Below are 144,179 nucleotides of genomic sequence, written 5' to 3'. Positions count from 1 at the left end.
TCGTTCAGTAGTTCAACCCATCTTCGTTGACGCATGTTCAAATCCTTTTGCTTAAGAATATGCTCGAGACTCCTGTGATCGGTGTAAATTGTGCACTTGGTACCGTACAGGTAGTGTCGCCATATCTTGAGCGCGAAAACAACGGCTCCCAGCTCTAAATCGTGCGTCGTGTAGTTTCGTTCATGTATCTTAAGTTGACGCGAAGCGTAAGCGATAACCTTATCCCGTTGCATCAATACACATCCAAGACCCTGGATGGATGCATCACAATATACTACGAAATCGTCCGTGCCCTCTGGCAATGAGAGGATAGGTGCGCTGCAAAGCCTATCCTTTAGGTACTGAAAAGCAGTTTCTTGCGTATTGCTCCAGCGGTAGGTGACACCCTTCTGGGTCAGTAGTGTAAGCGGCTGGGCAATCTTTGAAAATCTTTAATAAACCGTCTGTAGTAACCCGCCAAACCCAAGAATTGGCGTATTTCCGTTGGCGTACGTGGTGCAGGCCAGTTCCTAATCGAGTCTACCTTGGATGGATCGACATGAATCCCATCCTTGTTTACTACGTGGCCTAGAAAGTGGACTTCACGAAGCCAGATGTCGCATTTCGAAAACTTAGCGTACAGTTGTTCCTTTCGAAGAAGTTCCAAGATAAGCTGCAAGTGCTGCTCGTGTTCCTCCTGACTCTTGGAGTAGATCAGGATGTCGTCGATGAAAACAATGACGAACTTGTCAAGATAGGGTTTGCACACCCTGTTCATCAGATCCATAAATACGGCAGGCGCGTTCGTTAACCCGAACGGCATGACAAGAAACTCGTAATGACCATAACGAGTTTTGAAAGCGATTTTAGAGACGTCCTCATCCCGGACTCTCAGCTAATGGTACCCTGACCTCAAGTCTATCTTGGAGTAGTAACTCGATCCCTGCAACTGGTCGAATAAGTCGTCTATACGCGGAAGAGGATAACGGTTCTTCACCGTCACCTTGTTCAGTTCACGGTAGTCGATGCACATCCTGAAAGTGCCATCCTTCTTTTTCACGAAAAGTACTGGAGCTCCCCAAGGCGATGAGCTTGGACGAATAAAGCCCTTTTCCAAGAGCTCTTGTAGCTGCTTCGACAGTTCTTCCAGCTCGGTTGGAGCTAAACGATACGGTGCTCGAGCTATTGGTGCTGCTCCTGGAGCGAGCTCGATTTGAAATTCGACTTGGCGATGTGGCGGTAAACCAGGTAAATCCTCAGGAAACACCTGAGGGAAGTCACGTACAACCGGAATATCCTCCAGCTTCTTTTCCTTTGCTGATGCGTCAGTGACAAGTGCCAGAATTGCAGTGTGCCCCTTTCGTAAACATTTCTGCGCCTTTAAGAAAGAGATGATGCCAACCACAGCACCACTCTTGTCGCCTTGAACTTCGAGAGGTTCCTGACTAGAACGAGGAATACGAATAACCTTTTCCTTGCACAAAATTTCTACTTGCTGTTGCTGCTGGCGATTCTGATCTACAGGCCGTGGGCACCTAAATCCTTAGCTTCATGACCCATCTTGAGACACCTCTGGGAATGTCCCTCGTTGCACTAACCCCTATGGTGTCTGTTGGCTGACCCGGGCTCTGGTGATCACTATTCTTGCGCTGCTGCTGTCCTTGAGACTGAACGGTAGCGGAACTCTTGCTGGAATACCCATCCCATTTCCGTTTGTTGTCGCTGTGTGTAGCAGGAGTAGCAGAAGTAGTGACAGCAGTAGTGGTAGCACTGACGCGTTTGGGCAGCTTGTTCTGTTCTAATGCCTGATCTGTGAGTCGATGAGCAAGACGCTGGATGTCTTGGATGTTGTCGAGGTTTGCCGATGTAACATGGATCTGGATCTCTGGCGCGAGTCCCTTGAGATACAACTCAATGCGCTTCACTGGAGGGTCCACCATCGTTGGACACAAGATGGCCAGTTCGTTTGACCGTTTCGTGTAAGCTTCTATCTCTGACCCCGTCATCTTCAAGTGATAAAACTCATTCTCCAACTTATGAATATCATCCCTTGTGCAGTACTCACGTTTGATAAGTTCTTTGAAATCATTCCAGGGTGTGGCGTTAGCAGCTGCCAACCCTAAGATCTGAACTTGGGCGTTCCACCAAGTTAGTGCTATTCCTTCTAGCGTGCCAGTGGCGTACTTGACCCTGCGAGCCTCAGGGCATTCACACATTTCAAACACTGACTCTAGCTTCTCAAACCAATGGAGGAGTCCCACTGCCCCCTCGGTGCCACTAAATGTGCTGGGACGACAGTCCATGAAGTTCTTGAAAGTGCAGACAGGTTGCTGCGCGTGTTGACCTATTGTGTACGAATAGGGAAAAGTTTAAATACAAGGGCTAGTTTAGGAGTGTAGGATCTAAAGATCCTAGTGTGAGTTATAACCACAGGATATACCTCCTGCTTGTGCGGCTGCAAGTGCCGCAGCAACTTGAGCTTGAACGAGAGCCTCTAGCTGGGCTTGAGTCATGTTAACACGTCCAAACATGATCGAGTAGTAAAAGTAGCATAAGTGTGCATGGTTCGCGAGTAGTGCGATGACAGAAGAGTGTAAGCACATAGGTGTTCTCAAGTAACGACGTATAGTAAGCAATGTAATCTAGCATATTACGAGCAAAGTTCTATGTAGTTCTAGCAAGCAGGTAATAAACATAAACCTTATTACCTAGGACGTCGAGTCTTGCACGTGGAGCGAAGCGTCGTTGTGGAGAGCACTGTTCTGGTTATAGTCTGGTTTTAATAAAAACGTTTTTCCCATATTAAAACCAAGTTCTCTATAACCAATGGCTCTGATACCAATCTGTCACACCCCCAAAATCCCACACGCGGAGTACCACCGCTTGGAGGCGTGACATGACCAGGATCAAGCCACCAATCATATTGAACATATAAATGAGTTATAAAAGTTTCCATCAATACGAAAGGTGTTTATCAAAACCAACAAGAGTAAATATAGCGGAAGCATTAACATGGAAAAACCCAACATAAGCATTAACATATGAAAAGTAATAAGTGTTTGTTCACGATCCAATACCCACAACGACCTGCTCCTCCTTGTGCAAGCTCCTTAAGTACCTAAGGTCCTGCAAGGCATGCAGCAGAGAGTCAACAACTAGTTGAGCGAGTTCACGAAAAGTAAGTTCAGTAATAGTAATTGTATGAGTCGCATTATGTTCGTTCATTGTTCATGTATAGTATTGGTTTCCATCGCGGGCCCTTTCGGCGTGTATGCGAAGATTTGGGTTAATACTCCAAATATCCTAGACTATGTATATTTGTATCGCGGCCACCTTGGCATTACTTGCGAAGATTTAGTCTCTATAGTTCGCAGCCTCCCCGAAGCATGTGTGCGAAGATCAGTCAATTATCGCAGCCAACCCTTGGCGTGTGTGCGAAGATCAGTCAATTATCGCAGCCAACCCTTGGCGTGTGTGCGAAGATCAGTTCAAGTAGGTATACTAGTCTAGCCGTATCTTATCATTTACCATCCTCACCCTGAGGACCATATCATTAGGTTCCATTAACTAAGTACGCACGAAATAATCATCCAATCCCATTCCCACCCTGGGAACCCCATGCCTTGGCTGTGTGAACTCACCTTGGGTTGCTCGGCAGATACACAGAAAGTACAGGTAAGCTAGTAAGTGGTCAACCACGTCCTATCATGGTTATTTATACAAGTCAGGTTCGCATTCGAGTATAGCACGTATGTTCTACACATAATGTACACAAGTATCATCATGGCAATTCACACGTATTTCATAGCAGTCCAATAACAGACACGTAACAAGTTCAAGTATGCGGCCCAATCAATTGGGCTCGTGACAGTGCAAGTCCAAACAGTGTGCATGTGTAGCCGGTCTCTAGTCGCAACAAAAGGAGGTCTCGACTAGTGCATAAATCACTCGAGACTAGGTGGTCTCGAGTCAGGTCTCGAGTCGCAACAGGACGGTCTTGGGTTGTCTTGGTCTGGTCGAGACTTCACGGTCTCGAGTCGCAACCGGACTCGCAAGGCTGGTCTCGAGCTGTGCTGTTTGTGTGCGAGTGTTGTGGTCTCGAGTCGAGACTAGGAGTTCTCGACTCGCAACCCGTGTCCAGATCAGGAATGTAACCAACTTCCTAATTTCCATATTTGCAGCTCAATCAGTTCCGTAATTTTAGCAAACATCTTTGGCAGTTTCACAATTCGGATCAATCAACAACTTATTCAGAAATCAAACATGTTCACATACGTTCATATCATATCAAGAACATCTATCCACCAACATGCGGAACATATAATCGGATTCATGTGATTAATAGAACTATCATGCAACCTAAATCATAACCCCTTATCATAATATCACAACCGGTTAACAACATACATTCGAACAAGCACAATGACAATAGCAGTAGCCTTCAATCCGGTTATCATGCATTCATAATATCATACAACCTATGAACCGAGTTACTAGCATGCATAACCCTAATATAATCATATACAATCAAAACAATCATAACATCATCAAAAAAATTAACCGATTATATCATCAACCTCACCAAGCATGAAATCGGTAAACATATACTAACCGGGTTAGAGGATCGAAACAAGTGAGGTCTCGAGTGAACAAGGGTGGTCCGAACAAGGAATGATCTTCGATCCTAAGGGTTGTTGCCGTCGGGTTTGAGGGAATGAGAGAACTAGGGTTTGTTGTGTATGAGGTAATTGTAACAAATGAGAGAACAAACCCCCAAAGGTGGTTATTTGTTTGCGTAGAGGAGAAGTGGGCCGGCCCATCACGGCTGCCCCTTCTGGTCCGATTTCATAAGACACGGCCCCAAGTAGGTGGACTTGTGCGAGTGTGAGTGTCGTGCGGTTTGGGCTCAAGTAACATAATCACATAATCATAACATATTACACATAACACATACATTTATTCAATTAGAGTAGCTCACGTAACGTTACAAGATAGATCTAAAGTACGAGTTGTCACATTATCCCCATCTAAAAAGAAATTTCGTCCCGAAATTTGGTATGCACTTACTGAGGAAGCTAGGTAAGTTAGCGTTCACTGGTTTTCCTGGGGTCTCACATCCTCCCCCCGTTGATCTGGAATTTCGTCCCGAAATTCCGAAGTAGTAGCTTCAGCCTCAGTAGTGGTTGCATTGGTTCCGAATAACTGGGGGTACTTTTCTGTCATCCTGTCTTCGCGTTCCCAGGTGTACTCTGGGCCACGTTTGGAGTTCCAACGAACTCGGACAAGAGGGATTCTCTTGTGTTTGAGGACCTTCACATCCCGGTCCGTAATTTCAACTGGCTCCTCGACGAACTGCAACCGCTCGTCGATAGTGAGTTCCTTAAAAGGAACTATGAGGGTCTCATCTGACAGACATTTCTTCAGATTCGACACGTGGAATACGTTGTGAACTGCACCGAGTTCAGCTGGTAGGTTTAGCTTGTAGGCCACTTTGCCTATTTTCTCAACGATTTCGAACGGTCCGACATACCGCGGATTTAGTTTGCCCCGTCTGCCAAAGCGAACCACACCCTTCCAGGGTGAGACTTTAAGTAAATCCCGGTCCCCGACCTAAAATTCCAACGGTTTCCTACGCTTATCCGCGTATGCTTTCTGACGGTCGCGTGCTGCCGCCATGCGTTGTCGTATTTGTGCAATCTTTTCTGTGGCGTCCACTACAATCTCTGGACCCGTGATCTGACTATCCCCCACCTCTGCCCAACAGAGAGGTGACCGACATTTACACCCGTACAATGCCTCGAATGGAGCGGCTTGTATGCTGGTGTGATAACTGTTATTATATGAGAACTCCACCAAAGGGAGGTGCTTTTCCCAGCCGTTGCCGAAATCAATAACGCATGCCCGAAGCATGTCTTCAAGAGTTTGGATCGTTCGCTCAGACTGCCCATCCGTCTGAGGATGATACGCTGTGCTCATGTCTAACCGTGAGCCGAAAGATTTATGCATCGCTTGCCATAGCTCTGACGTGAATCGTGCATCCCGATCCGAAATGATGGAGGTGGGCACCCCGTGCCTCGAAACAACTTCTTTAAGATAAACGTCTGCGAGAGTGGAGAACTTATCCGTTTCCTTTATAGCCAGAAAGTGTGCAGACTTGGTGAGTCGATCCACGATCACCCATATGGTATCATTCCCACGCTGGGATCTGGGTAGGCCTTTAACGAAATCCATGGAAATTTCTTCCCATTTCCATTGCGGTATCTTGGGTTGCTGAAGTAGGCCCGCTGGTTTCTGGTACTCGACCTTGACCCTCGCACAGGTCAAGCACTTTCCAACGTACATAGTGATGTGGGCCTTCATGCTAGGCCACCAATAAGTAGTTCTGATGTCGTGGTACATTTTATCGGACCCTGGGTGTACCGAGTAGCGAGACTTGTGCGCTTCGTCCATCACAAGTTCGCGTAGACCGCCATAAAGTGGGACCCAAATACGCCCCATTACATAGTAGGCGCCGTCTGCCTTCTGTTCTAATCGTTGCCTTGAGCCGCGTAGGGCTTCAGCCCTGACGTTTTCTGGTTTCAATGCTTCTGCCTGAGCATTTCGTATCTGTGCTGGAAGACTGGACTGTATAGTGAGCTGCAAGGCTCGTACGCGTCTAGGTAGAGTGTCCTTTCGACTGAGGGCGTCAGCCACAACATTGGCCTTGCCTGGATGGTACTTGATGGCGCATTCGTAATCGTTCAGTAGTTCAACCCATCTTCGTTGACGCATGTTTAAATCCTTTTGCTTAAGAATATGCTCGAGACTCCTGTGATCGGTGTAAATTGTGCACTTGGTACCGTACAGGTAGTGTCGCCATATCTTGAGCGCGAAAACAACGGCTCCCAGCTCTAAATCGTGCGTCGTGTAGTTTCGTTCATGTATCTTAAGTTGACGCGAAGCGTACGTGATAACCTTATCCCGTTGCATCAATACACATCCAAGACCCTGGATGGATGCATCACAATATACTACGAAATCGTCCGTGCCCTCTGGCAATGAGAGGATAGGTGCGCTGCAAAGCCTATCCTTTAGGTACTGAAAAGCAGTTTCTTGCGTATTGCTCCAGCGGTAGGTGACACCCTTCTGGGTCAGTAGTGTAAGCGGCTGGGCAATCTTTGAAAATCTTTAATAAACCGTCTGTAGTAACCCGCCAAACCCAAGAATTGGCGTATTTCCGTTGGCGTACGTGGTGCAGGCCAGTTCCTAATCGAGTCTACCTTGGATGGATCGACATGAATCCCATCCTTGTTTACTACGTGGCCTAGAAAGTGGACTTCACGAAGCCAGAAGTCGCATTTCGAAAACTTAGCGTACAGTTGTTCCTTTCGAAGAAGTTCCAAGATAAGCCGCAAGTGCTGCTCGTGTTCCTCCTGACTCTTGGAGTAGATCAGGATGTCGTCGATGAAAACAATGACGAACTTGTCAAGATAGGGTTTGCACACCCTGTTCATCAGATCCATAAATACGGCAGGCGCGTTCGTTAACCCGAACGGCATGACAAGAAACTCGTAATGACCATAACGAGTTTTGAAAGCGATTTTAGAGACGTCCTCATCCCGGACTCTCAGCTGATGGTACCCTGACCTCAAGTCTATCTTGGAGTAGTAACTCGATCCCTGCAACTGGTCGAATAAGTCGTCTATACGCGGAAGAGGATAACGGTTCTTCACCGTCACCTTGTTCAGTTCACGGTAGTCGATGCACATCCTGAAAGTGCCATCCTTCTTTTTCACGAAAAGTACTGGAGCTCCCCAAGGCGATGAGCTTGGACGAATAAAGCCCTTTTCCAAGAGCTCTTGTAGCTGCTTCGACAGTTCTTCCAGCTCGGTTGGAGCTAAACGATACGGTGCTCGAGCTATTGGTGCTGCTCCTGGAGCGAGCTCGATTTGAAATTCGACTTGGCGATGTGGCGGTAAACCAGGTAAATCCTCAGGAAACACCTGAGGGAAGTCACGTACAACCGGAATATCCTCCAGCTTCTTTTCCTTTGCTGATGCGTCAGTGACAAGTGCCAGAATTGCAGTGTGCCCCTTTCGTAAACATTTCTGCGCCTTTAAGAAAGAGATGATGCCAACCACAGCACCACTCTTGTCGCCTTGAACTTCGAGAGGTTCCTGACTAGAACGAGGAATACGAATAACCTTTTCCTTGCACAAAATTTCTACTTGCTGTTGCTGCTGGCGATTCTGATCTACAGGCCGTGGGCACCTAAATCCTTAGCTTCATGACCCATCTTGAGACACCTCTGGGAATGTCCCTCGTTGCACTAACCCCTATGGTGTCTGTTGGCTGACCCGGGCTCTGGTGATCACTATTCTTGCGCTGCTGCTATCCTTGAGACTGAACGGTAGCGGAACTCTTGCTGGAATACCCATCCCATTTCCGTTTGTTGTCGCTGTGTGTAGCAGGAGTAGCAGAAGTAGTGACAGCAGTAGTGGTAGCACTGACGCGTTTGGGCAGCTTGTTCTGTTCTACTGCCTGATCTGTGAGTCGATGAGCAAGACGCTGGATGTCTTGGATGTTGTCGAGGTTTGCCGATGTAACATGGCTCTGGATCTCTGGCGCGAGTCCCTTGAGATACAACTCAATGCGCTTCACTGGAGGGTCCACCATCGTTGGACACAAGATGGCCAGTTCGTTTGACCGTTTCGTGTAAGCTTCTATCTCTGACCCCGTCATCTTCAAGTGATAAAACTCATTCTCCAACTTATGAATATCATCCCTTGTGCAGTACTCACGTTTGATAAGTTCTTTGAAATCATTCCAGGGTGTGGCGTTAGCAGCTGCCAACCCTAAGATCTGAACTTGGGCGTTCCACCAAGTTAGTGCTATTCCTTCTAGCGTGCCAGTGGCGTACTTGACCCTGCGAGCCTCAGGGCATTCACACATTTCAAACACTGACTCTAGCTTCTCAAACCAATGGAGGAGTCCCACTGCCCCCTCGGTGCCACTAAATGTGCTGGGACGACAGTCCATGAAGTTCTTGAAAGTGCAGACAGGTTGCTGCGCGTGTTGACCTATTGTGTACGAATAGGGCAAAGTTTAAATACAAGGGCTAGTTTAGGAGTGTAGGATCTAAAGATCCTAGTGTGAGTTATAACCACAGGATATACCTCCTGCTTGTGCGGCTGCAAGTGCCGCAGCAACTTGAGCTTGAACGAGAGCCTCTAGCTGGGCTTGAGTCATGTTAACACGTCCAAACATGATCGAGTAGTAAAAGTAGCATAAGTGTGCATGGTTCGCGAGTAGTGCGATGACAGAAGAGTGTAAGCACATAGGTGTTCTCAAGTAACGACGTATAGTAAGCAATGTAATCTAGCATATTACGAGCAAAGTTCTATGTAGTTCTAGCAAGCAGGTAATAAACATAAACCTTATTACCTAGGACGTCGAGTCTTGCACGTGGAGCGAAGCGTCGTTGTGGAGAGCACTGTTCTGGTTATAGTCTGGTTTTAATAAAAACGTTTTTCCCATATTAAAACCAAGTTCTCTATAACCAATGGCTCTGATACCAATCTGTCACACCCCCAAAATCCCACACGCGGAGTACCACCGCTTGGAGGCGTGACATGACCAGGATCAAGCCACCAATCATATTGAACATATAAATGAGTTATAAAAGTTTCCATCAATACGAAAGGTGTTTATCAAAACCAACAAGAGTAAATATAGCGGAAGCATTAACATGGAAAAACCCAACATAAGCATTAACGTATGAAAAGTAATAAGTGTTTGTTCACGATCCAATACCCACAACGACCTGCTCCTCCTTGTGCAAGCTCCTTAAGTACCTAAGGTCCTGCAAGGCATGCAGCAGAGAGTCAACAACTAGTTGAGCGAGTTCACGAAAAGTAAGTTCAGTAATAGTAATTGTATGAGTCGCATTATGTTCGTTCATTGTTCATGTATAGTATTGGTTTCCATCGCGGGCCCTTTCGGCGTGTATGCGAAGATTTGGGTTAATACTCCCAAATATCCTAGACTATGTATATTTGTATCGCGGCCACCCTGGCATTACTTGCGAAGATTTAGTCTCTATAGTTCGCAGCCTCCCCGAAGCATGTGTGCGAAGATAAGTCAATTATCGCAGCCAACCCTTGGCGTGTGTGCGAAGATCAGTTCAAGTAGGTATACTAGTCTATCCGTATCTTATCATTTACCATCCTCACCCTGAGGACCATATCATTAGGTTCCATTAACTAAGTACGCACGAAATAATCATCCAATCCCATTCCCACCCTGGGAACCCCATGCCTTGGCTGTGTGAACTCACCTTGGGTTGCTCGGCAGATACACAGAAAGTACAGGTAAGCTAGTAAGTGGTCAACCACGTCCTATCATGGTTATTTATACAAGTCAGGTTCGCATTCGAGTATAGCACGTATGTTCTACACATAATGTACACAAGTATCATCATGGCAATTCACACGTATTTCATAGCAGTCCAATAACAGACACGTAACAAGTTCAAGTATCCGGCCCAATCAATTGGGCTCGTGACAGTGCAAGTCCAAACAGTGTGCATGTGTAGCCGGTCTCTAGTCGCAACAAAAGGAGGTCTCGACTCGTGCATAAATCACTCGAGACTAGGTGGTCTCGAGTCAGGTCTCGAGTCGCAACAGGACGGTCTTGGGTTGTCTTGGTCTGGTCGAGACTTCACGGTCTCGAGTCGCAACCGGACTCGCAAGGCTGGTCTCGAGCTGTGCTGTTTGTGTGCGAGTGTTGTGGTCTCGAGTCGAGACTAGGAGTTCTCGACTCGCAACCCGTGTCCAGATCAGGAATGTAACCAACTTCCTAATTTCCATAATTTGCAGCTCAATCAGTTCCGTAATTTTAGCAAACATCTTTGGCAGTTTCACAATTCGGATCAATCAACAACTTATTCAGAAATCAAACATGTTCACATACGTTCATATCATATCAAGAACATCTATCCACCAACATGCGGAACATATAATCGGATTCATGTGATTAATAGAACTATCATGCAACCTAAATCATAACCCCTTATCATAATATCACAACCGGTTAACAACATACATTCGAACAAGCACAATGACAATAGCAGTAGCCTTCAATCCGGTTATCATGCATTCATAATATCATACAACCTATGAACCGAGTTACTAGCATGCATAACCCTAATATAATCATATACAATCAAAACAATCACAACATCATCAAAAAAATTAACCGATTATATCATCAACCTCACCAAGCATGAAATCGGTAAACATATACTAACCGGGTTAGAGGATCGAAACAAGTGAGGTCTCGAGTGAACAAGGGTGGTCCGAACAAGGAATGATCTTCGATCCTAAGGGTTGTTGCCGTCGGGTTTGAGGGAATGAGAGAACTAGGGTTTGTTGTGTATGAGGTAATTGTAACAAATGAGAGAACAAACCCCCAAAGGTGGTTATTTGTTTGCGTAGAGGAGAAGTGGGCCGGCCCATCACGGCTGCCCCTTCTGGTCCGATTTCATAAGACACGACCCCAAGTAGGTGGACTTGTGCGAGTGTGAGTGTCGTGCGGTTTGGGCTCAAGTAACATAATCACATAATCATAACATATTACACATAACACATGCATTTATTCAATTAGAGTAGCTCACGTAACGTTACAAGATAAATCTAAAGTACGAGTTGTCACACTGTCGTCTTTTAGTCATGACTCAAAACCCGAGTCTTTTGACTTTCCACCCGAGTTCCCGCTTCTCGGTCTACGCATGTGTTTAAATCCTTACCCATCAACCGGGTGTTTTACCGAAGTCGTTATTATTGCAACCCTTCCAGTATGCATTAAGACTTCGCTTTGATTTATTTGGTCGTCTTAGCGAAATCCATCGCTTTTATTCGACCATGTCTTTTATTCTTTATATGACCATCCTTGACGGCCTTATAGATTATGAGTGACGATTATCATTGTCATCCTTTCTTTACTACATCCAAAGTTAACAACTTTGACTATCTTTTTCGTGTGGGAATACCTTCGCTTTTATGATCCGGCGGATCATCTATACTTTGGTTTTACTTGTCCATTTTGTCAACCATGGCTCTTTCGTCCCTTCTCTCGGGCTCATTATTCTAATGTAATACGCTTCCGTCACCCGGCTTGTGTTTACATTATTCTCAAGTATTTTGCTCATTTGATTCATTTGGGTACTTTTAATTTGTCCCATTTACCCTGTCCTTACTACATCGGATGTAAGTATGTCCATCATAAAAGTTCATGGTACCACGTGTTCACTACTTACTTGGCCAGAGTAAGCGATCAACACTTGATATACATGACCTTTTATAATTTTCACATTACACCACATGTAAGTAACGCCTCTACTTAGTTTTCTTGGAAATAATATTCTGGATAGGTATTCTACTCAGGTTTTCCAAGCTTTTAATTTATATGTGCAACAATCATTCTCTACATGTTTGTTGCATATTGCTATTTGTGCAATTAAATTCAAAATGTGCACCTGGTAATGCTTGCCCTAACGGGCTTCTTTTGCCGTTAACCTTGTTTGCGATCACTACGCGATTTAGATTCTTGATGAGTATGCTCTGCTAGTCATACATCGGACCGTTCCATCGTCATGTTCGTAATTCGTCCAACTCTCGTCATTTTCAGATGCGAGTGTCCTTCAATTAAAACATTCACAAAGTTAGTAATGTCGACATCAATAATCGCCCGTATTATAATACAAGGCTTTTCCACAATACGTGTCAACACACGTAATTTCGTTGACTATATCTATCCTTTATCGAGTTGATTGGTGTAACGTGTATTACACGATGACCCTATGTGTTGTTCTCAACACTTTAATCATACTAAACCGTTACTATATACATGTACTTACTGGATTTGCGATCAAGCCTCGAACCGAACACTTTATTCTTTTAACCTTGAGCTCTGATTACCAACTTGTAACACTCATACTAATTTAATATTAATATATAAAAGTAAAGTAAGCATTTTATAAGAAAATGCCACTTATTAAAAATCTTTTACATTACGAGTGTTTAAACATGTTTACAACATCCAAAACATAGTTAAAAGTGTTTACATAATTCACTTATAACAAAACAAATCAAGATTTGACGCGGAAGCTTCATTTAACGTGCGTTCGGTTCTTGCTCGTCGCTTGATCTTCATCCGAGACTCTCGACATTCACCTATGATCAAAACCAACTTAAAAGTTAGTTTTGATAGTTAAATAACAAGCACAACAAGGTAAATGGGTCAAACAAACAAAATAAACAAAAATTTCAGGATTTCACCCCGTCGCCGCGCACGACGGTGTTTCCCTTTGGGCGTCACGCAACGCCACGCCATCATTTGGTCAGAATGTTGTTTCCTATTGCTGCATATTTGCCCAGCTAAGTTTTTACCAAAACCCAACTTCAAAATGGCATAACTTTCATTCTACTTATCCGTTTTACGTGATTCTTTTTCCTATGCGATCGTAATTTAATTCTCCATCATATGGAGTTAACACCTAACATCTAAACTCGAAAATAATGTATTTCAAGCTCTCGGCTTAAAATGGAGTTTTAAAGACTTTTGACCCGTTCCAAACTTTTATCAAACCAACTTGTTTGTTACACCTGAATTCTTGTAGACCTCATGTTTTAAATATTTCCTATCACACAAGGTTCAGACCACGGGTTACTACGCATTATTAACCCGTTTATGCTTACACGCTTATTTTGACTCTTTAAGGGTATTTAAGTGCTTATTAAGCAGAATTCTCGCTCATTTATATCTAGCATCATATTTTCACGTTAAAAGTATCTACCTATATGACATAATCTTCATGCAAGTTCCTAAACAACCCATATGGGTCGTTTGCCCAATTTACCCTTCAAGGGCATTTTGGTCAATTTCAGTCTCTCATTTTACGACGAAGGACTTTCACCATTTATTTGACCAAAATTTGCACGTTTAACTACATCCTTATATTTGCGTACCTGGCTCAGGTCAACCTATTGACCCGTTTTAATACCTTGCTTAAACAATTTGCTAATTCATAGCAACGCTAATTCATAAGCCGCTTTTTCCTGTAAGCATAAGACTCAACAAGTGCTTATTAGTCGTGATTTATCAAATGATATCGATATTGCCATTTGACCCGTTTAGTCTAAACGACCAAACATTTTGCGCTTATATTCCAATGGTATTTTATTTACCAATTTGTTAAGTAAGTCATTTCGGATTCCTTACCATTTAGTTATGTCTTTTAAATCCGTTTCTTACACGTTAACCCAACGTGGCTTATGCCACTTGGTGTCGTTTTAAACTTCACCCTTATCCATTTATACATGACTAAATCACCATTTTTCATTTTTTTTATTTATTTAGGCCTACTTACAAAGTAGCCATTCAAAGATTCATTTTATATATGTCATCTATGACCAAATTTCCATTTCGCATCTTTTGATATGTTCCGACCCGTACCACTTCGTGTCGGAACCATAGTTCGAATACAACCATTGCCGTAATTGTAACCGAGAATTAAATGCATATCTTACAAAAGGGTGTAAGCTTTCTTTACCTTGAATTCCGATTATGCTTTTCCACGCGTATTAGTTTCGTTTGACCCGCTTCTACCCAAGCTTCCACCTAGCTTTTCGAGCGTCAATCTACCTTTTATCACTCGCAAGGTGATTAGATTAGTCATTATTATCAAGACAATCCCGCCTTGCGGAATTTATATCAAAATCACCAATTGATTTCGTTATTGGTCAGTTTGACTTTTAAAAGTCAAACGACCTATAACACGAGCAATTACACAATTAAGTTCAACAATTCATTTAAACAATTTGTCAAATATCCGATAGGCATTATTCTTACACTACCGTTTTAACTAGTTTTCTCATCAAATTCATTATACTTCTAATTTCTTTAACTAGTTCAAACGATTATCGTAACTAGTTTCTTTATTCATTTTCGCAAAAGCCAAGGGTTCCCTTTTATAAGCGAGACCCGCTTCATATTAATATTTGGTAATTAACAAATGACAAGCTACTGACTAGTGTTAATCTTTATGTCCAAATTAAGATTCGTAACTTTGAACTATGGAAAAAACCACAACAATGCGTGGGGCCGACTTCTTCGTATGTGTATATATGAACTATATATACGTGTGTGATGATTATTATATTATTATTATTATTATTATTATTATTATTATTATTATTATTATTATTATTATTATTATTATTATACATATGAATTTAAAGTAACGATGAACAGTAATGATTATTATTTAGGTATTTGTTTTAATTGCTTAATATTATATTATTCACTAGTTTAGAACCTCGTGTTTTATACGGATTGAATAAATTTAATTTTACATAATAAGCAATATGGTTCTATCTTTAAAATACTTCGTGTATTGTACGAGTTAAATAAATATTATGTAATCGATTAAAACATATAGTCGTCGAGATATATATTTGAATGATAAATTCGATGTACTATTTACTTATTAAAAATTTAATTTTTTTATTAGGTTCAAAGCATGTGTAGTACACGTGATAAAATCAATGAAATATTAGATGCTTATTAATAAATAGAAAAAATAAAAGAAATAATAAATAATAAACAAGAGAGATCCACGAAGTTTGTGATTTAATATTATTTTATTATTTCTGTATCCTATTAAATATTAAATAATAATAGTTTAAAAAAATTATTTAACGGAAACTAATTTAATTGAGAATAAAAATTTATATATTTGTTTGTTTCTACAAAGAAAAAAATAAAACTTCTATCTGCTATGGAGAAGGAGAAAATACAAATTACATATTATTATTAATTCAAAATTTGATAAAAAAATTATTATCCTTATCTAAATTATATTTAATTAATCTATTGTTTAATAGGAAAAAGAAATTGAAAAATAAGATAATAAGATTATTAATTCAAAGTTTAATAAAAAAGTTATCATCTTATCTAGATTATATTTAGTTAAATTATTGTTTAGTATGGAAAATAAGTTGAAAAATAAGATAAGGAGAGACATGTGTCAAAAGGTATTCTTGGGCGTTTTGTGCCATGTGGCAGCCCAGTCAGCAGTGGGGCATTATGGGGCGTTTTCTAAAATGGGTGTAGTGGGGATATGGGGCATTATGTTAAAAGAGGTGTAATAGTATTTAAATAAAAAAAACCATGAAAAAAATGTTATTGGCCAAATGAAGAACAGAAGCACAGTCATTGGCCAACAAATTGCCCCGAAAGCGTGATTTAAAACATGCCAAAACGAAAAAAAATGGTCAAACACGCCCAGGGGAGCGGTGGGTCACGTCTTCGGGCGTGATTGATGGCTTTTTTTGAAAAAATATCGCCCACTACGGACGGTCTTAGTATAGATTGATACATTTGATTTTAAAATGCCAATGAACACTAATGATTATTTTTTAGGTATCTGTTTTAATTGTTTTTTGAGTAAACTTCCGTTTTGCTCCCTGTGGTTTGGTCACTTTAACGGTTTTGCCCCAAACCTTTAAAAATAGCCATTTTACTCCCTGATGTTTTGGTTTTGTTGCTAGTTTGCTCCTTGCGGGGAGCAAAATGGAAAACAAACAATTTGGATGGAGTTAGAGGCGGGGAGCAAACTGGCAAAAAAACCGAAACATCAGGGAGTAAAATGGCTATTTTTAAAGGTTTGGAGCAAAACCGTTAAAGTGACCAAACCATAGGGAGCAAAACGGAAGTTTACTCTTGTTTTTTTTTTTTTTTTTGAACGGCAATTTGTTTTAATTGTTTAATAATCTATTATTCATTATCTAATTTGATTAGTGTTTATAATTTTTAGGCATTTGTTTTAACTTGTGAACGTTACATTTTTTATAGAATTTAACTCTATAATTATGTTTATTTTTTTTTCAACAATGCGATAATTTGATTAGTGTTTATAATTTTTTAGGCATTTGTTTTAACTTGTGAACGTTACATATTTATAGAATTTAACTCTAAAATTATGTTTAATTTTTTTTTCAACATTGCGATATAAATATATTGAAAATGGATATTGTGTTGTTGTCATACCAAATTGAATCGAAACTGCCGATTAATAGTAATTTGTTGTTTTAACCGGTGACGTACCGATGCCGCAACGAACTGAACCGATTCCAATTGAACAACATTAGTATCGGAATCCGTTTTCACTGTTTTCGATTGATATAAAGCATGTTGAAATCTTTTTGAAAATGTCAGGACGTTATTTTTTATTTTATTTTTTTTTTCTTTTCTGATTGCTATAGCGAGTGCCAACACTGTAACACGGAACCGATATCGATTGAATTCCCGCCATGTAGCGCGACAGAATTTCACTGGTATCTAATAATTTACTTGGTTGGTTAATTTTATTTGATTTTGAAATAAACTAACTAATAGAAAACATTAATTTTCTAACCTACTTTATGTAAACTAATCTGTTTTCTCACCTACATTAATGTCAATTTACTCAGTAAGGTATAATTTTATGAATATATTATCTGCCATGCTTTGTCATATTCCAAAATCCAAGTTATTATGTATTTATTGAATGCAAAATATTATGTCTTTCAGCTTCTTAGAACAGTGACATGATTAAGCCAAAAAATGTTATTATCATTTCTATTCCAATAATTTATTTATTTTAGGTACACGTATTAATTATAAACATAATAAAAGAAATGTGAGCAAATAATCATCCACCTTCAAATTTGAGTAAGCAACAATCGTGTGTTTTAAAGTTGATTTTGACGTTTATAAGCTTTAAATGTCGTTAATAAAAACAGACATTAAGTGAAAAACACTAATACCTTCATTTTTTTTCACTTAAAATACATCTTATGTTTCAATTCTTTTGATGAGTTAAATGCTTGGTTGGTACATGTGGTTTGCAAATATTGCAGATTTGGTCCTAATGGTTTAATAATTACAAAGTTGGACCCGGTAGTTGTAATTTTTGCATCCGGGTGGTCTTTATCACTAACCCATATTAGATTTTTCAGTTAATATGTGTAAAATGACATAAATGCCCCTGAACAATTAAGAAAACTAAAAATATATAAGTTATAATTATAATTATTAATAAATTCAAGTGGGTCTCATTTTCTACCTCCCCCCCACCCCAACCCCCACCCATTTTCAAGTGACAATAAAGCCTCCTCCTCCTCCTCCACCACCACCACCACCACCACCACCACTACCACTATCTCACCCCCACCACCGGTAACCCACCACAACTGCCGTCAACCCACCACCACCACCTCGACCGTAATCGAGTAGCCCTAACGCCGAATAATCTCCGGGCAAGCTTTAAGCTCTTCCAATACCATTTTCACCTTCTTTAACGACTTGGATTGAGATAAACCGCATGATTTTACCGTTGAAAGTTTTGGTAACCCATGTGCAAAAATTATTTTTAGTCTTTGGGGTGGGGGAGAGGTAGAGGTAGGAAACACATCCACTTGAATTTATTAATAATTATAATTATAATTTATATATTTTTAGTTTTCTTAATTGTTCAGATGCATTTATTCATTTTACACATATTTAAATGAAAAAATCTAACATGAGTTAGTGATAAGGACCACTCGAGTGCAAAAATTACAACTACCGGAACCAACTTTGTAATTATTGAACTACCATGACCAAGTCTGCAATATTTACAAACCAGATGGACCAACCAAGCATTTAACTTTTGATAAATAACAATTTCTTTAAATTGAAGCTTAACAAATTTCAATTCCATACTTAATTCTTTCTCTGATCCATTAACAAATTTCAATTCCATAGTTAGTTCTTTCTCTGTTCCTTTAACAAATTTCAATTCTTGCATTAAAAAAAAACCATCAAAATTGTTTTTTCAACATTTTTAATATTTTGTAAAATCAAAATGTTGTAAACTATTTCGAAGCGAGATAAATGAAAGTTTGAGGCAAACAAAATTACTTTTTTTTTTTTTTTTTATTATGGCATGATTTGCCCTTGGTAACAAAAATAGAAGCCACAGGTGTCACTAGTCAAATACCGATACGAATTATTATCATAATTATAATTATAAAAAAATCAATTTGCCTAAACATTTTGCCGTATGCATATCTGCATATTCCAAAATGAAAAAAAAAATATATATATGAAGATAAAGCAACTAGTTTCAAGTTACAATCCGGGTAATCTGAACCATCAAACCTAGTTTTCAAACCGTGAACCGAGCCATAAACAGATTAATTTATCTGTTTGATCAGTTTCAAGGATTCATGAAAACCCTTTAGTGGTACAAACTGTTTGGCTTAATTATAGACTCAAACAAGGTGGTTTAAGTTTCAAAGAAGTTGGTTAGGAGTCTTTAATGTTTGAATTTAATTGTTATTATCCAAAGTTATAAAAGGAACAATTAGAGGTGGATTAGGAAGCTTAATTGCTTGATGATTAATCTCTAGTTCTATAAATACCCAAGTTATGGTCGTATATCGTAATCAGTTTTCTTTCCGGTTGATGAAAGTTTATTTGGATCACTAACCACCCGATTATATCCATCTCCATCAGGCTATAATGCTTATATACCAATTCAGAAGGAAATCCAATAAATCTAAGAAAAACCCTATTGTGAGAATCGAACCCAGAACCTAATGGTCCCTAGGCTTTAGCCCACCCCCAATATGCCAATAGGCTATAATGCCATGGGCTCCAACGTATAACGTTTCCAGTTTACCAATTCTTTACGTAATAATTTGCAAATGACCAACCACATAAACGATTATTATTATACAAGAAACCGAAAAATAACATTATATATTGAACTAATAATGATAACATTGTTAAGTTTAAGAATGTAGCAACAGTAGATCAAATCATTTATAGATAAGAAAAGCTAAACAAACAATTTCGAGTGCCCTGACTTCACAAACTACTAGGCCAGGGGTGTGGTATACCGCCCCTGGCAACTTAAGACTCGTTAGCGCCCTTTGACGCCCCTACGCCATTTCCCAGGCGCCATAGGAGGGCACCATTGACACTTCGCCTGCACAATAACGAAAGCCAATGGCTCGGTTTTTGTGGCCCTCATCATTTGACCTTTGTAAACGGTATCAATTTAAAAAAATTAACTTTTAATTTTAAAATTTCACACTATATATATCCTACCTATTTTACTAAAATTTCCATCTGTTCTCTATAGATTTTATAAACTTTATCATACTCACACAATGTTTCCCAACAATCAAAACGCGTGGGACCCAACAATCCGTTTTGGGGTAATTTAGCAAACAACGAGCAAGAAGAACGATACCGAAGAGACCCGCGAACGGGTGACTTTGGACACTATTCCGCATCACCATTTTTCCCCAAACCCAAAACATACCCGAAACCCAACCTACTTCCTCAAAAGGCGGACGATTAAGAAGGCACCGTAAGAAGGGCGGGAATGAAGAACGTGCTCCTAAAACGATCGAGAGCAAATTATGGTTTTTAAATTTTTTTTTAAATAAAAATGGTATATAAATTTAAAAAAAATACAAAATATAATAAAAAACAAATAATTAGGTAATTATGATAGAGGCTTTAAACCATTGCATGCAAGTTAAAGGAAGGGCTTTAAAGCCTCCCATATGAGGTGGCGCCTAGGTGACGCTAACATGGCATAATAAAGCCCCTAGTGCTTTAAACCACACCCACCAGCCTTATTATTGTTTAAAACAAAAGAAAAATAGTAACAAATATGAAAGCCAAAATCATATCCAACCCCAACTTTCAGACGAATTCGGACCATGGACTACAATGTATTGAATTAGTTGTTAACCGATAAAACTGAAGAATCAAACCGCCTATGTTTGTTTGATTCCGTTCCTGATTGTCAATCTTAAATAAATTTCAGTTAAGTTCACGACTCAGTCCAGCAAAACCAAAACAGAACCGTGTATTCTTCAAACTTGAAACCAGGGGTGACAATCGTGTTGGGATGACAAGTTTTGGGTTTAATCGTTGAACCCAAAAACGACTGATATACCTTTTCATGTCAAAGACATCAGTCTTAACCCAGACACACTTAAAATCGTGTAGCCTGGGATTATTTAATCCATTTATCTAAATAAGTCAAATGGGATGTAATCAAGTTGCAAACATGTAAAACCGGTTCGTGAGTTGTAATAAATATGCTAAACGGGTCCTAAACGGTTTAGTGCCTTAGTGGGTCAACCTTATTTAACTAGATGGGTTTAACAAGTCAATTCAAAGTACAGAACCCTTTTATCAAAGGAAATAAACATGACAATTCAAAAGATGATTATTTGGTGTTGTGTTCGGGTCATGTCAAAAATTACCACAGTTACTTGAGACAACATTGCTTTAGGTTTATATTTTTAGGATTAAAACATATCTAAGTAAGTTTCCATTTCATGTTCTCCTTTAAAACTGATCATATTCAGCCCACAAAAATAGTTGTAAAAAGGTCATTCAATGTGTGAAACAGTGAAAGTATGTGACTACGTGAACATATATGTAACCATGCTATTCAAGACTCATTAAAATTCTCAAAACATTCTTATTTCTTTGAGCTTTAAGATCAATGTAGGCAGCAAAGTTTGTTACCTCACAGTTGGATCTCAAATCCAGCAGCTTCATGTTCCTCTATAACACATCAAAATTCGGTAACCGGTATCTCTCCGCGTCGCTTCCTGTCAACAAAGAATGTGAAAACTGAAAACAAATTATTGTCATCCAAGTAAGTGTTTAACCACCTAAATAGTGATAACATAATTACTTTTAGATTATGATGCGGATTAAAAGCAATCCTAATTCAAGAGTGTCCAGAAGATTAAAGCTTCAATAATTCAAGAATGTCCAGAAGATTAAATAGACAATTCCTATAAACTAGAAAAAAAGAGATAAACATGCAAATTAAAAAGAAAACGAGATAACCAAGCAAAAAACCAATAAAATATGAAATATGTAAATATGTAAATGCAATTCAAACATTAAATATATCTTTAAGCGGCTGCTGTAATCCCATCTGAAGTAAGCAACGGGTCGAGTTCAAGTACGATGCTCCAGCATCATATTACGGGCTGGACCCCCGGTCAGGTTCGTTATCGCCTTATCGGTATCAGATTATGTAATCTATTAAAATTAGGATGCATGGACAATTATCTATGAGTATGCATGGCAAAACGGGCAGCTAACAGGTTAAACTGAGTTCGAATAAAAATTGGTACTGTGAAAGTGTCATTTTGGTTGGTTCAAAACAAGCTCTAGAAAAAACAGTATCAAAAAGTGTCTATATTTGTTGTTATGGTGGCTAGTGGTCATGGCAAGCAGTTGTTGTGGCGGCGGTGATGGCAGTGTGGCGGAGGTGGTGTAGGCGGCAGACACTGGTGGTGCTGGCCCATTTGAACCTGTTCTAAGTTAGCAACTTTCATAGGAGTGGTATACTTTGACCCGTAACCAACTCATTTACCAAACAAAAACCATTGAAATCAACCCATTTTTGAAAAAAATGGGTCATGATTGTCAAGCAAACAAGTCAAAGGAGGTCACCAAAAGTATGGCGTACCTCTTATGAATGAACTTATCCTCCATCAACGCCTTTTCTAATCTTTCCTCAAAAGGTGTCGCATGCCAGCTAACTTTCTGATCCTATAAATGACAAAATGAGTTACAATCTTAATCATTAATCAAGAAACTAACCAAGTAAAGATTCGTTTAAAATAATGAACAAACCTAACCTCTCTATACTTATTAGTTGTATTAGGGATCCCATTACCATCCCCCCATTTAGGTGTAAAGGGAGTTTCATCAGCATTCCAGTAAGCAGTAACCACCCCCAGTATAGGCCTGTCCCCAGGAGTTTGACCATAGGAAGCTGGAACCAAACTTTGGTCAACGCAGCCCTCATAGTTTGACTTTGTACTTGCTTGTAATTTCACTTGTGATTGGGGGCTTTCTTGGACTGGTTCATCCAACTGGGAAAATTTTTTAGTGTTCATTGGTGAGTACACATATTGAAATTTGACCCTTGGATTATTCCCATAGGGAGGGAAAACAGTGCCAAGTGTTTGCATATCATCGGTTAATTTGAAAGGGGTTGTGTTAGGTGATGGTTTTGAAATGATGTGGTTGAACAATGACTCGGATGGATTCAAGGGTACGTTGGTAATTTTATGTGACGAGCTTTTTGATGAAAATGAACATGAATCGGGTTCAATCCCACAGACTTCCGAAGAGCTGCTAGAGATGCCACCTGTGTTTTTCAAACTGAGATATGGAACACAAGGTTTTGAGATAGTGTTGATAATTGATTTGTGAGGAAAACAAAATCAGTATATGAAACCAAATTTTGAGCATTTTTTGGAGTATGAATTACCTGGTTGATGAATGTGTTGAATGAAATGTTGGTTCTGGATCTTCATTATGAGGTTGTGAATCTTTCAATTTCTCAGTTTTCCGAATATCAACTGGAGTTTGTGGTAAAGTGCCGCTAGCTTTGAGAAATTTTGCCTGTAAAGGTATAATTAAGTTGTTCTGATCCTGAAGTGTAGATTTAAAATCCATCTACATAAAAACCATATACACAAGCAACTCAGATTCAGTTGTTTAAAAGGTGAACGGAAAATACTGGTGTGTATAAGACTGAGATCAAATATGAGAGACAGACTTTGTGTTCATGGTTGAAATCAAAACAGAATATTGAAAAGGTGGACTTCAAAAACTAAACAAACATGGTGAAGGACTAACAATTGCCATGTATCGTTTTCTTTATATCACGCACGCGCACATGATTTTATAAGATTCAAGCTAGTTAACTGATTTTGAAAAATGAAATACGTGACCCATTCCTAGATTTCTATATAATAGATATCTGAACTTTTGAGTTGAAGCCTGTCTTCGCCATTTCGCCTGAAATTTGCACAATTGACAGTATCCATATTATGAGAACTGAGACCGAAATGTTACAACTTACAACTGCAGAAGCGTATAATTTGTCTATTTCATTTAAACGTACAGTGTACCTATACATACAAGATTCCTTCTCTTGAAAGGGATTAGATAATTGAGGTGCAGACACTTTTTTTTTTAAACGAAAGGTATGTAGATGCAGATTTAAAATTTCCAGTCTCAAAATGCACAACCATGCAAACCACTTATCTGATTCAGTTACAAAAACTGTATAGAACCATGCACAAAATCTTTTTGTGTGTATGCCAATAGTCCTACAGTAACCTCAACACTGCTGAGAGGCTGCATTAGTGCTAATCGTGCATTACCTACCATCAATAAAAACATTAAGAAAATTATTACCTCAGCCCTAAGCTCATCATCCAAAACTGGAGATCCTGCAACACAATATCTCCCATCCTCGTGTTGTGAGATATCCCTATCTTCCTCTGAATAACATACACACACTCTATCAACACAAAACATCAGCAAGGAAACTCACATCTCTTACAGACATAATGCATTTATATTCGAAAAATAAGGCAGCAATATAGTAATAAACCTAGAAAAATAAATAACAAACACAATATCATATTTGTAACACTACCGTGTACTGTACCGTGATATGAACAATCAAATCTTATTTCCCACTATTTTAAATAATGATCCGATGGAATAAACCTAGAAAGATAAACCAAAAACATAATATCCTTTTTTGAGTTACAACCGCATACTGTACTGTAATATGAACAATCAAATCTTACTTCATCAGACTAATTTAATCAACTATCCAGTGAGATCAACTTCAAAGGTACCTGTCTAACGAAATTAACCTAAAAAGGTAAACAAAAAACATAATATCATTTTTGAATTACAACCGATTTCCGCACCGTAACATGAACAATTAAATCTTACTTCGCATTAAATTTAAATAACGATCCGATAAGCTCCACTTCAAACTACCAATAATATGAACAATAAGTTTGTTCAGTAATGAATAAACTACCTGCAGAAGCTACTACAGACCACACGCAACCGCTAGCCAGAGGATCAACAGGTTCCTAAACACCACAACAAAAACCAGAACTCAAAAACAATAAAATTCTTCTGAAATTCTAATCTACTATCTCGTTTTTGAACTCTAACCTTTGCGATCGCAGTGATCGGATGAGAATCGCTATTGATCCGATAACGATGATCATCTCTGATTCTGAAACAGCAGGAGAAACATCGCATCGATCTGTGAATAAACTCTACAAATTCATAAGAAAAGAATGAGAATAAGACACAGAAGATAGAAATTAAGAACCCTAGGTTGATTATCGAGTGAACGTTGGGTTTTTGGAAATTTAAAAGTAACGGACCGAGAACGAGGGAACGACCGATTTGAGTCATGTTTGTTTCTCGATCAACTACTTCACCAACTTTGGTCTACATTTATAACATTAGGCTTAATGGGCCTCATCTTGGGCCTGGTCCAAGACTTCCGCTTCTGTTTAGAGTTTCTTTTCTTTTCTTTTCTTTTCTTTTCTTTTTTTTTTTGCATATCCGGTTTCGGGTATGGTCAACAAAGTCAAAGGTATTGCACTATCCGGTCTGGTATGGACCGGTTTTTGGCGAGGAAGTGATAGGCTTTTTTCGGTTGAGTTCCGACTTTATTTGGGTTTTTTTTATCAGGTAGGGTTGGGTATACCTGGGTTGAACCTGGTTTTAGGGTATTGACTTGGTAAATACTTGTCACTTAGAGTCGGGTATGAAACCTAATTTTGAGTTTTTCTAAGTAGGATATAATACCCGGTTTTGTGGGCACTTATATTCCTTGTTCTTAAGTGAGACTTTGAACGGTTATGTATATGGTGGAGCATATGCCTATGTTAAATTAAAGTGATATTTAGATAAACTGTTGTAGTAGCTTGGACACATTATGTCTATGTTAAATTAAAGTGGTATTTAGATACGTTGTTGTAGTAGCTTGGACACATTATTCTTGTTAAATTTGTTGTTTATGTGCCAGATCTAAAAAGCTTAGATGTATTGTTAGTTACACGTGTAACGTGTTAGTTGGGTTCGGCTATTTGTACATACACAACCATAATCAAACCATAAAATTGGTTATCAAATAAGTCATAACTGAACTGTCAGTTTCTTTATTGTTTAGTTTTTTTTTTACTTATTTTCAGTTTTGATTTAGCTATATAGTTTTTTAAGCCAAATTATGTTGATAACAATTTCCATCATAAACAACCCAAAAGTTAAATATTAATAGAAACTAAGATCAAACTTCGATATCCAAAGTCAAAGTCATATGAAATATATAAACTAGTAATGTCTCCATCAATGTTTTAAAAACCGGTTTTTTATTCGTACCGGGTTAGGCTCTGAAATGTTTCAACCGGTTGAACCAGGTTGTACCGGACGGTTCAACCGGGCCACTAGTTAACACTATAATTCCATAAAATACAAATTAATCTAAAAAAACAGTCCAATCTCAATTAAAATTTATATAACTAATTATGCTTTTATCTAAAAACAATTATTTCCTTGTAAAATTTTATACATTTTTAAGAGTAGTTTTATTACTTATAAACAATATTACATTGGATGATGTGAGTAACAGTTTCAATAACGATGCTAGGTTAATTATCAACAATGGAACATCAGTATTACCTTAATATCGTATTTTTTTTAATTAAAAAAATCAAATTTTAAGATAATGCAAACCGATTCAACGGTTTGAACCGGTAGAACCGGATTTACCGGCGGTACATAAGACATACTGTATTTGGGTTTTACCGGCCTTTATCGTACCAGGCACGTCTCCGATATCCGGTTTAACCGGTATAACCAGACGGTTCATACAGGTATTTAAAACATTGGTCTCCATCCAAAATAGATTGTTTAAAGATGATAAGCTAGAAAATTTTGTATTAAAAATGGCAACTACTTAGTATATTTTTTAGGATAATCTTACTCTTACACCAATTAATTTAGTCATTTCTTTTACCAGTTTTGAACATAGGACCTGCACTTTAAGAAGTACGAGCCTCTACTAAGTGGACTACCCATCATTCTTATGTTCTACTTTTTTTTATGCTCGTGAATTATCTACGCATAAGCAAAGTTGCATTGGGAGCTTGTATCAATGTATTATATGTTTTAGGGTTAATATATAAAAACAAAACTAAAATACCATTTTAATTTTGCAATAAAAATAATTTAACCAAATACTGATAAATTAAAATTTTAAAATAGTTTAAAATATATGTATATTTGAGGTCAACCACATAAGTCAGTTAATAACACAAAAATAAAAGAAACTTAACTCTAAGTCTTTTGTAATGAAAACTAAATGTGTTGAAGACGTATATTATTTAAAATATAAAGGAGTTAAATTTAGAAACTTAAAATATGATATTTTAAAAAATCAATATTGTTCATAAGCCATGTAAACTAGTATTAAGAACCCCCGCGTTGTGGTGGGGGCGAGCACTAATGCCACACTACTGTCAACGACCATCGACACAGAAGTTGCGGTGTTATGCGAAGAAATTAAACCGAAACGTAAAACATGGAATAAAATAACTAAGTTGATCTAGGACTCGCGCGTTACGATGAACCCGCGTCTATTTTTCCTGTTTGACAGGTTCATCGTAATCTATATATACAAACCATAATGCATACATTACAACAACCATTGCATCAATATGTTGCAAATTATATTTATACAAGACTTAGACCAAATTAAGTAGATTATTATAAATAATAATAATTTACAAATAAAACAACACAACTTTGAATGGATCAAACTGATTGAATATGGTAAGATAATGAAAATATTATTTGATTAGGGTACAACCACTTAAGTACAACTTACAACCATACATGTATACAAAACAGATTGAACATGGTAAGATAACGAAACCGATTGAATAATGAAACCATTATTTGATTAGGGTACAACCACTTAAGCACAATTTACAACTATACATGCATACAAAACAGATTGAATTTGGTAAGGTAATGAAACTATTATTTGATTAAGGTACAAACACTTAAACACAACTTACAACCAATATTTGATTAAGGTACAACCATTTAAACACAATTTACAACCAAACATGCATACAAATGTTTCAAATTAATAGTATATAAAAGTATACAAATAACTTTTATAAGATCTATAATGTTACCAACTTGTTGTGTTTTGTAAGTTATATATAATTTAAAAAAAAAAAACCTAAGCTTAAGGTACAACTCTAGTGTTTTGTAAGTTATATATAATTTTTGAAAAAAAAAAAACCCCAAGCTTAAGATACAACTCTACTAAACACTAACATTTTTTTTTGGGAAACCCCCAAAGCTTAAGATATAACTATACTAAACACCAACATGTTAGTAATTTATAATATGTAAATTTATATATAACTAGGTTTTAATGGTGTCGTGCGTTGCGACGAAACGAAGCAAATGATAATGTTAAACAAACAATATTTGAAAATGAAACATGTTGTTTCGAAAGCTAAACATTAGAATCGGTTTAGTTTATCATTGTACCGTACAACGATACCAAATAAACTCTATTTGGAATACAACTTCATTTTTAACAATACTTATATTGGAATCTCCAAGGGGAAAAAACAAACACAACTGCGTACTTAAGTTTTTTTTTAATTAATGAACAGAAGTTATTAAAGAAAATATTAAATTAATTGATAAAAGATAATATCATTAAAAAAAATTATGAAAAACAAAAAGTAAATCATAAAAGGGAAAATAGGAAATATGTTAAAAGTAAATATAATAATAAGGTATTATAATATTAAAATAATAAAATATTAAAAAACTATATATTATTATCTTAAAAATAAAATTACTATTCATAGTCATTCAATACAACATGTATATACTATATAGTGAAATTCCCTCGCGTGTCGCAGCAGAAATTTGATAAGTATCGATTCGTTTAATTATGGTACCGAGCACGTACTATAGTAATCAAAAGGGAAAACCTCACATTGAACGAAAACAACAAAAATTAATATTAATACCGGTACCGGTGTTGTTCAACTGATATTGGTTCGATTTGTTTGTGTTTTATGTTTATTTTTTTCAACATTCCGATATAAATTTTATTGAAAACGGACACTATGCATCTATCATACCAAACCAAACTTAAACAGACAAAACAACATCTGTATAGGTGTCTTTATTTATTTTTATTGTTTTTACTTTCGATAAATTGACACCGTATCATTACCGTATATGCCGAACCAAACCGAACATCGGGACCGGTATGTACTCATTTATATATTGTCTTATTTGATAATGGATACGGTGCCACTATAATGGCGAATCAAACCGAAACCGAACGAACAACCTCAGTTTTGGTACCGGTCTTTATTTTCATTGTTCTTTCTTTCTATAAACTAACATCGTATTATGTATATATATATATATATAGGTAGAGGATCCTGTAAAAAGTGCTCAAAGTGTGAGAAGTGTATTATAACATTATATATAATACTATATAACACCATATAAACACCGTATAACAACATGTAACACCATATAATACCATATAACACTATGTAACACTATATATCATTATATAACAAATATAACACTATAGGTTGTCTGATAGCATGTCTATGATAGATGTATAGTGTTATATTTGTTATATAATGTTATATAGTGTTACATAGTGTTATATGGTATTATATGGTGTTACATATTGTTATACGGTGTTTATATGGTGTTATATAGTATTATATATAGTGTTATAATACACTTCTCACACTTTAGGCCCTTTTTACACTATCCTTACCCTATATATATAATATATAATATTATAGTAAATAAAAACAAATGCTCAAGATTACCAATTACTAATCACTTAGTATTTATATATATAATTTTATGATAAATAAATAATCTATTAATAATCTACTATTCATGAGCACTTGCAATTTATATGTATAACTAGTGATTTTTTCCCGCGCAATTTATCTGTTCGGTTCGTTACGATACCGACACTTGCTATAGTAAACAAAAAATAAAACTTTACATCGATAAAAAACAATAAAAACAATTATCGATATCGGCATCGATGTTGTTTAGTTGATATAGATTCGGCTGGTTTGCCTTCTATGTTTTTTGTTTCAAAATTACATATAAACTTTATTGAAAATGACTATTAATTTGAGAGGGGGCCAGTATGATTGTGTTTTGAGGGGCCCTGATGGCGCTCTTCTTCTTCTTCCTCAGAAGGGCTCATGTGAATCTCATTTGTGGATGATGATTTGTAACAACATTCTACTTTTGCCTTTGGAGAAGATATCAAGCCATTTAAATACACTCATCATATTCACCAAAGTAGAAACCTGAGTTGTTTTATGCATGGCTTCCGGTTAGGGAAGGATACAGGCCTGTGGGGGTAAACGACGCTTCTGTGTGTGTGTGCGCACGGCAGTTAACAATAACTGAAGAAGATGAGTTTTTTTTTCTATTTTTTAATGTTATATACAATGTTTTCAGAACCGGACCGGACGTCGAACCAGCTGAACAAATTAAAAGATCACAACAATTAGAGAAAAAAAAAAAACAAAATCAAAGGTCAAAGAATAAGAAAGAAAATTACCATGAGGATGTGGGCTGGTGGCCCTGAAGTTCGCCCAATCATTCTCCCTACCAGTAGTTTTTTTACCGAATTCTTCTTCCAGTCTATGGGACGTGGAGAAGTTGTCCTCTCCTACCACCACGATTCGGTAGGAGGGCTGGTAGAAATTCTCCTCTCTAGTTGATTTAAGTGGGTAATTTTTCTCCACAGCCTAGCGGAGAGCTCAGTAGTTGCCGGAGGAGGAGGAGCAGCAGGGGGAGTGGCTGGTTTGAGAGGGGACGGTATGATTGTGTTTTGAGGGGCCCCGATGGCGCTCTTCTTCTTCCTCAGAAGGGCTCATGTGAATCTCATTTGTGGATGATGATTTATAACAACACTCGGCTTTTGCCTTTGGAGAAGATATCAAGCCGTTCAAATACACTCATCATATTCACCACAGTAGAAACCTGAATCGTTTTACGCATGGCTTCCGTTTTGGGAAGGATACATGCATGTGGAGGTAAACGGCGCTTCTGTGTGTGTGTGCACCGTAGTTAACGACAACGGAAGAAGATCAATTTTTTTTTTTTTCATTTTTTTAATGTTATATACAATGTTTTCAGAACCGGACCGGACGTCGAACCAGCTGAACAAATTAAAAGATAACAACAATTAGAAAAAAAAAAAACAAAATCAAAGGTCAAAGAATAAGAAAGATAATTACCACGAGGATGTGGGCTACTGGCCCAGAAGTTCGCTCAATCATTCTCCCCACCAGTAGTATTTTACCGAATTCTTCCGCCAGTCGATGAGACGTGGAGAAGTTGTCCTTTCCTACCACCACGATTCGTTAGGTGGGCTGGTAGAAATTCTCCTTTTCCAATTTATTTAAGTGGGTAATTCTTCTCCACAGCCTAGCGAGGAGCTCAGTAGTTGCCGGAGGAGGATGAGTAAGGGGAGTGGCTGGTTTTAGAGGGGGGCGGTATGATTGTGTTTTGAGGGGCCCAGATGGCGCTCTTCTTCTTCCTCAGAAGGGCTCATGTGAATCTCATTTGTGGATGATGATTTGTAACAACACTCTGCTTTTGCCTTTGGAGAAGATATGAAGCCCTTTATATACACTCATCATATTCACCAAAGTAGAAACCTGAATCGTTTTACGCATGGCTTCCGTTTAGAGAAGGATACAGGCAAGTGGGGGTAAACGATGCTTCTGTGTTTGTGTGTGCACCGCAATTAACAACAACTGAAGAAGATCAGATTCTTTCATTTATTTTAATGTTATATACAATATATTAAGAACCGGACCGGACGTCGAACCATCTGAACAAATTAAAAGATAACAACAATTAGAAAAAAAAACAAAATCAAAGTTGAAAGAATAAGAAAGAAAATTACCACGAGGATGTGGCCTGGTGGCCCAGAAGTTCGCCCAATCATTCTCCCCACCAGCAGTTCTTTTTACCGAATTCTTCCGCTAGTCCATGGGACATGGAGAAGTTGTCCTCTCCTACCACCACGATTCGGGAGGAGAGCGGGTAGACATTCTCCTTTTCCAGTCGATTTAAGTGGGTAATTCTTCTCCACAACCTAGCGAGGAGCTCCGTAGTTACCGGAGGAGGAGGGGGAGTAGCCGGTTTGAGAGGGGCTGATATGATTGTGTTTCGAGGGGCCCTGATGGCGCTCTTCTTCTTCCTCGGAATGGCTCATGTGAATCTCATTTGAAGATGATGATTTGTAACAACACTCTGCTTTGATATGAAGCCGTTTAAATACACTCATCATATTCACCAAAGTAAAAACCTGAATCCTATTACGCATGGATTTCGTTTAGGGAAGGATAAAGTCTTGTGGGGTGTAAACGACGCTTCTATGTGTGTGTGCACCGCAGTTAACAACAACCGAAGAAGATCGTTTTTTTTTCTTTTTTTAATGTTATATACAATGTTTTTAGAACCGGACCGGACGTCGAACCAGCTGAACAAATTAAAAGATAAAAACAATTAGAGAAAAAAAAACAAAATCAAAGGTCAAAGAATAAGAAAGAAAATTACCACGAGGATGTGGGCTGGTGACCCAGAAGTTCGCCCAATCATTCTCCCCACCAGCAGTTTTTTTACCGAATTCTTCCGCTGGTCGATGGGTCGTGAAGAAGTTGTCCCCTTCTACCAACATAATTCGGTAGGATGGCTGGTAGAAATTCTCCTTTTTCTAGTTGATTTAAGTGGGTAATTCTTCTCCACAGCCTAGCGGGAAGCGCAATAGTTGCCGGAGGAGGAGGAGTGGCCAGTTTGAGAGGGGCCGATATGATTTTGTTTTGAGGGGCCCTGATGGCGCTCTTCTTCTTTCTCAGAAGGGCTCATGTGAATCTCATTTGTGGATGATGATTTATAACAACACTCTGCTTTTGCCTTTGGAGAAGATATGAAGCCCTTCTTTAAATACACTCATCATATTCACCAAAGTAGAAACCTGAATCGTTTTACGCATGGCTTCCGTTTAGGGAAGGATCCAGGCCTGTGGGGGTAAACCGCGCTTCTGTGTTTGTGTGTGCGCCGCAATTAACAACAACTAAAGAAGATCAGATTTTTTTCTTTTATTTTAATGTTATATACGTACAATGTTTTTAGAATCGGACCGGACGTCGAACCATCTGAACAAATTAAAAGATAACAACAATTAGAGAAGAAAAAAAAAACAGAATCAAAGGTCAAAGAATAAGAGAGAAAATTACCACGAGGATGTGGGCTGGTGGCGCAGAAGTTCGCTCAATCATTCTCCCCACTAGCAGTTCTTTTTCCCGAAATTTTCCTCCAGTCGATGGGACATGGAGAAGTTGTCATCTCCTACCATCACGATTCGGTAGGAGGGCCGGTATAAATTCTCCTTTTCCAGTTGATTTAAGTGGGTAATTCTTCTCCACAGCCTAGTGTGGAGCTCATTAGTTGCCGGAGGAGGGAGAGTGGCCGGTTTGAGATGGGCCGGTATGATTGTGTTTTGAGGGGACCTGATGGCGCTCTTCTTCTTCCTTAGAAGGGCTCATGCGAATTTCATTTGTGGATGATGATTTGTAACAACACTTTGCTTTTGCCTTTTGCCTTTGGAGAAGATATCAAGCTGTTTAAATACACTTTTCACATTCACCAAAGTAGAAACGTTATTTGTTTTACGCATGGCTTCCGTTTAGGGAAGGATACAGGCCTGTGGGGGTAAACGACGCTTCTGTGTGTGTGTGTGTGTGCATTGCAGTTAACAACAACTGAAGAAGATCAGTTTTTTTTTCTTTCTTTTTAATGTTATATAATGTTTTCAGTACCGGAGTGGACGTCGAACCAGCTGAACAAATTAAAAGATATCAATAATTAGAGAAAAAAATCAAAGGTCAAAGAATAACAAAAGAAAATTACCACGAGGATGTGGGCTGGTGCCCAGAAGTTCACCCAATCATTCTCCACACCAGTAGTTTTTTTACCGAATTATTTTGGCAGTCAATGGGACGTGGAAAAGTTGTCCTCTCCTACCATCACGATTTGGTAGGAGGGTCGGTAGAAATTCTCCTTTTCCAGTTGATTTAAGTGGGTAATTCTTCTCCACGGCTTAGCGGGGAGATCAGTAGTTACCGGAGGAGGAGGAGGAGGAGGAGGGGGGGGGAGTTAGAGGTGTACAAAAAAACCGGTTTTAGAACCGAAACCGGGAAAAAAACCGAAACCGGTTTTTTTTAACCGGTTTTTTTTATAACCGGACCGGTTTTATAACCGAACCGCCGGTTTGTGACCGGTTACTAATCTTGATCTGAAAAACCGGTTCATAACCGAAACCGGTTTAAAAAAACCGGTTAAAACCGGAAAAAACCGTTTTTTTTTTGGGAAAAACCGGTCCTAAACGCTTATACCGGTTATAGTTTTGGACTTGAAAAACCGGTTAGTAACCGAAACCGGTTATAAAAAAAACCGGTTTTTGTTTTGAGTGAAAAAAACCGGTTCTGTTAATAACCGAAACCGTTTTTTGAAAAAAACCAATTTGTACACCTCTAGGGGGAGTGGCCGGTTTGAGAGGGGCTGGTATGATTGTTTTTTGAGGGGCCCTGATGGCGCTCTTCTTCTTTCTCAGAAAGGCTCATGTGAATCTCATTTGTGGATGATTATTTGTAACAACACTCTGCTTTTGCCTTTGGAGAAGATATCAAGCCGTTTAAACACACTCATCATATTCACCAAAGGAGAAACCTGAATCGTTTTACGCATGGCTTTCGTTTAGGGAATGGTTTAGGGAATGATATAGGCCTATGGGGTTAAACGGTGCTTGTGTGTGTGTGCGCACTGCAGTTAACAACAACTGAAAAAGATCAGTTTTTTTTTTCTTTTTTTAATGTTATATACAGTGTTTTCAGAATCGGACTGGAAATTTAACTGGTTTGGTCACTGGTCCACTGGTTCGACCGGATGTAAGAACCGACAGATGTCTTAAAATTAATAGGGTGAAATTTGAAAAAGAAAATGCCGAAATCCGGTTCAATCCTTTAATAACCCGGTTCAACCGGCCGGTTTTCCGGTTCGACCGCTGGTCCAATCCAGTTTTCAAAACATTAGTTATATACCTCTTTAGTCATAATAGGAACTTAGTTACATTTATAATAAATTATAACCACTATTAAACGTGTTCTCTAACTTTATGTTATATGTCCATTTATTGATTTCGTATTATAAGGTTCAATACATCGTGTAACATATTTTTCTTTGTTAGCGGGATTGAATAATTTAACCATGTGTACAATATTTGAAGCAGTAAGTACAAGTGAGAACAAGCCATTTTAGAGGGGCGAAGTGGGACATTCTCCAGACTTTTACGACGCTCTGAGGGCAATATGAGAATTTCATTCAAACCCTACATTTATGTCGATGGGAGAGAGAACGTCAAGAGAAAGAGAGAGAGAGAGAGATCATAACTGAACCCTAACTAACCCTTAACAAAGAGTTTTCAATACATTTTCATTTTAAATGTGCTACTATGGTACATGGATTTACCTAGAAATTCAACATTTGTAAATTGTAATAGAGATTATAACTGAACCGATATCAATCGGGACACCCACCGCAACGCGCAAGAATTCCTACTAGTATTTCTTTCAAGTAGATCGGACTCCTTAAATACATCCATGAAATCGAAATTGTTTAACTAACTTATTACTAGAGATGTACTTCCGTTCAACTTCAAAACAATATATAATAACTACTTCTATACCCGTCCGGTGGACGGGCATATTAATGGTATAATATAATAAGTATTTTATTATTTGTATTATAAAGAAAACATTATTTGTTTAAAACAAAAAAAAATGTGTGAGATTTTTAATCGAAAGTGTTTCGTATGCTATGCCTTGAAAAACATAGCAAATAAAGGTTATTAACAATTTCAATATGCATCAAGTTTTTAAATTAACCATTGACTACTAAAACATAAAAACATAGACATGAAGATGAACGTACAATGTCAGTAACAATCATGTAAGCTAAATAACAACCATATGTTAAAGTTTCATGAAACACAAATGTACTCTACGAAGTAAATTTTTTTGGCTTCCGAAGTGATTTCCTAGGCCTTAGTCTCTCATGGGAGTCAGCTGCGACACGTTCATTAGTCGATTTGGTGGGAATGCTGGCATCATCAGTATTCACCTCGCGTGTAGAGGTAGCAGAATTTAGTTCATCATCGGTAGACACAATAGCCTGCACTTATCACAAAAAACATTAGAATGAAAAAAAAATCAATAATATAGCTCTTGGCAAAACTTAACAAAATATACCGATGATATCGTCGTAATAGTTGAAACTGATGAAACCCGTGGTCCCCATAACGCTTCCTCTGCCATTTCCCACTCATCAGTTGTGATCCTTGATATAAACGCAGCGTCGTCAGCTTCAATATCTTCGGTAGTCTCTTCTATAGGATGTGTACTTGTACCAATAGTAGATGTAATATTATCTTCAGCTACCGATGTCACATTCTCTCCAATGTATTTTGACGCTGTAAAGCGTTGAGAACAATGAGGTGGCGCATTATATCTATCGACCTTAATCCTAAAAATGACACTTCTAGCACATAAAGTGTCAAGCAAATAATACTGAGCCCAAAAAGGATCATCAACACCCTATACAAAACACATAAATATTACTATGTTAGTATTAATATTAGTATACAAGAAAGCACACACACAAAATAAATAACACAAGAACACACATATACAATATACACACATACACATATACTTAGATATACATATATGCATATATAATCAAATGTTTGAAATAAATCTTAATAGTTAACCTCTGATAAACTCCTAATAACCAACTCTTCTGCGGTTATGTCAAGAAGAGCTACAGCAACATCGTCGAACAGAACACATGTCATCTCAACACCATTATCAAGCACACGAACAACCAATTTGTAACTGTGCAAACATCATTGTTAGAATGTTCGTAATATAAAAAAATTAGGAGAGTAAATTATAGAACCTTACGCCTGGCGTGGGTTGGCAACATCTTTTTTACATGCTAGACAATAATAAGCAGCATCAACGAATTGGGTCTTCTTACGACACGTAGAACATCTAATATACTTCCAGTCATCCGTAAAATCAATATCAACTATTGTTGCAGCGATATTATACATTGTGCCCTACAATAAAAACAATTAAAAATCAAAGAAATGAAATACAATAACAATTATTTGAATATATAGTTACAAAAACAATACCTCAGGAACCTCCTCTTCACGTAAGTAGCGATAAACATCAGAAACACTATTGACATGAAAGTCTTTTTTCATTTGTACGTTTGATTTGAACAAAACAGGCACCGGCAACCTAAAAAGGCATCATGTAAGTTGGGTTAGACATAATTAGTTTTTTGAGTCATAACTGAGCATTAAGGTAATGAAGACTATACATATTCTTGAAGACATCACAAATTGGAAGTGGCAGATTAATATATAAATGAGAAGAGACCGTTGACGTCAAGCATGGAGCACCTAGTAGAATAACAAACATACGTACATGAAGTATACATATAAGAAAAAAACTATATAAACATATTTTATTTTGTTAGATAAACATACCTTCAAACAATCTAACCTTGCAAGAGGTCAAAACAATGACAATTGTATTAGCGGCATGACGCCTCATATCCTCGTCACGATACTTAAGTGCGAGTTTGCCCCATAAAGAGACGGTGAGATCCTTGCCACTATATATTATTAAAACATAACCAGGGAGAAAATGAGAAATGATACATTAGTGGTACGTACATGAATAAATGTGTAAAGAACTTACAATTCATCACATAGAACGATTTGTCGTACTTCCCGGTTACATGATTGCACATGTTCCAACCATTGTCAACATAACCCCACTCGCGGAGAACACCGATCACATCTGCTTATAAAGAATATTTAGATATAACTATGTGAAGTAAAGAAAAAACAAAGTAAATTACCTGTTAGATATGTGTCGTTGTAAGCACGTGATCTAAGGACATTGAATGGAGTCAGCTCAAAAATATAACGTCTAAATGAACACGGCTGCACTATGGAAGGACTAATCGATGTATTTCTTGTAAACTCAACATGGCAATCCCGTCTCAATGGCCGATACCCCGTATTATATGCTTTAACAACAAATCGATGCAACCGATATACACAACCCTCATCCAAACGGTTACTAAAAAGATGCATCAGATGATAAATACAAAAGATAAAATTATTGTAAGGTATAAAGGTTTAAATGGTAGTAGGAAAATGTGCAGAACTGACTTACGTTTGGCTGCATTTCTTTTTTGATAATAAGCTTCATTCAGAGAGCAATTTTGAGAGAGAGAATGGTTTATTTTTTAAGGTATCTGAATGTTTATATAGATGCTTTTAGGAACAGATTTAAAATAACTTCATACCCATGATCTACAAAATAACTTCTACCCATGTTTTTTTGGAAGTTTTAAAACTAATTTAAGGTGAAAACTGTTCAATTCGAGAATGTTATTTAATCTTTAGAATCTGCAGTCTTTGTAAAATAACTGCTGTTTATATAAATTTTATAATTTAAAACTTGTATTTCGGCTCTATATTTTTAAGGTGACAATAAAATAAATCTTTTTTTTAATTTACAGTAATTATTTATGAGTTACTCATGTTTCCATTTTTTAGAAAGTATAATCTGTTGCATCAATTTTATAGGCAGCCGGTTAGATTTGCTTATGATATATGTTTTTTTTGGTAGAATTAAACCAAAATATTATGCACCTTCACTTCAAAATTATTAGAATTAACTTAAAATTTTCATGTAGCTGATTTTTTTTGCAGGTATCATTGCATGGGACCAAGGCAAATGCAAAACTGGAACCCCAAACATACAAACCGTCTGTAACCTCCACTTCTAGAAGGAATATAGTAATTTATAAGGATTTTTTATTTAATTTTGTTAAGTTATTGAAAGCAGTTATTTATGTTGTTAAGTTATTGAAATTATATTGTGGCATGAATTTCAGTTCAAAAACTAAATGGGATTTTAAAAAGTTATTGAAATTAGAACGTGGATTGGCTTTCAAAAAAACAATAAGATAGAACATGGGCTATACCCTTCCCTGGAATTTCGGCTGAGCAGGTCAAAAGGAATCCAGAAAAAACCTCCCCGTTTTTTTCTGATTTATGACGGTCAAGATTAAATGTTAGGCTGATCCAACGATGCAGATTAGTTATGTTCCCCTTTGACTTTAAGGGGAACATAAGAATATAGAATTACATTTTCAATACTTTTTTTAGCTACCTCATATTAACACTAATATTACTTATAGATGATACCCATTTAACTTCAAAACAATATCATGTGTGTTCATGTTCCTTCGACTAGTTAAACGAACTTTTGCCAAACAAATTCATGATATCATATGTGCTTCCTTGAGTATTTTTGTTGCATGCCCTTCTTGTTTAATAAATATTCCATTCAACTTTTGTGTGACCTCGATGCCAAGGTAGTAAGACAATTTTCCTAAGTCACTCATCTCCAACTTTTCTGCAATTTGTCTTTTGAACTCAACAATGTGTTTCTTACTTGATCCGGTTATAGCCAAGTCGTCAACATAGACTCCAATGACAAGAAAAGACGTACTGAATACTCGTTTGTAGCTAGGCGGCTTGCTCTCTCACACATCTTTTGAAAGATTTATGTCATTGGGTAATATTATACAGGGGCGGACTTGAAGATATAAGGGTCGGAGCCCGGGCTACGGCTCAACTTTTTACTAGAAGTGTAAAAAAAATTTTTTTTTTCGTTTTTTATATATAGGACACCCCTGAACAAGTACGAGGACACCCCTCAAAAATTTTTTTACAAAATAATAAGCCTGCTATTCTGCTAATTCAATTGTTATTAAGCCCAAGTGCTATTTAAGTGTTACAAAATAATAAGCCTGGCCCAATTAAGTAATAGCCCAACTTGCAGATTTGTTATTTAAGTGTTACAAAATAATAAGCCTGGCCCAAATCCCAATTAAGTAATAGCCCAACAAAATAATAAGGCGGCAGAATGATATTGGCAATTTGGCATATCAAAAGTCACATACGAAATTACGAAATACGAATAGTCGGAATCGGAAACTCGGAACCGAACAGCGGATTGCGGAACAGACAAGCAGATCATCGAGAGGCAGCAGACGTGGAACAGGGAGGCGACTTGCAGCAGGTTTGTTGCAGGCTTGCAGCAGATCATCGAGAATTCGAGACTGCCAATCTGCCATCGACGACACTATTCGACTTGCGGACTTGGCGACTTGCAGCAGGTTTGTTGAATTCTTTCGATTTCGATAATTGTTACTTGTTTAGTTTGATGAATGATGATTGATAAATAATGTTTCAAATTTTCGATAATCGACACTTTGGCAGTTTGGCAGCCCAATCCCATTCGCAGTTTCGCACAGCAGCGAATCGAAATCGTTTGAACAACAGCGACAGAAACAATTATTTGATTGATAATTCAGGTTTGTTTGATTGTTAGTCAGTTATTTGATTGAATATTGATAATTGTTTGAACTTTGAATGTTATTTGATTGATAATTGTTTGAACTTTGAAGTGATGACGAAACCAAAATCCAAAAAACAAGCTTTAATTGGGAACTTTTTCAAAAGAAAATTCGAAGAAATTAATGATAATGAGTCAAGTCCGAATGTTGGTAATGATATCCAAGCAAATGATGACGTTGATGCAAGTCCGAATGTTGATAATGAGAATATCCAAGCAAATGACGACGTTGATGCAAGTCCGAATGTTGATAATGATAATCCTACAACTTCAATTCCAACAACACGAGGTATTATTGATTTGAATGATCTTCCTTCGGATCCACATGATAGGCCACCTATTACTAGTTATCACCCAAATCAAATAGATGACATAAGAAGGTCATATCTTGTTAAAGGGGCTTTTCAACCTCGTAGTCATAAGTTTCCCGTTAAAGACTGTTATGGAAAAAAAAGACGTTTTGTTGTTAGTTGGTTTAATGATTGTAGTTGGTTAGAGTATAGTATCAAAGCAGACAAAGTATATTGTTTATATTGTTACTTGTTTAAAGAAGATGTTGGTAATCAAGGCGGAAGAGATACATGGTCTTCTAGTTCTAAAGGCTTTTGTGATTGGAGTAAAAAGGGGTCATTAAAGGAACATGTCGGGAATGTTGATAGTCATCATTTAAAGGCGGCACAAAAATGTCATAATCTCATGAATCAAAAGAAACATATGGATGAGAATATGAAGAAGTTGACTAAAGAAGAAATGATTGCAAACTATTATCGATTACTTGGTTCCGTTATGATTGCAAACTATTAAGTTACACAAATGCTCTTTCAAAACACCTTCAACAAAAAGGTAAAGATTTATTAGAAGCGGCCAACTTGATAAATGGTACAAAACGAGCATTAAATGCTTTAAGACAAAATGGGTTTGAGCCGATGTTGGAAAAAGTGACTTCCTTTTGTAAAAAATATAACATTACAATGTTGGACATGTCGGAAAGTTATGGTAACCCAAGAAACCGAAAGAATGTCATTACAAATCGACATCATTTTGAGGTTGACATTTTTAATGAGGTTTTAGACATGCAAATTCAAGAATTAGGAAGTCGATTTAGTGAGGTAACAACTACTTTGATAAAAAATATGTCGGGTTTAAATCCTTCTAACGGTTTTTCTAAGTTTGATCCATCGAAGATATTGGCGTTTGCTAAGATGTACCCGGATGATTTTACTACACAAGAAATAGGGACTCTTTTGGGTGATATTGAGTCATTTCGTCACACAATAAGCGATGATGATAACTTTGACAACTTGAATGGAATAAGTGATCTTGCGCGTCTTATGGTTGAAACGGGAACGCATATTTCTTGTCCTATAGTTTATCGGGTAGTTAAGTTAGCTTTGCTTGTACCGGTTGCAACCGCAACCGTTGAAAGATGTTTTTCGAAATTGAAGCTTGTCAAGACGGATTTACGCAATCGAATGGGCCAAGAATATTTGAACAATGCTATGGTTTGTGCGGTCGAAAAGGATTTTCTTCGTGAAGTAAAAGACGAAGATGTGATGGAACGATTTCAAGCTATGAAAAAAAGAAGAGGACAAATCTATTAGGTAATTCTTTTACTTTATTTTATGTATTGTTGTTTTTTTTTTAATATTTTAGGATTGCACGGTAAAAAAAATTTTTTTTTGGGATACCCCTGAATTTATGTTCTAGTTCCGCCACTGATATTATATATGTTTTTCTTATAGAGTAATATTACCGACATGGTCCTAGGTAAGATTTATGTCATTGAGTAATTATTGTTAAATATATTACCGACATGGTCCTAGGTAAGTTCAACGTTGCATGTGCAGGTTGTACAATTGACAATTGACGTTGGTGGCTTGATGCTAGTGGTTGTGGGTGCTTAATTTCAGTTTGAGACATTCTTTAGTTTAAGTAAATATTTTATTGACAATTTGACGTTTCATAGTCTGATAGTCACCAACATCCAGAATGAAATTCGAATCTTGTTAGAGTAAATTGCCATTTTAGTCTTTAATCTATGAGTTTTTGTTTAAATTGTCATTTTAGTCCAAATAGTTTTTTTTCTCCTTTGGTCCCTAACTTTTCTTTTTTCTTGTCATTTTGATCACATTGCCTAATTTAGTCTAAAAACCAGGTTATAATCAGGGGTATTTTTGGCATTAAATTATTATGAGGTTTATAAATTATGTTGTAAACTACCCCTGGTTATCACTATACAACAGTTCTGCCAAAAATACCCCTGGTTATAACCAGATTTTTACACTGAGTTGGGCAATGTGATCAAAATGGCAAGAAAATTGAAAAGTCAGGAACCCAGAGGAGAAAAAAAACTATTTGGACTAAAATGATAATTTAGACCAAATCTCAAGGACTAAAATGGCAATTTACTCATCTTGTTAAGAAGCTGAGCGATCGTATCAACATATAATATATATGCTCCAACTTTTGTGTTGGCAAAGTAATATATTCCTCCATGTAACACTATAAAACGTTCTTGAAATCTATACTTACTATATAATAAAAGAAACCTGTTTTGGGACACATGTCATTCTCTCATTCAATTGATTAAAATTACTCCCATACTTCATGATTTAGTATTTATTTTTATATGGTATTTATTTTTAAGTTTATAAAGATCGAGATCAGTAATTAAACAAGATATAAATTTGTATATTGATTGGAAATATTCGAATGTCTTAAAAATTGGATAAGATTATTCTTAGCTTGAAAATTAGTTTATACAGAATGTATATTAAGATTTGAAAAATAGAATAATTTCTAACATCTACCACTCAAACCCTCTTTCAAGTGATATAGATTCTACTTTTAATTTTTAGGTAAATGAGATAAACCATTGTTTCTCATCAGATCTTATAGATCACAAAAACCCCTTAGACAAAACCTCTTAAAACTTCACACAATAATGGCACCCATAAACCTTCCACCACCAATCTTATTCTATTTGTGTTTATGTTTCATCTGTTTACAACCCGACGTCACCGTGTAACTGGAACGGAGTGAAGTGTGATAACGTCACCAACCGTGTCACGGAGCTCCGACTCCCCGGCGACGGACTAGCCGGAGATATTTCGTACTTCAGATACTCAGTCTCCGTAACAACCGTCACTCTGGTTCAATTCCGGCAGACATTGATACATGCTCTGATCTCCAGCAACTTAATTTGCAAAACAATCAGTTTTCCGGCGAGTTACCGACGGCTTTGTTTCAGTTGTCTAATTTGAACAGATTAGATATCTCCGGCAACGGTTTTTCCGGTGAATCTCACCGAGTTTTAACAGTTTAACAAGTTTGACACATCTTTTATTGGAAAACAATCAATTTACTGGACAATTCACTGCATATTTTTGGAATGAGGGTTGATTAGAGTTATTTGGGGTTTTAAATGGGGGAAACATATGGGTAGGTTAAAAGGCATTAATGCCCTCACGTGGGCCCCACGACTACAATTAACTGAGAAAATTAACTGGGTTTGGGGTAAAGGATATAACATGTTAGGATTTGTAAACATTAGGTATGATTAATGTATTTATTGAAGACAAAGGACACAATTTGCAATAGCATACATACATAAGGACGAGTTTTGTAATTTAGTCTAATATATTTAATCTAATCTAATACAAATTCTTATTATTAATAACATTTAATCAAATACGAATTCCAAGGTTGATATTAACTTTCAAATAATTATAAAAAATATCCACCTAACATCACAAATATTTCTGTTAAATTCGATTAATTAATTTTTTCAACAATCACTATTATCTCTATCATTCAGCATTCAAAAAATCTCGATGATTACAAAAATTGGTGATTAAAGGTTTATTATATAGTATAGATGTATACTTCTCATTTATAATTTTATTTCTTTGATTTTTTATATCATATTATCTTCATTGTTTATATTACCTAACGTGTCATGTTTTTTTTTATTATTTGTTAAACAATACACATGGTTTTAAAGATATAACTTTCTTATTATTTGGTATATAATATTATATTTATTCAATCCGAATAATATATATGATTCTTATAGATATAACTTTTTTATTATTTAATATATAAAATTATATTTCTTCATCTCGTGCAATAAAGGAAGCTTTAAAAAATATAATATTATATTATTTACTATATAAAATTCATTTATTCAACCCGTGTAATACACGGGGTTATAACCTAGTTACTACCATATTTTCTAGGGTAAATTACTTTTTGAGTCCCTGTGTTTTATGAGTTTTAACTAGTTGAGTCCAAAAGCAAAAAGTTTAACGACTTGAGTCCCCATAAGCATTTTCTTTAACTATTTGAGTCCAAATTTCTAACCCAGTTAGAATTTTGTTGTTAAGTTTTATTAAATGACCAAATTACCCTATAAAACATAGGGACTCAAAAAGAAAAATAATATATAATCCCCCAATTAATACAAGCCTTTCGTGACACCGAAACTGTCGCAAACAAGCCTTTCCTGACACCCAAACTGTCGCAAAACAAGCCTTTCCTGACACCCAAAGAAGGTGAAAGGATGGGTCAACTGAGAATGTAAAGAGACAGTGGTTTGGGTATTGTCACAGGGGCAAGAGTGACGGGTGCCTCGGGATGTCAATAGGAAGAGAACAAAATATAATCGAGACATACCAGAGTTTAGAAGCGGAGGAACACCGGTTGACAGACGCCGGTTCGAAGACGATGTCCGACGGCGGAGATGAAAGGTGTGTCTTCGGTGAGAACCGGCGACGGTGATGTGTACGGTGGAGAAGAGTGAACCGGTGACGATGGTCGCCGGTGTTGGGTGTCGAAGGCAGTTGAAGATGGTGGAGTAGGGAAGATGGATGATTAGGAGGTGGAGGGTGATTTGAAGGCGGAGGTGTGCGACAGCGTTTTTTATCGGAGATGGTGAAGAAGGCTGAGGGCGGTGGTGGTGATCGGAGGGTGATTTGAAGGCGGAGGTGTGCGACAGCGTTTTGTGGAGATAGGGATACTGGCTTAGGTTTTTTTTGTTTTATCTGTTAGGTTCAAAACAAAATCGATTTCTGATCTGTAGTAGTAAGGCGGTATCAGCGGTATCAATCGATATCACCGACTTGTGTTAATTGGGGGATTATATATTATTATTCTTTTTGAGTCCCTATGTTTTATAGGGGTAATTTGGTCATTTAACAAAACTTAACAACAAAATTCTAACTGGGTTAGAAATTTGGACTCAAATGGTTAAAGAAAATGCTTATGGGGACTCAGTTCGTTAAACTTTTTGCTTTTGGACTCAACTAGTTAAAACCCATAAAATACAGGGACTCAAAAGGTAATTTACCCTATTTTCTAATATAAATCTCTATGCATGTGACTTTATAAAACTTATCATATATTCTAACATCCGGTTTTGTATGTAAAAATAAGATTATATGAAACTTATATTTCAAATATCATCGAATGAACGAGTAATTAACAAGTAAAATCGTTATTTAAGATATGAGATGTCGAGGTTAGTATTACAAAATACAATTCAGTAGTAGTAATAGAAAAAAAAAAGAAAAAAAAGACAAACTTATACGTTGGCAGTATGCCAGCCCAATGCACTTGCCGTATATGAACTAAACTAGTAGGGTGCCCGCACGATGCGGCGGGGACGACACTTTATATTGCAACACTCGTTTCTGTTAGTTTTCTTATTCCTATAATATTTATGATAACATTATTGTGGTGGATATATGTCATAAGTTTACACATATGTAAAAGTTTTGTTCTTTTATAAAAAATAATAACCAAAAGACAAAAAATATTGTTTTTTTTTTTTGTTTAAAAACTAATAATCAAAAGACAAAAAAATAAAAGATAAGTTGTTATAATTGTAAAGTTTGTTTATTTTATTGGTTAAATTATAAAGTATAATTTTATTCTTTAAAGTTCATAACTTTTTATAAATATCCACATAGTACTCATCCAATAAACTTTAAGTTTAAAATTTTCGTTTTTATAAAAACAAAAAATAGTATTTGACTCGTAAGTACGTTTTAGAGCTTTAACTTAAATTGTTAAATTTCGGGTTTTTACAAATATAAAAAATTTATATTTTTATAAGATTTCATAAACTGTTTTTATAAAAAATAGGATGATAAGAGTTTATATCTTTATTAACTTTATATCATACTAAGTTCAAATTTTTAGTTCCTAACTAATCTTATCTATATGAGTCTACTTTTAACTAATAATCCCTAAAAATATACAACACAATCTACTACTATGTATCTAGTCAAGTTGGTAAATAATTATTTTAGAACTGACTAATATTATCTATACCAATATAGTTGAACTTATAATTCCTAAAAATTTGGAACCCAGTTTAGAATTTATCTAGTAAAGATTGTAAATTTCTGGAGTATTTTATTTATATTACTTGTTATAAAAATGTTTATAAAATAATTATTTTTTTATTAACTTTATATCATAGTAAGTTCAGTTTTTTAGTTTAGCTTTAAAGTTTATTACTTTATTACTTTTTAATTAAAAAATGCAAATTATTAGATTAATATCCAAGAATAACTGCAATAATTATTTTTTTATTAGTTGACTTATAATTCCTAAATTTTTGGGACATAGTTTACTATTTATCTACTAAATATTGTAAATTAGTATTAAATAATTCCTAAAATTTTGGGATATAGTTTAATATCTATCTACTAATCCGTAAATTAGTATTAAATAATTCCTAAAATTTTGGAACATAGTTTACCTTCTATCTACTAAATATCAAAGTTTTGTTTTGTTATAAAAATTAATAATAAATAAGGTATAGAAAAACTGTTTTAAACATGTAAAGATTCGTTTATTAATAAAAAATACTAAACAAATGACAAAAAATAAAAAATAAGTTGCTATCGTTATAAAGTAAGTTTATTTTGTTGGTGAAATGATAAAGTTTATAATTTTATTGTTTAAAGTCCATAACTTTTTTAAATATCCACATCATACTCATCCAATAAACTTTAATTTTAAAATTTTCGTTTTTGAAAAAGTAAAAAGTAAAAAATAGTAGGTGACTTGTAGGTACGTTTTAAACACCTTTAACTAATGTTAAATTTCATTTTTATAAATATTTAAAAAATCATATTTTTATAAAACAGTTTTTATAAAAAAATAGGATGTTTTATTAACTTTATCTTTTTATTTAAGAAATACAAATTATTCGAAAAATCTATAATATTATATAATTATTTTTTCATATCTCGTGTCGTCCAACAGTTTTTTTTATAGAAGGCACTAATGGATATATACGAAATCCTCGTGGAACATGACTGATAAATTGAATAAGTTTAGTGTGCTTTGTTAATACAATCTTGAATTTACTCCAAACCAAGAGGTAGTTTTCATGTTTTGGCCATTCTTGGTAATCGAATTTATCTCTTTGGAAATGATCAAGTACGAACATGTAAATTATATAATACGAACATGATTAAGTACTAAAGTATATTAGTTTAATCGAGATGTAAATTATAAGTGCAATAAAATAACACAAAACATAAACTTCAAATATAAAATAAACTTTATTATTCATGGGATAGTCTATATCAAACAAAAACAACTGAAAATGAAAAAAACATAAAAACACTTGATATATTTCATCTAAAATCTCTTCTTTTTTTATCCGTTTTTCTTGTTTGTGCTCGAATCAGCAGTATCATCTAATTCATCTTCTTTCTCATCGTCTTTCTCATCATCCTCAGAATCATCTAAATTTATAACCTCGACCCATTTCCATTCAGAGAGTCTCTTAGATCTTTTCTTTTGATTCTCATACTTCCGATCCTTAAAAAACAAAAATTTAATAAAAAAGTTAAAAAATGATGAAATAAATTTAAAAAAAGAACAAATACTGAATAAAAAAAATTTAAAAAGATTAAATAAATTTTAAAATTACCTCTTCACTAAATTGACGTTAAAGCTTAGACTTGTATGGACTGAACATTGCACCATAAGAAATAATTTCAACACTATTATCACCATCATCCTACAATAAAACACCAAATAATAACGTAACGAACTTGTTAATATGAAAGATTATAAGCGAAAATATTACTTAAAAACTAACAAAAGCTTGTTCGACAACTGGGGTGTTTAAATTGGTGTATTGAATCTGAAAAATCAAATAAGTTAGTATTCACATAAAAGTAAATAAAAGAAAACAATTATTCATTATTGCGATATAACAAAACTTATCATAGAACCGACCTTAGATTTTTCAATATCGCATGCTTGTTTTTTCGCATCAAGTGAATTCAGAACTGGCTCCATATTTTAAATCTGTTTAGCAACAGAAATGTAGAATTGTGAGTGTTTTCTATGTATTTATAGTAGTCCATTAGGGTTTAGTTTTAGATTGGTCATCCATTTATTTAGGAAGTTTGTTGTGAGTTTTAAGTTTTTAAAATAAGATGCACATATCCTGTTTAGTTTGTTGTGGCATGTTTAATAGGAAGTTTGTTGTGAGTTTTATCTATACTTACTATATTAAACATGCCACAACAAACTGACTCTGTACAAGTAAAATTAGGGAATATTTTAGTTTATTAGTGCCGTTCAAAATAAAAAACTTGGGTAAAAAACAAATGTTAATGCACGGTAGCTAGGTAATGGTCAAGCTGGCTTGAGTAAAAAACAAATGTTGGCTTTAATCAATTGTACATTTACGCATCGGCTATTTGTACTTTATGAACGCACGGCGAAACTAAAAAAGACAACTATCGAAACGTTTAAAAAAATGTGCCGATCGTCATGGTACCTTCAGATTTTTTTTAAAACATTACGGGTTGTAAGATATCGCAGGAATACATTAAAGAATTAAAGAGGGGGGGGGGGGGAGAGTTTTAAATGTAATAGATTGAGGGACTAAAAAATAATTATGGTTTAAAAGACCACTTTACCCTTATTCTAGGGGTTTATTTATAAATAATGGGGTAAGAAGTTCTTAACTTTTGGGAATCCTTCCCTCATGTATTATAATATAGTATGGATAGTGTTGTATAAAGTATAGCATGTGTAAAAGGTTATCTCGTGAAATAACTATTGTAAAACTATTCATAACTTCACTAGCATAAGTTGACGTCAAAACCTTTTAAACATATGTGACAGGATTGGCAAGTCATCCGAAAAGGTTGTGATTCCAATGCTAAGGGTGTCCGGGGCACCCTCGGTGACCCCCTTAGGTGACTCCATTCACCTATTAGGTGAGCATTGCCAACACTTAGGTGAGTTAGAGAGAGAGTAGAGAGAGAGGGTGAAATAGGTGGGGAGTTGCCGAAGAGAGGGGAGGAAAGAGGGAGGAGAGAGGGAGATCTTGACCAATCAATGTTTTTCTTCTTCTTTTTTTTTTTTAAAAAAAAAAAAAAAAACCAATTCACCTAAGAGGGGAGTGCCGCCATCAAAAAGGGGTATTAGGGGAGTGTTAGAGGGGAGTTGACGTGGCATTTTATGGTTGGTTATGTGTAAGAGGGGGGACTCACCTAAGAGGTGAGCACCCCTTACACCCTAAGTCAGGTATCAATTGTGTATACACACCTGTCTTAGGATATATACATGTACACACTTTCATGCTTTCTAATTTTACTGTTCTTTTTCTATTTTACTGCGTGTCTTAATTTCATTCTAGCAAAAATGTCATACAATACCTAACTATAATTCTGGGTTTTGTTTAGACGTATTTGTTTAACTAAAAAAATTAATAACATTCAAATATACACGTTTCACACTTCACATAGACATTTGCCAAAACGATTTAGGGGTTGTTTGGCAACATCTGAATGGTTAAGTGCTGAACCAGTAAGAGGTCTGAACCATTAAGTGTTGAACCAGTAAGATGTCTAAACCATTAAGAGCCTGTATAATGCTTAACTGTTCAGAGACAAATGTCTGACCAATTTAGATTAGATGTCTTAACCATTCAGACTCTATATAAATATTAACCATTCAGAGGCAAATGTCTGAACCATTCAGACATTTCCTTGTGAAACAAACAGTCTGAACCATTAAGTGCTGAACCAGTAAGAGTTCTGAATCATTAAGAGCCTCATTAAAAGGTAAACAAACAGCCCCTTACTTTAAAACTATATATTTCTAGGCATGAAGAAATAATCAATTACGTTATCATGCATGTTTTATTGTTATATGTACACACATTAGAATGAGTTTCTTGTATACACCCATAAGTGTATAGCAAAGAATATAAAGATAAAAATGTGTTACCAGCATAAACGTGGGAGAAATTCTATAAATTTACATTAGTCTAGTAAAAAAAACAAATACAATTACCATATATGGTTTGACCTAATTGGATCGAAATAGGCAAATAGGAGAGAAACGGGTGAAAGCAAAATGTTTCTTTTCTAAGAATACGTAGATATCTTTTATTTTTCTTTTAATGGTTTTAGAGTCTATACATTCAGTCCATAACCCCTCATAAGATTTGTTGGTGAGCCGTCGATGAAGCACCATGCTCCTTTTCTTTGAAGACTTTGGGTATGTTTGGCAAAAGTAGTTGGTGGCTGTTGGCTGGAAGTTGGTAGCTAGTAACTAGTAGCTGTAGCTGTGGCTTTTTAGATATTTCCCCCTCCTAAGCCTCCTTATTACGTATTTCCCCAAACCATAAAATCAATTATATATTTCCCCATTTTTTGAGAAATTACCCAATTACCCTCAAATAACTCCTGCGTGTATATCCCCATTCGTATAATCAACTCATCCAAACCCTACACAGAATGATGTTTCTTCTGTCCCACCAAAGACCACGTTTATCTTCTACATCAGGTATGTTCAAAAACTCGAATCTTGTTCATCTAGTTCGTTCGTAATATCATCAAATTCATCTGTTTTTTCATCTTCTTCATCGATTATCGACTGGTTCGTTCGTAATTTTGAGGATGCTTGAGGATTCAAGTTTACGTAACCTTACGTAAATATTAGGTTTGTTCATGCCACTCTGTTGAGGTGATTTTGTTTCTTCAAATTTTTGTTTTGGTTACTGTTGGTATTTTTATCTGATAGTTTTAGGTTTGATATTAAAAATTATAGAGCCTTTGTTAGTTAAAAGAAGCATAATTGTTCATAAAGTAGCAATATTTAATATATTTTCAATAGTTGAGGAACTAATTATGTTTTAAAATCCTCGCAAAAAGTAGAAAGCATGACTATAATCAGTTAAATTGATTAACTAGATTAGCAATTTGTGGTGTTTTTTTTATTCCAGCAGTAGGCATGGTTTAAGAAAAATGTAAGCTTTTAATTAAAAGAATAAGGTTCTGTTATGGAATACATGTGTTCATCTACTGTTTATAAACTAGTAAATACTTCCACGCTTCGCGGCGGTTGTCGCATTGTACAATTTTAAAACCACTTTGCTAATATAACTAATATACCTATTCGGGATGACCTATTGAACAGATCAACCCAATTTTGTCTACTTTTTTTTTCTTTTTTTTACAAAACTTGTTCAAGTTAAAATAGGTTATTGTAACAAATGATGAACGTCAAAACCGGAAGAATGAAAACCATGTGCGTTAAAGTGATTTCAATAAAAGATGTATCAATATTAAATTAGTTTTAACTTAGGTTGAAACATTTTAAACTCAAAAGACATTATCAGGCATGTATCATGAAGTCTTTTTGAATGTCACTTAGAAACATCATTTCATCATATATAATGATTCAAACCCAACAGCTTGTTTTTTAAAAGAAATAGATGTAATCTACTAAATAACTAACTATTTTATTTTACAGAAAACGATTTTACTTTGGAAAGAAAAACCAGTAGTGACAACCATTTTCCATTTATAGTTTTTTTAAAGCTGCTAAAAAGTAAAATGGTTAAAATTATGTATGTTTTATATAAAGATATATGAAGATATAAAATGTCAAATGTTTTTATAAAATGGTAAATGCTTTCCCATCCTAAAACCATGGGTAAATAAAGTAACAAACCCACCGGAGCATCAACCCCTGTGGATTTGAAATCACCAACGTATTCAGATCCCCAAACTCTAAGCCATTTTCCAAGGAGAAGAATGATAATCTTCATTCCAAGGAGAAAAATGACAATCTCCATAATCATTATCAATGTGCTTCACAATCACACCTAAATTACACTCAAAATCCTTTCAAAACTCTCAAACCTACCAGACGTAGCCTAAAATTGGGTATGCCATGGATTCAAAAGCACCATCTACCACCGCTCTTATCCACCAGTTTCAGCCACTACTTGCCGGAGATCGGCAAATGGCTGCCAAACGATACCATCGACACCTACCCGCAGTCCCCTGTCGCCGGCTTCATCCGCATCGGTTTCCGATTTATGCCGTAACTCACCGCTAGAAGACCCGATCCAGCCTTGTAACCACCAACATCACTTGATTCTGCCAGATTAGTAGGTGTTAACTGCAAATTGTCGTAGCTCACCTTCTTCACTTGCTTCACTATCTGATTTTGTCGGTTTCGGTTCCAACACAAATTTCAAACGCAGTAGCCGGCGACGGCAACAACTGTTTCAGTCGGAGTAGGCACGTAGGAATTTTTTCCGCCACCGACTGCAATGGTGGTTCGGAAGCTGATTCTCTTTAAAACTCAAGACTGTCAAGAACATCAAAGAATGACTGGCAGATGTCGGTCATGAGATAACCTGAAACCTATAACTGTTCCTAAGAGCTTTCATGATTTGTTATTATATAAAATGTTGGAAGATCCAACTACTGTTTATAAATGTTCTAGCCTTGTACCAACACATAATAATTCAGTTTTTTTTCTTCCTAAATCATTCAGTTAGAATCGTGTGTATATGATTTCTGTTCATTAGAAGCATAATTTCATATGATTTATATTCATCAGGTGTTTTATATGGAAGATGATGTGGATGATACTACATAATCTGGGTAAATATGTAATTGATTTTACATATTTGAATGGGGAAATATGTAAATATTCATTAAATATTTCATTAAGAGTAAAATAGTCATAAATAAGAGTCATTTAAATGAAAAGGGGAAATATGTAATATATATGACTTAGGGAGGGGAAATATGTAATTGATTTTATGGTTTGGGGAAATATGTAATAAGGAGACTTAGGAGGGGAAATATGTAAAAATCCCTTTAATAAAATGTATAAAATGACCAAAATGGACATAACTAAAAATTTAAAAAATTTGTGCATTAAAAAGTTTTTTATTGTCTTTAGAGGTTGAAATAGTCATTTTTTTCTTTAAAAGCTTGTAGCTCATTCTAAACGCTATTAGCAGGAGCGTTTAACCAAAAGCTTCAAGCCCCTAACCTAAAAGCTTCAAGCTCCTTCAACCAAACAAGGTTTTTTATTGAGTATGAGCTTTTCCTTAAAATCTTAAAGCTAGAAGCTTTTAAAAGCTTCATGCCAAACTGAAGGGGTATGGTCCCATATCTCGCGTCAACATCGACCGCGAGTGACCATTACCCTTATCAAAACCCCCGCTAGCTGACAACCTACTTATGTCCATGCGGGAACGCATCGACATAGTGGTTGAATCCAATCTATCCAGTGATGGAGGAGGACTTACCTGGAATAGTAGAACGGTAGAGTGATGCGGCATAGCATCACATCTGATGTATGAAAACGGAAGTATTCACAGCGATGCAGCCTCGCACCGCGTCCAGTGAACACTTCTATCAATACAGGGAAGCTGGATAACAGCAACAGTCACCACAGGCGACGATGCGGCTAGCACCGCATCTCGCGTATTTCTTGATCACAAGCAAGAGACGCGATAACACCAGGTGTTACCGCAGGCAGCGATGCGGCTCGCACCGCATCCTATACGCCTAACAAGTGGGACTGACACACCAGTGCAAGTAGCGCCACTGACAGTCATCTGTCAGGGCTACGTAAATAACAGACTGACGTGGCGTAACCTCCACACCCGACAAGCCTGACACACCTGCAAAGGTGCAGCACGTCGTCAGTCTGTCCGTCATCCTCCTCCTTCACTCCTCGGCTATAAATACCAACCCCAAACCAGGTTTGAGGTATCTCTTCACAACTCTCTCACTACTACTACTATCATACTTTGCTTCCCAAGCAGATTACTGATTCTCACGCCGGAGAGTGGTAACAAGGAGCACCCCCCACCCCATCCTCCTTGTTATGAGTCACGGTTTGTTTCCTTGTGCAGGAGATCAACCCACCGGTGATCCAGTCAACGATCCTCGGGAGGAAGGGATTAACCCTTCTTGACGAGACCAGTGAGTTAACCCTGCCCGGTTAACCATTGTTTCATCATTGGCGCCCACCGCTACTCTTAGCACGTTTTCAGCTATCATTTTCCCTCTCTCATGATCATGACTGATCATCAAAACAACACTGGGGATAACCAAAATCCCACAAACATAGGTCCGGTAGGGGTCAATCCCTCAACCTCGCAACCCGGACACATCGGCACGTCAACGCAAAGGGGCCCATCCCTTACGTTTGGACATGACTTATCACAGTACGCATCTGTGATCCCACCAGGCATGGACCTTCATGCCTGGTATGACCAGCAGGCAGCCCTCCTGACTGCAACATACAACCGCGCTTGTGCGGAAGCGCAAATACAAGCTGGGCCCACCCCAGCACCGCACACCCCTGCTGAACGTATTCTACAATACGAAGGCAGGGTACATTCACGTCCAGCTTCGAGAAGCAGACGTGAAGACCGCGGATCATCTTACTGTTCGATCCACACAATCAACGAGGACGATTCCTCGTATGGGTCCCACACCAGGGGACCAGTGCATACCCGCCTAGGTCCTCACGTTGAGGACAGACGACGGTCTGCATCCCGACATGGCTCTGGAATTCAGAGCCGGTTGGGCCCGCAACCGTATACCGAAGGGTATGGTCGTACCGACCCGGACGACCATACATATATCGGGGATTCGCATGACACCAACAGCAGACCGGGAGGACGCAACTATGTCCCTCCCACTCATCCCCGCAACACATACCTCAGGGCCTCAAAACGCCCTGAGAACCAGCCTTACAGGCCCAAAGCTGCGGCCGAAAATTACAAATTCGCCCCGCGAATTGCCCACGCCCATGTTACCACAACAAAATTCCCATTCAATGTCGGGAAATACAACGGGTCGTCCGACCCGGACGACCACATGAACGTTTTCATGGGCGCAGGGTGCAACGGCCTGTGGGACGAACCCACCTGGTGCAACTTTTCCCCCAGACCCTGACGGGCCTGGCCAGGGCGTGGTTCGATTCTTTGCCAGTGGGATCACTGGCCTCATTCGAGGACTTACACGCAAAGTTTCTCGCTCATTTCAGCCAACAACGACGTCACGTACGTGACTCGTTGGACGTCATGAACATCTGGCGAAGGGACGACGAATCTTTAGAAGCATTCGTCGTCCGGTACAATAAAGAGTGCCTAGAGATAGGTGACGTGCAGGACCAAATGGCACGGAACCATTTCATCAAGGCCGTTAGGGACAGGCAGATGGTCATGACCATCTCTGGCAAGGAGGGCCTGCCTAAAAAATGGGAAGATGTCATGGCCGCGGTCAAGACATACGCCCAAACGCAGCAGTCCCTCGAACCGCATGTGGCAAAGGCACAGCCCCAAGCCGAAACCTCCCACCAAGGGTCCAAGCGTAACAATAAACGCAACCGGGACGTTGGAAATCGCGATATTTCCAAACCATACTTCCCGCGGACCAACCCGTTTGACCCAAGGAACTACAATCCCCAACGGGACAACCGGGCCCCAAAGAAAGATTCTTGGGACCGCAACTGGATCGAGATCACTGTGTCGCCAAGAGAAGTCCTTCTTACGGACGCACAGCTCTTGCGACCAGCCCAACCAATGAAGTCCAAGAAAAATTAGGACCTCACACTCTATTGTGAGTACCACAAGGACTCAGGCCACACCACAAACAACTACATCAGTCTCCGGCTGGAGATTGAGCGAGCCTTAAAAGAGGGGAAACTGCAACATCTTTTGCCAGGTGGACAAAAACCCACCAAGCGCATTACCCCTCATGGCGAAGGCACCTCCTCCGGGAAGAAGACCATGTACGTGGCCTCCACGCACATGATCAACGGAGGTAAAGGTAGGCCGCACAAAGCGGCGAGAAGGCCGGACAATGACTGGAAAGACGAGCAAGTCGTCTTTCCAAAAGTCCGAGGTGGACCGCGCGACAGGCGCGCCGTCGTAATTACAGGCCAACTGGCACATTACTGCACCGAGCGTCTATTCATCGACCCGGGCAGTACTTCTGATATAATCTACGAACAATGCTTCAACCAGTTCGACCAGGAGGACAAAGATCGGTTGCAAGCAGTAGATTACCCGTTAGCCGGGTTCGCAGGGGAAACCGTCTTTCCCCTAGGCCAGATTACTTTTCCTGTGCGGCTTACCAGCGGAAGGCACACAAGAACAGCAGAGGTAAACTTTATGGTTTTACCTCACACCTCCAGATATGACGTACTCCTTGGGAGGGAATCCCAAGGCGATTTCAATATGATTACGTCCGTCCCCCACTCTGCTGTCGGTTTTCCAACCGAATCGGGGGTCGCGATAATCTACGCACGAAGGGACGTCATGATGTCGGACGAAATACGTCCGACCAAGGTCGCAAGGCCCACTCCCAACAACCAACCAGAAAAATGGGTTCTCAACGCGAGATACCCAGAACAAAAGGTTACATTGGGTCACGCCTTGTCCCCGACCATCAAAGCGCACCTGAAGCAACTTCTCTTCAGGAACCAAGACATTTTCGCGTGGACACCCGCAGGCATGACAGGGGTCCCGCGTGATATTGCGCAACACCACTTGAATACCTTGCCAGGTATCAAGCCGGTGATCCAAGGCCAACGCCACCTTGGATCCGCTAAAAACCAGGCGATGCAAGAGCAGGTGGAAGAACTGCTCTCCACAGGCATCCTGCGGGAAGTTAAATACCAGACTTGGTTATCCAACCCAGTCATGGTAGAAAAACCATCCGGGGGCTGGCGCATGTGCGTCGATTACAAGGACCTCAACAAAGCCTGTCCCAAGGATTGTTACGCACTTCCAGAAATCGACGAAAAGGTCGATAATCTCGCACCATTCAGGTGGAAGTGTTTCCTCGATTGCTACAAAGGTTACCACCAGGTACAAATGGTAGTCGAGGATGAAGACAAAACGACATTCCGCACTCCTACCGGGAATTACTGTTATACAAAAATGCCGTTTGGGTTACGCAACGCGGGCGCAACCTACCAAAAACTGATGAACGACACTTTCCGCGGGCAAATAAGCAAAAGTGTCGAAATCTACATGGACGACCTAGTCGTCATGAGCATGGAGGAAGATACCATGCTCACAGACATCGAAAGAACATTCCAGACTCTGCGAAGCGTTAACATAAAGCTCAATCCAGGGAAATGCTCGTTTGGAATGGAAGAAGGCAAATTCCTTGGTTTCATCGTGACTAAAGATGGATTCAAGGTAAACCCGGAGAAAGTTCAGGTGATCGAGCGCATGCCATCGCCTTCAACGATGAAAGACATGCAACGGCTGGCCGGCAGGCTAGCCGCACTAAATAGATTCTTAGCCAACCATGCAGCTAAGTCATATCCCTTCATCAAGACCCTGCGGAACTGTCTAAAGAAAGAACAATTCCAGTGGACCTCAGAGGCGGAGAACGCTTTCCGGGAAATGAAGGAGTGTTTGATACAACTCCCAACTCTGACCGCACCACGCAAAGATGAACCACTCATATTATACCTATCTGCAGCGGACAACGCGGTAGGTGCGGTATTGATAGTGGAGCGGGAAGGGGTTCAAACACCCATCTATTACATCAGCAAGATGCTCAACGACCCAGAAACAAGGTACTCAATAATGGAAAAGTTGGTATTAGCACTAGTGCACGCATCAAGACGGTTGCGACGCTACTTCGCGAACCATGTTATCACGCTGCTAACCAATTACAGGATCGGCCCGATCCTATCCAAACCTGACATCTCTGGGAGATTAGCAAAATGGGCAATAGAGCTGGGCGCGCACACACTGAACTACAAACCGCGCCCCGCGATTAAAGGCCAGATCTTAGCTGATTTCGCCGCCGAAGTACCGGTGAATCGCATCCAAGAATGCGCAAAAGCACAAAACCCTGCACCCACACCATCTTCCCCAGAAACGTGGGCACTATTTACCGATGGGGCCTCCAACGAAGAAGGTGCGGGCGCAGGTCTGCGACTCGTCAGCCCTGATGGCCAAGAACTTACATACGCAATCCGCCTCGATTTCAAAAGCACAAATAACGAGGCCGAATATGAAGCCCTACTGGCAGGACTACGTTTAGCAGTCAAACTCGGCGTACAACATCTGGAAGCGCACTTCGACTCTTTGTTAGTTGCAGGACAGATACACGGCGACTATGCCGCAAAGGGGGATATCATGATCCTCTACCTCGAGCAAGCCCTGCAACTAACATCACAGTTCACTTCATTTAATATCCGCCATATTAACAGAAGTGAAAACAAATCCGCAGATGCACTCTCCAAACTTGCATCCACCAGCCTCCAACACCTGGCAAAGGAAATACGTATCGAAATTCTACAAAATCCTTCAGTACCCCTGCGCCAGGTCAACGTCATCCAATACGGGACAACATCGTGGATGACACCAATTATCGCATATTTGCAATCAGGTGTAACTCCCGAAAGCAAGTCAGAGGCACGCAAACTTCAATACAAAGCGTGCCACTACCAAATGGGAGACGGTATCTTATACCGCAAATCATACCTAGGGCCACTCCTACGATGCGTCAACCCCCAGGATGCCACATACCTCATCAGAGAGATACACGAGGGTATGTGCGGCATACACGCAGGACCACGCATGGTAGTGGCCAAAATCATGAATGCTGGGTATTACTGGCCCGGCATGCACCTGGACGCCGTCAAAGAGTTGCGCAAATGTATCAACTGTCAACGACATGCTCCAAAAACTTTGCGCCCCAAGAACAACTTGGTCCCGGTCACCACCGCATGGCCCTTCCAGAAATGGGCAATCGACGTTGTGGGACCTTTCCCTGACGCACCAGGTGCAGTCAAATTTATCATAGTAGCGGTTGATTACTTCACAAAATGGGTAGAGGCAAAACCGCTCGCCTCGACCACTGCTATGATAACAAGAAAATTCATATGGGAACACATCATCTGCCGTTTCGGTCTACCAATGTGCATCGTTACCGATAATGGCACCAACTTTGCTGCTGACGAATTTCAAAAATGGCTAGAAGAACTACACATTGAACATATATTTTCATCCGTGGCACATCCGCAAGGAAACGGCCAAGTTGAGAGTATCAATAAAAGTCTAGTCGAAGGCATCAAAGCACGGTTGGGAACAGCCAGGCGTGGCTGGGTCGATGAACTCCCAAGTATCCTATGGGCTCACCGTATGAGCCCAAAAACGAGCAATGGGGAAACACCCTTCAGCCTAGTCTATGGTTCAGAAGCAGTGATCCCCGCGGAAGTAGGCCTCCCTTCACCCAGAATGTTGGCTATTGAAAAAATAGACAATAGTATGGAACGCATGATTGACTTGGACCTTTTGGAAGAAAGGCGTGAAAACGCTGCCATCAATGAGGCTAAGTACAAATCCAAACTGGAAAAGTACTACAACTCGCTTGTCCGCGTTTGTACTTTCAACCCGGGAGACTACGTCCTCCGTGACAATGACGCATCTAATGCTGAACGCCCAGGAAAACTGGCCCCCAAGTGGGAAGGACCCTACCTCATCAATGAGGTCTTGGGAAAAGGCGCGTACAAATTGCAAGCGTTAGAAGGCGAACCTATCGCACGTACATGGAATGCACAACAGCTTAGACGCTGTTACATGTAAGCCATGTTTTTACATTTTCATGTAACTCATCGGGCCGCATGCCATTTGCAATTAAATAAATGAGCAATTCAATGCAATATTGTTTGTTACTACTATTACAAATGCGTGTTCCACTCTGCGGTATCCGCAAAAACAGATTGGCAAAATCTTCATTCGCGATACCCACACAAAGTGCCAACCACACACAAATATTGTAATAGGCCAGCAAAAGGCAGAATATTAAGTGTCTATCCGGCCGGATAGACAAGTTTTTACAAAACTTACACAATTCCTAAACCCTAAAAAGGTAAATAATGGAATTGACGCGTACTCATACGACAAATGTATGGAGTATACTTGACCCCATTCACAAATGGGTAGAGTTCCGGATATACAAGTTTTTACAAAGCTTACACAATTCCTAAACCCTAAAAAGGTAAATAATGGAATTGACGCGTACTCATACGACACATGTATGGAGTATACTTGACCCTATTCACAAATGGGTAGAGTTCCGGATATACAAGTTTTTACAAAGCTTACACAATTCTAAAACCCTAACGGGGTAAATGACGGAATTGACGCGTACTCATACGACAAAGGTATGGAGTATACTTGACCCCATTCACAATGGGTAGAGTCCTGCATATACACGTTCAAACATGCAAGAAATTAACAAACTTGTACACATTGAATAGCAAACTTTATATTCAAAAAATTCAAGCACCCACGTGATGCTTAATGGATTTACATAGAGTTTCCAACATTTACAAAAGGAAAACAAAAAAGAGGGCACACTAGCCAACCTAAACCCTATTTTGTACCGCTGGTACCCGCGCCATCTTGGCCGCCACCAGCAGGATTTTCCTCTTCTGCATCGGCATACAACATCTGCAACCGGTCAACGTAATCCGCAGCCTCTAAACATCCGTCCAACTTCTCCACGCAAGAGAGGGACGTATCATAAAAGGAGGCAACAGCCGCGTTAAGGCGCCCTTCGGTATCCACGTCACGGAACCCGGATCGCTCTTCAGTAAAACCGCCTTCAGACATGACGTTCATGTGACCGATACAGCGGCTATAACCAGCTTTAAAACCGGCATCGCGGGCACGTTCCTTGACCAGGTCCAAACCAGTTGCGGTTTCAGGAGCATCCATGATGGCCTGGACAATCTGCAACAAAAGGATAATAAGGTCATCATATGGTCAACCTTTGATACAAAGTCACAAAATACTTACATGTGCAATGCCTTGACTCCGCATCCACTCACGATCAGCCTCCAGTTGTTGGAGCGAAGAAGTCAGAGCATCTCTGGCTTCAACGGCAACATTAGCCCGCTCTTCCGCAACACTAACGCGGGCTGTGAGGTCTGTAACCGCGACCTCCCGGGCCTGAACTTCAGCCTTTCAAATAGCAAAAAGCAGTTTACTCAAAATTGGTAAACATCCTCAAAAGGCGGAAAGAAATATACAAACAGAAATAACGAATCATACCTGAAGGCTGGCAACAACTTGATCCAAACGGGTGCGCTCCGCATTCGCCACCTCAAGAGCCTTAGAAGAGCGACTCTCCCTCTCATTGGCCTCCTCAAGGGCCTTTGCAGCACGAGCCTCCGCTTCCTTGGCCTCTTCAAGCGCCTTTACGGCCCGGGCCTCTGCCTGCTGCGCTTTAACTGCAATCGCCTCAGCTGGAGCTTTCTCTTTGCCCAAAGCAGCGTTTGCCGCCTTGGCATTCGTTAACTCCTGACGAGCACGAAACAGATTGTCATTCTGCTTAGCCCAAGATTCATTCCACTTCTTGGGCTCATTGGAAAACTTTTCATTGCAACTCTTGCGTTCATCAGAAAGGAGCTTGGCAAGAGTACGAACCTGTTTTAGCTCAGCAGTGGCAGCCCACTCTGCAGTCTGTTTCTGCTTGTCAAAAGCAGCCCTATCTCTTTCAAGCTACTCCGCACCCGCACGAGCAGCTTTCACCAACTCTTCTGCTTCAGCCCGCAAACGAGCAGCTTCTTCTTCCCTGCGGCCCAGCACTTTGTAGTCTTCCAAAATGGCATTCGCCACAATGGAACTTCCTACTAGCATTGTAGAAAGTTGGTTGATGCGCAGCTCACGGGGTGCGGCACAGGCACGTTCAACTTCAAAGGGGGTGCCCAGACCACCCAAAATCTCCTTGCACACGGAAGGATCGTTAGAAATATCACCCCCCTGCAAAACAGTCCAGGGGGGTCGATGATACGCTGTACTTCGATCCTGCGTGTAGGTACGGTAATAGTACTCCAATTCAGACTCCCCAGGCTGAATAGGAGGCCCATCATAACCCGCACCACCGGAAGAAGAACCGGTAACCTTCTCACCAGCAGAAGCTTTCTGCGGCTCAGCACCATGCTGCCGCACCTCAGCATCTGACTTCTGTTTCCCAGCATCTGAAAACCTCAAGTCCAATCCATCACCCTCATTGGGAGAGATCAGATTGTCGGAGGAATCCACAGTATCAAAAATGTGGGCAGCAGTCTTCTCCACCGTCTTCTCCACCTGCACGGTGGGATCGCGAACAAAAGGTGCCGCAGGCTCCTTGGGCACCACAGGCTCCTTCGGCACCCCCGCGTCCGCAGCAGCGGTATGCGTGGGAGACGAAGGGAAATCAAAAAATGAAAAACCTGCATCTTGTGATTCTGCAATACAAAGAGCAATAACTGTTAATCTAACACGTTGTGCATGCAAAACAATGAAAAAAGTTACTCACCAGTAGCAACCGCAGGCTTCTTTTGCGCCGGAGCAGCCCTTTTAGATTGCAGCTTCCGACGTTTCGGTTCACCACCACCAGCAGCCTTTTGCTCTGTTTCTCTCTTCTTACCAACAACCGGGGGGGCCCGCAGCAGTTCCACTCGCAGCCGCACTACCTAGAACACCCAAACCCTCAAGGGTATCAGATACTACCACGTAAACGGTATATCTGCGATAACAAGATCGATAGGTACCTGCGGCCTGAGACACCGGAGGAGGGACAACTGAGCCTTCAGCCTTCTCCTTACCACGACCCCGCGTGGTTTTCTTCACCTGCTTTTTCTCCACATGCTTCTTGGGGATGCGCTTTTCAAACTTCCCCAAGTCCGCAAGGATAGCTGCATGGGAGAAAGCAAACAAACAAATTACGAGGGTAAACTTGGAAAACAAGTACAACTTGGAAAATACCTTTTTTCGCCTTTTGGCACAGGTGCCCTCAACACATCACGTTTGGGTACACGGAAGTTACCAACAATTTCTAGATTGAAACCTTGCCGTAACTCAACCGGAATCAGATCAACTTGGCCCTCGAAATCGGGCTCAAACATCCTCCACAAGCCAACCGCATTCGCTGATACAACACATGCATGCATATTACTACAAGGATAATGAAGCAAGAAAAGCAAAAAAGAGTAACAGGCTTACCACCACTCTTTTCCCGCAGAACGGGTCTTGCCTTCCTGTCCGGCCTAGTAAGCATCATCCGCAACACCCACAACTGGTTGTTGTCTAACTTCTTGAGTTCAATAGGCCGCAACCTAGAGAACCAGTCCACAGTCTTCGCACTGGCAACAGGAATATCTTCATCAGTAACACCAATATTGACATCCCGGAAAGTCATATTGGCACATACCGCACAGGCTTTAACATAGAAGAATTTCTTCTTCCAGCCGGTCACACCCTTAGGGGGTGTCATCAACTTCAAACTCCCATGACGTTGATTAAAAGAGAAAAATCCGGTGTTCACCGTCAACTGGTAAAACCGCCGGAAATTCTCAACAGTAATGGGCAAGCTGTCACACCCCAACCGATGGCGGAAACATCAGGATGAGACGAACAAATTGCTCAAAACAACATAACACTAAATGTGACAATATGAATTTAAATCATTTTATTGAAACTAGAAGAGTATTACAAAGTCTCAAATATCAAACATAAACTCAACATTAATTAATTACTAAAACGGGTTTCTAATGCCATCCTAACTTGTTTTCTTGAATCTTGAACAATCAACCTGCAACATGTATTAAAATAACATCAACAAAAAGTTGGCGAGTATACAGGTTTGATACATAGCATAAAGTAGAATAAAAAGTTTAAATACTCATATCCAACATGAACAACATAATACAAGTTACTAATATGCTGAAACAGTGTCACTATATGTCAAACCCAAGTTTCCAACGCACACGCCCCAAGACTCACTCAAGGGCGATGCGTACTCCTATACAATAGGAGATTTAATAAGTCTCAGAAGTTTAATAAGTCTCAGTAGTCTCAGAAGTTTAATAAGTCTCAGTAGTCTCAGAAGTTTAATAAGTTTCACAAGGTTAATGAGCATATAGACACGAAAAGTTTACATGGCATACGAGATTAACAAGCATCAAAATTGTTTCATGTTTAAAAATGGATAGAGTGTGCATATAACAAGTTTCAAGCGTTGCGTGTTTTTAGATAGAATACATGTTGCACCCAAAAGTGATAAAATAAAAATGGGATCAAGTATACTCACCTTAGATTGCGTTGCGTTTCTTGGGAAATTGATTAGAGATTATCCAAGAGATTTGCAAACGAACGCAAGAGATTTACCCTATGGTGATTGGGAATTCGTTAATTAATGTTGGGAAAAAGGTTAATATGATAGTGGGAATTTAATGGGAATTAATAACGACGCTTAGAATATTATTTTGTTAAATGATATTACTTGTTGTAACAATGGCAATAACAATAATAATAAAATTAGTAATAGTGATAATTCTAAAATGATAAAATATTAACAATTCTAATAATATTATTATTTCTGCTTTTAGTTAATAATAATATTAACTTTATTTTTTTACAATTCAATAATATTAATGTTTGTATTAATAATGTTAACAATAACAACTTTGTTATTATTATCAATATAATAATAATAATACCGTTAATAATAATAATAGTGATAATAATGATAATTTATAAAAATTCCGATTAATATATATATATATATATATATATTAACAAGATTTCCGATTAATATTAATAATAATAACAATAAAATACTGATTAATGTATATATATTAATAATAATAACATTTTGATTATTAGTAACAATAACATTCTGATTAATAACGAGCTTTCTTTTCTTGCTAATTTTTATTAATACTAGTGATAATAACAGAAAATTATAGGTTGATAATTCAGCAATGTAACAAAATGAAAAAAAAGTACAGAAACAGGATCGGAAACAAGTCGGTACCGAATCGGTCGTCTTCTCCGGCGACTCCGGCGAAGTTCCGGCAAAACAATGATTCGAATAGTGGGATTGCAGATTTCTGGTTTGTCTTCTCCGGCGACGACGATGGCTCCGGTGGCGGTAGTGGTTCCTCTTTCCAGCGAGTAGTAACAGTGGGGGTGGTGTCGAAATGGTTGAGGGGCTCGGTATTTATAGGAGTCGATGGCGTTTACAATCTTGGAAAAAATTTCGTAATTTCGGAAACGATATCGTGATTGGTTAGTATGAAAGGTAATGAACGAGTGTTTGGAAATAATTGATAAACCGGAATTTTGGGGAATGATTTTCCTACCGCACATAGGCCGGATCCAAAAGGAAAGGATTGCTGTCAATCGTTTTAGGCGGTATGGTTTGAAAAAAAGGAAATGTTCGCGTAAACTGTGTATAATATTCAAACGTTTCCATAAATAGGCGGATGTGGCATGCCCGGCCGAGCGGTTAAAGGTTCGTTTGTTGAAGTTGAGGTCACGAGTTCAATTTCGTCTGGGGCCGGTTCTTTAAAGAAGAACCCCCCTTTTTCCTATTTTTGGTACTTAACTGGACTAACTAAGTTTTCTAACTCAGTTAGTGGTTTCATTTATAAAAACTAACCTAGTTGGACTAACTAGGTTATTTTGAATGTATAAAGGATCTACTAACTAGGTTAGGTTTAAACTAACCTTGTTAACCAAAAACAAATTTATTTAAATAATAGTTTATTTAATTGTTTAAAATATTAAATTATTAAATTAATAATAATAAATATTATAATTATTTGTTTTAACCCAAATTTTAGGTAATCTACCGAATTAACGTACGAATTCCCGATTTCTGTCCGGTTTAGGGTAATCTCTTGATAGTACTTGCTTCGAGAGCCGAGATTAGGATTTCTTTCAACTGTTTTTACGTGTTTAACATAGTTTAACGTGTTTAATCATAACATAGAAATCAAACAAGCATATGATCAAAACAATGCATTTTTCATTATGATTCAAGTCTCGGTTTATAATTTGGAACGAAATAAAGTGCAACGAGAGTACAATTGATTAATTTGGGAAAGTACGATACGACTTGCTAAAAATAGAAAGTTCAGAAATACGAAATGTTACACAAGCCATGGGCACAAAAAGTATACTCAAAGTTCCGGATTCGGAACATCCCAAATGGACTAAGTTGGGAGATATGGAGATGATAGTACTCCAACACCTCCGCAACAAACACCGTCACCGGCAACCGAAGGTTGCCTTCGGTGAAAAAATCTGCCCACATGGTAATATAACCGGCCGGAGCATCGGCACCGGTGTCCCCCTCTTGTGGGTAAGTAGCCTTCCAGTCGTCGGCCATATGAACGGTGGTCATCAGGTTTTTAAAACCACCTATTGTCCACTTCAACACCGGTAAACCACCCCCGACGGCACCACCATCATCATCTTCATCTTCATCAGCCGCCACAACCGGCTGTTCAGGGTTTTCACCTTCCACATTATGTGGACTTGATGGTTCAGCCATCAGAAATATCGAAGAAACGGAAGAAAGTGAGTGGAAAAACTCAACTCAACCTCACCGGAAGTTCAAGAAATATCGTCGGAGAAGACAAAGAAATGTTTCTCTCACCGGCAAATTTTTGAAATTTCGAACAAGTGAGGGGAAACCACGAATGGTTTCCCCTTATATACCCATCGCAATTAATGCGGAGGGAGAAAACGAATCATCACGTTCAAAAAGAGCGAATTACGCGACACCACGTGTCAAGCGCCGTTTCCGCTGACGGTTATCACGCGCGCGTGGCCGCCCACGCGCCTGACAAGAGAGACCTTTACACTCCTTGCTACAGTGCATTTAATGCCTCGGGCAGTGCAAATGTCCTTTCATTTCAGCACATGCCAGAATGATCTCACCAACTTCCACCAACTCACACGTGAGATCAGCCACGTATGCAACAAAAAGCGACTACATTATCCAATTATAAGCGGCATGCGGTTTCTCTGGTACACCGCACCATAACCCATACCGCATGTCGTTTTTTTACATACCCCTAAAAATAGGCAAAAATATATATCTCCACACTATAAGGGGGTATAATACCTATCCGCACTACCCACGAGCACACGTGGAATATGCGGAAATGACACACACGAGCCCGTTCAGGTGTGTCAGATACTCAGAACCAGCGTTGTTCTTTGGACTGAACCGCATCTCAGAAACAGGTAAACCGCATTGCCTTCATTCTCTTCAAGCTTCAAATCCCTCCTGTCCGGTTCACAACCACAGAGGGTGCATGAACAGCTTCTTTAACAAAAAGAAGGAAGGGAATGTACGCGCACGCACATCAGCAACCCTGACTCCTGATCCTTCAAGAGCCACATCTGAGCAACACTCCCGTTTCAAGCGAATATGGGGTGACAAAACCGCAGACGCTCACGAATCGCTGCGGACATAACCATAGCTTCCGCAAACGGTTGCTACGGAAGAGCCACAACTAACTTCACATCGAGGAACGAAACTACTTCAAGGAAAACTCCTCGGTATTGGAGCGTGAAGGAAGGTGCCTAAGGAAGAGATACGGACGAGATCCCCAATGATCATACGAGCCCTTGTCGAACAACAAGCGATCGAGCAAGCGGTGACAAGTCTGTTTATGACTTTGTTACCCTACTTGTAAGATGGATAGAATAAACAACGGTGGGCATTACCATGCCTATGACCATGTTTATTTGACCATTATCCAGAATCACATTGTTCGACCAAACATGGCCAACAATGACGCAAGTACTTAACATTGTTCCCACAACCGTGGACAACAATGTCAAGCAACGAGGTAACCGCAAAGGACGTGCGGTTACTAGAGAGCTAATTGGAAGAACATGAACACCCTACAAAAGGGATCATCATTGGATGTCCAATCATGACATCAGAGAACTCTCTTCTTCATTCACCACTTCAAAGGTTGGTTCGAAGTTTGTGCACACCTTCAGCCAACATCCCAGAGATTGGTTTGAAGTTTGTGCATATGCCCAGCAAGGTCTCAAGGTTGGTTCGACACACCAACAGGTGGCACCCAACCCAAGGCTGAGAATTTCGCATCAGACGAAACATTTTCACCGGTATGGAAGAGGCGTCAAATGACCCTTCCAGACCTCCAGCTTGATTTACAAACAGCAAAGACCATCCACATGGTCTAGGATCTTCTCCAAACTCCAGACAACCTTCTAAACACCATAGTCCAGTACTCCTCCCACATGCAACTTGCATATGGCAGCAACACTAGACTGGGGGGACTTGAAGGGGTATGGTCCCAGATCTCGCGTCAACATCGACCGCGAGTGACCATTACCCTTATCAAAACCCCCGCTAGCTGACAACCTACTTATGTCCATGCGGGAACGCATCGACATAGTGGTTGAATCCAATCTATCCAGTGATGGAGGAGGACTTACCTGGAATAGTAGAACGGTAGAGTGATGCGGCATAGCATCACATCTGGTGTATGAAAACGGAAGTATTCATAGCGATGCGGCCTCGCACCGCGTCCAGTGAACACTTCTATCAATACAGGGAAGCTGGATAACAGCAACAGTCACCACAGGCGACGATGCGGCTAGCACCGCATCTCGCGTATTTCTTGATCACAAGCAAGAGATGCGATAACACCAGGTGTTACCGCAGGCAGCGATGCGGCTCGCACCGCATCCTATACGCCCAACAAGTAGGACTGACACACCAGTGTAAGTAGCGCCACTGACAGTCGTCTGTCAGGGCTACGTAAATAACAGACTGACGTGGCGTAACCTCCACACCCGACAAGCCTGACACACCTGCAAAGGTGCAGCACGTCGTCAGTCTGTCCATCATCCTCCTCCTTCACTCCTCGGCTATAAATACCAACCCCAAACCAGGTTTGAGGTATCTCTTCACAACTCTCTCACTACTACTACTATCATACTTTGCTTCCCAAGCAGATTACTGATTCTCACGCCGGAGAGTGGTAACAAGGAGCACCCCCCACCCCATCCTCCTTGTTACGAGTCACGGTTTGTTTCCTTGTGCAGGAGATCAACCCACCGGTGATCCAGTCAACGATCCTCGGGAGGAAGGGATTAACCCTTCTTGACGAGACCAGTGAGTTAACCCTGCCCGGTTAACCATTGTTTCATCACAAACATACACGGATTAAGGATGACTACAACCTTCACCAAGGGATCACCAATGGCTGGTTAATTATGGTTAAACGATGGTACGAAAAAATCGATAACCGGTTTTGGTTAATTTGGGTTTCGGTTAATTCAGTTTTTGGTGATTTTGGTTCGGTTTCGATTAACGATTCAATTATTGCTCACCCATAGACACTATTAATCATATAATATGTCATTTTTTAATTAAAAGAACTATAGCAATACCATACTCAAGTTAAAGAGAATAAAATACTTGTTTTTATGGTGTCTTTTTTTTAAAAACAATATTAGTGTAAAAAAAGCTATGTCGTGAAGGAGTTATTTTTTTTAAGTGAATAAAGAAGTGTAACTACAAACTATCAATCTATAAATGTTTTTATGAGTGACTTCTAAGAAATTTTTAAATAGTTAATGTGGTCGGATGGGAAGAATGATAAAAATACAATATCTTATCGTTTGAAAAAAAAATAATGTTTTAAAAATTAATTTAACCAAATGTACAACTGTCACGCCAATATTATTTTTTTAAATATATATTTTTGACTGTATATGTTAACAAATTAAATTATAATTTATCAATTTAGTATAAAATAAATATAATACACGAGTGCATATATTTTTTAAATATAACTTTTTATTACTAATTATATAATATTACATTTATCAGCACATAATAAAACAATTTTAAGATGCGAGGTGAAGGGTTTGACGTTCAAATGATCAAATCTGTCCTAACAATGAAATTAGATGACCTAAAAGAGAACTTTACATAAGAGTTGCACTTTTGATAAATCGACTTTGCTAGACATATTGTCTTTATCTAAACAGCAAGAAGAAGCTGGGGAAAACTTGTCTTTTATTTGTTTTGTATTGTTTGAAAAACAATAACAAATTTATTTATATGTATTCACATTATGTCACGCAAAAGTATTCACATTATTTATTTGTTTTGTAATGTTTGAAAAACAATATCAAATTTATTTATATGTGTTCACATTATATCAGGCAAATGTATTCACATTATATCAGGCAAAGATTCCTCTACGACGAGAAAAAAAGTTTGGGTTATCTATAGATAATATATTTTTTTAATATAATGAATTATGGTCGTTTAAAGATAAAATAAAAATAAATTTTAGTTTGCATCTTGGTAATGATGATGGATCTTGAGTCTTGACAACCTCATATATGATGTGTGACGTGAAGTATTTGAAACTCGCCACATATGTTTAATTCGGTGTAAATTTACAGGTGACAACCTTGTCGAATTTATGAGTTTATGTTTATAAGCTTTATAACAAAAATAATAAAAAAAAAAAACAGTAAGAACTAAAACCTCGGCTGGTCTATTGAAACTACATAAAAACTGAAAACAATCATGTTGAAAGTTGAAAGTTGAAACTTCATCACGAACGGCCGCATTATAAAAACACATCATATAAAACGCTGAATAATTAAATATAACTAGGGCTGTTCAAATTGCTCGGCGCTCGATGCTCGTTCGATGCTCGCTCGAAAAATGCTCGGAATTTGCTCGTTCGATTCAGCTCGATTGAAAAAATGCTCGGTTCGGATCGGTTCGGTCTGTAAACGAACCGAGCACGAGCAAAGGTCCGCTCAGTTCGGTTCGGCTCGGTTGACTCGATTTATTTTTTAATATGTATATATATTTGTGTATGTATCATTTTTAATGAAATGACTATAGACCAACATCAACAATGTTTGGTCCAAGATCCAAATAGATCTCATTTAAGTAATTCGAATTGAAATCCAATACTAACAGTCCATTGTCCAATACTTAAATGTCCATTTGAGTAATTGAGTCAAAATTTCAAATACTAAAATCTGAATCGTCGATCAATACTCAAGTCTCAACTCGCCATTCGATTCAGAAGTACAAGACCTTAATCAAAACCCCCAATTGGCCATCGTTATTCGATTTCTCCATCGCCACTCGCCAAGACGACAACTCACTAGGGTTTTGCTTCAATCGGTTCATTCAATTTCAAACTTCCGATAAAACAAGGGTATGTTTCAATCGGTCGACAATTTATCTTCCCGCTTAGCTAATCTCGAAAGAACTACTTGAGTGTTTTTGTATTCCTTGTTATTGTTTGTTAATTTTTTTACTTGTGTTCTAGTGAACGAAACATCAGGGACGAAAACTGCACTTTATTCTAATAACTAGCACTCCCATCGTCACTTTCCTTGTTTGTTCTACAACGCTCGATACTCGCTCGACGTTCGTTCGAAAAATGCTCGGATCGAAAGACGCTCGCTCGACTTTGGCTCGGGTGAAAAAACTCTCGGTTCGGTTCGGATCGGTTTGTAAACGAACCGAGCACGAGCAAAGGTCTGATCGGTTCGGTTCGGCTCGTGAACAACCCTAAATATAACTAGCATAATATTAAACTAGTAGTTTTCAGCTATATAACGTGTGACTTTGGTTTTATTTTATTTTATTCCTTTTGTACATTAATTAGTCCCTAGTTGGGCTACTATAAATGATAAGGGTTATTAGATTGTAATAATCTTAAATTTCACCTGTTGTTGATAACAATATACAAAAAGTATTTACCTATTTGGGTACTTTGAAAAATATTTACCTATTTGGGTACTTTTCTATATCCCTTTAATTTTTTACCTAATTTATACATTTCTTTTTATTTTTCTATCCAAAGTTAAATTAGATTACTCACAGAATTAGAATCAGCAAAAATATGAGTAATTATTTTTTTGTAAAAAAAAATAAAAATTCTGCAAATATTAAAAAAAATCAGCAAAAATTCTACAAAAAAATCTGTGGAAAATCCACAAAAAAATCTGCAAAAATATATTAAAAAATTCTACAATAATTCTGCAAAGTTAAAAAAAATCTGCAAAAAATATTATAAAAAAACCATATAATCTACACTAGGTTGGGAAAAAAAACTCCATTTCTTTTTCCGTTTCATTTTCTTTTTATAACCTGAAATTGTCTAGGCCCCGTTTAAACTAAGCTCATAAAAAAAATAAAACAATAAATTCACAAATTTACTCCCCTAAGTTATATCAATTAAGTGAAAGTAATCTGATGGAAAGTTTGATATTTTAAACAAGTTTATTTAAACTCACGCAATTTATAAAACAAAGTTACAAATTTCGAATTTCTTGAAATTTGAGTTTTGAGAAAAGATCCTAAGTATTTTAATTATTTCAATTTTATTAATAGTGATTATTTCTCCAATATTCTGTACATATAAGTAGTTTGTATTTTTATAGATATTAACCCCAAACGAACTACACAATGTGGACCATCAAATCCACCAACTATTACCCTATAGATTATATGGTTTTTTTATAATATTTGTTGCAGATTATTTTTTAACTTTGCAGGATTATTGTAGAATTTTTTAATATATTTTTGCAGATTTTTTGTGGATTTTTCACAGATATTTTTGTTGAATTTTTGCAGATTTTTTTTGAATATTTGCAGAATTTTTTTATTTTTTACATAAAATAATTACTCATATTTTTGCTGATTCTAATTCTGTGAGTAATCTAATTTTACTTTGGGTAGAAAAATAAAATGAAATGTATAAATTAGGTAAAAAAATTAAAGAGATACAGAAAAGTACCCAAATAGGTAAATATTTTTCAAAGTACCCAAATATGTAAATAATTTTTGTATCTACACTATTTTGGGAAAAAACTCATAATAATCTCAATTTTAAAATTTTCCTTCAACAATCTCAACTTGTAAGAATTTGACCCCCATAACCTTTTCTAGCTGCAGGTGCACTTAAATCTATTAAGAATATCAAATTGTTATATGCTATAAAATGATCAATAAGGGCCAAATATTTACAAGTTGGAATCGTTAGAGGGAATTTTTAAAGTTGAGATTATTATCGGCTAACAGGTGAAACTTAGTATTATTATAATCCAATAACCCAAATGATAAAAACTACTATTAATTGTGAACTGTTAAAACTATCGTAAATTTGTCACATGCCCCGGTTACATTCTTAATTGGCGCGCAAATACATTATCGCAAGAACCATTTAAACTTATCTTTGATTCTCAAGTTAAATAGTCTAGTCAATGATTTGGTTAAATCCGGCATAATGGCAAAAAAAAAATATATAATTTACGTACGTCAACCATCTTTGCTTCTTTGAACATCCTACATTTATTAATCATGCCAAAAAAATTGACCAATTCTTGTCTACAACTATAAATATAGATGGTAGTTGCATACACCAAACCACACTCTTCGGACACACAAACTTGCAACACCTGAACCCGAGTGACCATTCCGCGGTATCGGTGGAGATGTCAACACCCGAACCTGGCTACAAGAGTAGTACCGGCACAGGTGGTGTCAAGAACCATGTGGTGATTGATGTAGTCTTGAGGGTTGTGTTGTTTGCGACATCGTTGGTTGCTTTGATTGTTATGGTCACTTCTAAACAAACCAAACTCGTACCCGTTGCCCCGGGCATGGCCATATCCATGGTTGCCAATTTCGACCAGACCCCGGCTTTCATGTGAGTAACTAACATCAGTTTCACTTGTTGTCCTTTATTTTTCTAGGTGATCTTGCAAATTTATAGGTGTTTTTAGGAGGGTTTTGTTTGTTTTTTGATTTCTAGAGAAACAAAAAAATGAGTTTGCCCCTTTGACTAGCAGTGTTTGCTCCTTTAACTAGAAGACTCGTTAAAAAATCTAAAACAAGTTCAAAAATCTTCTAGAAACGCTTATGATTTTGCTAGACTTCCTAGAAATAAAAAAGAGTTGGTAAACACATATGTTTACATAGTACTAAGCGTGCTGGTACATAAGGTGGTTATATAAACCCGTAATCGTTCATCTTTCTCTTTCTCCAGCACTACGTACAAATGTTTATATGGTTTCTACTTAAAATTACTTAGATTTAAACGAGAGCATTTAGAATTATTTGTAATGACATATTTCCGCGCACATGTACAGAATTCTGCAGCCAAGTCTATGTAGTTAAGGAGTCGCAATTAGGGGTGCTAAACGGATCGGGTTCGCAGGTTAGCGGGTCCAACCCGACCCGAACCCGAAAATCTTGTCATATATATGAACCCGAACACGACCCGAATATTAACGGGTTGACCCACCAGCTCAACCCGAATTTTCAAAATTTTAAATTTTTTTCGCAATTTAATATATTAAAATTGAAGTTTTACTTAAAAAACACAAATGTATATAATACAATTGCATTTTAATTATAAAACTTTATGTGAATCTCTATTTTTAAGTTATAATAATGCATAAAATACACACTCAAATTAATTTATGACATAAACATATTGTAAAAAAAATATAATATAATATAAACGGGTCAACCCGTCAACCTGACCGGACCCGAACTATAATACTCAGTGAAATGTAAAGATGCCGTGATTTCTTTTTTAGTAATGATCGATTAGTCGTCGCTAGCATAACATTGTTTTCTTATGATGTAGATACTTTATCGTAGCAATGTCCGTTGCTTGCTTATACAGCATCATCACTGGTGCGCTATCGATCTTAGCTCTTCTGAAGCTTAAACAAGGGTCCATGAAGCTGGTGTTTCACTTTGTTATACTTGATACCGTAAGTTCTTAAATTTCTTAAAAAGATAGGTCCTGTCGCAATTTCGTCGCTAATACTAGTTATTGTGCAATTTCGTCACTATGTGGTACAGTTGCTGTTAGGTGTTTTGGCTTCAGCAACAGGTGCAGCAGGAGGAGTAGCTTACATAGGATACAAAGGAAATTCCCATTCGAGATGGAACAAGGTTTGCAACGTGTTCGATTCCTTCTGCGGTCATGTTTTGGGTTCGCTTGCTGTGTCGCTATTACCATCCATAGCTCTTCTACTGCTAGTTTGGCTCTCGGTTTTCATGTTTTCGAAGAAGATCAGACTGAATTAGTTTTGTTTGGTTGACACCATGATTCCTATGATTTAGGTGTGTGTGCTTGTTTGTTTTTGTAAAGTTCGTTACTAATAAAGATTAAACAAGAATAATTAACGATTGATTATCAATATTTCTGTTTCTACCAGAAGAAAAAACTACGGTTACATAGGGCTTGAATCCGCTTGCTCAGCTTCCGTTGGTAACCAGATTTAGAAACACAACAAGGGCGTCACGTTACTCATTACTGCAAAAAGCGTTCGCGGCTAATGTGTTGCTAAAAGATATTGTGATTCAAAAGTAAAATCTGCGACTTGTGATTGGTTTATATTCGGTTAAGCCTCTTAAACGAACCGAATGAAAATGAACAAATCACAAAGGATAAGACTCGAACAACTAAATGAACGGGGTTTTCTTTTTCGTGTTTGTTTCTTACGAAAATGAATTTGTTTGTGTTCGTTTATATATATTCGTTCATTACTAGTATATAAATGATTCACAAACACAAATGAGCCGTATTTGTTTATGTCGTTCATTAATAGTACAAACGTACGAGTCACAAACGAGTTTGTTTGTGTTCCATTTTCAGTCCCTAATTCCTATTGGTATTTTTCATATTGAGGTTTCTATTTGACAACTTCTGAATTGGTAAGTGCTAAACCAGTATTAAGATTTAGGACAATACTTAACCAGTCATAGGCAAATGTCTTAACCCCTTTTAACGGCAGGCTCGTTGAAATGCATGTAACATAAAAATGAAAAATTAGAATACTAAGTATGTTAAAAAGTCAAACATAACTAGCAAATAAGAAGTCTTTTTTTTTTTTTTTTTGAAATGTCAGCAAATAAGAAGTGTTTTCTGATTAAATAAATTAAGATACAATCAACCACATCGCTTCATTTGATTTGTTTGTACATTGTTTTCGACACTAACTAGTAGTTGCGAAGGAGACCTTTTCAACTAAGTCATACGTCATGGTATAAATGTTATTTTACATTTCTTTTTCTAATCATTTTTCTACATTTGACAATTTAAGGGTCGGATCATAATATCTGGTTTCGATTTTGAATTTCAACTATCCCTTTTATGATTTGATTTGATTTCGTTTGTTAATAAAAACACGTAAATCATGGTGGCTATATACGCACGCATCCATTTACGTTGCATGGTTTAATATTTTGCTCAAATTCTGGGATCGGCCCATAGAGGGTGTGGGAAATCATCTAAGCCCATTGTGTAGAATTAATGATATCTATCATTCAAGGAAATTCATATTTACTTTCATGTGCAACGTACAAAATTGTATGCCGATGGAAGTTGGTCCACAGAAAAGTTATTTTAAACCGAACAATACATTCACTAGAGTACTGTAGACTTTAACTTGATATTCAAGTACTCATAAGAAAATAGGGTGTGGAGGAGGATAGTCTTTAAAGGATGCTTCGTCAAGTAGGCGTATACGTAAGAGGGTGTGAGGATGGGCCTATGACTATGGGGTGTGGAGGGGCTTGGGTTGGGGGCATTGCTCAACACGTGGCGAGGGTTGGATCCACAAGGTAATACTCAAAAACTAGGGATGTGGTGTGGCGTGGCCAGCCATGTGGATTTTTCTTGATTTGGCAACGGCTACCCCCAACGGCTAGATCGAACCAACCAACCAAAGTCAGCCATGTCACCCAGCCCCCCCCCCCACGCCAGGCTCAATCCCCACGCCAAAGGGGCAACACCATGCCCAACGCTTGCCCGGTGTGGTGTAGCTAGCGTTAAAGCCAAACCGCCGCCCCAACCCACGACCCACAGTCTAAAGGGGATGGACCTAGGGTGTGTAAGATGAGCATGTATATATGTGTGTGTGTGTATGCATGCATGCATGCATGCATGCATGTATGTATGTATGTATGTATGTATGTATGTATGTATGTATGTATGTATGTATGTATGTATGTATGTATGTATGTATGTAGGATGGACCTAGGGTGTGTAAGATGAGCATGTATATATGTGTGTGTGTGTGTATGCATGCATGCATGCATGCATGTATGTATGCATGCATGTATGTATGTATGTATGTATGTATGTATGTATGTATGTATGTATGTATGTATGTATGTATGTATGTATGTATGTATGTATGTATGTATGAATGTATGTATGTACGTACGTATGTATGTATGTATAAGGAAGAAGAGTGAGAGAGGGGGGCCCGACGTGAACAGCTTGGGGAAGACGTTAAGGACGGAGGCAGCCCTAGGGAGGTGTGCTGGGGCGTCGCCGGCCCTAGCCACTCCCCACACCAAGTAATCTAATAATACATGTGAGAAGCATTTCGGTATGCCAATAGATGTATTGTTGATGCCTACTTTTATAATTACTTAATTCTTTTTCCATTTTATGTCCCAACCTTTTTAAAAGAATTCAAAGTTCCTCTCCACATCACTAGCTATTGTAATAGTACTTCTATTTACATGAAACATTTGTCTAAATATTGGATTATTAGCGAAGTATTTTTTTTACATGACGATTATGTGCGGCTTCACGATTTCTAATTACACGAACTCTTGACCTTGCGGTATCTTGAAGTCCATGACTTAAACGATGTTTTGATTAATTCTAGTGATAGATTGAAAGGTATGGACATGCGCATCAAAAGCTTCATCGTTGGAACTTGATGAATGTTGAAAGAGATCCATGGAATAAAATATGGGTTGAAGTTTCAGAGAGCAAGAGAGAAAGTGGTGTGATTTTATTTTTAGTTGATACATATATCTTGTGAGAATAGTAAGAATTACATAAAAGACCATTCAAATTAAAAATAATACTTTTACACTTATACGATATTATAAAATAATTTACACGTTTAAACAATACATGTATTCGTAAACATTTTTTACACATGTGTAAACTTGCCATTTACACATGTGTAATAATTTACCAAGAGCGATTTTGAGAGAAGAGATAAATTATTTAAAGAGTATTTTTTTTAATTTTGTATTTTAATTATAACTAGTATTTAGGATCCACGTATTACAACAGTGGGCCCGAAAGCATATACGTAATTTAGATAAATTATATGGACCATTCAAATATTACACGTGTTTAAACAAAGAATAACACTTGAAAGTTAAAACTACTTGTACATGAGATAAATTAATTGTGTAAATATTTTTAGTTATTAAAAACTAAATTAAAGAATAGTTTTATTATTGAAATTACATGTTATACTTAAAAAGTTTGAAATAAGTCTTTATATTTTTATGAAGTTAAAGTAATAAATAGTAACAAACTACAAACTACAAACTAATATATAACATGTAAGAAATATATAGAATCACAAACTATGTTAATGGGCCAACATGCACTACCACACACAACTTCAAACCCATGAGGCCCTCACCTCAGGAATACAGTTGTGTTTTCTTACTTGTACATTAACCAAAATGGTGCATCATTGACTTGTAAGAAAATGAATAGTAAAACTAACTCACAAACAAAATTTATAAATTAATATAGGGAAAACAAACTACAAACTAATAAATAACATGTAAGAAATATATAGAATGGATTCACAAACTATGTTAATGGACCAACATGCACTACCACAAACAACTTCAAACCCACCAGGCCCTCACTCCAGGAATGTAGTTGTACCTTTTTACTTGTGCATTAAGCAAAATGGTGCATCATTGACTTGTATAAAAATGAATAGTAAACTAACTCAGAGAGAAAATTTATAAATTAATATAGGGGGAAATGAGGGTTGTGATTTTGATTGGTTTTTCATTAGACTTACGGTTCTCGCAATATATGACGTTCTCAAGATAACCCTCTTATATACATACATACATACATACACACACATATATAGGGAAAAGATCATAAAAAACTTTTTTTCATGAGAAAACTAGAAAACTCAATATCAGACGTGTACTATGTGTTGTATACGATATACAACGCAATACTACAAATTCGCATCATATGTATTGCGCTTTATATCATATAAGCTTTCTAATTTTCTTATGAAAAAGAGTTTTCTCATAATTTATCCCGTATGTAGGTGTGTGTGATTTGCTTTTATTTTAAAAGTTAATTTTTGGATGTATAACAGCTAGTTTTATAGCCAAAAGACCATTTTAGCAATAATGCAATCCATTGTGTATCTCAAATACCTAAGTAATCTTGTCATACTCAATGTTCAGAACTAGGATTACTAGTATAACTATTTAGCCTACTCACAGCATATACTAAGTCTGGTTGAGTAGATACATGAGACTGCCAATTATCCTTGAGTATCCTAATTGAGCAACACTTTTACCTCTATTCCTTGACAAATGGTGAGAGGTATTTGTAACGCTCCGCATTTTTGAACCTTTCTTATTTTAGCAAGTCTTGTTGTACCTTCCATATTTAGACACTTGAACTCTCTTTGTAATCTACTTTCGAGACTATTGATCATAATGAGAACGAAACTATTTTGTGTAATCATCTTATGTGTAATTGATAAACAATTCTTGTTTGAACGAAATAATATTCAAGGATTCTCGATTCTATATTTATCGACACTTGACACTCATTAAACTAATTGAAATTATTAACATGACGAGATTCGGATCCTAAATCTCGAAACGCGAAAGCTTTGTGAAACGAATAATCGTTTAAAGATTTTTTTATATATGGTTATTTATCGCTCCTATTTTAATTAATTAATTAAGTTAATTAATATTATTATATAAAAAAAATTTATTTTATAATATCTAGTTAGTCCCGTTAAAAATTAAATTTAGAAAACTAACTTAGTTAGTTTAAAACTATAAAGGTAGTCTTCTTTCTTTTATAATATAACATTGTTATTTAAAGTCAAGGGTGGTTTGTCCAATTACTGAAAGTGTAAGGTTATGTGTAAATAATAAAAAAAAGGAAACAAAATGCTGAAGACCCCAGGATTCGAACCTGGGTCTCCAGCCAAACCAACGCACACGCACACCAGCTGCGCTGCAGCCTCCTTATCAAACTAATCCAATCTTTAATAGATTTAAACACCTGTTACGCTGAACCATGGCAGCACCAGCGCGACCAGACTCGTTTTGGGCGGGTTTTTGGTGAGTTTTTGAGTTTTAAACCTCTTTTTAACATTAATTACTCAACTACAACCTAACCCAAACCTTCTCCTATAAATACCACACTAATCCAAGTCCTAAACACTTTACAAACTCATCTAAATCTCTCTCAAATCATCCAAAAACGCAGCTGCAAATTGGTGTTCGAGCAGATTGTTGCATCTTCACAAAAGTGAGCATATCTCACTCGTTTCTTGTCCGTTTTTGCTCATTCTTTTTCCTATGTGCTTGGTTTGACCTTAACTTCGACTCCATGGATTTTCCACAGTAAATAAGTCCCTGGAACTCCAGCAAAAAGGCTCCAAAGTCCACTGATTGTTTTTGTTTTCATGAAATCTTTGTTAAACTTAACCAAACTTGAGTTTTCTCATCTCAAACCTATGTCCTAATGCTCATAATCAAATGAATGGTTAGTTGGGCTTGAAAACAAGGTTGAGACACTTAAAATCAGAGGATTAAACCTCATAAACTTTCTGTTTTAGTTAGGGTTCTACCCACAAGAAGTGTTCAAGCTTGAAGCTTGGTAAAAGTGTGATGGTAAGACTAGCTTGGGCTATCTTTCATGAACATCCACTCACTTCTTGACGTTTTCTCATAAAATAGTTGTTCATTTCATTTCTTATGTAATGTAACACCCCCAAAATACCACCTGCGGAAACCCCGCGAGGCGTGTTACACATCAGAGTCTGAGCCACCAATCACATTGAACCAATAGTAAATACTTAAATAAAACATGTCATTAATAGCCAAGATTAAATGTCAACACAATATCAATTCCCAAGAGTTATGTAGCGGAAGCATATGATAAGTTGTTTAGTAGTTGTTTCAACATAAACTAGAAACCAATGTATCAATTATAAATAATTCAGTAGCTTCGATCCATGACCACTCCAGCACGCCCAGATAGCAAGTCCATGTTCCAAAGTTAACGACCTACAAGCATGCAAACAAGTGTGTCAGACTACGCTGGTGAGTTCAAGGTTTTGTTAACGTGTTGAGTTACCAGATGTATGTTAATGCGATTCAATGTTGCGTTACGATGTTGCTCATGTTAGATACCCTAGGGAGTGTGCCCATGTGTATCCGGGGAGTGGGTACCCCTTAACGACCGTTTGCTATGTTGCCATCGTTAGATACCCTAGGGAGTGTGCCCATATGTATCCGAGGAGTGTGCCTCTAACAACCATAGCCCTATCCAGATAATTAGTTCACGCCCGTCCTTACGGCCCGGTGTGAGGTTTCCCACCTAATAGCGCTATCAACTAATTACCCCCATTGCCCTCCAGGCAATAACCAAAACCGATTAAGTTGTTTACCCATGTTTCCCCGCCAATGTTTACTAGTTGTCCCCAAACCACTGGGACGCATGCTTGAGAAAATGCAATGAACTCACCTTGGTTTGCTCGGCGGATTATACCAAAGTTACTTGACTTAAAAGTGATCAAACACGTCCTTTCAGGATTACCATACAAGTCAGGTTTAGTTCAGGTAAAGCACGTATGTTTCACACAAAGTTAACACGTTACAAACACGTATAGGTCATGGCAACACTTTAACAATAAAACAATGTGCGATTAGATAAGCCCACTGGTAATCGGCCCAAATAGATAAACGGCCCAAACACATACGGCCCAAAATGAAATTGTATAAGTTGTGCGATTCGCGGGATTTGTGCGATCGGACAGGCCCAGCCCAACAACCCCTCCGGCCCAACTGTTAGGTAAAACATGTGACTTGTGCGATCCGTCAGCCTTGTGCGACTGGACCAGCTTGTGCGATCCGGCCCGAATCAGTTTGTGCGTTTGGGATTGGGATTGGGCCTAAGGCCCAATAGTGAAGCTAACTTGCTAGCCTTGTGCGATCAGAGGATCTTGTGCGTAGTGATCAGCTTGTGCGATCGGGTATGATCCGATCTTGTGCGATCGGAAGCCTTGTACGAATAGCTCCCTTGTGCGAATGGGCCTCTTGTGCGACCAAGAGACCTTGTACGGTTGGACTTATGTGAATCCGATTTTATGCCAAGCAGTTATGTTGTTTCCATAATTCGAGCAATATTGTTACAATCACAATTAACTCGGTTGACCAAAATAACCGTTTCCTTAGTTACAAATTTTCAATTAACACAATATCCACAAATCAATTAGTAATATATAGATCAAACAGGGCAAGTTTAAGCTATCTCATAAGAACCCTAATCCAATCATATAAACAATATTCTCATGAACAACCATCTATCCGTTTATATGGACATGTAACTGTGAAATCAACATAACCCCATGCACATACTTGAGCCAACTATCATGAACAACATTATCACAATTCAAATTTAAATAACATCACAGTAGTTTAACAAGCATCATCAAATTGGTTCTTGGTTATTCTCATGCAAAACCAATTATACAAGATTATCACAAACTAGTTTACAACATCAATCATATATCATCTAACACTAACCGAATGAAAGCAAGTGATCCAAACCACGAACAGGAAGGTCTTCGGGATGGAGGATCCGGTTGCCGCAAGTTGAGCGAGAAGGAGAGAAAAGCTAGGGTTTTTGGTGTGTGATAGTGTTTGTAACAAAATGAGATTACTAATCCCCAACATGGATGTTTACACGGTTTAGAGGGGTGGGCCGGCCCTTACATGGGCTGCCCTAGTGTTCGATTACAAGGTGTGGCCCAAAGGGCTTATGCGGTTCAGTTTATATGTGTGTTGTGCGATCGGTTTGTATTGTGCGTTTAAGCCAATATATACATACATTCATCACATTACACAAAACACAAAATCATAACGTCACATCAATCGTAATAGTTCACATCAGCACATAACGTTACACAGAAGTGGGTTCGAATTACGAGTTGTCACATGTAAGTTCAAGACCCTCCTTGAATGTTTTTACATCAAGTGTAGTGGTGAACATTGGAGGTACCTAAATGGGAGCTTGTTCTTCCTACCTCATGTATGATTTCTATGACACTTTGAGGTGCCTAAATGAAGACCTTAGTCTTCTACCTCATGCTTGACATATATGATATACTATAAACTAAGTAATACTTATATAATATTCAAACAAACCGAACCCTTGATGATGAACAAGTGGTCATTGTCAAGTTAGTAAGTATACCATCTAAACATCATATGTAATGGATGGTTATTTTCCTAAGTTATGTGCTTGTACTTTTAAACTCCAAATCTATAATCTTCCGTTAAACGCCAAACTCACACACCTATGTTTCCTCGTGTAGAAGGACTAGGTGCTCCAAACTAATCCATCCACCAACTCACTCGCGGGATTTCAAGTAGGAAAGCTTGCATCCACTGTGAGTATACTCGAACCCATTTTTACTTTTAAACACTTTGGGTGCAACATGTATTCTATATTAAACGCACGAAACCTTGAAACTTATTTGAAACATGCTCTATCCATTTTAACATGAAACATGAAACTTGTGATACTTGAGACTATTTTGTGCTATGTGAACGTTTAATCCCTGTGTGTAGTTCCGTCTTAACAATAGTAGCGCTATAGGGGTAATGCACCTCCCCCATTTGTAGTCGAGGGGTATTGTTAGGAGGAGACATATTAACCTCCCGTGAAACTTTGGGTTAGGTACTTTAACGCATTGGAAACTTGGGCTATCACTTGGACTGCGTAAACTAGCATGGCTGAAACTATTTTATTATGTTCATGTTGGATATGAGTTTTTATTCTATTATGCTATGTAAACAAACTTGTATACTCGCTCTTTGCTTTTGCATTGAAACTCTATTTTAATACATGTTGCAGGTTGATTATTGAAGTATGGATGATTGATGAAACAAGTTTAGGGTGGCTAGATACACACCTAAATTTATCTATCTTTTGTTGTTATGTTACTTGTTGAAACAATGTTGTTATTTCCTTTTAAATTTTGTATGACATTTAGTTTTGAAATGAAATTTGAATTAAATTAAATATTGTCACATAGTGTTATGACGTCTCTAGCAATCTATACACACTTCGTCTCATCCCGATGTTTCCGCCATCGGTTGGGGTGTGACAGTATTCAGCCACACTCGTGTCGTCTGGATTAAACTTCTCAATGATTTTTTTCCACTTAATGAGATTGACTTAACACCAAACTAGTTTGGGTTCTGAGGATCTTCACTCCAAGAATTATATCAGTCAGACCCATATCTTTCATGTCAACTCTCGCTTTCCACGTGTCTTTAGAAGACCTGATCATCTAATCATCACTCGCAATCTAATGATCTTCATTGCAAGAATCACATCAGCTAGACCCATATCTTTCATGTTAATTCTCGTTTTCAACATGTCTATACTAGATCTAATCATCTTATCATCACTCCCAATGATAAACATATTATCTACATAAAGGCATAAAATCATATAACCTTTAGAGGTGTCCTTCACATAGACACACTTGTTGCACTCATTTATTTTGAAACCACTATTAAGCATAACTTGGTCAAACTTTTGATGCCATTGTTTTGGAGCTTGCTTCTAGCCATACAATGACTTGACGAGTTCACACCTTACCCTCTTGGCCAGTAGCAAAGAAACCCTCATGTTGCTCCATGTAAATCTCTTCCTCTAATTCCCCATGAGGAATGTAGTTTTTACATCCATTTGATGCATTTCTAAGTTTCTCAAAGCTGCAATGGCAAGCAGCAAATTAATAGAGGTTATTCTAGTCACAAGCGAGTATGTGTCAAAGTGGTCAGTACCTTCCTTTTATCTAAGCCCTTTGATCACAAGCCTTGCCTTATACTTGTCCATAGAGCCATCAACTTTCATCTTTCTCTTGAATATCCATCGATATCGAAGTGGCTTGCACCATGGTGGAAGATCTACTAGCTCCCAAGTATGATTCTGCAAGATAGAATTAAATTACACTCTTGATGGATTCTTTCCATTGAGGTCCATCTGAAGAGGTGACTACCTCTCGATAGGTTTTGAGGCTCACTCTCAACCATGTAGGTAAGAAAGACAGGCCCATAGGATTTCTCAATCCTTTGCCTTTTGTTTCTTCGCACAATCACATACAATCATGCTTGACACAAACAAACAATCCTTTATACATGCTTAATACGTGATGCTTAGAAATTCATACATGCTAGAAGCCATTCTTGCACTATTCTTGCCATTAACTTTTGTACGAGTCTACCTTAACATGTATAGCGCTATAGGAGTAGCACACAACCCGTATTCTTGTGGTCATGTTTAGTTATTAAAAAACGGTCTTGTCGTTGCGACGACAAGATTATGCTAGTGGAATCTTTGGGTTGATAATTATGTGATACATGCTAGTATTGTTATGATATGTCTTAGTATACGATTATGCCATGTGGATTTGTTTAAACCGTTTTATACTTATACTAATAATTCAAACTTGTATGTTCGCCAATGCTCTTTTGTGTTGACATATACTTTAAAATGTATTGCAGGATCTTGATGATGTCAAGTTTGAAAGGAATCTAATAGGACGGCTAGAAACGCACTTTAAATTTTAGTTCATGTATTGTATTTTGCTTTCCATGTTACAAGTTGTTGCATTTTGCTTCCAAACATTGTACTTTTGCTTTAGTAATGAAATGAAATTTTGATTATTAAATACTTGTCACAAACGTTATGAAGTCTCTTACAATCTTGTATTTTGTCTCACTCCGATGTTTCTGCCATCAGTTGGGGTGTGACAACATCATATACAAATTCTTGGATTGGGTCATACCATTGTTAACCATACCGACAAACCAATTCATCTCAAATACATCCTACATACACCAAACATCATTAAGAATCTTATTTATGTGAAGGACTTGAAGAATGTGAAGCTCACCACTCTAGCTACTTCTAGTGCTTCCACCTTTTATGTTTCTTCTGAATTCTTGGCATAATCGTCTTGGACATCCAGGGTCCTATATCATGGATTTCCATAGAAGAAAACATTTAATTTCATGTAATAAGCATAATTATTCGTTCTTTTTTGCCATTCGTGTCAAATTGCTAACAATAAACCTGAGCCTTCTACTTTATCTAGATCTTGTATTATAGCACCTCTTGACATCTTTCACTGTGATTTTTGGACGTCACCATTATTAATTAAAAATGAGTACAAATATTATATGGCCCTTATTGAGGATTTCAAAAACTTCATTTGGGTTTATCCTTTAAAATTTACATCCGAAACTTTTACCAAGTTTTCTCAATTATAAATTTGTCACCACACAATTTAACAAACCTATAAAATCCTTCCAATGTGACATGCGGGGTGAATTCGTTAACCAAAACTTCCAAACATTTTCATGGACCCATGGAATTCAATTTTGTTTTTCGTGTCCTCATACATCACAACAAAATAGGAAGGCCAAGCGGATGATCAGACGTATAAATGAACACATACGATCTATACTTACCCATGCCTCTTTACCACCCATCTATTGAGTTAAGGCTCTTTATACCACCACTTACCTTCACAACATTTTGCCCACCCGTCTCTTAAATTTCAACACCCCACCACCGTCCTAAACCTCAAAACACCAACATATGATCACCTACGCATCTTTGGATGTACATGTTTCCCAAGGCAAACCGTTGCTTAACCACATAAACTTGCACCTCGATCCACCCATGCATCTTCCTTGGTTATCCGCCAAATTAATGTGGATATCGGTTCCTTGATCCTAAAACCTGTAAAATAATTCTATCCCGACACGTAAGCTTTGATGAGAATGAATTTCTTTATTCACATAAATATACAACCAATCCCCACATATACTCCTTGGACTGAAAACCATCCTCCACCATCTTTAACCACAACTCACACTTACCACCCACACACACAACTCACTTACCAAAGATAACCAATCCGCCATTCCCATCCACCACCTCCAATGATTCATCAACCGTAGACCCGCTTAGGTTGTCCCCCTACCTGATCGTATTAACAACCTCAACAATCATTCGCATTCACAAACACTTAGCTCGCCCATGTTCACCACTCACATGACTAGGTCACCGACCATTTCTTCTTCCACACCGTTAAACACAACTCACCAACCTCCACCATCACCACTTCCACCACCCTACCATCACCACCACGACACTCTATGATTACCTGATCCTAAGTCGGCATCACCAAACCCAAAACCCCACTAAACCTTAACACGGGTCGCACCCGAACCAACTACCTTTATCTCTCACTTATTCCCAAATCACACAATACATTGCGTTAATGGAAAATAACACAATGACGCCCTCTGGATGCTTGTGTAATTCGATGTATGTGGTTCTTTCGCCATAATTTTCATGCAAATGGTAAATTGGAAAGATATAAATTGTGCCTCGTGGTCAATGGAAAATGTCAACATGTGGGTAAGATTGTGATGAGATGTTTAGTCCAGTTATTAAACCCAATTCCATTCGAACGCCGTTCTTAGTCTAGATGTTTCACATCCCATACATCAACTAGACATTAAGAATGTGTATCTACAAGTTGCATGTATATATTGTTGTGTAACAAGTTGTATGATTTGGTCAACGAAATGACTATTTTGAATTGTTTTTTTTTTTTTTTGGCTCATTTAATCGTCTTTCGTTAACAAAAAGGGTAAAGAGGATGAACGTTTATATTTTTATGTCACTACATAATGTTGTTTGTTATCTGGGTATGTGATTGGGGTGTAATTTACGTGACAGGTTACACGACTTTAAAATCTCAATAAACGAATACCCCTGAAACCATGAATATGTGTTTACTGATAGTCATTGTGATTCATAATTCCCTACATATAACACATGAATTTAGGTTTTCTGTGGACTAAAAACTTCAAGTTACAGGTCATGATAATCACTAATCAGCTATTAACCGCTCGTTTATTGATAGTCATTCTGATTCATACATATAACTTATGAATGTTAGGTTTTCTGTGGAACTTCAAGTTACAGGTGATGATAATCACCAGTTAGCAGTTAAACCGCTCGTTTATTAGTTAAATATCCCGTAACATCAGAAATAACCTGTCATATTTGAAGCGCGTTTGCAATAGATCCTGCAAGACTTAAGACTTCAAAAGGTGCTTTGTTTTCAATGTTTTTCACGGTGGGGGAGCACGAGTCAGTGAACCAAAAGTAGGCGAATGCCTCGTTTGTGTTTTCTGCACATATACGAAAATCGAATACACAAAAAGTCAACATTGAATCTACATGAATCTAAAACTACTATTAGCCTATTAATCATAGAACAAAAAAATTCTTCAATAATGACAAGACCGAGAAACGTGTATTTTAAAAAGCGTGAGACGCTTAGATCCCGAAATCCGAGACGCTACTTAATATAGGTGAAAAGTTAAATGTATTCCCATTGAATTGGATTGACCCGCAACTACTTAGTTTGTGTCAAACACATTGGATTGGTTTGACCCGCATTTCGCCATTTTTATTGAAAAATAATGCATTAAATCCATGTACAGAAGATATTTTATTACAAAATTTAATCTAAAAATCTGAGTAAAGTGAAATAGAAGGTTGTATGGATTAAAAATGCACTTTTTACACCAGTTTTGAGTCTTTGAGATCAAACATATTTCAAATCACAGACATATTTTTGGTCCAAACTGTGAACTAACACCTCTTATTTGACATCAGAAAACATCTTTTTTTGCAAATGTATGGGTGATGTAAAACAGAAATACATAAAGAGCGTTAAAGAGAGAGGCTTACCACCGTTTTTGTGAACAAATTTCTTCCAAGAGTTCTTCGGAAACACTGCATGAGTGACATATGCACTGACCTTGGTTGCACCATGAGCTGCCAAAACTTTCTGCAACAAAAGAATTATTATTCTTATTATTATTATTTTTAGTTTTTTGGTGACTGTGAGAACCCCTATCGGTAAACTCACACGAACCCACAAATACCCTGCTAACCAATGGGATCAGGTAAAACACAGCTTGCACCAGACCCCTAGTAAAACAAATAAGCAAGCATACATCATGTTGAAAAAGTACCTGACATTCAATTAAAGTACCTCCAGATTGCACCAGATCATCAACGATAACCGCATGGTAACCACTGGGATTACCTTCTTTAACGCGTACAATTCGTTTATCACCCTCGCGAACTTTTGCGCAAACCACCTATTCCATCGTCAATATATCTAGTTAATTACAACAAAAGCTAAATAAAGTTCGTTGCTACCTTTCGTAAATATATACTCATCTCACCGTCGGAAAGTGATCCAACTGCTTGTGGAATCGTTTCCAAGCTCCATCATCTGGAAAGGCGATTACGATCTAAAGGGCCATAAAAGAAAGATATTGCTATCATAATATGAGGAAATAAAATTCATAAAAGGTTTTTTGTTTATACTGAAATGTAAACATAAGAGGTTACGTTATCTGCATCGGTAAGCTGGTGAAGACGTCGTTTCAAGAGAGGAATTCCAGTTTCGAAACAAGGTAAAATGTTGTCCCCAAAGTAGAATCTCTCCTGTGAAAAATAAGTGCAGCATAGAGTATGTTAGGATTTGCCTAACAATTAACATTATGTGGTAAATAAGAAGAATAATTATAACACCCTGGACAAATTCCAGGTTGACTATGGATAGAAAATATAGGTTACCGGGCTAAATGAACCAAACATGAAAGGTCAAGTGGGACTCTAACCCAAGACCACCCATTTGGAAGGTCAAGTGGCTATCACTCAACCATAAGGTAAGGTATGGTGATACTTCAAATAAAGAAACTAACCTGCAAAGCATGTATGTCATATATGATTAAGTTTGTGGGACCACCCCTTGTTATTGGAATATTTGACAAGATTCTTGCCATGGTGAAAGCAGTAGCTACATCTCCTTCTTGTTCCATTCTTTCAAAGGATCCAGTTGAAAAGAAAGGTAATACCAAAGTGAATGAAGCAACAAAGAGCCTTGTAAGTGCAAATATAACAGAGAGCTGCTCAAAGATGACAGCCGGCGAGCCGAAAGACGCAAGAAAAGAAACATGCTGGCCTCTGATATCTTGTGCATTGTTAATGAATAAGTTAGGAAATCCATCATCAAAACTCCTGAAACATAATATATTAGCATGTCAACATGTATTGTTAATTGTGTAGGTAAAATAAATATGTTATTCAGATAATGTGTATAAGACAATGATACAAGTATATGTAGTCAGAGAACCAAGAAACCTAGCTGCAGGCTGAACTTTGGGCCTAACTATTATATATTCTAACATTAATGATATAAAATTACAAATAAATCTGTCACATCAATGAAACAAGACAACAGAAATTACATGAAAAGAAAGACAAAGTTATGAAAGGAAAATTAGTCAAGAGAATGAGATATCAATTTGTCTCATATTTTTGTAAGTTGGAAAATCTTAGAAATAAGAATTAGGGTATGCATTTATGTATGTGTATTGTATTAATAAACCATCTTTAAATTTAAAAAAAAATTAATACAAACTAACAATTCAAAAAATAACAAAAAAAGACCATTCAAACCATCAAACCTAACTGTCTTTCCGGGTCACCAACCAGCTGGTTTGGTGTGTTCTTTTTCAAAACCATTAGTGGTTCGGCACAAAACTTCCATCAAAACCAGTCTAACAAGATCATGAAAAGTGGTAACCCATAATATAGTCATCTAGAGATACGCGCATACGCCCATCTCATGATATATGCACATATGGTCGTATCTAATCATCGCAAAAAAAAAAATCCATAAAATTTTAGATAATCAAAACCATTTGCATGTACATTAATTATCACTTGTTAAACATTAAATTACGATATTCATCAACATCTAACTTCAATTGTTAACTCAGTTCATATTGTTCCACACATAATAAAAAAAGGTTTGATATGTAAAATTAAGGTGCGAAAGAAGACCTCCAGTTGACGGATTGTAACTGAATGTGATCGGATTGATTGGCGATTTTGCGAGCAAGTTCTTCGGCTTCAACACAATAATAGAGAAGAACTTGCTTCTTCTTTGGCTTCTCCATCTTCACTGCCTTGTGCTGCTACCTGAATTTGGTGTTGAGATTTTATAAGGCATAATTGTGTGATGTCAATTGTCAACTCATCTTAAAGGAGCCGTTTATAATAAAAACCTCATTCTAAAGGAATTAGCATGAATGTAGAATCTTATTCTTACGTAAACACTATTAATACGTCTTATAATATATTCTTTCTCAATTATTGTGTTTGTTTATATGTTTAATGTTTAGTTACATACAAAATTATAATATAATATAATATATTTAATTTAAAGTTACATGTACTAAAATAAAAAAATTAACTTTATATATATGATATATCCTTATAACAATACTAAAATGAACACCTATTTATGTATAGACAGTCTCTCTTTTATAAAAAAATTAACTTTATATATATGATATATCTTTATAACAATACTATAATGAACACCTACTTATAACTTATGTGTAGACACTAGACAGTCTCTCTTTTAGTATGTGTTTTCATATTAAAGAAATCTTTTTTCTTTCGTTGAACTTAAAGCAATAAAGTTGTACTATAAAAATCAAACCAAAAAACAAACTTTTTTTATAAACAAGAGAATTACACTGTATCAAGTCGTCTTTGCATCAAAATGGTACAGTTATGTGAGTACTACGAGAATTATGATCTTTAGTGGCGACTGCTTATGTCGCCGCTATTGCCTATTTCTAGCTTTAGCGAAGACTTTTGCAAGCTTTAGCGACGATTTTTGTCGCTGCTAAAACTGAATTTTCTTGTAGTGGAGTGTAATTATTAAGATTTACAAAAGATCATTTATGCTATATACATAATGTGTTTAGAAAATAGAAAAATCAACTTATAACGTTATTGCCAAGTTTGAATACGTAGGAATTGATCATGTTATCAATTTATATAACTACTTTGCCATAGAAAATATATAATTCAAACACTTTTTAGTCATTTTAAACAAACGTTCATCTAATTTATTGATCTTTGACCCTCAAAAGAGCATTCCGACCAGTTAACTACATCGTTGGATATGTGTAGCCACACCAATATTGCTTGTGCTTCATTGCGGTCGGGACACCGCTTTTTCTTTCTAGCGGTTGTCTTGTGCGATGGCGAGGGAGATTTATCCACAATACCGTTGTGTGGTGTCATTGTGGATGTTTGAGTAGTTAAGATGACTAGAGGTGCGGTGATTGAGTGTATTTTCCATGATGATCGAATAAATTCTAAAATCATTATCAATCATTGTCTTGAAGTTTTGGCTAATGTGTATGAATTCTAATTTTTTTTTTTAACGACAAATTTGGATCACTGACGGACCACTGGAGTATCATCGTGCCACCAGCAGAACCACCCGATCATATCCATCTCCACTAGGCAATAATGCATATACACCAATTCAGGAGGAAACCCAATAAATCTAGGAAAAACCCCCTTTGTGGGAATCAAACCCATGACCTAATGGTCATAAGCGTTATTCCACCCCCAAGATACCATTAGGCTATAATGCCATAGGTATGAATTCTAATTCTATACGCTCATGGGAATGATAGCTTCCACATTTAGGTGTGGTAGTGGAGAAAAAGGCTAAAGACTTGATCCGCGGGTTGGTTATAGTGGTTTGTTGGAGTATCTGGAAAGCGATGAACGCTAGAATTTTCTCAAATGGGACCGATAGCAGTGAAGATATCTTCAGGGAGGTGAAGTCTCTTGGTTTTTTCTGATTGAAAAATCGTTCTAAGTTATGTAATTATATATATATATGGAACCCATTAAGTGGGAGTTATTGGTGAAATCAATATCATCCGTTCGATTATGCTGAGATTAAATCTGGGCCGTATAAACTCTTAATTTTAACTGCTGTTGACATCAGTTCTGAGCAGTTCTGAGCAGTTGTGAGCAGCACCATCCCACGTTTGAGCAGTTTCTGTCCATGTTCCTAAACTGAACCGAACAGCAGTTCTGAGCAGCACTATCCCACTATTGAGCAGTTTTTCTGTCCATGTTCCTACATAATGAACCGAACAGCAGTTAAATCCATTTTTTTGGCATGTTTTGGGACAAATCATTTCAGGGTTTTGATTTAAATCGTAGAAAATAAAACTAATAATGATCCTCTATCCATGTTCCTACATAATGAACCGAACAGCAGTTAAATCCATTTTTTTGGCATGTTTTGTGACAAATCATTTCAGGGTTTTGATTTAAATCGTAGAAAATAAAACTAATAATGATCCTCTATTCATTTTTTGTCAAAATCGTAGGCACAATGAACCGAACAGCAGTTAAATCCATTTTTTTGGCATGTTTTGTGACAAATCATTTCAGGGCTTTGATTTAAATCGTAGAAAATAGTGTATGTCTGACATCAAGTTCTGTTGTCGGTTATCTGATCTACAAACCCATTAAGTGGAAGTTACCTTTGAAATCCATCTCGACCGTCGGATCATGCTGAGATTAAATCTCAGCCCTTTAAACTCCCAAAAATAACCACTCTAATGGAGGTTATTTGCAGTTTTCTGCTGGTGGTTTTGCTCCAGAAATTTAGGCCCATGATCTCTCCACTCCTCTTGCAAGTTTTCTCCTTATTTTTAGACTCATTATCTCCAAACCAACTACTTCAATCTTCCTAGAAATCTGGGTCGGTTGAGGTGATCTTCTGCTATATAATGCACCTGCCTGTAACAAGTTCAAACATATTCGATCAAGCATTTCAGCAAAAAAATGAAGCAAAGTATAACTGAACTCGAACTAGGCGACCAAAAGTGTTCTACCAATGAAAATCAACCTCCGTTAGCAACTTTATCGGGCACTTCAGCAAAGGTTAGTAAAAGCATTTGTTTACAAACCTGCTACTGTCCCTATCCATACACTAAACATTTGTATTGATTTTGTTGTTTTAGGAGATCAATGTCAACAATTTGACTGATGCGGATCAGAATCCGTTCATAAAAAGTGGACCAGGATGTTATCAGGTTTTTATTACAACTATTATTACTGTTATTACTATTATTATTATTATTATTATTATTATTATTATTATTATTATTATTATTATTATTATTATTATTATTATTATTATTATTATTATTTTATTGTTATTTTTATTAGTATTATTAATACTATTATTACTATTACTATTATTACTGTTATTATAATTATTATTATTTTTAATACTTTTTAATAGTACTATTATTATTATTATTATTATAATTACTATAACTATTATTACTGTTATTACTATTATTATTATTATTATTATTATTATTATTATTATTATTTTATTGTTATTTTTATTAGTATTATTAATACTATTATTACTATTACTATTATTACTGTTATTATAATTATTATTATTTTTAATACTTTTTAATAGTATTATTATTATTATTATTATAATTACTATAACTATTATTACTGTTATTACTATTACTATTATTATTATTATTATTATTATTATTATTATTATTATTATTATTAGTACTATTAGTACTATTATTACTATTATTATTACTATTATTATTAGTATTATTATAATTACTGTTATTACTATTATTATTATTATTATTATTATTACTATTAGTACTATTAGTACTATTATTACTATTATTACTATTATTATAATTACTATAACTATTATTACTGTTATTACTGTTATTACTATTATTATTATTATTATTATTACTATTAGTACTATTAGTACTATTAGTACTATTATTACTATTATTATTATTATTATAATTACTATAACTATTATTACTATTAGTACTATTATTACTATTATTATTATTATTATTATTATTATTATTATTATTATTATTATTATTATTATTATTTTGCCACCACTGATTAAATCCAATAGATTTAAAGGTAAAGAGTTGCAATTTAGTTGACCACACACTTCAGGAAATTAAAAAGTTTGACCCGGCAACTTATATGGATCAAGAAACATATAAGAATAGATAAACGAGCCGACCTTTCCATCATACTCTTGCCTAAGCAACACTTCAGGAGCAATGTATGCTGGTGTACCAACCGTAGACTTTGGCTGTGAATGCAGCACTGAAGACTACAATACAACATAGAGAAAAGTCAAACCCATATGAACTTTGACCAACAATGTGATGGTGTAGATTATAAAGAAAACTACCTTGGAATATCCGAAATCACAAATCTTCAAACGAGGAGCAGGACTTCCGTCCAACAACGTGTTCTCTAGCTTCAAATCACGGTGACAAACTTGCTTCAATCATGAAAAACAAAAAAAATTAATAAATAAATAATCGAGCTAAAAATAACTCACAAAAAGCATGAAAAAAGAGAATATTGGAATATAGAAGTTTCAAATACCATAGAGTGACAATAGCTGACTCCAGAAATCAGTTGTTGAAAGAAGAATCGGGCCTGAAAGAATCGACAAAAGTAAGCATTCGCAAGAAAGAAAGAAACAACGGCAACTAACACCTTATGATATTGACAAAACAACGACAACCTCATCCTCATTGAATCGGCCCGCGTTGCAAATTCGATCAAACAGTTCCCCACCGGAGGCATATTCCATCACTAACACCGTTGCGGAACAACCCATGTCAAACTTCGTCAGCCCTATAGAACAACCGGGGCCCATCTTAATGTTGTAGCCACCACTGCAAACATAGTGAGATTCAAATGGCATATGTTATACCAAAAAAAACATAATAACTGAGATATGTGATAAATATGTTCTACCTGCGACAAGACCTCATCAACAAGATAATTGTAAATGATTCTAAAAACTCCACCGGTAACTCCAAGTAATACAATGGCAAGGAGATCAATGGTGTTGTAAGAAGGTACTGAATTATTGATATCGCGCATGATCAGACCATCTTCCCCAATCAATCGACACTGTTCAGTTTTACAATATTCAATCAGGCCCTTCAAAACCACAGCTACTACAACAGTTGTGAAAAACGCTCTCCAAAGAAGAGCGCTCCGCCACCTGTTAAGTATTAACATCATGGGAATAAGGTTAGGATAACGCAGAAACAAAAAGAAAAAAAAAAGAATCGTTGTATTTTTCATTTTAATTAATAGTATCCATGTCAGGGTAATATTAAATTGGCAAATTGCATAAAAAACTAACCAACATTTCACATATAGGTATCAACCTTTTATAGGTACCGAAAAATCAAACGTGGTCAAATACATTATTAACTTGCATAAAAGTTTTGAAACTTTGAGCGATTTTTTCGAATTTTTGTAAGAAATCCATTATTTTTTTCTGGTCTAAAAAAGTTGCTAACCTTTTTATGCACTTAACCCTATTAAAAGTGCAACTAGAAGGTGATTAAGACTGTGGGGTATGGGCCTTGGGTTGGCTAAAAACGCCAAAGTCACCACCCCGGGTGGGCTTGGGTTGGGGCGTTGCCCAAGGAGCGGGAGTTTGAAGCCGGGCGTGGGGCGGGCTAGCGATCCTATGTGGCGGGCTCCTATTCGCTTGGTGGCCATGTCATAGCGGGGGTTTTAAATTTTAATAAACTGCCAAGCCACGCCCCAACCCAAGCCCCTCCATACCCCACGGACACGTCACTCACCGGTGGGGGGCTCGAACTCCACGTGTCAACTCATGCCCCCAACCCAACCCAAGCCCCACCATACCCCACGGTCTAATGGTCATATGTGTTTCACTAAAAGATAATTCCACTTGATTCTTTTACTTAAAAAATGCAATTGTTTGTACTTTCATTTGTTTTAAATTGTTATTAATCTTATTATATTAACTCTACAACTAAAATGAATATTCATCTTGTCATCGAATTCATTGATCAAACGTGAGTGTGAGAGAGAGTGAGAGGGACCATGAGGCTGCTTCTTCAAGTGCAAAGAGAACCCCGCCAACAGGGGAACGAAAAGCAGCAGCAACACCAGCAGCTGCACCACATGTGATCAAGTCCCTCCTGTCCCTATCATTTTTGAAATATCTAAGCCATGTCCATGTCAAATGATACTTTGTAGATGCTCCTTGACCAAGTAAGTTAGCTATGCAAGCCCCCATGTGAACCATTGGGCCTTCCTTTCCCACAACAAATCCAACAGCCACTCCAAATATCGATCCAAAAATCTGTTCAAATAACATCATTATCCAACAATCCAGGACGGAGAGAGAGAGGGAGATAATGCATATGGTACATACCTTTACAAAGAGGGTGCTTGGAGCCAGAATAGAATGCGCATCTACACCATTAAGATAAGCTTTAACCTCAGGTATACCGGAACCAGCTGCGGGGCAATATACGCACAAAGAACTCCAGCACATGTTGCCAGATCCACATTGCAACCCACAAACACAGCAAATGCCAGATAATAACTGCATTTTCACAAACAATGAACTTTTAGTCACTTGATAGATCTAAAAAACCTTCGCAAAAATCATAATTTTCCATTAACAAAAGGCATATGCAATCAAATATAAAAACAAAAGGGTGGAAAATTTTAGGCTTACTTTTGCTTAAGCATAAGATTGCCAATGAGAAGAAACTTAAAACCAACAATGTTTTCCACTGCAATGTTATTGAAAAACCCCCCAAGCCCATATATAAGATATAAACCCATATATTATCTACGTAATATGATATTCTCCATATCTGCACAATTCGATTATCAATTCATGATCATCAGTTGATATGTAATTAATATTATATGATACAATATGGTTACATATATATTCTCTATATTCAAAATGTTATATACATATTATATATACCCATATATAAGATATACACCCATATATTATCTATGTAATATGATATGTTCAGATAACAAATTAAATACATTCATTTATAGCATCCACAATAATAAAGTGGAAGGCATATGCAATTTTCTGTCCAGTTTTACAAATATAACTACTAGGTAACAGCCCCAAAAACACAAATAAGTTGCCTTAAAATAATTAATTGTAACCATAGGAAAACCTGTAACGTATTTAGTCCTAAACTTTAGGAAGTGAGTGAGTGGGATTATAACTACAAATATAACTACTAATTAGGACATGGTGATAGTGGGTAGACATAACCGCTCTTGTAAGTAAAAATAACCGCTATGATTGAAGACTTTAAATATAGCTTCTATGTCATATTTCACTTTTACATTCATGCACTTCTAAAATCATTAATCAACGGTTAGTAAAGCTTCTCATTTTTATTGTTTATGTGTTTTAGATACATTGATATTTCTAATGCTTACTTTAATTCAGGATTACACGTATATAAAGATTCCTACATTCTTCCTACGTTCTCTTTAAAAACAGGTAAAGCTTCTCTTTTTTAATGTTTATTTATGTAGGGATTGTGTAGATAAAGTTTCTTCAAACTTTCAACATCTTCACTGCAAAGGTTACATGACCAGCAAATGTGCCCTAGGATAAAAAAACGACTGAACTTACAAATCATTTAGGTAAATGTGCCCTAGGATATGAACAGCATACCGCCACTCGTCATGAAACGTAACACCTTGTGAAGCAATCTACATAACAAAATCAGTAAAATAAGATTGAAATCAAGCCGGCGGTGACAAAATCAGGGTTCCGAATCTGAAAAAAAAACACAAATCAGTTGACGATCGAAACTATATCGAATCTAGGTTACCTGAATGAATCAAGTTGAAAATAAAACAAAATCAGTTAATTAAGATTGAAATCAAGCCGCCGCCGCATCTCCCACAACCGCCACTGCCTCCACACCTCCCGTCACTGACCCCGGACCTCCACATAAACCTGATGGGCCACCTGCCACCATACCCCTCCATCGTAGAGATGTTCGGCATGGAGGGTGAAACCAGAGAGAGTTTAGCTTAGGGTTTAAATATGGAGATACATAGAGATTAAATGATTGCAGGTTAAAGTATAATGGAGCGGCAGATTAGAACGGGGGAGGACAGAGATTGGATGTGTGTATAGACAGCTAGGGTTTTCAGGGTTTTCAGACATATTCCTTCAAAACCTTAATAGTCATACAAAGGTGTTCAGCCCATAAGACCTACTTTTGTGAAAGCCCATTAGTTTATACCAATCCATTACTAATTATATAATTTTATTTCTTAAAATGACCTGTATTAGCAATACTTATACTTTATATTCACATTCCCTAACATCTCACCGGTCCATTATTAATATATAATTTTATTTCTTAAAACGACCTGTGTTAGCAATCTTTATACTTTATACTCACATTCCTTAACATCTCGTGTTAGCTATACTTATATTTTATACCCATGAACTTAAATGCATTACATCAAACGTATAACGTAAAATACTATGTGTTCCTTCGAATGTCATTAATGGTTATTTATTGTGGCTACTCATTCATAAATGTACATATTGTAGACAACAAGTGACTATGGCGGATCTTCCGGATCTTCCGTTTTTGGTAGTACTGTACGTGATACTCCCAAGGCTTCCACCAAAGGTTGTTACCCAGTGCAAGGTTGTATGTAAACAGCGGTTATCCTTTTTGTCCTCGCCAGAGTTTCTAAGGCTTCACTGTTATTTCATGCGCACATCCGTTGACCAAAAAATCATCACGGCTGGTCCACGATCGTGTATTGTTCGTTCCTTGGATCGTGAATCTCCTAATTTTAACTTACCCACCAATGTTCACATCCCCTTCAATTGTCAGTCGTATAATTTGTTGTTTATATCAAGTTTGGACGGAATGTTATGTGTTTGTCTAAAGAAGACATGTGAATTAGCTGTTTGGAATCCCTTAACCCGTGTGTATAGGAAGTTGTCAAACTCCAATGGTCAAGGTTTCTACGATTTGGAATATGATAGTCTCGGGATCTGTATAGACTCTTCGTATGATTACATTATTGTTCACATAAAACGGATACAATCTATACTGACCATTTGGATTTATTCGATGAGACAAAATTCATGGTCAACCATACATTGTCTAGAAGACACAGTCTACCTTGGCCATACCTCTACATGGTCCCCAGGGACTTTATGTGGAAATAGTTTGTATTTCACAGTGTGCCAAGGGTGTCGTTCGGGTAATGAAACGCTACTTCGTTTTGATGTGGATTCAAGGATGTTTTCTGTCATAGGTTTCCCAAATGTGTGCGGACAACGAGTTCTTGGTAATTTGGTGAATATACGAGATGAACTTCATCTAATACTTCATAGCGGATTCTATAACCTACATGTCGAATTGTGGAAGTTGCAAACTGAAACTTGGATGAAGGTGTTTGTTTATCCGCATGTCGTTCATAAACCAGTATCGCTTGTGTCCACCATCAAATATGTGAATGCAACTGGCAACTGCATTGAGGTCGACCTTATGTCGGGAGCAGTTGGACAAATAGATCTAAGTATGAATGAAATTACCGGTTTCTCTAATCTACCCTTGTATGAAAGCTTGAGTACTGTAATTTATCACGAGACTATAGTGTCTCCTGATCTTTAGTTATGAGAATTAATTTGTATGGTGAGGAGTTTTTAAGTGTCTATTGTCTTTTTACAATTCATATGTACCTCCTAAATTCCTTAGCGTAAGCCGTCCAACGGACGGGTATTAAACTAGTTTAGTTTGGAGCGAATGGTATAGGTGTCTTTTGTATATGTTGTAGTCGTCGGGCTCGGCCATGTGTTTTTTCGACCAGTCGGTGTTCGTTTCTTAATAAAATTTACCTTTCAAAAAAAAAAAAAAAAAAAAAAAACCTTAATCAACCTTTATAATAATGAATGCTATATTCACTCTTATTTTATTTTAGCATTTTAACCTATTTATTATTTCTTGAAGAGTAAACTGCCAAATGGTCCTTAAGGTTTGGTCACTCTTGCCACTTTAGTCCAAAACTCAAATTTTTTGAATCTGAGCCTATGTGGTTTCAATTTTGTTGTTATTTTAATCCAAAATCAAATTCTGGTCAGATTTTTCAGTTAACGTCCAATTTTTTTGTCTTTTTCCTCCCTTTTAATGAAGGGCAAAATGGTCTTTTAACGTTTTATTATAACAAATTAAAAAAATCTAACCATTTTGTCCTTCATTAAAAAGGAAAAAAAATTACAAAAAACCTGACCAGATTTTGCTTTTTGATGAAAATGACAACAAAATTAAAACCACTGGGACTCATATTCAAAATATATGAGTTTTGGACTAAAGTGACAAAAGTGACCAAACCTCAGAGACCATTATTACAGTTTAGGGGCTGTTTGGCAACATCTGAATCAATAAGTGCTGAATGAATAAGAGGTCTGAATGGGTAAGAGGCTCTGAACCAGTAAGTGCTGAACCAGTAAAGTGCTGTTTGGTTGCACATCTGAATGACCGTGTGAAATTACATTTTTACCCCTCTACACAAAAACAAAAAAAAACATAAAAATGTCTACATTTTTACACTACAAAACTCAAGAAAATCACACACACACTGGACTTTCAAAACTCAAAAGCTCTCAAACCCCTGCTCTCTCTCTCTAGAACACCGGAGCTCCGGCAAGAACACCGGGGGAGCCGACGGTGGTCGGTGACCCCCTTTCTTCTCTTTCTTCTTCGATTACAGCCGCACACAGACCTCTCCTCTCTTTCTTCTTCGATTACAGCTCCGCGTTTGATGCTGCTAATGCCGTTACCCAGCTCCGCCGCACCGCCGCCGTACATGGTGGTGGTCGGCTGTATGCAAGAGGGGAGAGGGTTTCAGGGGTGTGGGTGTCTAGCCGGACAGAAGAAAGGGGAGCCGGAATCACGGCTCCGGTCGCCGGGAATTCTGATCGAGAGAGAGGTAAAGGGACGAGGGAGGGTGAAAGGGGGTAACACATGTCTTTTTTTTCATTCAGCATGTTCTAGTTGCTGAATGATTCAGCACTGAATCATTAAGAGGTTTGCCATTAAGAGGCACAACCAAACAGCTAACCTCTGTCCGAATAAGAGGTCCAACCTCTTAATGATTCATTAAGAGGCTTGCCAAACAGCCCCTTACTCTTTCTTGAACTTACATGTTGATCATATTGAATTTGCTACATAGTTATCTTAGGGAGTTACTCTAAACCTAGCAATAAAAAATGCTATAAGGGTACACGGTATCCTTCACTGAATTGGGTTCGGCAAGTGAAACATGGGCAACGTGAAGACTCTGTGGCACTCGGCAAGCCTTGATCAGGAGTGTGATTCGGTGAGGGGGCTAACAAGACACCAATGAAACCATTTAGCAGCTAGCCGTTGGAGTGGGCCTCATTCACCCAAAAGATTGGCGATGATTTAAAAAAAGAAATCATTATATAAACCACAATTATTTTACATTTCATCTATCATTATTTCTTCACTCACATCTTTTTTTTTCATGTTTTTTGCACCAAAAATTATATATTCCAAGCCATGGATAAACGAAAAGGAATGAAAACCAGTTCAAGTCTACGAAGATCCAACTAAAACATGAACCCGTCACAATCTATCGAACAACCATCTCAAGTCACGCAATGACAACAATTTCAACAATATATGCAACAACTTATTTATATATAATTAATTATGTATTATTAATATGTCATAAAAAGGTATCATTTTATATTAAATAAATAGGTATTCTTGAGTTATGAATATTTAATTTTGATTTAAGTTTAAAAATTGGTTGTGGCGTGGGAAGCGTACTAATTGTGTAGGATTTCCACTGATTTGTAAAAGAAAAGTAGTAGAAAAACTGATGTGACGCTGATGTGAAAGAGAAAAAGATTATGATTGGTTTGACAATTGTGAGTATTAATACCCCCTAGCCTAAAAGATCTTAATATCAAACATGTTACATTTATCAATGAGATGGTGGTCTATTGGTAAAAGCAAAGCCTTTAAACATATTAGGATAATAAGGTCTTAGATTCAAGTCCTACAGACGACATAAATAAAAAAGAAATTTGTCAATCAAAAAAATCAAACATGTTACATTTAATACCATTAACAATAATACATGTCACCAAATAACTATCAAGGCTTAGTTTAATATAAACTTCACATCAAAATATTGATAAACATAAACAAATTAAGACAATATACTCATATTTTTATACACACTAGTTCGTAAAAGTTACATAAAAAAACAAAACAACCACCGTTTAGACAAACATAATAAACCTGTACATAATATAACGTATCTGTTTCATTCATTAACAGTTATCTATCTGCTATTTATTATAGAAATTAATAAAAAAAAAACTTTTCACTCATAACATTTTGATTTTAACCAACTTTCTACACCTTTTATTATTTCAATAAACTATTTAAGTTTATACATTGAAACTAAATTAAATAATAATAATAATAATAATAATAATAACGAAAATCAATATGTGATTAAAAAACAATATATTTGAATGGTAGTTTATTGGTTAAACAAAATAGGAGGTGTGGTAACTGATGGACGTGCGAAACGGTTTGACAACCGCGTCGTGACAGAAGAACAAACGCTCATGGAAAAGTCGGCAACAATCGTCTCTCTTCTTCTTCTTCTTCTCATTCCTTGGGGTTTCCGTACATATTCTTTTTCCGAATCCTATCTTCTAGGGTTTAACATTCTCCCTCTTTTCTCCCCCATCTTTTCCAAATTCCTCTCTGCTTCTTTCTTTTTCAATCACCATCGCCTTTGCTAGAAGGTGCTTCTCGAGAATTTTCCGTGTTCAATGAAGAAATCTTGTTTTTGTTCGATTCAATTTTGCGCGAGTTTGATTTCAGGCTGAATTTGAATTTGATCGGTGAAATTCGTTTGCAGATCTGTAAATAACCGTTTGTATGAAACGGAATCCGTACAGTTTTGTTGGAGAGGATTATTTCTTTAGAGGTTTATTATTTGCGTAAGCGTTCATACGTTTGCTGGAGATTGAGATGGCGTTTCTGGAGTTGAATGAAGAAATCTGGTTTTTGTTCGACTAATTTTGGCGTATGCTGTGGTGTCATTCCAGATATATGTATCGTTGTTTCGCGAATTTGATATCAGTTGAATCTAAATTTGATCAAGTGAAATTCGTTTTCAGAGGATTTATGCGTTTGCTAGAGATCGAGAAGGTGTTTTGGAGAATTTCGGAGTTGAATGAAGAAATCTGTTTGTCCGATTCAATTCGAAGTTGCGCGTTTCAGGTTGAATGTGAATTTGACGAGGTGAAACGGAATCGGTTCGATTTGGTTGGAATTGTTATATGTGTAATGTGTCATGCATTTAATTTAGGTTTTGATGGTGGAATATTTAAGAGGTTGATGAAGAGGAAAGAATAAAGAGCATTGACAAGATTGTTTATTTGTCTCTGGTCCCCTGCTTTAAGTTTGGCAGAAATACCAGTTGGTGGGACCTAGGGTTAGAGATTATTAACTCCTTCCTGACCTTTTTTTAATTATTTAGAAGTTAAATTGCTCCGTTTTCGAGCTTGAATTCGAGGAATTAAGCTCTTGTACAAAATCGATCGTGGCGTGGTGATTACAGGTTTATGGATTCAGCTGAAAAATCTGCAAATAAAATTAGTAGTATGGGATCTGGTAGCATTGATCAGGTTGATGATGATGATTCGCCATATGCTCGTAAAGATAATAAAGGTCTCAAGTCATCAATTTCTCATCAAGATTCGGATTTACATTCGAGAGGCTGGGATGATGTCTCTGTCTATAATGCCAAGAAGGTAACCTTGATCACAGCTCTTTGCATGTTGTCATGTGCATTGTGAACTAGAACATACACGACAACTATCATTTTGATTATTTGTTTTGAGATTGTATCTAACGTTCCAACATCTGTGACTGTACTGATTTATCAGAAGAATTATGCTTGGTTTCAAGCCCCTGATGGAAAGTGGGAACTGGCAAAGATTATATCTGTAACAGGCACTGAATCACTCATTGCATTTTCTGAAACAAAAGTAAGCTAAATCGTATAGATGATCTTATTATATAATTCCTTTTATATGGAAGGTTAAGCAATGATCTTTGATGTTTTGCTTCTTAATAATGTAGGTATTAAAGGTGCAATCTGATTGTCTGTTACCTGCCAATCCAGAAATCCTTGACGGGATAGACGATCTAATTCAATTAAGTTATTTGAGCGAACCATCAGTCTTGTACAACCTTCAATATAGATATGAACGAGACATGATTTATGTAAGAATCTGTAACCGTTTAATGATTGAGCAATAAGTCTTGCATCTTGAAACTTGTATTACTGTTTTGCTGACATGTTTCTTGGCACTTTAGTCAAAAGCGGGACCTGTGTTAGTTGCCATCAACCCTTTTAAAACGATTCCATTGTATGGAGATGACTACATGCATGCCTATAAGAGGAAAAAGATTGATAGCCCTCACGTATACGCCATTGCTGATACAGCTATCCGGGAAATGATTAGAGGTATGGATTTTTCTTGTGAAGTTCTATCACTGGATATTAAGCTCGAGTGTTTCAGTCATGTTTGTCTTTTTCTTTAATCATATCTTTTACCATTTTGCAGATGAAGTAAACCAATCGATTGTGATAAAGTTAGTTTAACTATCCTAATTGAAACACTTCTATTAAGTTTCGTCTGTTCTTTTTCGACTTTTACTCGTGTTGGTGATACATATGTACTTTAATCTGTACCCTTTATTTCTGTCTACTGTCTAGTGGTGAAAGCGGAGCTGGGAAAACTGAAACAGCAAAGATAGCAATGCAATACTTAGCTGCAGTTAGAGGGGGTAGTGGAATAGAGTACGAGATACTGAAAACGAATCCAATTTTGGAAGGATTCGGGAATGCAAAAACATCGAGAAATGACAACTCGAGTCGTTTTGTATGTAATTTATTTTTCTATATTCTTCAAGCTTATAAATGTATAGAAAACGGTTTATAGGAACATTGTTTTATATGTCAGGGAAAGCTAATTGAAATACACTTTAGTGAAATCGGAAGAATAGCAGGTGCCAGTATTCAAACATGTAAGATGCCACATTTCTCTGATGTCATCACAAGCAAAAACCAAGTGTCTTTGCTATCCTTTTTTTTTTTTTTTTTTTTTTGCAATTAAGTACTGATTGCGTTTTGTGACTTTGTGTTCTATAATGTGTTGCAGTTCTTCTTGAAAAGGTAAGGTTATGATTGATTAGTTGTTTATCCCTCATTCGTAACATTTGAATTTACAAGCCACTTACGTTATCTTTTTATGATCAGTCAAGAGTTGTTCAGTGCACAGAAGGTGAAAGGTCATATCATTCGTTTTATCAGCTTTGTGCAGGAGCTCCACCTTCTCTTAGAGGTGACAGTTACATCAATTTAGCATTTCAATCTTTAATCCAACTACAAAGAGTCTATAAATGGTTATACACGACTCGTAAATATTTTAAGTATTTTAATTAATAAACGCTTTAGTCTATTTTTATTAGATATGAAACTAAAATATACACAAGCCAAAGAAGTTCAACCCAATGTTCATAAGGTTCATGGATTTTTTTTAAAAAAAATTGGCATTTACAACTCTGTGTGCTTTGTTATAGAGAAACTAAACTTGAAGAGTGCGCATGAGTACAAATATTTGCAGCAAAGCAATTGCTATAATATTTCCGGGGTAAATGATGCTGAAGAATTTCGTATCGTAGTGGTAATGTATCCTTCATTATATATGGCTTAAATATGGTGATCTACTGATTTCATTTACAACTTTTTATTATTCTTTTTTTTTATTCAGGAAGCTCTGGATATTGTTCATGTTAGCAAAGAGGACCAAGAAAATGTTTTTTCAATGCTTGCAGCAGTGTTATGGCTCGGAAATGTAACATTTCAAGCTGTTGACGACAACAATCATGTGGAACCTATGATTGATGAAGGTAATTTTCAGCTAGACTGCAAAATCTTGGTCAACCGCCTGTTAATGCCATATATTTTGACTTGATAAATAAATTTTTGGTTTACAGCTCTTCTAACTGTTGCTAAATTGCTTGGGTGTGAGGCTGAGAATCTACAGACCGCTTTATCCACTCGGAAAATGACTGTTATGAATGAAAACATAATCAAAAGGCTAAATCTAACTCAGGTACAATAACTAATCAGATATATCAGATATGATAATCATATAAGAATAAGAACAATTAATATTTTATCACTGAAAAATCTTCATGATTCAGGCAATGGATTCACGCGACGCGTTGGCAAAATCAATATATTCTTGTCTGTTTGATTGGTTGGTGGAACAGATCAACAAATCACTTTCTGCGGGGAAACGTCTGTCTGGAAGATCCATCAGCATTCTTGATATTTACGGATTCGAATCATTTGACGTATGTCTTATGTTTCCTTGTTTCGTTTTCATCACAGCTTATATATAAATGTTGACCTTCTTTCTTTTGACTTTTCAGGTAAATAGTTTAGAGCAGTTCTGCATTAATTATGCAAATGAGAGATTACAGCAACACTTTAATCATCATTTATTCAAGCTAGAACAGGAGGTAGTCCTGCTTAGATAACAGATTATCATATATTTTTTCATAAAAGCAAGTGCTTACATCATAGTTGTTAATAGCGGTGCTATGCTCGCTATAATAGCGTAGCGAAGTGGGAACTTCCCGCGTCAAAAAAGTGATGAAATAGCGATAAAATAGGTTTTTTCTTTTTAATAAATACAAGTATATACTGAAAAAATAAGCGTATTTTAGGGTTTTTGTTACAGGATTTCACTCTTATTGGATTGATACTATCATTTTTTTATCGTGTTATGAATTTACATCGAGATAGATGGTAAACGGGCAACAAGTTGTGCCGCTATTTCATCGCTATAGCTACGTAGCGTATAGGTAGTTGTCGCTATTCGCAATTAACAACTATGGCTTACATCTGTTATTGACTTCTTAGGAATATATCCAAGATGGCATTGACTGGGCAAAGGTTGACTTTGAGGACAATCAAGCTTGTCTCAGTCTTTTTGAGAAGGTTATTCAGTTTTTCACATGGAAATTTCTTTTTTGGATGTCTCATATTGGTTATTTTATCTTGTGGACGTAATCCGATCTTTATGCACTTAGTTTTTAATCTTAACAGAAACCATTAGGATTACTATCCCTATTAGATGAAGAAACCACATTTCCAAACGCGACAGATATGTCATTTGCCAACAAGCTAAAGCAACACTTGAGTGATAATCCGTGTTTTAGAGGAGAACGAGGCAAAGCGTTCACGGTTCATCATTATGCTGGGGAAGTATGCACAATGCACTCTTTCTGAATTATTTTTTTAAAGTTTTTATGTGTGTTTTTTGCTATCTACATGGTGTGTTTTCATTTGTGCCTCTCAGGTAAAATATGACACAACCGGGTTTTTGGAGAAAAACCGCGATTTATTGCATTCGGTTGCCATTCAACTTCTGTCTTCTTGCACATGCAAACTTCCTCAGATTTTTGCTTCCAGTATGCTTTCTTTGACTGAGAAGCCTGCAGTTGGTTCACTAAATAAATCAGGTGGCGCAGATTCCCAGAAGCTTAGTGTCACGTTAAAGTTTAAGGTACGCCCTTTCCCATTTTGACCCGTCTACTGTAGCGTGTGTTTTTTTGTGTTTTTGTTCTGGATTCCACTTTTATCAGTCGGGTATGTTAACTGAAAGCTGTATTGCTTTTCATTGTTTTCAGGGCCAATTATTCCAACTAATGCAACGTTTGGGGAACACAAGGTCACATTTCATACGTTGCATTAAGCCCAATGACTCACACGCGTCTGGAATTTATGATCAACAACTTGTACTTCAGCAGCTAAAATGTTGTGGTGTTTTAGAAGTCGTTCGAATATCAAGATCTGGATTTCCAACAAGAATGACCCATCAAAAATTCGCAAGAAGGTAGATATTAAACTTTTCAGGGTGTTTTTCTTTTAAAAGTACTCATAGTAATGGGTGTTTTTTATTTGTATTTATAGTGAATCCGTAGTTAATCTTACAAGATACAAATTTATTTTGGAAAAAAACTCGGTTTCTAATAAAGTTTATATCGAAAGGTACAGATGAAAAATTAAACACAACCTTGCACTTAGATTTTTTCTAGTATTACACATTATTATAGAAAAAACAATGTATATATTAAATGAAAATTAAAGAAAAAAAAATGTAATTTTTGTGAGATTGAGAAGAGAGAATCCAAGGCCTGCAAGTGCGGATTCACTAGAAATACAAATAAGAAAAGAAACTACCCATTTTTACAAATAATTTTCAAAAACTATTTTTAAAAAGGTTCTTTGATTATTTCTAATGCAATATGTCTCTTTTAAATAATCCTGCATTAGGTATGGTTTTCTTCTTCTCGACCATGTTGCATCACAAGATCCACTAAGTGCATCTGTTGCCATCCTTCAACAATTCAATATTCTTCCCGAAATGTATCAAGTTGGCTATACAAAGTTGTTCTTTCGAACCGGACAGGTTAGCAAATCTTTTGACAAAATAATGTAGTTTAGAAACATAATTAAGTACCTGCTCCTAGGACTGCAAAAGAACCAAACATTCAACGAACAGTTCGTGAACCGTTTGGCAGGAAGTTCATTTGTTTCTTAAACAAATGAACACGAACAAGAAATTTCATTCGTTTAGTTAAATGAATGAATTTGAACAGAGTCCGTGTTCATTCATTTATGTTCGTGAACGTGCGGTAACATGTTCGATTCTGTTCGATAGTTCATTAGTGTTGTTAGCTTTTATATTTTATTTAAATACTTAAAAATTCCAACAAATACAATATTTAATAAGGGTCCGTGCATTATATATTATGTTCATGAACGCCTGTTTGTGTTCGTTTTTTTATTTGTGTTCATGAACATTAGTTTGTGTTCATCAATGTCCATTTTCGTTCGTTGCCTAAAATTAACAAACGAACACGAACACGTTCATTTTCTTAACAAACGAACACGGACACGTTCATTTTCTTAGCAAACGAACATGAACAGTTCGTGAACATATGTATATATATATATATATATATTTTAGCAAACATTCGTTCGATTCGTTTGCAGCCGTTAACTGCGTATTGATGATGCTTGTTTTTTTCGGATATATGTCAGATTGGTAAGCTTGAAGATACACGAAATCGTACTCTGAATGGCATATTACGCGTTCAAAGCTGCTTTAGAGGTCACAAAGCGCGTCTGATTCTGAGAGAAATGAAACGAAGAATTTTCACTCTTCAATCATGTATGTTCCTCTAGATTTACTCTAAACTGTAATCAGATAATACAATCCCCAATAAAATTAACTGAAATTTGGTGATTACAGTTGTTCGAGGGCAAAAAGATAGAAAGGAGTTTGCAATCTTACTACACAGACATAGAGCAGCAGCGCGTATACAAAAGCGGATTAAGGCAATCAATGTTAGGAAAGACTACAAGAAACTTTATGATGCATCAGATGTCATACAAGCAGGTAATATCTTTATATCAGTTTTCTTAACCCCTAAACACTTTCCTGTCACTTTAAATATGATTCTAGAATATATATTATTACAGACAAAAGTAAAAAAAAATATATAAATAACATGTTTCAAGAGGTTATAATCATCTATAATGCAATAACAGACAAAAGTAACAAAAGAAAATATAAATAACACGATTCAAGAGGTTATAATCATCTATAATACAATTATATTTCTAGGGTGATGATCGTGTCGGGTTGGCAGGTTGAAATGATGAGCCCAAACACGACCGATATATTTATACGAGTAAAGTACACGAATGATCCATGTGGTTTACCAAAATTTTGGATTTAGTCCTTAGCTTTCCAAAAGTACACAGATGGTCCCTATGGTTTGCATTTTGTAACACACTTACTCCCAACTTTTTCCAAATGCACATGGATGGTCCCTGTGGTTTGCACTTTGTAACGCATATAGTCCCTAACTTGGACATGCTAAAACCTTTAAATATGTTGGCTGGGGACTAAATGCGTTACAAAATGAAAACCATAGGGACCATTTGTGTACTTTCGAAAAGCTAAGCACCAATTCTAAAATTTTGGTAAAAAACAAGGACCATCCGTGTACTTTACTCTGCTTATACGTTTCAAAGAATTATGTAACCCGAACAATGACCCATCACCCGTGTGGGCATGTAATCCGTTTATCTAAACAAGACAAATGGGTTACGGGTTATAAATGAGTTACAACTGAACAGATTAAACTAGTCATAAATGGATTAGCGAGTTGTTAATGAGTTGTAATAACCGGTTAAACTAGTCGGGTTGAACTTACTAAAAATATATTATTATTTTAACCATGAAGAATTGAATATCAAACCTCTTTCCAGTTATTCGCGGATGGCTTGTCCGAAAAAGTACAGAGGGCACTTGCCTGCAACGATTTAAGGGTAACAAGGACGATGTGCTGGTGAACAAAACGTATCTGGCGGACCTACAACGACGAGTTCTTAAAGCTGAGATTGGTTTACGCGAAAAAGAAGAAGAAAAGGAAATGATCCAGCAACGCATCCAACAATACGAAACCCGTTGGTCTGACTACGAGCAGAAAATGAAATCCATGGAAGAACTATGGCAGAAACAGATGAACTCACTTCAATCTAGCCTAACTTTAGCAAAACAGAACCTAACAGTAGACGATTTTTCTGATCCTTCGGTCAACCTAACCAGCGCGAATAACTTCAGCCGAAGAAACTCAAACGATGCAGCAGGGGCCAGTAGCAATGAAATGAGCGCTGGACTGAGTTTGATCAGCCGGTTAGCCGAGGAGTTTGAGCAGAGAAGCCATGTGTTTGGAGATGATGCACAGTTTCTGGTGGAGGTTAAGTCGGGTCAAGCGGAGGCAAGTTTGAACCCGGAAGAAGAACTTGGGAGGTTGAAACAGAGTTTTGAAGGGTGGAAGAAGGATTTTGGCGCCAGATTGAGGGAGACAAAGGTAATTTTGAACAAACTAAGTAGTGAAGAAGGGAGTAGTGGTCGTGGTGGTGAAAAGGTTAAAAAGAATTGGTGGGGGAGGCTTAACAGCTCAAGGGTTAATTGAGTTTCTTATATTAGCATTCATGTGGGTTTCATTGATTTCGAAATCCCTATATAAGTTTTTTATGTTTGTTTCTGTCATTAGTAAAAATAAAGGAAAATATATGTTACATGTATCTATAATTCAATTGGATTGGATCGTCTCTAGAACCTAAAAACGGATTGTAAAATTAAGCCCTTATTGTTTATCTAATGACTCTAACATGAAGGAATATGATACAAGAAAATAACATTATGAACACACATGAGTAACTACTATTACTGATGAGATAAAATGATCAACTTATTTATCTATTGAAAGTTTTGAGTCATCACTTGCATTGCCTGCCAACAACCGGCAGGATAACTAATCAAAACAAGGAATCGGATAAACATAAATCACAAAATAGTTACAAACTAAACAGGAATAGGATGTCAAAAGGATGATGATCTTTTATAGACAACTGCATATCAATCTTTATGCGTTTAGCTGATAAGTAGGGTGTTGAATCCATAAGGAGTGTTTGGTTAGGAAATAATTCAAGTTGCTTAGAAAATTTGATTTTTGATTAGTTTGTGTTTTCGAATTGCATAAACAACTTTTAAAAAGTTTTTGAAATGTATGTGGATGAAATGTAATCACTTTCAGGCTCAAGTTTTGATCATACAAACTACATATCAATATATGTGTTAAGAAGCGTGAAGGATGGATCCAAGATGAAAAGAGATTTTCTCATTTAAATCTCTTGCTCCTTTCTCCTTCATTTGGCTTTACAAAATGTCAAGTGCATGTAACTCTTCACTCCCCTTTTCGTGTAGAACTAGAGTTATCGGTGTGGTAGTCATGATCTTTGTAGTACCGACACTATTGGATTTGTCCGTCGTCACAGAGTATCGTTAACCATAAGAGTCATTAGATAAACAATAAGGGCTTAATTATGAATACTTGGTGTTCTTCAACTACCACCGATAACGATCAACATTAACCACCATCACAGAGTATCGTTAACCATCAACATTGAGTATCATTAACTACTATCAACTACATTTTCTTTTTAATCTCAAATTTTCTAACAATAATGTTTTACTATTGCCATGTTCTCCAACCAAAAGAATTGACCAATTAACATTGGTCTAAAAATTGAAGAACCAAAAGCGTGATTCAATGTGTCTTGAGGTTGAAGAAATAATCACCACACCCATTTATAGAGAAGAGATCTACATCTACAAGCATGGAATCATATAAAATCAAAGCTTGCTATAGTTTTTTTATTTAAATTTTGATTTAAAAGTTGAAAAATCATTTTGTGAAAAATAAAGATGGAGGATATAAGCAACAATAAAGTCTTACATGTTAAAAGTAGATATTAAAATGTTAGTAAAGATGGTATATCAAATTGTCTTTACCTATTATATAATACTAGTATAATATAATTTTCTAACATTTTGTTGCATTAAAGCTTGTACATCAAGCTTTGTAGATGTTGATGCATCTTATATAGTTGTACCCAATGTGGGTTTACAACTTTGAGCCACGGGAGAGTACAAGGGATTATGCGTAGGGTGCCCCATCATAATGGGTGAGTCCGTAGCAAGCATAAGACCATGTGTAGTGGGGCTTGAACTACAAGCCTTCCCTTGGGCATTATCCGACATGGGGCTCCTAGTATAGATATAATTTATAACACTTGTATGCATTAAGCTTTTGTACATCATGCTTAATTGCTTTTTTTGCTTAATGGTATTGTACAATGGTGCACAAATACTTCACGCTTTATATTATCCATTATTCAATTATCGAATACTATAATTATCCATTTTCCAATATTAAAACCTTATTAATAACCAACAACTTTATGCATATTGTAGTTGTAAAATTGGCTTTGGGAGTTTTTCAAAAAAAAATTGGATTTTTCATTTCTAACCCTAAAGTTTCAAGCTTTGGCAAGTTAAGTTTAAAGTTTTAATCTTTGTTTTCCTTTTAACCCTAAAGTTTTAATCTTTGACAATTTGAGTTTAAAGTTTTAATCTTTGGAAATTTAACCCCTTTGATTAATTTGATTTTTCACTTCTAATTTAAAAGTTTTCATTTTATACAATTTAACCCCTTTCAATAACTTGATTTTCCATTTCTAATTCAAAAGTTTCCATCTTTTGCGATTTAACCACTTTGATTTTTTTTTACTTATGTGTTGTAATCTTGGCTTTGGGGGTTTTCCAAAGAAAAAATAGTTATGCATATGGTTGTTGTAACCTTCGCTTTGGGGTTTTACAAAAAAAAAAAACGTCATTTTTTTTACTATTCACCCAAAAGTATTTCATAAATTATTTTTAACCCAAAATTATTTGTTTTTTTTTACTTTTAACACAAAACTTTTTATCTTTTACAAATCTATCCTCACAACTTTTTTTACTTTCAACTTTGGTCCTTTATAATTTTCATTTTCTACAAATTTTTCGCTTTATGCTTCATTCTAAATTTTGTGACTTAACACATCGCAACGTGCGTCTTTGGTTTAACGTTTTTACGTTTCGTTCTAAATTTTGCGAGTTAACACGACGCAACGTGCGTGTGTGGGTGAACGTTTTTACATCGTCTATTTTTTCCCGTTTGACAGGTTCAACATAACGTGTGCGTCCTAAATCGACTTAGTTATAACTAAAGAATCACCGCCGCATTGCGGCGGGTCGTAATTCTAGTTATATTATACTTTGTAACATTTTTAGGCATAGTGGTGTGATACCTTATGCTTTAAGGGTTTTTTTTAAAAAAAAATTTGATTTATTTACTTTTAATACCAAACTATTTGATTTTTTTTATTTTAATCCAAAACTATTTGATTATTTTACATTTAACCCAAAATTTTTCATGTTTACTTTTAATCCAAAACTATTTGATTTTTTTTACTTTTAACCCCAAAACTTTGGTCCTTTATACTTTTTATTTTTAGCAAAATTTTCGTATTACGTTCCGTTCTAAATTTTGCGAGTTAACACGGCGCAACGCGCATGTGTTGTTAAACAATTTTACGTTATCTATTTTTTTCCGTTTGATAGGTTCATCGTAACACGCGGATCCTAGATCGACTTAGTCATTCTTTTATATGTTTTACGTTTCGGCTTAGTTTCTTCGCATTAAACACCGCAACTTCACTGTTGGTGGTCGTAGGCACTAGTGTGGTATTGGTGTTCGCTCCCGTCACAATGCGGGGTTGCTTAATCCTAGTTTTTAGTATAATAACTATATAAATCAATACCTAATAAATAAATGGCTACTTAGCCACGCATCACGATTCTATGAGCGCATGATCCTTCTCTTGTTTTACCCTTCGTTTTTGTGTTAATTTTATTAATACACCATTCTTAAATCTCTATCACTAACTATTTAGTATTTTATTTATTCAACATACGCAATACACGAGTTTCTAACCTAGTTATATATATATTAAAAATTCAAAAGTTAACTAAACGGAGGATTTATGTGGTTTGCACAAATTACAAGAAACGTGCTCGTGTTTTCGAAATTACATAGACGCTTCCGGTGGTATAAATTTTATAAATATGGTGGCCCTTGATGTTGGATGACGTTAAACTTCCAGTTAACTTATTGTGAAATGTCCATTTACTCATATGCTAAAAGACAAATCAATAAGAAATAATTAAAAAAACATATAATACCCACTTTATTAATATTAAATTAATGAAATACCCCCACGCACACTATTTTGTAGGGCCCACTCACCTTCATCTTGAAACTCCATCATCCACCTTCATTTTCAACCTCTACTCTTCACTCACCACTAGTCGCCCTTTTCCCTGTTCCGGCGACCATTAAAAAAGAAGAAGCGAAAAGAGAGAGGGTAGAAATTTAGGGCTTTGTTTTATTAACAACCCACATCTCCACCGCAACCTCCACCCACGGACACTTACCATTTTCTGAGTGGTCGTCATGAGAAACCACCCACCACAACCGCTAGCCCCCCTTTTTCGCCGTTGAATTTGAGAACCTCCACCTTTAGAAAAATCCCCATTCTCCTTAGTGGTGATGGGCCGATTTAATTAATTATTAATTAATATTAATATATAGTTAAGATTTTTGTTTAGTTTAGTTTATTGAGTAAAGTGCCATTTTGGTTCTGAGGTTTGGTCACTTTTGTCACTTTAGTCCAAAATTCAAACCTTTTAAATCTGGTTCTCTATGGTTTCACTTTTATTGCCATTTTGGTCTAAAAATGAAATCACCTGATATTTGACTAATAAAATCCTGTTAATTTGTCCTTTTCCTCAGGGGCAAAATGGTCAATATAAATTTATTATAACACATTATTAATTAAATTAATTAAATTAAAATTAACTCACTTTAAATTTAAAAAAAAAATGATTTAATAACTCACTTTCTCCTCGTCTCTTTCTCTCTCTTCTCTTCAATAACCCTAATTTCCAGTGTCCATAGCCTCAATCTTTTGATATAATCCCAGCCTTGTATCATGAGTCCTTTCTTCAAATTTAAGGCCAATGCCTAAGACGAATTTAGGAGAGGCAAAACCCCAGTTGAAGAATCTCGATTATCACCTACAGGAGGCTCGATTGGATGAATTCTAGCCGCACTTATATCCAATTTTGGAAGGGAAACACTTACAGGCGCGTTTTGCAAAAGCTGTTGGGTGATAGCACCTCCAATCGATTCATAAGTAGGTCTGATTTGAACATTTGTGGGGGGTTTTGGATGCATTCGGATATATCAACCTACGACGGAGTTAGCATTTCATGATCACCGTAATCGCCGTTTACGATCAACCTATGGCGAAGCAACCGCCGGTAATGCTAGTCCTGATGATGTGGAAAAAGTAGTTCAACTAATTAAACTAAAATAACCCTAATGTAGACTCAAGTAATAATAATCTATACTCTCTAACTTAACTAAACTACTCACCGGCAAGTGAACCGGTCGACTCTAGCAAAGAAAAGTAAGTCCGGATGTCGAACCCACAAGGACTCTAATTAATTACGTTAACGACTCTATTTAGACTAGACACTGACACGACTTAACAATTATTGTGTTTTAGGGGGGGGGTTTACTAAAATCCTAAAATTACAATTAAAATAAAATTAAGACTAACACGAACGAAAACTAAGGTTTGATTTAGATGTGATTAACGACTACCTAGACTTGAATCCGGTTTAACTAGCATTGGACTTCTAACGGTATTATTGTTGTATGGAGCCGGGATCGTAAAATACTAAACCTTAAGTTATTTCAATGCTAAGACTTCCCGACCCTTCTCAGGAAGAAACATAGGAAATCCTACAAGGCTGTTGTGAATACCGACTGTTAGATTTCCTCTCAGTCCTCTAACGACTCTAAAAGTGCCCTAATACGACTATCTACCTCTCAGCGCGACAATCTAAGGCAATTCTAGGTTTTGACTTGGTTTACTAGACACAAATGCAATTAGGGAACTAAAACCGACTTCTCTCAAAACCTGTCTTAGCTATATATTGCACTGAGACCTAATAACTAACTCGAGCCTTTCAGCGACAAGTTACGCAGAATATTTAATTCTAGTTGTATTTTAATTACTGTTTCTAAGGCTATTGGCCAATTTACCCAAAGATCACCCGAACCCGCAAGGATGCAAATAATCAACACAAATTTATTATGTGAAAGACATTCGCCAAAATCTATGTGAAACAGTAAACAATCAACAACCAAAAGTAAATACGCACATGCACCAAATCAGAAATACTAGAATACTTTACTTTCAGAAATCAATCCTTAATCAAACAATAATAACCATTAAAAGATCCAAACTTTAATCAAACCATCATCTTGTCTAGGTAGTATCTAAGGTTTAGCCAAGAAACATGTTGTCTATAGTAAACAAATCAAGTGCAAAACAAGAATTCATTGGAAAAGATCGAAAACACGAAATTAAAGAAAACCGGGAGATAAAACCCGAACAATCTTCACTTCCACGCTCCAAGCTTCAACCGAGTGATTCCCGCAAGCTTAAACACTCCAAGATACTCAAAATCTGCTCCAAAAGTCGCCTAGGGTTTCCTTTGTTCGTAAGATAAGTCATTAATGATCATTAACTTTCATTATATAACAAACCCTAGCCACAAAACAACTAGTCTCGCCAGCCAACCCGTCGCGTAGGGCGACGGGCATAACTCCTTATCACTCGCGCGGCGCGAGCATGTAACATTTCAGACTTGTTTGCTTCGTTGTTGGCGCTACGCGAGCAAATCCTAGGAACCCCATGGCGCGACGCCACGGGCATTTTTTCACAGCCTCTTGCCTAAGAAATCCAGCTTTTCATCCCAAAACTCTTCAAAATAATTCTAACACTTTCAGACTTGTTCCAGGATGTAATGTTTCAGAACTCTAGTTCGTTTCCACTCAATTTCCAGCAAATTAACGTATAAAGACCTGGAAAACCGAACTTTGATCAATAGCACGTAATTCTAAATAAAACTAAACTATAAATAACGATAAACTATACAAAATATACACGAATAAAGGATGTATTTTGCAATACATCAAATATCCCCAGACTTGCTCTTTTTTCGTCCTCGAAAAAGAATTGTGCAACGGAATCAGAGACGAATAATCATTTGGGTCAAAATTTATTTATATCTTATTAAAACCAAAACTTGCGTTAGCGGCGATTGCGAATATACTTATCCCTTTAAACCGAATCCAATCCTAAGCCCTTATCATGTGAATTTAGTTTAAGTGCGGTCAATCTACCTAGGGTCTCACACTAAAATTTACGGTCCACCTAGTCCCACCTCAAGCTTATAGGACTAAAGGAACGATCATTGCACCAATTCCCAACCGTCTTATATCAAAACCAAGAGAGTTTACAATCAGATTCTTTCTTTTTCCATTTTTTTTCGCTTTTCTTTTTTCATTCGTGAGTCTAGACGATGCTCTCCCTAACCAAGAGGCAATCCGGCTGTAGAGTCGCTATCCCCAACCCAGATTACTTAAGCTTCGGTACTTTGTTTTTTCTTTTCTTTGCACGGTCGATTTCACACACCCTAGCGGTAATCTTGATGTAGAGTCGCTATCCCCAGCTCAGACTACATAGGAATGCATTACTTTCATTTAGTTTCTAGCTCACTTTTTATTCTATTTTTTTCATTTTTTTCGCATGATCACAAACTCTAACAGTTTTAACTTATAACGGTGCCCCTTATACTATTATCGGCAGTTTTGATTTCCCATATCTCCCAGGCGAAAACCCACTAGCAGACCGACAATTAAGGTATATTAGATCAAAGGGACTTAAAACCAAACCCGGGCCTATCCACATATCCCTAACTAGACGCAAGCTCGATTTATTATAATCTCATATTATTATTATTTAACCCAAGCAAAAATTCACCTTTTCTATCATTTTCCATTTTATTTGCGAACTTCTCATATCGAAGGACATTTTCTGATTTTTCATTTTTTTTTGGATTTTCAAATTTTTAATTTTTTTTTATTTTTCAATATAAGACTCGATTATTTACATGTATCCCATCCCCACACTTGAAGATTGCATTGTCCCTAATGCAAGAATAGAAATACGACTCATTACCTAACAACTACTAAACTACTAACTAACAACTAAATAAATAACGAACTAACGACAAAATAAATAAAAATACAACAACAAAAAGGGAAACGACTTAGCTGATATGTGAGACTGTCAAAGTGCCAGTCATTTCCACATAAGCCCTCCAATTCGAAACGCGCTCAGCAAACAACTCTAAACTTGGACATGCGAACGAAAGCGGCTAACACACTCAACCTATCTGAATCAAACAAACTACCAAAACATAACATCATATATATATATATATATATCAAAAGCATCAGTAGTCTATCGGTTTCATCACATCGACCAACCAAGTCATCCCTAACCAATCTGTTTAAAGTGTATGAATATCAGTACAGACCAAAAAGTGAGGACCAAAACAGCACAAAATAAAAATAATCAGCAAAAGATATAGTAGTCAGTTACTGCTTTGCATCCTCATGCCATCCCCGCACTACTGCTCACTGTCCACTATTGGACTCGTGACTGCTCTCCTCAAATACCTGAAATGGAGGCTCCGGATCAGCCTGTGCACCAGCACCCTGCTGCCCTGGCTGGAAGTAATCCGGAATCCTCATGCTCTGAACGGTCATCATATAACGAAGAACATCATCCTGCCTCGACTGACCCCTCTAAAGTGTCTCAATCAAATGCTCTAGCCTGTCCAGTCTCTGCTCCATATAGCCAGAGAATGACTCCAAAGTAAGAGGCTCAGGTAGAGGATGTCTCCTCGGGTACTGACGTGCTAGCCGCTCGTGTACCTGCGGTGGCTGTTGCGTATGTGTGGGCTCAATCTGAGTCACGACATCCCCAGTTGGATGCCCCTGTGTCGGCTGAACCTGTTTACCCTGTTTGATCGGCTCCCAGCCGTACAGCTCCTGCTCTGACACTATGCCTGCCTTCTGCAGGTCCTGCAACCCAAACATCGCTGTCGTGGGCCCCTATGTAGAAATTCGGGAAGATATTTATCAAACACCCCCAAATTTGTTGCAATCCTGGTAATGTAAGGGCCCAAATTCAACCCAGCTCGAATACCTCCTCTTCGACCTCTACTAAACGAATCTGCTAAGATAGTAGCCAGATTCATCTCCCTCTTCTGCACGCTACACATCAAAATAAACAGCTCGATCCAATTCGCCTTGTTTTCCCCCGACTTCCTACCCACTAGTGTAGTCGACAAGATTTTCAGCACATATCTATACACAGGATTACGAACCGATGTGATCAGATTCATAGACGCAAACGGACGATCAGAAATCGTACTCCAAAACTCTTTCAACTCAGTCCCACCAACACTATAATCTCTAGGCTTATTATACGCACCCCTCAAGCAAGTAGCAAACTCCGGCCTCTTCACCTCCTGTTCGGTATACAACCCCGAAACTATAGCAAACCGCGCAATATTCATTACATACACTTTCCTTCCAAAGCTAAATGACACAGATGTGCCCTGCTCGAACGTACCCTCCTTATGCACCCAAGTGCTATGGAACTCTAGCACTAACTCCTCATACTGAGGCTCTATACAATCCAATGCATCAATCAATCTTTCCCCTAAAAGGTCCCTCACTTCCTGCTCTGAGCCTATTTCATTTAACCACTTCCAATTGATAACCCGGTGTTGAAGTAGCTCAGTATCTTTCAATTTTTCAAATTTGTTCCATTCTGGTGAATCTTCCTCAAACTTCAGAATCGGGTGATCATCTCTGTGCGTTTTCTGATCCGGAATAAAGTTATAATTTGTTTGATATTTGATTTTTCTTAATTTCGGATCATCGGCTGCTATTTGAATTATCGGCGTTTCTTGAGGAACCGGATCCTGCTGCGGTGCTGACTGACCCGCTCCGGTTTTCCTACCTTTTCCTCGGCGAGAACTACTAGCCATGCCTGCAAAACAGAAAAATATCAAGACAAAACAAGCAAATAGTCAGTAATAACAAATTTTGGTATTTTTAAATTTTATAATTTTTTTTAAATAAGAATAGTCGTATGGCATTTCATTCGCGGCTAATTCTAAAACAAGCGGGTTACTTTTTACAATTGCTAAGTGGTAGTTAAACTCGCCCGGATGGAGATTGAGTACGGGCGGGCTTAAACCACTTGTACGTGCAAGTAAACCCAAATAATACTAAACTACTACTAAACTACGCTAAAACGACACTAAGACGACGCGAAAACACTAAACTAGACTCAATGTACACTACCCCCCATCGGCACTTTTAATTTTCCCAATTAAGAGCCAAAGTGCCAAAATATGACATTGAAGTCCAATGCGCGCTTTAACTTAATGTGCTTTTTAGATGTTTGAAAATAGATTTGAGTAGCGAAAAATTCCGCCTAGTAAAAGGAGGTTTCTTTCGAATGCAAAAATTTAGTTCCAAAGCGCAAACTCGAAGCTTCAAGTCAATGTATCAAACATTCAAACCCAACCAAGCAAATATCAAGCAAACAATTTCACCACCAACCCGACTAGCAAAACCAATCCCAATCAACTACATTTACCATCCCAAACCGACACCACCCCAGGCCTATGTACTTTGAAACAAAAAGCAAATTCCATTTCAAGAAGCTACGTAACCCAAACCAATCCCATCCGCAACCTATCCAAGCAAATGCAACCAAGTATGGACTTGACACACAAGACGTGCAAACCGACCCACATTAAAACATAAGACCAAATCGACACACCAAACCACACAAAGACGCAACTCACTAACTCAACCAAACTGAACCAATACAACTTACAGATTAGCGACTCGAACATGACTCGAACCAAACAACATGACTGACCCGATAACCATCACCAACAAATTCGATAACTAAAACAGACTCGACACAACGACTCGATTAGACTGACCTCCATGACTAACACTCAACATTAACACAAGGAGACTGACTCGAAACAGGACTCGACTCAACACTGGACTCCACTGAACCACTAAACTGATCCGACACACCAAGACTATGACATCACGGGACTTGAAATCTACTCATACCTTGACTCGAAACCTATGCCGACTCGACAGATCAACCTAGTATGACTGACTTGACACCTGTTGACATCATGAACCAAGGAAATCGACTTAACCATGACATCAAAACACCTAACTCACAAACACTCGACTCAATGACGACTATCCCAACAACTTCTGACCACTCGACCGGACTTAACTGACTCGACACAACCGGACAAAACATAAACCAACACAATGAACTGACCATCTATGTTGAATCAGCGATTATGCAAGAAAATAAACAAGAATTGTACCTGAATCGATGAAATATGCGTTAAAAATCAGAACTTTTCGTGCAAAACGAGTCCCAAATCGGTGAGATATGTCAGTCGGATGTTGATTTGTTTATGGGGGTTTTGTTGGTGGGTGAAAACCGATCACGGAGGTAGGAGTGGTGTGGAGAATGGTGGTCGGATGGTGTGGATATGGTAGGTGGAAGGAAGGAGGTAGGTTATCGACGATGGGTATTAGAGAGAAAGGTGGAAGGCGGTTGAGGACAGCAGGTGACCGAAAAGGGTTTTAAAAATTTTAATTGTTGCTGGCGTCGCGCGAGTAAGGTGGAGGGCGTCGTGACGCAGTGCTAACGGGTAGGGATCAACACAAAGGGTTCCGCTTCAAGGGTTCAAACAGCTTAAAAGGGGTTGAAATGGGTTTATAATGACCCTCAACAGTGGCGCCACGCGAGTGACTATTTTAAATAGAAAGTTTCGAAAAAAAATCAAGTTTTTGCCTTAGAATTTTTTCTAACTCTTACCCAACCTTCCCCAAACCATCCCAAAATTTTTCTAAGTATGGGACTTACCTGGGATGACTTTTTCTTCGCGTTTTCAGCTCCTCAAAGGTACATTTCCTGCAAATTCACTCACAAACACAAAACACAAACACGAAAAATATGAAAAATAACGAAATTTACAAACGGTACATACTCTACAAACGAAACTTTTCGCGCTCACTGCTCGGTGAAGGTGGGTGGGTCCTTGAGAGGAATTTCTTCCTCTTCGGTAGTATCAATGGGACCTCCCAAGTAGTGTTTCAAACGATGACCATTTACCTTCCATGCTCCTTTGTCAACTTTGTCGTATAATTCAACCGTGCCGTATAGAAACACTTCTTTTACCACATACGGTCCACTCCATCTTGATTTTAGCTTCCCTGCTATCAATTTCACCTCGAATTGAACAAGAGCACCCTATTACCTACCTTAAACTCCTTCAATCTTCGCAATCTCCTATCATGCAACGCCTTAGTTTTTTTCCTTGATACTCCAAGATCGTTCATAGGCGGCATCCCGCAAAGCTTCCAACTCATGAATTTGGAAGAATCTTCTTCTAGCGGCTTCTGTAAGATCAAGGTTAACGGTTATCAAAGCTCACAAAGCTCTATGCTCTAATTCTACCGGAAGATGGCAAGCCTTGCCATACACAATCATAAAGGGTGTTGTTCCTAACGGTGTTTTGTAGGCGGTGCGGAATGCCCACAAAGCGTCGTCGAGCTTTTCCGACTAATCCTTTCTACTTTTTCCTACCGTTTTCTCTAAGATTCTCTTCACCCCTCGGTTAGCATTCTCTACTTGGCCACTAGTTTGCGGGTGGTATGAGGTGGAAAGACGATGAGTGACACCGTAACGCGCAAGTGCCTTTTCTATGGCGGAATTGCAAAAATGTGTGCCACGGTCACTTATTATAGCTTTAGGGACTCCGAAACGCGTGAATAGCTTTTTAAGGAATCTCACCACCACTCGGGCATCATTAGTGGGTAAAGCTTGAGCTTCTACCCACTTAGAGACATAGTCAATGGCCACGAGGATATACCTATTCCCACTTGAAGATGGGAAAGGTCCCATGAAGTCAATGCCCCAAACGTAAAAAATTTCTAGAACTTGAATGGGATTTTGGGGCATTTCATCCTTGGATGAGATGTTTCCGGTACGTTGGCAACGGTCACATGTCCTAACAAACTCTACGGCATCCTTAACTAGCGTTGGCCAATAAAAACCACTATCGAAAATCTTTTGTGTGATGGCCTCCCGTTAAACCCTCGTGCACATGTCTAAGGATATCTAACCCATCCTCCTTGGAAACACATCTCCTAAGCACTCTATCTCCACCTATCCTAAATAGGTACGGGTCATCCCAAATGTACTTCCTAGCTTCCCTAAGAAGCTTTTTCTTTTGTTGATATGACATACCCCTCACGAGATCTCCGGTCGCTAAATAATTTGCCAAGTCCGAGAACCATGGCAAACCCTCTACCTCGGCACTAACAAAATCTATGGTTTCGTGAGGAAAAGTGTCTCCTATGGAATCCTCACGAACCTCTTCTCTCTTTGGGTCCTCTAAACGTGACAAATGATCGGCGACCACGTTTTCCGCTCCCTTTTTATCCTTAATTTCTATATCGAACTCGGAGAGCAAAAGAATCCATCTAATGAGATGCGGCTTCGCGTCTTTCTTTTGGAATAGAAATCGCAAAGCGGCGTGGTCGGTGAACACGGTGGTTTTGGAAAGCACGAGATATGAGCGAAACTTATCAAACGCAAACACTACGGCTAAGAGTTCTTTTTCCGTGGTGGTATAGTTCTCTTGAGCATCATTTAGAGTCATGCTCGCGTAGTAGATTGGATGAAAGTGTTTATCGACTCTTTGACCTAAGACCGCACCTACGGCATAATCGCTTGCATCACACATGAGCTCGAAAGGCAAGCTCCAATCGGGCGAAACAAGTATTGGGGCACTAACAAGTTTCTCTTTCAAGAAGTCAAACGCCTTGATGCACTCCTCGTCGAAGACGAAAGGTACATCCTTCTCTAAAAGTTGGGTCATGGGGCATGTGATTTTGGAAAACTCTTTTATGAAACACCTATAAAAGCCCGCATGACCTAGGAAACATCTAACGGACTTGACACTAATAGGTGGAGGCAATCTACTTATGGTATCTATCTTGGCCCTATCCATTTCTATACCCTTTCTAGACACCTTGTGTCCTATCCGTCACCATAAAGTGACACTTCTCCCAATTCAACATAAGATTTGTCTCTATGCACCTCTTAAGCATCCTATCAAGATTTAGAAGACATTGTTTGAAGGTGGTGCCATAAACCGAGAAGTCATCCATGAAAACCTCCATGGAAGTCTCAAGCATGTCTTGGAATATAGCAACCATTCATCTTTGGAAAGTAGCCGGAGCGTTGCATAACCCGAAAGGCATGCGGCGATACGCATAAGTGCCGTAAGGGCATGTGAACGTCATTTTATCTTGATCCTCCGGGGCGATGGGGATCTGAAAATAACCCGAAAATCCATCAAGAAAACAATAAAATTGTTGACCCGCTAGACGCTCCAACATTTGGTCAATGAATGGTAAGGGGAAGTGGTCTTTCCGGGTGGCGTCGTTTAACTTTCGGTAGTCTATGCATACACGCCAACCGGTAACGGTCCGAGAAGGGATTAGCTCGTTCTTTTCGTTCATGATCACCGTCATCCCACCCTTCTTTGGGACGACTTGGGTCGGGCTAACCCATGGTGAATCGGAAATAGGGTAGATCACCCCGGCATCTAACAACTTAAGCACTTCCTTCTAAACAACCTCTTGCATGTTCGGATTTAGGTACCGTTGAGGTTGCACCACCGGCTTATAATCATCTTCCATGATTATCCGGTGGGTACAATAGGTGGGGCTTATGCCCTTGATATCCGAAAGACGCCATGCAATGGCTTCTCTATTCACTCTCAACACCTCTAACAACCTACCCTTCTCTCCCTCTTCTAACTTAGACGAAATAATGACGGGAAACTCGGAACCCTCACCTAAGAAAGCGTACTCTAAGTGGGATGGGAGAACTTTGAGTTCTAATGGGGCGGGTTTCTCTAACGGTGTACTCTCACTCGCACTTTTGACCTCACTCAATTCTAGCACTTCGGGGACCCACTCGTTCTCTTCTACTTCCTCACTCTCACTCACAACCTCTTCTACCTTCTCAACTACCTCATCTATGAACCTAGATTGCACTTTACCGGGTGCCTCCATTTCAATCTCTTCATCTATGGGATCCTCATCTTCTATCTCAACACTCTCGGGTCTCACTACCTCTCCTAAGGTCCTACCACTACGGGTCAAAATTGCCTTCAAAGAGCCAGATGGGTTGGGCTTCGTGTTGCCCGAAAATTGACCGGGAGGTCGTTCTTGCAATTGGCGTGCAATATCCCCAACTTGCCTTTGAAGATCTAAGAAATTTGAATGATTATTCTTTAGGAGTGTAGCGTGTTCTTCTAAGGTACATTGGGTAGCCTGATCCTTAACCACTAGTTGGGTAAGAAGGTCCTCTATCCTAGACAAACTACTATTTGACCACTCATTCCTAGGTTGAACCTCTTAGTTTGACCCCTCACCTCTGAACTGTGCACCTGAACCTGAACTAGCAAATTGACTTGTTTGACCCGACCCCCCACTAGAAATCTGGCCCCCTGCTTTGATATTGACCTGATGGAAAACCAGGGGGTTACCTAAAGAGCGATAATTGTTAGCACGCCAATTAGAGTTACTATTATTGGACGGGTTCGTTGGACCCCTATTTTGACCTGCTATGTACTCGACCTGTTCTAGGGTATGGGTTGGGCAATCTACTGTGTCATGACCACCTCTACAAACTTCGCACCTATCTACCTTCTTCTTAATTTCTAACAACTGTTTGGTGATATAGTCAAGTTGAGATACTACCTTTGAGTCTGAAACGACCTGGTTCACTCCTCGAGAAGATGAGGAAGTAATCACAGGATTGGAATTCCTGCTGGTAGCACTATGATCTATATCAGCAAGAGCGAAGCTCTCAAAGAGGTCATTGCAGTCAGCCACAGTTTTCTTTCCCATTAGGTGGCCTCCTGCAGATGTGTCAAATCGGGCCTTGCACTCAGGGGTAAGGCCATTGTAAAACATTTCTACTAAAGCCCAATCCGACAGCCCGTGTTAGGAACAACGTGAGAGTAAAGTTTGAAACCTCTCCCATGCTAAGTGATATGGTTCGTCAGGCTCCATTCTGAAGGAATGGATCTGATCTCGAAGGCGAGAGGCCTTCGCAGGTGGAAAATACTTAGCAAGGAAGGCATCCCTAAGTCCAGCCCAAGTAGTGTAAGTACCTGCTGGCTGTGAATCGAGCCATGTGGCCGCGCGACCAGCAAGTGAAAAGGGAAAGACTTGGAGAAAACGGGCATCAAGATTAACACCTTCGATGCCGAAGGTGCTACATAGACGGGTGAGTCGGTTGATATGTGCTGGCGCATCCTCATCATCACGACCATGGAACTGACAAGAGTTGTTAATGGCGGTCATGATGTATGGGGGAATTTGCCAGGACTTGTCATTGGTGATTTCAGGGATGGTGATGGGTGAATTGGTGGTAAAACTTAAGGTGGAACGCTGGTGGACAGTTTGGTTATCGGCCATTTGGTGAACTGGTGGTGGACTAGGGTGACGGGAGGGTGGTGGGGAATTGTGGGGTGATGACTTCGGGGTGAAGTCGTAGTTCGGTGGTTTAGAGTGTAGTGTAGAGGCTGAAGAGGCTGAAGACGAAGTTGAAGATTTTCGAACCTGAAAATTTGGTGTGGAGAAGGAAGACTTGTCAATTGGCGGCTTCACTGGTCCCTGCGAACGCGTGTGGGGCATGAACTGCAAAACCAAGAACAAACAAGTAAGACAACTCCAACAAAAGACTTGAGAAATACGAAAAAGACACTAAAATTACTTGGACTCCTACGACTCATAAACACACAAAAAGCACGTAACGATATCAGTTGAAATCCAAACAAAGCAGTCAACGCAATTGCCAAGAGTCCCCCGCAACGGCGCCAAAAACTTGATGTGGAAAAAGTAGTTCAACTAATTAAACTAAAATAACCCTAATTTAGACTCAAGTAATAATAATCTAGACTCTCTAACTTAACTAAACTACTCACCGGAAAGTGAACCTGTCGACTCTAGCAAAGAAAAGTAAGTCCGGATGTCGAACCCACAAGGACTCTAATTAATTACGTTAACGACTCTATTTAGACTAGACACTGACACGACTTGACAATTATTGTGTTTTAGGGGGGGGGGTTACTAAAATCCTAAAATTGCAATTAAAATAAAATTAAGACTAAGACACGAACGAAAACTAAGTTTGATTCAGATGAGATTAACGACTACCTAGACTTGAATCCGGTTTAACTAGGAATGGACTTCTAACGGTATTATTGTTGTATGGAGCGGGGATCGTAAAATACTAAACCTTAAGGTATTTCAAAGCTAAGACTTCCGGACCCCTCTCAGGAAGAAACCTAGGAAATCCTACAAGGCTGTTGTGAATATCGACTGTTAGTGTAACACCTCGAAATTTTGCGTCTAATAATGTATTGACACGTGTCATAAGTTTACACGTGGTATTAAACACTAAATAAAGGACCAAAGTTGACAAACATTGAAAGTATGTAAATTCGAGGGTTAAAAATGTCAACGAGGGATAAATATACTATATAGTAGCCCTAAATGATGCTCGTACCTTCAAACGAATGAATCATGGATCGTACGGAACAAATTGTGGAAGAAAGTGAGGAATTACAAACTACAGGGGCCAAATGTGTCAACATGTTTAAGTTATACCTCTGAGTGACCTTTGAGCATACCCGAGGCTTTATAATGGTAAATTATACTCACTAGAATGCGCGATATAAATTTCGCGAAGTTCCGATTCAAAACGAGAAAGTTATGATCGAATTCGTTAAAAAGGGTTAAAAGCATCAAACATTGAAAGATAAGACTTTCCGGGTAATAATAAATTAACCAAGGGTTAATATGTTGGGTAGGAGTTCCGAGGCCCTTATACGCAAATAATCAAGGCCCAAATCGCAAAGTTACCCCTTCGAAACCGAAAGGCCAGGTCAATGATTACAAAAGATTTGAAAATCTTGGAAAATTGATCTCAGGCGGGCCGCGTTAGTGATCCAAGCAACCTCACGCGGGCCGCATGGTTAGTAGAAGATATGGGCTTGTCAGACAGATTCAGGCGACCCGCGTAAGAGTTAAGTGGTCTCTTACGCGGGCCGCGTTAGACCGCCAGATGCAGAAAATGCGGACAGGTTCACTGTTTGCTGTTTTAACCGACTTAGAGTGCCATTATGAGAGCATGGGCACCCCCTAAACGACCCCTAGCACTCAGGGACACTTGGTGATCATCCAAGAACACTTGTAGCCTTAGTTATCAATGATCTAAGGTGTGAAACTTGCTATAAAAGGCCATCTAGTGCACCATTGTTCATCACACCCTCAAACAACTCTTCTGATCATTCCTGGAGCTCAAGTGCCTTCTTTGCTCATCCCTGGTCGTGCATAGGACTCTTGTAAGTATGCTCCACCCTTCTTAGTTCAGTTTACGCATAGTTATAGCTTAAAAGTCAATCCGTCGTAATTAACGATTGGCTTAGCGATAAATCACAAATGGTCCAGTGGTTTGTCGAATAAAAGGTAGTTATATGTTGGTAATCATGTGGGCTTTAAACCCATAAAAGGGCACCCTCTGATTCCCACTCTAACTAGTCCGAATGTCGAGTCAAACTTGCTTAGAAAAAGTCAACAGAATGCTATTTTGCGATTTTATGCATAATCAGTAATGTAGATGCCATGTAACCTGTTTTAACACTCATATAACATGATAATAAGTATATTAACTAGTCTAAGCTTGTTTGATCCGACCATTTACTGTTTTGACCCGGTTCGGAACCGAAAGTCGCAAAACTTTGACTTTTGCTTGGACTTCAGTTCTGACCCGTTTGGGTATGAGTTAGATATGCCTTAGGACTCTCTTAGGACCAGGTTACATGATGGTTTAACCCTCCGTGACCGGTTCGTTGTTTGTCCAAGTCTTTAGCACATTTCCGTTAAATGCTTAAAAGTTGACCGTAACGCCCTTTTTACTTTAAAACAAGAATTTTGGACATATGAAAGGACAATGACCTAGTTACTGATTTCTAAGCATGTCCCTAAAATTTCACGTCAATCCGAGGTCTAGAATAGGAGTTATGCTAAATAGCGCAATTACGGAAACTTTAGTAATTAAACAGCGCAATTAGCATAACGCCTATCTAAACCCATATTTCAACACCAAACCTTTTACACACTGATGTAAAATAATATTTTGGGATTTTTAAAGATTTTTAACTATTTTTAACCTGCTCATAACCTGCGGTTATGGCATCGGTTCGGTAAATACCGAATATACCCTTTTCGAGCATAACTTGAGTTCTACATTGTAGTTTGACCTGATTCCAGTTGCTACTGATTTTAAATAATAAATAGAGTATTTTGGACTTTATAAACTGTTCGGAAAACTCAGATTTCCTATAGAACTCAGAAACCTCTTTTATAATCTTTAATAAATAGAGTATTTTTCTATCTTATTTTGATCCCCTGTGGATTATATTTCGACAATTGTGATACTTGGATATTACATTCAATAGTTGAAATATATTTATCTTTATGCTTCCGCTGTGCATTTATATATTGTGTGGTTTGACTATATTGTTGCCAACTACGTCACGGTAATCCCCTACCGGGCCCACCGGTGATATACGTGGAAATCGGTGTGTGAGAGGTTGGTATCAGAGCCAACGTTTTGTGAATTAAACACTAGTCTTTTGTGTTTAATCTCAATAACACAATTGCACATACTTGAGTCTAGACAAGAACATAAGACAAATTCGAATTGTTATTCCAGTTTGTCTTTTATTGTTTATTGTGATTTAAAGATTTGTTAAGCAGGAAATATGCCACCAGCAATTAGAAGAGGAGAAAGAGGCAAAGGGCCGATCACTACTCATAATGATCACGAGGCCGGACCTTCAAACATGCGAGCTCCTTCCAGTACAAGGAGTGAAGAACCTCAGAGACGTAGAAGGAACCTCTTTGAGCCAACAAGACGGTCTACCTCACACAGTTCGACTCCTTCTTACCGTCACTCTTTTGGACCAGATTCGGAGAACAATCCCAGTAACCCTCAACCTTCGTTTATACCTCTCCAGAGATCTGCTTCGCACCGTTCCTATGGCGATCCTACTCCTTTCTTTCAAGGCCGATTTAACCCGGCTGATTATGTCCAAGAACCAATAGGTTATAACCCTTTAGGACCCGAAGACCATTTCTCCAAAGATAATGCGGTAGATATGGATGAAGACACGGATCCCATAGAACCTGCAAGAGGTACTCCCAAACATCCTATCGAGATCTCTGATGGGTCATCCTTTCCTGGAACACCCTATCAAGGTCCCGACAGTTACCAGGCGAGGTTTAACCAGTGTGATTGGTACTTCACACCTTCTCACCACTTCTCGCCTCAAGAGCAGCAACAGGATCCCTCCGAGGATTCGCGATTCGTGGCAGTTACGCCACCGCCTCCACCGCCACCAGTTCAGCAAGCACCTCCTAATCCGCCAAGGCGTAGGAGATCAGGCGCGCGGATGTCTACCCGAGGAGGGGAATTCCACTTTAGCACCCCTTGCCACTCGAGTGCAAGTCACTTTCCGCCAGTGCCTGAAGAACCACAGTTAGGGGAACCTTCTGGTCACCCTGCAGAGGTGAATTCTGCACCAGTTGCACCACCTCCGTCACCATTTGGGTATGATAACCCTATACCAGCGTACGCTGCTTCCACCGCGTACAACCCGTTTGAGCAGCTGACTCACACGCACTACAACTATAATTATGATGCCGACCCATACGTGGTAGCGGCTAATTACAATGCCCTCCATCCCGACAGACCTTATGGAAACCTTTGGGGAGTAGATTACTCAGCTCATGGGTATCCAGCACCTCCTAGACCTCCGGTTCAACAACCGTCGCAGCAGCCACGTTTTCTCCACCGGAGCAGGAAGAAATCCTCCACCGTCTAAACCGAGTGGAACGAGACTTTGAGCAAGAACGTAAAAGTAATCGTAGATTCCTCAAAGGCCTAGCAAACCTACTAAAAGGGAGGAAGAAACGAGATCATTAGTCTCTTTATGTACTATAGTATTTACTATTACAATCAAGTCCCTGCGAGGACATTTGTTTTGAGTATTTTAGTCCCTACGTGGACATTTATCGTGTTTAGTCCCTGGGTGGACAATTGCATTTCAGTCCCTGCGTGGACTTATCTTTTAGTCCCTGTGCGGACATCTATCTATGTATTTGGTCCCTGCGTGGACTTGTTTTCTGTAAACCTCTGCGTAGGTATTTATTTATTTAAAAAGTCCCATTTAAGGCAGTGTGTAATCATTATTATGATTAATGGAATATATGTTATAAATTTCATTTTTACTATATACATTGTTATATGAAATGAATCAAAAATCATTCCTTTTAAATTAATCTGCTGAAATAAAGAATCTTAATGGTGAAACCTAGCCTGGTATCATTATGAGACCCGGCCAAGATGGTAAGACCCGATTAAAAGATTCAGATTCCTGTTAACCTCTGTAAACATGTTAACGTTCTTGGCAGATGTGATTCGTTAAAATCGCACGCGTCATTCTTATATAAGAATCCTTCAAAGGATTCCAAAACCCAAATTAATGATTTGAAAATCAAGGGTTAAGTCGTCAATAAGGATGATCAATTATCAAACATCCATTAGTGATGAGATGCCTACGGGCCATGCTTAGTGTCATATAAGACAAAAGACAGTTGTAGTCTAGGACTCCCTGTCAGAGAAGGTAAAAGGACTACGGTTCAAACCTTCATGCCTTGATTCTCTATAATCCCGGCTTATATTATAAAACGTTCTTGTGACTAGGCTTTTGTGCCACTAACTATATTGTTTGTAATTAGGATAAGTTATATTCAAATCCTAAATAAAAATGAGTAACAAATTAACCAAATATGGTCTATGTTTACCATGGTTAATGAATTGCCATAAAAGGCAATTCCATAATAAACTCCTAAATAAAACTTTGTCATTATCTTCTGTTGCAGATTCGAGTTACAATGGCTGAACCAAGTGGAGTTAATAGTCATTCGAAGGAGGATGACAATGATAACGCTCAGATTCATATAACGGGCGCGGAATTGAAAGCTCTAGAAGACGGCGCTGTTAAGGCACCCTTGGATCGACAGTACGAAGAATACACCGAGTCCCGAAGTAGAACCCTAGCTACACCACACTCAAAGCCAAAAACCCACTCTAAGTCTTACAGCAAACCACCCTCGACTCCGTCTAAGCCTAAGAAGGACGACGATAGGCACTCATCTAATGAGAATAGTGTCCATCCTAAAAAGAAAGTGGTCGATGATTCACCTCACGCCAGGGGTTGCACGTATAAGTACTTTGTCTCCTGCAAGCCCAGAGATTTTACTGGGGAGAAAGGCGCAGTGGATTGTATGACCTGGTTAGACGAAATGGACACAGTTGTGGACATTAGTGGTTGTGCTGAGAGAGACGTGGTGAAGTTTGTATCACAGTCGTTCAAGGGTGAAGCCCTAGCGTGGTGGAGATCTCTGGTTCAAGCCTCTGGGAAGACAGTTTTGTATAGTATGACATGGGAGGAATTTATTACTCTCATCAAAGAAAAGTACTGCCCTCAGCACGAGGTTGAGAAGATAGAGTCTGACTTCTTATCGTTGGTCATGAAGAACCTGGATTGCCAGGCATATCTCACGACTTTCAACACTCTGTCGAGATTGGTTCCGTATCTTGTAACACCGGAACCCAAACGGATCGCGCGCTTTATTGGGGGTTTGGCCCCAGAAATAAAAGCTAGCGTGAAGGCCTCTAGGCCTGCTACCTTCAGATCCGTGGCAGATATATCTCTGTCTCTCACGCTTGATGCAGTGAGGCAGAGATCGTTGAGAAATGCCGATAGCGAAAAGAGGAAACGTGAGGATGATGATTCACGTAGATCCAGCAAGAAGCATCGGGGCAATCGTGACCACAAGAGGGGGTCAGAGAACAAGAAAAATGATCGACAGTCGGGCGATAAGCCCTTGTGCAAGGTTTGTCAGAAGCACCACTTTGGAAGGTGCAGGTTTGAAAAGAAATCCCCACCGAAGGCGTGTGGGATATGCAAGTCCTCTGAGCATAGGACTCTTGAATGCAAGAAACTCAAGGATGCAACTTGCTATAGTTGCAATGAGAAGGGGCATATCAAGACTAACTGCCCGAAGATAGTGAAGAAGGCTGAAGAAGGGAAAAAGACCAATGCGAGGGTCTTTCAGATGGATGTTAAAGAGGCTATCCAGAACAACAACGTTATAACCGGTACGTTTCTTATTAATGATGTATTCGCAAGAGTCTTGTTTGATTCTGGAGCAGATAAATCCTTTGTGGATGATAAGTTCTGCGAGTTGTTAAAATTGCCTGTTAAAACCTTGAATGTAAAATATGAAGTAGAACTAGCTGATGGGACTATGGGGACAATTTCAACTGTTTTAGATGGATGTGTTATATCCATTAGGAATCACTCATTTCCTTTATCCTTGTTGCCCTTTAAACTCGCTGGTTTCGACGTAGTATTGGGTATGGATTGGTTATCGTATAACCAAGCCCAAATCGTGTGCAACCAGAAGCAAGTGGTAATCAAGACCCCGTCTGGAGAACCACTTACCATCCAAGGAGATACTCGACATGGATTGCCTGCACATGTATCTATGCTAAAGGCATCCAGATGTTTGAAGAAAGGATGTGTCATTTATATGGCACAGGTGACCAGAATTGAAGACATTCCAGTCATCTCTGACTATCCTGAAGTATTCCCAGAAGAACTGCCTGGTTTGCCACCAAATAGGCAAGTGGAATTCAGTATAGACATCATCCCAGGAGTCGCGCCTATCGCAAGAGCGCCCTATAGGTTGGCACCCACGGAAATGAGAGAATTGAGGACACAGCTAGATGATCTGCTAGCCAAAGGTTTTATTAGACCAAGTTCATCTCCTTGGGGAGCGCCAATCCTGTTCGTCAAGAAGAAAGATGGTTCGATGCGTCTATGCATTGATTACCGTGAGCTGAATAAAGTTACAATCAAGAATAGGTATCCTTTGCCCAGGATCGACGATTTGTTCGATCAGTTGCAAGGAGCAAGCTATTTTTCCAAGATTGACCTACGGTCAGGATACCATCAATTGAAGGTCAAGGACGAAGACGTATATAAAACTGCATTTAGGACTCGTTATGGACATTTCGAGTTCCTAGTGATGCCTTTTGGGCTCACTAATGCACCTGCCGCATTCATGGATCTCATGAATTGCGTTTGCAAGCCTTATTTGGATAAATTTGTCATTGTCTTCATCGATGACATCCTCATTTACTCCAAAAGTCAAGCTGACCACGAGAAGCATCTTCGATGTATTCTCAAACTGCTTCATCAAGAAAAGCTTTACGCCAAATTCTCTAAATGTGAATTTTGGCTACGAGAAGTCCAGTTCCTTGGACATGTAGTCAGTGAGCGTGGTATCCAAGTAGATCCCGCCAAAGTTGAAGCCGTCATGAATTGGCAGGAGCCGAAGACACCTACGGAGATTCGCAGTTTCCTAGGTCTGGCAGGATACTACAGACGCTTCATCGAAAACTTTTCAAGAATTGCTGCACCCCTAACTTCCTTGACTAGGAAGAGTATAAAGTTCAATTGGGGCCCTAAGCAGCAAGAAGCTTTTGACATCCTCAAGCAAAAGCTGAGCAATGCTCCAATATTGACATTACCAGACGGAATGGAAGAATTTGTTGTTTATTGTGATGCATCGCATACCGGTATGGGTTGTGTGCTTATGCAGAGGGGCAAGGTGATTGCCTATGCATCACAACAATTAAAGGTGCATGAGAAGAATTACACCACCCACGACTTGGAGTTGGGTGCCGTTGTATTTGCACTAAAGCTCTGGAGACATTATCTTTATGGCATTAAATTTGTGATCTATTCTGATCACAAAAGCCTTCAGCATCTGTTCAATCAGAAAGATCTGAATATGAGGCAGCGACGTTGGATGGAAACTCTGAACGACTATGACTGTGAAATAAAATACCATCCAGGTAAGGCCAATGTAGTCGCAGATGCCTTGAGCAGGAAAGAAAGAGTGAAACCAATAAGGATCAATGCCAAGAGCATTGAAATCAAGAACAGTCTGAATGAGCGATTGTTGGCTGCACAGAAAGAGGCTGTGTTAGAAGCTAACTATCCCAACGAAAAGTTAGGAGTAACTGAAGAGCAGTTATCTTATGGCAAAGACGGAATTCTGAGATTGAATGGGAGGATATGGGTTCCTGTTTATGGAGGTCTTCGTAACGTTATTGTTCAGGAAGCCCACAGTTCCCGATATTCCGTTCATCCTGGTGCTGATAAAATGTACCAGGATTTGAAGGCAAACTTTTGGTGGATAGGCTTGAAAAAGTCTATAGCCACCTACGTAGCAAAGTGTTTGACTTGTGCGCAAGTGAAAGCTGAACACCAAAAGCCGTCAGGCTTGCTACAACAGCCTAAGCTTCCCGAGTGGAAATGGGAAATGGTGACGATGGATTTCATCACCAAATTACCAAAGACAAAGAAGGGAAACGATACAATATGGGTGATAGTTGATAGACTGACTAAGTCAGCACATTTCCTACCCATAGTTGATAGACTGACTAAGTCAGCACATTGTAGCCCTTCATGGAGTGCCTGTGTCTATCATATCTGATAGAGATACCAGATACACATCACACTTTTGGAGAAGCTTCCAACAATCTTTGGGTTCACGTTTGACTTTTAGTACAGCTTACCACCCTCAGACAGATGGACAGAGTGAGCGTACAATCCAGACGTTGGAAGACATGCTCCGTGCATGTGCGATCGACCGGGATAACCACCTACCATTGGTCGAATTCTCCTATAACAATAGCTACCATACCAGCATTAAGGCTGCACCTTTTGAAGCTCTATATGGTAGAAAGTGTAGAACGCCCGTTTGTTGGGCAGAGGTTGGAGATGTCCAGATGACAGGTCCTGATATAATATTTGAAACAACGGACAAGATTGTCCAAATTCGCGATCGATTGAAAGCTGCCCGGGACAGGCAGAAGAGCTACGCGGATTTGAAGCGTAAGCCTTTCAATTTCGAAGTAGGCGACAAGGTACTGCTAAAGGTATCACCCTGGAAAGGGGTGATGCGATTCGGTAAGAAAGGCAAGCTAAGCCCGAGATATATTGGACCCTTCGAAGTAATCGAACGTGTCGGATCGGTTGCCTACAAACTAAACTTACCGGAAGAGCTCAGTGGTATCCACAATATGTTCCACATTTGTAACTTAAAGAAGTGTTTCGCTAATGAATCACTGGTTATACCGCATACAGACGTACAAATCGACGAGAGCTTAAAGTTCGTTGAGAAACCTGTGTCGATCGAGGATCGACAGGTTAAGAAACTTCGCAGGAAGTACATACCGATTGTGAAGGTGAAATGGGATGCCCGTAGAGGTCCCGAGTACACGTGGGAGGCAGAGTCCACGATGAAGGAGAAGTACCCTCATTTATTTCAATAAATCTCGAGGTCGAGATTTCTTTTAAGGGGGTGAGGATGTCACACCTCGAAATTTTGCGTCCAATAATGTATTGACACGTGTCATAAGTTTACACGTGGTATTAAACACTAAATAAAGGACCAAAGTTGACAAACATTGAAAGTATGTAAATTCGAGGGTTAAAAATGTCAACGAGGGATAAATATACTGTATAGTAGCCCTAAATGATGCTCGTACCTTCAAACGAATGAATCATGGATCGTACGGAACGAATTGTGGAAGAAAGTGAGGAATTACAAACTACAGGGGCCAAATGTGTCAACATGTTTAAGTTATACCTCTGAGTGACCTTTGAGCATACCCGAGGCTTTGTAATGGTAAATTATACTCACTAGAATGCGCGATATAAATTTCGCGAAGTTCCGATTCAAAACGAGAAAGTTATGATCGAATTCGTTAAAAAGGGTTAAAAGCGTCAAACATTGAAAGATAAGACTTTTCGGGTAATAATAAATTAACCAAGGGTTAATATGTTGGGTAGGAGTTCCGAGGCCCTTATACGCAAATAATCGAGGCCCAAATCGCAAAGTTACCCATTCGAAACCGAAAGGCCAGGTCAATGATTACAAAAGATTTGAAAATCTTGGAAAATTGATCTCAGGCGGGCCGCGTTAGTGATCCAAGCAACCTCACGCGGGCCGCATGGTCAGTAGAAGATATGGGCGTGTCAGACAGATTCAAGCGACCCGCGTAAGAGATAAGTGGTCTCTTACGCGGGCCGCGTTAGACCGCCAGATGCAGAAAATGCGGACAGGTTCACTTTTGCTGTTTTAACCGACTTAGAGTGCCATTATGAGAGCATGGGCGCCCCCTAAACGACCCCTAGCACTCAGGGACACTTGGTGATCATCCAAGAACACTTGTAGCCTTAGTTGTCAATGATCTAAGGTGTGAAACTTGCTATAAAAGGCCATCTAGTGCACCATTGTTCATCATACCTTCAAACAACTCTTCTGATCATTCCTGGAGCTCAAGTGCCTTCTTTGCTCATCCCTGGTCGTGCATAGGACTCTTGTAAGTATGCTCCACCCTTCTTAGTTCAGTTTACGCATAGTTATAGCTTAAAAGTCAATCCGTCGTAATTAACGATTGGCTTAGCGATAAATCACAAATGGTCCAGTGGTTTGTCGAATCAAAGGTAGTTATATGTTGATAATCATGTGGGCTTTAAACCCCTAAAAGGGCATCCTTTGATTCCCACTCTAACTAGTCCGAATGTCGAGTCAAACTTGCTTAGAAAAAGTCAACAGAATGCTATTTTGCGATTTTATGCATAATCAGTAATGTAGATGGCATGTAACCTGTTTTAACACTCATATAACATGATAATAAGTATATTAAATAGTCTAAGCTTGTTTGATCCGACCATTTATTGTTTTTACCCAGTTCGGAACCGAAAGTCGCAAAACTTTGACTTTTGCTTGGACTTCAGTTCTGACCCATTTTGGTATGAGTTAGATATGCCTTAGGACTCTCTTAGGACCAGGTTACATGATGGTTTAACCCTCCGTGACCGGTTCGTTGTTTGTCCAAGTCTTTAGCACATTTCCGTTAAATGCTTAAAAGTTGACTGTAACGCCCTTTTTACTTTAAAACAAGAATTTTGGACATATGAAAGGACAATGACCTTAGTTACTGATTTCTAAGCATGTCCCTAAAATTTCACGTCAATTCGAGGTTTAGAATAGGACTTATGCTAAATAGCGCAATTACGGAAAATTTAGTAATTAAACGGCGCAATTAGCATAACGCCTATCTAAACCCAGATTTCGACACCAAACCTTTTACACACTGATGTAAAATAATATTTTGGGATTTTTAAAGATTTTTAACTATTTTTAACCTGCTCATAACCTGCGGTTATGGCATCAGTTCGGTAAATACCGAATATACACTTTTCGAGCATAACTTGAGTTCTACATAGTATTTTGACCCGATTCCAGTTGCTACTGATTTTAAATAATAAATAGAGTATTTTGGACTTTATAAACTGTTCGGAAAACTCAGATTTCCTGTAGAACTCAGAAACCTCTTTTATAATCTTTAAAATGACCGAAATACCCCTACGGGGCATATAATGGATTTAAACTCGTTACGGGCATTATGGAAGGTATCCTACTGATATCACAACCTCTTTAAAGCATATTGACTTAGGAAACTTGTGTAGGACTCTTACGGTTACCCGTTACGCCTTTGCGCGCACGGTTCGGTTTATGTAACTAGTTTACATAAACTAGCCGAAACGGGTCAAACCTTATTGTTTTGACCTCAAAATCCAGAGTGTGGTTATATTACCCATCTAAAACAAGTCTTCAAACTTGTTGGGTCCAAACCACATTCCATTCCCTGTTTTCGCCTTTCACGCGATTAAATCGTAATTATCCTTTGAAACTGACCGGTCTAAGCTAAGGCTAAATTAAAGACCCATTAGGATTCTAATAGGTTGTTTAAACCTCCGTTCCAGAATAGGAGACCAGTAAAAGAAACTTGCATTTGTTTATTAAGGATATTAGTTGCTCAGGTAAATACTTTTAACTTATTTTCCGTTATACGGGCTTGGGTTACGGTATTTAAAATACCGCTTGGTCGGGCAATTGACCCCAACTCATTAGTAGTCGGGTGATTTCAATGTGATCCGTTTAAAAATTGGTTTTGTTGGCTTTACGCCTTTGGGAGCTTAATGACCATGTCCCGGATATCCTTGGCATCATTTTACGAAATGGCCACGACCTCGACACGCGGGTGTAGGCGTACACACGACAATGTGTCTATATTATTAAAGGTATAACCGTTGGTTTTCCCGCCACGGCTTTATACTTTGTGGCGTATCTATTAACCTTAAACCCGGCACGACCCTGGCGACCGAACGCATAGTGAACATGTAATTCTTTTACAAGATTTAATTATAAATTATCCCAAGTTATAAAGAGTTTGTGCCTTGTGCATTCAAATCAATTTTATTAAACATTTTACAAAAGTGTCGGTTGAATGTATTTACCAGTGTAAACTGACGTATTTTCCCCAAAAAGATTAATGCAGGTTCTACACGTAATAGGCTGGCCACTCCTTAGCATCGTTAGAGTCTCGCAAGCTTTGGATGCCAATATCTGTTGAACAATTATTTTTCTATCTTATTTTGATCCCCTGTGGATTATATTTCGACGATTGTGATACTTGGATATTACATTCAATAGTCGAAATATATTTATCTTTATGCTTCCGCTGTGCATTTATATATTGTGTGGTTTGACTATATTGTTGCCAACTACGTCACGGTAATCCCCCACCGGGCCCACCGGTGATATACGTGGAAATCGGGGTGTGACAATTAGATTTCCTCTCAGTCCTCTAACGACTCTAAAAGTGCCATAATACGACTATCTACCTCTCAGCGCGACAATCTAAGGCAATTCTAGGTTCTGACTTGGTTTACTAGACACAAATGCAATTAGGGAACTAAAACCGACTTCTCTCAAAACCTGTCTTAGCTATATATTGCACTGAGACCTAATAACTAACTTGAGCCTCTCAGCGACAAGTTACGCAGAATATTTAATTATAGTTGTATTTTAATTACTGTTTCTAAGGCTATTGGCCAATTTACCCAAAGATCACCCGAATCCGCAAGGATGCAAATAATCAACACAAATTTATTATGTGAAAGACATTCACCAAAATCTATGTGAAACAGTAAACAATCAACAACCAAAAATAAATACGCACACGCACCAAATCAGAAATACTAGAATACTTTACTTTCAGAAATCAATCCATAATCAAACAATAATAACCATTAAAAGATCCAAACTTTAATCAAACCATCATCTTGTCTAGGTAATATCTAAGGTTTAGCCAAGAAACATGTTGTCTATAGTAAACAAATCAAGTGCAAAACAAGAATTCATTGGAAAAGATCGAAAACACGAAATTAAAGAAAACCGGGAGATAAAACCCGAACAGTCTTCACTTCCACGCTCCAAGCTTCAACCGAGTGATTCCCGCAAGCTTAAACACTCCAAGATACTCAAAATCTGCTCCAAAAGTCGCCTAGGGTTTCCTTTGTTCGTAAGATAAGTCATTAATGATCATTAACTTTCATTATATAACAAACCCTAGCCACAAAACAACTAGTCTCGCCAGCCAACCCGTCGCGTAGCGCGACGGGCATAACTCCTTATCACTCGCGCGACGCGAGCATGTAACATTTTAGACTTGTTTGCTTCGTTGTTGGCGCTACGCGAGCAACTCCTAGGAACCCCGTGGCGCGACGCCACGGGCATTTTTTCACAGCCTCTTGCCTAAGAAATCCAGCTTTTCATCCCAAAACTCTTCAAAATAATTATAACACTTTCAGACTTGTTCCAGGATGTAATGTTTCAGCACTCTAGTTCGTTTCCACTCAATTTCCAGCAAATTAACGTACAAAGACCTGGAAAACCGAACTTTGATCAATAACACGTAATTCTAAATAAAACTAAACTATAAATAACGATAAACTATACAAAATATACACGAATAAAGGATGTATTTTGCAATACATCACATGACTTTGCAATATTCAGTTTGTTTTCATCTTCGGCTTTCGGTTCTGCTAGCTTTGAACGTTGTTCGTCAGCTTCAGATGTTCTCGATCACGAGTCTCGAGTCTCCTATATGTTACCGGTAAGTTTTTCTGTTCGAATTGGACTCATTTGATGTTTAGTGGAGAGTTTTGGTAATGTATGAATCTGAGTTAGTTTTAGTAATCCTAGGGTTTATCGTTATCTAATTACGAGTTCATCATTTATGGATCGTTTGTTGTTAAATACATTTGTGATTCTCATTATTTCAGAATTGATTTGATTTGATATGCTTTGGAGAATATGATCGTAGAACGGAGGGTTTGAGAGGGTTTGGAGAAGATCATTTTTGGGGTAATGATCATTTTGCCTTTGAGAAAAAGGACAAAATGACAGAATTTTATTAGACAAATATCAGCTGATTTCACTTTTGGACCAAAATGGCAATAAAAGTGAAACCACATGGACCCAGATTCAAAATGTTTGAGTTTTGGACTAAATTGACAAAACCTTAGGGACCAAAATGGCAGTTTACTAATACTCTAGTTTATTTATATATTCATAGAGTGAATTTCAAGAATTGTCC

General features: G+C 37.9%; 9 protein-coding genes across 13 annotated transcripts; 3 read left to right on the top strand and 6 right to left on the bottom strand.

Moving 5' to 3' along the window:
- Positions 1–21,382: 21,382 nt before the first annotated feature.
- Positions 21,383–25,402, bottom strand: LOC110894643 (protein JASON). 3 transcript variants are annotated; one of them, XM_022141869.1, is made up of 8 exons: positions 25,305–25,402; positions 25,087–25,193; positions 24,947–25,001; positions 24,304–24,389; positions 23,369–23,556; positions 22,731–23,259; positions 22,559–22,641; positions 21,383–21,705 (listed from the first exon to the last, which is right to left on the bottom strand). In XM_022141869.1, exons 1-8 carry the CDS (start codon positions 25,333–25,335, stop codon positions 21,687–21,689), a joined length of 1,098 nt encoding a protein of 365 aa, XP_021997561.1. In that variant the 5' UTR covers positions 25,336–25,402; the 3' UTR covers positions 21,383–21,686. The 3 variants fall into 3 exon arrangements, with proteins under 3 accessions (XP_021997561.1, XP_021997560.1, XP_021997562.1); XM_022141868.2 differs by having other exon boundaries at positions 21,383–21,683; positions 25,305–25,401; XM_022141870.1 differs by having other exon boundaries at positions 21,383–21,683; positions 23,369–23,502; positions 25,305–25,401.
- Positions 25,403–36,090: 10,688 nt separating this feature from the next.
- On the bottom strand, positions 36,091–38,263 carry LOC110892715. The gene is made up of 9 exons (XM_022139865.1): positions 38,026–38,263; positions 37,892–37,964; positions 37,649–37,776; positions 37,480–37,561; positions 37,289–37,397; positions 37,053–37,210; positions 36,860–36,983; positions 36,339–36,683; positions 36,091–36,261 (listed from the first exon to the last, which is right to left on the bottom strand). The coding sequence occupies exons 1-9, from the start codon at positions 38,261–38,263 to the stop codon at positions 36,091–36,093; spliced, it is 1,428 nt and encodes a 475-aa protein (XP_021995557.1).
- A 3,309-nt stretch (positions 38,264–41,572) lies between these two features.
- On the top strand, positions 41,573–42,505 carry LOC110892714. Its single transcript, XM_022139864.1, has 2 exons — positions 41,573–41,977; positions 42,449–42,505. The coding sequence occupies exons 1-2, from the start codon at positions 41,573–41,575 to the stop codon at positions 42,503–42,505; spliced, it is 462 nt and encodes a 153-aa protein (XP_021995556.1).
- A 31,668-nt stretch (positions 42,506–74,173) lies between these two features.
- LOC110894642 (CASP-like protein 1) lies at positions 74,174–75,974 on the top strand. The gene is made up of 3 exons (XM_022141867.2): positions 74,174–74,465; positions 75,411–75,540; positions 75,632–75,974. Exons 1-3 carry the CDS (start codon positions 74,251–74,253, stop codon positions 75,857–75,859), a joined length of 573 nt encoding a protein of 190 aa, XP_021997559.1. The 5' UTR covers positions 74,174–74,250; the 3' UTR covers positions 75,860–75,974.
- Positions 75,975–88,777: 12,803 nt separating this feature from the next.
- Positions 88,778–92,134, bottom strand: LOC110894641 (ribose-phosphate pyrophosphokinase 4). The gene is made up of 7 exons (XM_022141866.2): positions 91,851–92,134; positions 90,707–91,022; positions 90,351–90,446; positions 90,182–90,250; positions 89,966–90,094; positions 89,679–89,778; positions 88,778–89,113 (listed from the first exon to the last, which is right to left on the bottom strand). The coding sequence occupies exons 1-7, from the start codon at positions 91,964–91,966 to the stop codon at positions 88,980–88,982; spliced, it is 960 nt and encodes a 319-aa protein (XP_021997558.1). The 5' UTR covers positions 91,967–92,134; the 3' UTR covers positions 88,778–88,979.
- Positions 92,135–93,644: 1,510 nt separating this feature from the next.
- Positions 93,645–99,929, bottom strand: LOC110894640 (serine/threonine-protein kinase SRK2I). Of its 2 annotated transcripts, none has more exons than XM_022141863.2 (11): positions 99,581–99,929; positions 99,379–99,458; positions 98,131–98,304; positions 97,796–98,058; positions 96,684–96,936; positions 96,448–96,601; positions 96,306–96,359; positions 96,106–96,198; positions 95,932–96,024; positions 94,376–94,634; positions 93,645–93,963 (listed from the first exon to the last, which is right to left on the bottom strand). In XM_022141863.2, the coding sequence occupies exons 5-10, from the start codon at positions 96,698–96,700 to the stop codon at positions 94,500–94,502; spliced, it is 546 nt and encodes a 181-aa protein (XP_021997555.1). In that variant the 5' UTR covers positions 96,701–96,936; positions 97,796–98,058; positions 98,131–98,304; positions 99,379–99,458; positions 99,581–99,929; the 3' UTR covers positions 93,645–93,963; positions 94,376–94,499. The 2 variants fall into 2 exon arrangements, with proteins under 2 accessions (XP_021997555.1, XP_021997557.1); XM_022141865.2 differs by lacking the exon at positions 93,645–93,963 and adding an exon at positions 94,071–94,084.
- A 4,392-nt stretch (positions 99,930–104,321) lies between these two features.
- On the top strand, positions 104,322–113,117 carry LOC110894639 (myosin-1). 2 transcript variants are annotated; one of them, XM_022141861.2, is made up of 22 exons: positions 104,322–105,588; positions 105,724–105,825; positions 105,920–106,063; positions 106,157–106,307; positions 106,408–106,435; positions 106,560–106,725; positions 106,807–106,870; positions 107,005–107,018; positions 107,103–107,187; positions 107,426–107,529; positions 107,617–107,755; positions 107,843–107,961; positions 108,053–108,205; positions 108,284–108,373; positions 108,777–108,854; positions 108,963–109,121; positions 109,216–109,422; positions 109,547–109,752; positions 110,193–110,328; positions 110,964–111,093; positions 111,175–111,321; positions 112,200–113,117. In XM_022141861.2, exons 1-22 carry the CDS (start codon positions 105,400–105,402, stop codon positions 112,907–112,909), a joined length of 3,321 nt encoding a protein of 1,106 aa, XP_021997553.1. In that variant the 5' UTR covers positions 104,322–105,399; the 3' UTR covers positions 112,910–113,117. The 2 variants fall into 2 exon arrangements, with proteins under 2 accessions (XP_021997553.1, XP_021997554.1); XM_022141862.2 differs by lacking the exons at positions 104,322–105,588; positions 105,724–105,825; positions 105,920–106,063; positions 106,408–106,435 and having other exon boundaries at positions 106,171–106,307.
- A 7,591-nt stretch (positions 113,118–120,708) lies between these two features.
- LOC110894638 lies at positions 120,709–124,120 on the bottom strand. The gene is made up of 2 exons (XM_022141860.2): positions 123,745–124,120; positions 120,709–122,363 (listed from the first exon to the last, which is right to left on the bottom strand). Exon 2 carries the CDS (start codon positions 122,359–122,361, stop codon positions 121,366–121,368), a length of 996 nt encoding a protein of 331 aa, XP_021997552.1. The 5' UTR covers positions 122,362–122,363; positions 123,745–124,120; the 3' UTR covers positions 120,709–121,365.
- Positions 123,699–125,333, bottom strand: LOC110892713. The gene is made up of 5 exons (XM_022139863.1): positions 125,016–125,333; positions 124,687–124,828; positions 124,444–124,642; positions 124,293–124,340; positions 123,699–123,744 (listed from the first exon to the last, which is right to left on the bottom strand). Exons 1-5 carry the CDS (start codon positions 125,331–125,333, stop codon positions 123,699–123,701), a joined length of 753 nt encoding a protein of 250 aa, XP_021995555.1.
- Between the last annotated feature and the right edge of the window lie 18,846 nt (positions 125,334–144,179).

The sequence above is a fragment of the Helianthus annuus genome, chromosome 12 (assembly GCF_002127325.2).
Source record: "Helianthus annuus cultivar XRQ/B chromosome 12, HanXRQr2.0-SUNRISE, whole genome shotgun sequence".
NCBI classification, from domain to species: Eukaryota; Viridiplantae; Streptophyta; class Magnoliopsida; order Asterales; family Asteraceae; genus Helianthus; species Helianthus annuus.
The sequence above is the reverse complement of the archived record's forward strand: the minus strand, read 5'-3'. Positions and strand labels throughout refer to the sequence as shown.

Excerpts from the sequence above, each read along its gene's own strand:
- LOC110894641 (XM_022141866.2), bottom strand. The coding sequence starts at position 91,966 with ATGGAGAAGCCAAAGAAGAAGCAAGTTCTTCTCTATTATTGTGTTGAA. Across the intron at positions 90,095-90,181 it reads AGTTGGATCACTTTCCGACG|GTGGTTTGCGCAAAAGTTCG; the intron begins GTGAGATGAGTA and ends ACGATGGAATAG. Across the intron at positions 89,114-89,678 it reads ATTTGTTCACAAAAACGGTG|AAAACACAAACGAGGCATTC; the intron begins GTAAGCCTCTCT and ends GTATATGTGCAG.
- LOC110892714 (XM_022139864.1), top strand. The coding sequence starts at position 41,573 with ATGTTGGACATGTCGGAAAGTTATGGTAACCCAAGAAACCGAAAGAAT. Across the intron at positions 41,978-42,448 it reads CTTGTCCTATAGTTTATCGG|GTTGTACAATTGACAATTGA; the intron begins GTAGTTAAGTTA and ends TTGCATGTGCAG.
- LOC110894640 (XM_022141863.2), bottom strand. Across the intron at positions 96,360-96,447 it reads GCCGATTCAATGAGGATGAG|GCCCGATTCTTCTTTCAACA; the intron begins GTTGTCGTTGTT and ends CGATTCTTTCAG. Across the intron at positions 96,025-96,105 it reads GTGATTTCGGATATTCCAAG|TCTTCAGTGCTGCATTCACA; the intron begins GTAGTTTTCTTT and ends GTTGTATTGTAG.
- LOC110894639 (XM_022141861.2), top strand. The coding sequence starts at position 105,400 with ATGGATTCAGCTGAAAAATCTGCAAATAAAATTAGTAGTATGGGATCT. Across the intron at positions 107,756-107,842 it reads GGAACCTATGATTGATGAAG|CTCTTCTAACTGTTGCTAAA; the intron begins GTAATTTTCAGC and ends TTTGGTTTACAG. Across the intron at positions 108,855-108,962 it reads GTCTCAGTCTTTTTGAGAAG|AAACCATTAGGATTACTATC; the intron begins GTTATTCAGTTT and ends TAATCTTAACAG.
- LOC110894643 (XM_022141868.2), bottom strand. The coding sequence starts at position 25,335 with ATGACTCAAATCGGTCGTTCCCTCGTTCTCG. Across the intron at positions 25,194-25,304 it reads CGGTCGTTCCCTCGTTCTCG|AGTTTATTCACAGATCGATG; the intron begins GTCCGTTACTTT and ends ATGAATTTGTAG. Across the intron at positions 24,390-24,946 it reads GTCTGTAGTAGCTTCTGCAG|AGGAAGATAGGGATATCTCA; the intron begins GTAGTTTATTCA and ends TATGTTATTCAG.
- LOC110894642 (XM_022141867.2), top strand. The coding sequence starts at position 74,251 with ATGTCAACACCCGAACCTGGCTACAAGAGTAGTACCGGCACAGGTGGT. Across the intron at positions 74,466-75,410 it reads GACCAGACCCCGGCTTTCAT|ATACTTTATCGTAGCAATGT; the intron begins GTGAGTAACTAA and ends CTTATGATGTAG. Across the intron at positions 75,541-75,631 it reads ACTTTGTTATACTTGATACC|TTGCTGTTAGGTGTTTTGGC; the intron begins GTAAGTTCTTAA and ends TATGTGGTACAG.
- LOC110892713 (XM_022139863.1), bottom strand. The coding sequence starts at position 125,333 with ATGGGACCTTTCCCATCTTCAAGTGGGAATAGGTATATCCTCGTGGCC. Across the intron at positions 124,829-125,015 it reads AGAGAATCTTAGAGAAAACG|AAGCCGCTAGAAGAAGATTC; the intron begins GTAGGAAAAAGT and ends TTGATCTTACAG. Across the intron at positions 124,341-124,443 it reads CCACCCACCTTCACCGAGCA|GAAATGTACCTTTGAGGAGC; the intron begins GTGAGCGCGAAA and ends GTGAATTTGCAG.
- LOC110894638 (XM_022141860.2), bottom strand. The coding sequence starts at position 122,361 with ATGGCTAGTAGTTCTCGCCGAGGAAAAGGTAGGAAAACCGGAGCGGGT.
- LOC110892715 (XM_022139865.1), bottom strand. The coding sequence starts at position 38,263 with ATGCATCTTTTTAGTAACCGTTTGGATGAGGGTTGTGTATATCGGTTG. Across the intron at positions 37,777-37,891 it reads TGCAATCATGTAACCGGGAA|TGGCAAGGATCTCACCGTCT; the intron begins GTACGACAAATC and ends AATAATATATAG. Across the intron at positions 37,211-37,288 it reads GTGAAGAGGAGGTTCCTGAG|GGCACAATGTATAATATCGC; the intron begins GTATTGTTTTTG and ends TTTTTATTGTAG.